At 43.8% G+C, this 144,179-nt stretch overlaps 3 protein-coding genes across 4 annotated transcripts in view; 2 read left to right on the top strand and 1 right to left on the bottom strand.

Annotated features, from left to right (window-relative positions):
- Positions 1-4,962: 4,962 nt before the first annotated feature.
- Positions 4,963-6,063, top strand: LOC308298976 (globoside alpha-1,3-N-acetylgalactosaminyltransferase 1-like; the record flags this gene model as incomplete). The annotated part of the gene is made up of 1 exon (XM_080742694.1): positions 4,963-6,063. One exon carries the CDS (start codon positions 4,963-4,965, stop codon positions 6,061-6,063), a length of 1,101 nt encoding a protein of 366 aa, XP_080598820.1.
- A 62,909-nt stretch (positions 6,064-68,972) lies between these two features.
- Positions 68,973-135,429, top strand: mms22l (MMS22-like, DNA repair protein). Its single transcript, XM_080754161.1, has 27 exons — positions 68,973-69,080; positions 70,609-70,796; positions 71,510-71,635; positions 72,155-72,207; positions 72,355-72,442; positions 72,860-73,037; positions 73,884-73,977; positions 76,463-76,593; positions 77,293-77,406; positions 78,127-78,303; positions 80,914-80,976; positions 81,223-81,342; positions 83,726-83,961; positions 93,663-93,879; positions 95,530-95,630; positions 96,118-96,306; positions 104,503-104,687; positions 106,274-106,424; positions 106,975-107,102; positions 127,230-127,375; positions 130,598-130,754; positions 131,566-131,711; positions 132,425-132,636; positions 133,054-133,220; positions 133,779-133,875; positions 134,790-134,957; positions 135,286-135,429. The coding sequence occupies exons 2-27, from the start codon at positions 70,618-70,620 to the stop codon at positions 135,359-135,361; spliced, it is 3,699 nt and encodes a 1,232-aa protein (XP_080610287.1). The 5' UTR covers positions 68,973-69,080; positions 70,609-70,617; the 3' UTR covers positions 135,362-135,429.
- Positions 135,430-142,721: 7,292 nt separating this feature from the next.
- Positions 142,722-144,179, bottom strand: part of klhl32 (kelch-like family member 32) — a 62,280-nt gene continuing 60,822 nt past the window's right edge. For both annotated transcript variants that reach the window (XM_080754202.1, XM_080754203.1), the window contains 2 exons: positions 143,800-143,894; positions 142,722-142,922 (listed from right to left, as the gene is read on the bottom strand). In XM_080754202.1, coding sequence (XP_080610328.1) covers positions 142,761-142,922; positions 143,800-143,894 — 257 coding nt within the window. In that variant the 3' untranslated portion in view covers positions 142,722-142,760. The remainder of the gene's footprint in view (positions 142,923-143,799; positions 143,895-144,179) is intronic.

The raw sequence follows: 144,179 nt of genomic DNA, 5'->3' as shown, positions 1-144,179 counted from the left end.
TCGGGATATGTTCAATCCAAAACATTTTTTTTTTTATTAATTGACTTACCCTGAGCTGCTTGTAGAGTCGTGGGTGGTCCTGGCTCGTCCTACGCTAGCCAGCTAGCCATTTTACATGGTCCGACGATATATTCCATTAAAAATGGTTTAAAATACATTTTTGAGACCCCCAATGTTCACCGAATGTTCAGCGCCGCTTCCGGAACGTAGTCCAGTGTGCCTATCCCGAACATGTTCGGGATTTTTAATGAAATGAATAAAATGATCCGAGGCCTTCTGAAGCCTGAGCCTAAATTTAAAATCCAGTGGTCCAAATCCTGGGGAAGCCATGCCGGCCGTGAGCCGCGAACGTAGCCGCGAATCGCCGCCGAATCCAATGAAAAACCACATCTTTGGAGGCCCATATCTCTGGATTGTGTTTTTAGGGATGTGGCGCGAGGTTTATTTACGGCGAAATCGCCGAAAAATGATCTTTAAAATGACAAAATGGGAATAGCTATTCTGTTAGCATTATCATCCGGGACCTTTCCATGACGTGCACGAACGTGAGCACGCGCGTCACTGCAACGTGAGTCCCCGGATGCTAATGCGCTCGCCTATGGGAGAAAGCCTGGCATTCTTTGGCGCCATCTAGGGGCTGGCACTGGTAGGGTTAATGAGATATGCCTACGCCACGTCACAGAAATAAAACAGAATGAGCTAATATTTAATGAGTGGCGCCAAAGATTTCTTTTCTACACAGAAAATGGAAGTTCACAGAAATAGCTACAGAGACAGCAGAAAGCTATGAAACCACAATCATATGGGCCAATTGAAACATATCATCGCTCCCTATCACAAGTGACTCATTGATATAATATATATTTATAGAAAAAGTGATTTTGTGTTTCATGACTCTTTAAGTACAATTTTGAGGTATTTGTACTTTACTTGAGTATTTCCAATTTACAATACTTTTACTTCTACTCCACTACATCTTGGATTCCAAATATTGTACTTGTCTTTTACTCCACTACATTTATTTGAAAACTTTAGTTATTAGTCACTTTGCAGGTGTAAATTATAATATTATAGAACACACATTAACCCACTTTAGCCCTATTTTATACCGTGGCTAACATTTAGTACTTTTACTTTTGGTACTTTAAGTACATTTTGATGCCAACACTTCCATACTTTTACTCAAATATATTTTGAATTCTGGACATTTACTTGTAACGGAGTACATCTACAGTGCAGTATTGATATGTTTACTTAAGTACAAAATGTGAGTACTTTTTCCACCTCTGATTTTAACCTTTCCGGTTCCTTAACGGTTTCCTCTTAACGGTCTTATTAATTAACAGTTCCCTTTAACCATCCCTATATATTTTTGTAATCTAAAGTTTGGGCTTCATTAAGATTTTTTATAAACACAGATTCAACCAATTCAATTAAATCCAATGTAATTTTAATAGAGTGTCAAAGGGAGGGGGGGAGGTTTGTGATGTAAATACAGTATGGCATACATATTTTTGTAGTGGTTCTTAAAGTGATGTCCAGGGACCCTCTGGGTTACTTCTGGGGGTTCCAAAAGGACCCTTACAGGCCTGTAACTGTGACTGAGAGTGTACAAATGGAACCAAATAGACCGGCTCTCAGAGTTATGGTCCTTGAAATTAAAACGTTGTGAGAACCACTGGTATTACAAGTGTACTATAGCAGTGTACATACCAGCCTGTCCTGTACGTCCAGAATATGTGTGTAGTGTCCCTCCCGGTCTGATGATTGGATACTTTGAGGATTGGTCAAGCTTCACATGATAATTCGACCCTCCAGATAAAATCATTCATTCATTCAGAATATATAAAGAATGTAGAATTCATAATATATAAAGAATGTATAGATCACAGAGTTCATAACTCTAGAATACATAGAATAAAAGTTCACCGCTTCACTTCGAACCGAGGTTTGATTTTTTTTCTCCAAAAAAGTGTACAGAAAGAGTTAAAATTGGGTTTTTATGTGGCCACACCCACCAGTTAATTAAAGTTATACTATGTAACTTTTTTTATAAAACATATCTTAAAATTGTCCTAACTATTAAATCGCTAAAGTTTTAGAACCCCCACTCCGTTCATTTCAGCCCCAAAAGCCTTTTCTTTATATGTTTTCTACTTAGCCTTGACAGGGGCGGGATTTCCCGGCAAAATGACATCATCTGCATTGGCCAATCACATTGCAGATCATACACACATGATACACTACCGGCCAATCACAGCGCAGATCATACACTGCCGGGCTCTCTGGTGGGTTTAGGAAACACGCCTTCAGGAAGTACACTGCAGTGTTTACACTGGTCTAGTCTAGCATGTAACTGCCCAACCGCTGCTCGTAGACGGACACGGGAGACCTCATTGAAAGCGTCTCGGCGAGGCGAGGCGGACGCGGTGGTCTGACGGCCCGGTCCGCGGCGAAAAACGGCCGAAAAAAGCAGACGCGACCGCGGTTTGCTACAGACCACTAGTTGAGCAACTTAAGGTGCCTCCACACCGAAAATACTACAGGAGACTTGTTCAAACTGTTCACAGACTGCAAAGAACTGCAAAGAACTGCAAAAAACTAAGCACATTGAATTTTCCAGCCGACTGTATGCCGACTGTAATTACTGTACAGTTTTGCGCATGCGCACTGTGTTGCCATATCGGCTCGTTACAAGCGACTTTGATCCTGTTTTCCTATAATGTTGCTAGTTGTGGGTTACTTTTGTTTGGGCATGTTTCTGAATTGTAGTTGCTTATTTGGCCTTGCTTTCAACATTCTTTTAGAAAATAGCTAATGTAATAGAGCTCAATAGGTGAAACTGGATGCTTCTTTAGGCCTTGTTTTCATAGACCTGGTCGCTTGTTTAACTCACAGAATCTGGCAACCGGGGAGCAGAAGCGGAGATGCTTCCTGTCCGGTGTTTACTTCTCCTCACACCAAAACAACACACATCACTATTACTAGCGTTGCCTTGGAGTTGATTAGTATAGGAAATTGAGAGTTGAGATTGTGAATATGCTATTTAGTTAAAATGTGCAACGGGAAAATGGCTCTGGCTTATTTAGGCTTGGTTTTGCTGCAGCAGTAGCAAACTAATGGTCCATTACAACTCGCTACAATTCACCGACATCCAGGGGCGACTCTACAAAACTGAGCAAGTCCAGTCTTCCAGTTTTCCGTCGATACTGGTCGATAGCGTTCCCGACCCGCTGCCGAAAACCTACCGATGAGCTCCCGTTCGGCAACAGACGCTTTCCGCCGCTATCCGCCGCCGATTCGGCCACAAATCTGTTTGGTTAAAAGTGGCCTTTACACAGTATAGCTTTAAGTATGCCTGGTTGCCATGGTGGGTAGTGACCCAGCTTAAGTTAGCCACACCCACATGTGTTGGGTGAATGGTAAAAGGGGAGGGGATGATTATATCCAGATAGAGTGACACTGTCTGTGTTTTTGGATCGGCACTTTTGACCCACAAGGTGGCAGCCTCGAGAAAGAAACACAAAATGCAAAGGGAATACATAATTGCTCATAACAACCACACCAGGGGGTCTAATGAAATACTGACAACCTCCTAGACACATGAAAACTAGAAAAAGTACAAAACTATGGCACCACCTCTTTAAAGGGAGAACCACCCATTTTCAACATTGAACTATGCCATTAAGAACCGAATTGTCCCATATCCCGGACACTTCAAAAAAAGTTAAGCTTCTTCTCATCTATGGTCTATAATAAACGTCATATTGATATCAACACATCATATCAACACTGATTTACACAGGCGCCCTTTCAGGAATTAGTTTGCACTGCTCACTTCGCACAGGCGCAAAATGAACGGTGCTCACTTATGGTATCAAACACAACACACGTGCATATCTCCTTGTATGGGCCGTTCTGTCTGTGACGTCCGCTGTTGTGATGTCAGTCTCTGTGTGCTTTAGTCTTGCGTGATGTTAAGTCTCTGCATACGAGACTGTATACATAGGGACATACACTCAAAGTAAAACATATGAGCTGTTAGCACCGCTCAAAAACAAACCAGGGGCATGATCAATGAAATATTCAAAAATACTATTTTGTTGTTGGTATTCTACTTTGAATAAATCTATTTGAAGAAGAGCCTAGTAGTGGGCTACTGTAGAGCACTGGTCTTGACTACACACATTAATTTCCAGTTAACTTTATTTTAAATTGCTAGATTATTTTCTAGTGTTGTGTGCCACCGAGGATAAAGGTTAAAGCCACAGGTCACAGACAATTACTGCGCAGTGGGTCAGAGGGTAAATCAGCCTGGGAATCAGCCTGGGAATCAGAAGGTTCAGTGATTGCGGCTACTCCATCACAGTGTATTTCAGCAAAACACTGACCACCACCTAACTGCACCCCTGGGCCTGGAGCATGCGCAGTTAAGCATCTGCCCACTGTTCTGGATTCGAGGAGCACTTTTTCTAGTTTCTACCAGAGTCGTATAATCAGAGAGTTCTGCCACTGTGGGGTCAGAAACAGCGCTGGTCACGTGGTTCATGGTCACTTTACCCCTCATAGACTCCAATGCATTCTGTAAACTTCCGGTTCACGGTTTGTCACTATACGCCAATAGATGTGTGAGTGAAAGACCTGGCCCCATGAAGTGAACGGGAGTGACGCCACTCTCTCCATACAACGCCCTGGTTTCTACCTATGCAATAACCCGGGCAACGGCAAGCTTGTTATCATCATGACATCACTGATCAGATCACTATACATGAAGCGGTAGCACGTCAAATAGGCTTTGCTCGATCGTCACCGGGCAACATCAAGGTTTTTGTGACATCACAATTTCACATATAAAAACGTTGATCTAACAAAATTTGTTCCAGACACGATCGATCAGCATACCGGAGAGGAATATTACTTGAGTAAAACAGATCAGACCCGACGACTGGCACAGCCGATAAGATGACCCTGAGGCAGCGCTGTTCCCCATATGGCAGGGCCCAGGGGAAAATCCTCAAGGCCTTATTCTGTTTAATCATAGTGGGGAGTCTGGGGATGATGGCCTACTACCTGTCTTCTACCTGCAAGAACAACGAGTTGAACAAGGACTGCATACGCAACTGTCACTGTCGTTGTCAGGAAGTGCTGTCTCCGATAGCATCTGACAATAGGCCTATGCGTTACCAACAGCCAAGCGCCCTGACTGGCCGTACGGACGTTGTCACCGTGACTCCCTGGCTGGCACCCCTAGTTTGGGACGGTTCGTTTGATTCCTCACTGTTGGACGCGATCTATCAATCCCAAAACATCACCATAGCGACCACAGTTTTTGCAATTGGCGAATATGTTCGTTTCGTCAAAGACTTCTTTGAGACCGCGGAGCGCCACTTCTTTCTGGGATATAGAGTCAATTACTATCTCTATACCGATAGGCCGGACAAGATTCCCCCCATCAAATTGGGCGCAGGCCGAGAAGTGTTCATTAAGCCGGCGCAAAATGCAGCACGCTGGCAGGAAATCGGAGCAGGCAGGTTCAAAGTGATCGCTGATTTGATCAAAACGGAGCTACAGAATACCAACACTGACTACCTGTTCAGTTTCGACTTTGACTCAAAGTTCTACGAACACTGGGGGGCCGAGACTTTAGGGCAGCTGGTTGCCGTGATTCACCCGGGTTTCTACACCAGCAAGCGCAGCGACTTTACCTACGAACGACGGCCCGCGTCGAAAGCGTTCATGTCCGCGGACGAGGGAGATTTTTACTATGCAGCGGGAGCCTTTGGCGGAGAATTGCCGTTCGTCCATCACATGCTGTCGACGTGTGACGACAACTTTAAGCTAGACGCACAGCAGAGCATCGAAGCAGTATTTCAGGAAGAGAGTCACTTTAACCGCTTCTTGTGGGTCAATAAACCAACCAAGGTCCTCTCTCCGGAGTACCAGTGGATAGTAGGATATGACAGAAGGCCCGACCTGAAAATAATCAGATTCAGTAGCGTCGACAAGGACTACACTGAGGTACGGCCAGGATGGCCAGGTAGCGTCGTAGGACGGCCAGGGTGACCCCTCAACCAAGTATCCGTGGCTAATAAAGGTTCCAATGACTTGCAAGCCCATATGGCCACAACAAAACAGAAAGTCTGCTGTGCAAGGGGAGAGCTCGTCTGCAAAACTGACAAGAGTACTGGGAAAGCAGAGGATATGGTGGATGGATTGCACCAAAAGCAAAACATAGGCCATTGTTAGCGCCACACTCTGTTGAAATCCCGCAGGAGGCACTCAAAGACCAAAGATGGGAAAAGCACTCACGTTCTGTACTTAACTCTTTGAGTGCCACCCCTTTCACCACTAGAGGGCGCCCAGTGGCCATAGAAAATCCCATAGAGATATGCTGGTATATGCAGAAGCCCTGCAGCCATGACTTGCCTGAACACTTTCCTTTGTGCATGTACAGGAAGAGGATGAAGTTAGCTTGAAGTTAGCTATTGGCTACCAAGCATTTTAGAAGCCTTATTTTCGTCAACTTAGCCATGATTAAACCTTGCACACCTCATGCATGGGAAAAAAACAGAGAAGAATGAGCTCTAAAAAATCCAATGCAATCCTGGATTGCATTGGAGTGGATTTGTGCAGTTTGTTCACAGCTTTCAAACAAAAAAATCCGATTGGAAATCCGTTCAGGCATTCTTGAGATAATCGCCATTATGTTTTACATGTTATGTAAACAAACATGGCTGCCCTGTATGTTAGATGGGGTTGTATGGGGGTGGAACATGCAAAATCGCGATTGAAATCATGTTCACTAGATTTGATGGGGTCCAAAAAAAAAATTTCAAAAAAAAATTTTTCAAAAAAAAAATTTTTTTTTTTTTTTTTTTTTTTTTATATCCCGAACATGTTCGGGATAGGCACTCTGGTATGCGATAAAATATCCCGAACTAATTCGGGATAGGCACTCAATGAGTTAAGTAAAAGTAAAAGTACTTGTGAAAAAAACGACTTTGGTAAAAGTAAAAGTACTCATTCCAAATAATTACTCAAGTAAAGAGTAAAAAGTACGTGCTTTGAAAAGTACTTTTAAAGTAAAAGTAAAAGTATTTTTACCGTATATTTCTAGAATTTGAAGGATATTAAAATTAAAAGATCCCCACCAAACATACGTCTTAACTCAACTAGTGCCAAAACCGAAAATGTTCGGTTTTTTAAAACGTATTAAGAAATGCCAAAACCGAAAATGTTCGTTTTTTTTTTTTTTTTTGGAAAAATCACATTTTGATCTTTAATCTGACAAAGATCCGTTGTTTTGCGATGTTGTCCATGTGCCTAGGACATCCAGTGAGCAAGTGATCACTTAGAATCCTATATCATTTATCAAGGATAACTGCCCATTTCTCTGCCTTTTATTGTATATTATACAAATGTATGGTTGATTTCTGTGGTGCACGCAGCACAGCACGGCTTTCGGCTCTGACAGCCAGAGGTGTCAATTGGGTATGAGAGGTGTCAATTGGGTATGGCAAGTTATGGCAGCTGCCATCCCTTGGCTACAGGGGAAATAATAAAATGTACTTTTCATTGTGTCTGTTGCTAAGGTATGGCAACATGACTGTTGTCTTGCATGCGCGTGAGGGCACGCGACCGTGCATGCAAGACACCAGTCATGTTGCCATACCTTAGCTTTTGCTGAACTGACGCCACTGCTGGCAGTGGCAGCAGCCCCCACCCCTGGGCACTGCGTGTGAACTCAGATTGCTTGTTGAAGAACCAAGGCGTTGTGGTCGCGTTCGCCGGTCACTGAGGTTAGGGTTGGGCCAACTTGGGGGTTAGGGTTAGGTTTATGTGTCGGAATACCTGCCCGTAGTTGGCTGCGGACCCCCGGAATTTTGCTCGTCTGTGGATTTCACGATCAGCTCGGATATCATCTACGCTACGGCCGTTGAAGCTGGTTCCTCCCGCATGCATATGGATACAGTCAGGTACACTACTAACACAAGTGGGTTTCTAACTGACTGAATGTAGAAGGAGGAGGATGGATCGCACAGTGGCAAGAGTTGATGTTTTCTTTATTCTTGCATTTGCATGGATGAGAAACAAACGTTTCGACTGTAAGCCTTCTTCAGTGTGTGCTTCTTCACTGTGTGCGATCCATTCTCCTCCTACATGTTGATCTAAAGGGAGCGCGGTGGTAACCAAAAAGTTTACTAACTGACTGAATAGCATAATAATCATTGTAGCACAGCACTGCACGCTGTTATCGCTAACGCTATGGACCAGAGCTATTGAGACTATTGATCCTGTTGAATTCAATCGCACGTTTTTTTTATACAAACTTGTATAAAAACCGCATGGTTGACGAGGGTCAAGTATCGCGTCAACCTAGCTATTCTTTTTCTTCTAACTGTATTAGACAATGACTATAGACTATGAAGGTGATGACATTCATTCAAAGACAAAATAGATTGTTTGTCATGAGCCTGAGCAAGGGACTATGTCCTGAGACGTAATATGTTCATCTGACTGCCAGGTGGCAGCATCGTTGTTTTTTTGCTTTTGTTGTTTTTTGTTTGGTTCAGATTTACACTTCTCAAGGCATGAACATGCAGGCTGTATATGCCGATCATTATATATATTTTTTTGAATAGGGGGCAGGTATTTATAAGAATTTATTCTTCTGCTTGCTCCTTTTCGTTCATGTGTGTGTACTGTAAAATATTGAAATTCTGAGTATAAATATAATATAACTGTAATGTACACTACATGTGCGAAACAAAAATAAATGAAATGAAATGAAATGTTCAAACCCCTAGCCTACGTGGTTCACCCGTCCCCTCCCGCCCCTCCCCCCCTGGCTGGCAGGGGGGTTTGATTGATTGATTGATTGAAGACTTTATTAGAAGTTTGCATAGGAAAAGGTACAGTTTCATGACGGTACAGTTCACTGGTGATCCATGAAAAGCCTAAGCTTATTTCCACTGGAAACCATTGAAGTATCTCATATAACATTGAATGACAGACAAATAGAACACAGGGGAACGTGAAATGATCCGTTCACTGAAATGAACGAGATTGCCTATCACTAACACAACGTGAGCTTGTAGATCTGCTATTTTGGCTTTGTCAGAACTAAGTAGCAGGGGCGGCATAGCTCAGGGGTGGAGAAACCGTTATTAGAACACGAAGGGTTCCCGAAGGGTTCCCAGTTCGAATCCGGGTTCCCCCTGAGTTAATGTCGAAGAGTCCTTGGGCAAGACTCTGAACCCCTAGTTGCTCCTGGTTTTGATTGATTGATTGAAGACTTTATTTGAAGTTTGCCTTGAGTAGGTTGGGCCTTCACTGCCTTGCATGGTTTCCTCTGCCACCGGTGTATGAATGTGTGCGTGAATGGGTGAATGTAATGCACAATCTATATAAAAGCGCTTTGGATAAAATCGCTATATAAATGCACCATTTACCAGTTAGTAGCCTCGCGCAACGCGTTGTGAGCTTGTAGAAAATATCATTGATCAATCTTGTAAAATAGCCGATCTACAAGCTCACAACGCGCCGCGACGCGTTGTGAGCTTGTAGACCTGAAAATGGTAAAGGCAGCCCCAGCCTTGAAGCCTCAAAAGTCTAGTATCTCCCCCAGATCACAAAAGATGTCTCTTTGGTCTAGTGGTTAAGTTATTGGACTTTCGCGTGGGAGACCCGGGTACGAAGCCGGGTGGGGAAGTTCAGATCATCTCCGTTACATATATATATATATATATATACAGGGTGCACTTTTCGAACAAATGGTATAATTTTTCTTTTCCTCAAAATGCATTTACACTCAGCAACCACTGTTATTCATACACTGAATTCTCAAAGCCCAGATAGGAAGAGGTGCAGCAGTTTTTACTATTGTGAAATAAATGCAAATGTCTGTTCTGCTCTCTTTGCCATCCAAGCTCACAAGAGCTTGGAACTCAAGAAGGGTTCAGGACTGGCCCAGGCAAGGCCAGTCTAATAAGATAATTTTTTTACCAGACTCGAACTTATGACCTTCGATATGAGAGGCAAGGAATCTATCAACTGAGCTAATGAGTCATAAATATGTGATTCTAACATGTAATAGATATACACAGATCTGCATTATTTGTGTTTTATATATGACGTGAATGACTAAAACTCAAACTAAGTGAGATAAACCATGATGTTGTCTTTCTTGGGTTCACTGATGCTCAGCAATTCCCATTATACAATTGGTATAATTATAGTTTCACCAGACTTGAACCCACAACCTCCCGTATCAGAGGTGAGTGCACTATCGACTGAGCTAGTCTGTCATAAATATGAAACTGTAATATGTAATACATGCACACGAAGATCTGCATCATGTGTGTTCATATATGACATGTCACTTAGACATGTGAATGGTTTCCTGGCTTGTGTGGTTGGTCGTATGTATATCAAACAAGCCCGACAACCATTATTGGGTTCAAATCTCAACAATGAAAATATATCAATATTATATAGTGCTTTTCTGAGAACCCAACATCGCTATACAAATGTTTGTCGTAGCTACATTTTGCAATGTTGGTGCATTCACCAGCAGATAATTTCTCTCTCTCGCATTCTCAGAGTCCAACTTTACTAAGACAATGTCAAGTTCGAGTTCATGTAGCTACATTGGTAGATACATGAACTATAGGTCGCAAGGTTATGAGTTCAAATCTGGTCTGAAAATAACACAGTTCAATATTCTTAGTGCTAAATTAGTGGTAAATTGATGGTTTATTTGAACAGTACAGAGGATAAAATATATGTGTCATGTCAGGGTGAGATGGAGGCCCTACAGGAGATGATAAAAAGCATATTTCTCTCAAGAGTTGAAAGTATATTGTGCGCGTGTGTGTGTGTGTGTGTGTGTGTGTGTGTGTGTGTGTGTGTGTGTGTGTGTGTGTGTGTGTGTGTGTGTGTGTGTGTGTGTGTGGGCGTGTGTATGTGTGTGCTCACCTGAAGTATGTCTGTTTTTGACAGTCAAATATATGTATATGTATGTACATATATATGTGTGTGCGTGTGCGTGTGTGTGTGTGTGTGTGTGCGTGTGTGTGTGTGTGTGCGTGTGTGTGTGTGTGCGTGTGTCTGTCTTATCTATCTTTGTAGAAGGCGTGTGTGTGTGTGTGTGTGTGTGTGTGTGTGTGTGTGTGTGTGTGTGTGTGTGTGTGTGTGTGTGTGTGTCACAGTGAGTGAAGCGTTGATGCCCCCTGCTGAACTGCACACAGTGCAATGATAAAGTTATAGTCAGTCAACACTGACATCTGGTGGAACCCTTTTAGTTGTACAGAGTGTAGCAAAACCTTGTGTCAAAAAGTCCTACCTCTTCGCACTCTTTTGCAGATTACGACAAAAGTATACAATATTACAAACTCCTGTTCGCCAGCGTTAGAGAAAACTTTCTCCACTTTCCAACGGTGTGCTGCATGTTGAAAACGGCTCAGAAATCCCCATGATTTCAGCGTCATAAACTTATTTTTTTTCAAATGGCTGTATCTCCTTTTCTAATTCCCAGGGGACATTTTGGGGCAAAACGCTTTGCGCTCTGCGGCCGATAACTAAAAAAGTATACAATATAAACGATCACTGTCTTTTGCGGCTGAAAGTACAAACCTGAATCTTCAAAAAAAAAAAAAAGTTTGCTCATATATGACTATTTTTGGATTCTCTGTGGCTCTGCAAAGTTGGGCCAAAATGGTAAGAAAATGCCTGGCACTTGCTACCCACCCAATTAGAAAAATGGCTGGCACTAAAAGAGTTAAAACTGGCCCAGAATTGGTTTCCTACTATGATGTGAAATCTAAATGCAGCAGTGTTTTTTTTAGACTGAGTACCAGTTATAGATAATATTTGACTCTCCAAGAACAATCATTATTATTATAAAAAAATATATGTATATCCCACGATTTTGTAACCCATTTTTTAAGTGCCAATTGACCACCAAGTAGGCCTACACCATTATGACTGATGTTAAAATACAGATAAGGTTTCCTAATAAGAATGTCGTTTTCATTGTTCAATTATAATTACTAGTCGGCGTCCTGGCCAACTCGGGAACAATGTAAATAGGGAATGAATGTCCCGCTCTTTAATGCAAATCCCATTATACCTGTTGTCATAGGATCCGTTTTGACCATCTGTTTGCGTGTGTCCATTTATGCCCATATATGGAGATATCTGTCTGTTTATGTCCATGTTATGCCCATATATGGAGATCTCTGTCGGACCCGTTTTGACCATCTGTTTGCCTGTGTCCATTTATGCCCATATATGGAGTTATCTGTCTCTAAGCGTCCATTTTATGCCCATATATGGAGATCTCTGTATCTGTCTGTCTGCATCCATTTTATGCCCATATATGGATATCTCTATATCTGTTTGTCTGTGTCCCTTTATTCCCCATTATGGAGATCTCTGTATCTGTCTGTGCCTCCGACTGTGTTGCAGACACAGTGCCGGTTCCCCCTTTAATGCAAACCCCATTATACCTGTTGTCATAAATGGACACAGGCCATAATGTTTGCCTGTGTCCATTTAAGCCCATATATGAACATCAGAACACGTCTATATGTGTCCATTTTTTGTTGACTCATGTGGCGTACGTGATGTCAGAGCCTTTTATGAAGTGATGTCACAATGAGTCAGAGCTTTCGCCGATTTCCTCCGGAACAGCCTGATGTCAACAATCGACCCCGCATAAGGAGATTCCGAACGTTTCGCGCCGGTTCGGGAAAGCCGCGCGTCGGGTCGGGTCGAGACCCGGCACTGCACTCCGTGCCGCGGCGGGGAACGCGTGTGCCGAATACATCTCACATCCACAGACAGACAGATTTCTGACTGTTATACTTTAAGATGTTTTGCATGTCTGTCAGAGGACCCCAATGTAAACAAGCCATGCAGACTGTATGGATGATAATCATACAGTAGTGCGTTTGCTATGCGAACTGCTAATCAAGTATTCAATCAATCAATACAAACAAACGCATGCATGCACGCGCATGAGGGCACGCACGCGCGCTCTCTCTCACTCACACACACACACACACACACACACACACACACACACACACACACACACACACACACACACACACACACACACACACACACACACACACACACACACACACACACACACACACACACACACACACACACACACACGCTAAAGGCTTTTGCGAGGCAAAGATGACCGAAGCTACAGTTGTGCAGAGTCTGCAGAACGTTTAACTTTTTCCATACATAACTTTATCCATAATCCAGCATGAGATAAAAAGCAATGGCACTGACTCACCTAAGCTTCGGAGGTTAAAAAATAACGCATTTCCAACGCGTGTGCAGCAGCATGGCCAAAGTCTTGTGTTTATAATCCATAGTAGTTATAATCCACGTGAATTCATTGTTGACATGTTTGAAAGCTGTGACGAGATGAATGGTTTACAGCCTGATGGTAGAATTAAACCACCTTCCTTCCTCTTCCTCTGAAAACCGTGGATTTCAAAATAAGAGCATGGGGTATTAGGCTATTATGTAGGATATATGATTAGTTTTATTTGGTAGTCTAGTTACAGGAAGTAAATAGACCGGTGCTTTCCTACTTGACACAGTGACTCTCACTCTGGCCAGCAGCAGAGCGTCACCACCGCAGCCTCTATGAATGATGATCAAGCGCTTTAATCATTTTTGTTTGATCTGCCACGCATCGGCGCAACATTAACATAAAAGTAGCGAGCCTGTTTTGAAAATGTAGCGGAGTAAAAGTACAGATACTTGTGTTAAAATGTAACGGATACAAGTAAAAAGTACCCAGAAAAATAATTACTCAGTAAAGTACAAAGTACTGAAAAATGTACTTCGTTACAGTAACAAAGTATTTGTACTTCGTTACTTCCCATCTCTGCCAGCCTCTGACTATTCCGGAAACGCTTCAAAATGTCATGGAACCGATTCCGGTTTGTCAATGCTGAATACGGTTTCCGGGTCTCAACCCTTAGTTGTGTGGCAAGAATAGCAGATCTACAAGCTAGTCTACAACGCAGACAGTAAACACAAACAAAGTCTGATGATTTTTCTCTACAATGATCTAGAGCTTAATGTTTGCTCTGCCAAACAATAGCAGATCTGAATGGTTATGTTTGGCTAGGTTTGACCACTCTCTAGTCTAGTAGAACAGGTGTCTTCAACCTTGTTCAGGCCAGGAACCCCTTAGTTAAGAGAGAGATTAAGCAGGGACCCCCCCACACAACATTTTGTATACAATTGTGTTGCAGACAACACTTTATATTTATAGTTGGATTCATGCTAATGTGTTCAAATAGTTAACCTTTTAAAACCTCAATATTTAGTCAACTTTACAACTTGTCTGCTTTTTTTCCCTCTACAGCAACTCTCCGAAAATAGCCGATCTACAAGCTCACAACGCCTTGCGCTGCCCTCTACAGCAACTCTCCGAAAATAGCCGATCTACAAGCTCACAACGCCTCGCGCTGCGAGGCGTTGTGAGCTTGTAAATCGGCTATTTTCAGCTTATGTTCCCCATCACACAAAGATTTGGCGGCCCCCTTGTAGTAGCTCGGAGGACCCCCTAGGCGTCCCCTCCGTACTTGGACTGCTTTTTTTGTCTACAACACCAAATCTCTTTGACAAAAATTGTAGATCTTTTGGCTGATGTTCCCCCAGATTATGGATGCTAAGGGTTTAAGTGAGATATCCACAGCTTGTAAAAATGTGTGGTGCAATTTTGTAACGTCCAACTAGCAACAATATGCAATTGTTCATTATCCCACAACATTATTTGTGCAATCCATTAAATTAGGGATTCATTATCAAATATGGTACTTTTTTTTTTTGCACTGCACATTCATTTTCACCTAAAGTTAAGATGGTAGAAAAGTAATTAAAGTTACAGTTTAATGAAAGCATGAACCACACATGGAGTCACTGGGAATTGCGCATAAATTACTTCAATTAATCACACGCACAAACGCGCATACACGCGCGCGCGCGGTGGCTCTGAATCAGAAAGTTTGGAATCTTTTCTATGTACTCGATTCCTCTCTCCCTTGTTCTCTATTGAACGCATGTTGTAAAAAGGCACACATGTAAACACAGCAAATACACTCATCTCTGTGCGTGCAGGTGTGTGTGTGTGCCCATAATAGGGCCGCAACTATAGATTATTTACTTCGCGATTATTCTATTGCTTACCTTTTCGATTAATTGAAAAGAAATTAAACCAGGGGTCTTCAACGGGGGGCCCGGGACCCCGAGGGGGTCCTCAGAGTTACTACAGGGGGTCCTTAAAAACTTTGTTTGATAGAAACCTTTTTTCTCCTTTTTATATTAAACGCTTGAACCCTAACGTTCATATTCTGAGAACTTTAGCCAAAAATAGCAGATCTACAAGCTCACAACGCATCGAGGCGTTGTAACTGTGAGCTCGTAGATCGGCTATTGGCAAAGAGGTTTGGTGTAGAGAGGAAAAAAGAGAACACTAAGTACAGAGTGAAAGGTCAAGTTTATTAAGTATTGACGGTACGAGTGGTTACATATCTGAAAACGCAAATTGACATGAATCCAAAATACACTGATGATTGTGCTGTGAAACGATGAAACTTATGGAATCTGGGGGTCCCTGCTTCATCTCTCTCTCTCTCTCGGCTAAGGGGTCCTCCTTGGCCTGAAAATGTTGAAGACCCCTGGTCTAAACAATATACAGTACTATCTCTCTCCTATATGTCACTTCCCCTCAAGAGGGACTGGAAGAAGCGCTCTAGTCAAGGGACGAGGGACAGAGCCACGATGCGATGCAGCCACGTATCCCCCCCCCACCCCCCACCCACACATACACACACACACTCTTTGCCCTGTGCAGTCATGGGATGTCACCGCGGGTGACAGTTTCCCTGGCAACAGAGCTGGGTGAGGAGGCTGCAGCATGCTCCGAGGGTTATGCAGAACGGTTTTAGAGGAGGAGGAGGCACAAAGGGGTGCCGGGGGGGAACTGGGGTCCACACAAGCAAGGTAAACATCCCCTCTGTTGCACGCACGCACGCACGCACACACGCGCACGCGCACACGCACACGCACACACACACACACACACACACACGCACACACACACACACACACACACACACACACAGCACGTGCACACATAGACATCAAAGGGGGCTTGAGCCCCTGCCCTTTTATCAATCTGTATATATCAATCTGTATATATCAAGACCATGAATGCGTTTATTACTATGGTGAAAGAATTGCCCCTCTTTCCATGCCATACCTGAAGGCAGCGTTCAAGTCAATTGCCTTGTCCTATGATGCTATTGCTATGATGATGCCTGCTGGCGTCGCCGGTTCGGTTCCCGATCCGGACGGCCTTTGCCGCATGTCATTCCCCGTCTCTCTCCCCATTTCCTGTCAGTCTGCTGTCCTATCAAATAAAGGCATAAAAAGCCCAAAAACAAATCTAAAAAAAAAAAAAAAGAAATGTTAGCCCCTGCCTCTCTAACATTCTCTGCACGTCCCTGACACGCACGCACGCACACACACACACACACAGTGTCTCACACCCAAGATAGCCACAAGCTCACAACATGTCGTGCAGACTAGAGAGCTTGTAGATCGTCTATTTTCGATTGAAAACTAGTCTAAAAACGTGCATGACCATAAAACAACCATTTTACTAGTGAGGACCAGCAAAATTCATCTCAATCACAATGTATATTTCTCAAATTCTACAACTTGTGGGGGCACATTTGGCTAGCAATACACGTACACACACACACACACACACACACACACACACACACACACACACACACACACACACACACACACACACACACACACACACACACACACACACACACACACACACACACACACACACACTCTCTCACGCGCAAACAAGCGCAAGCACACACAACTCTCTTATTTCTCCCTAATCAACACTAGACCTGATTAAAATGGCAACGCAAGCCAAATGAACCGTCATTTGCATATACATGCAAGTGTAAAAAAAATAAAAACCCGAGCCACCATGGAGTGTGAATTCACCTCGACGACATGGACCATGTTGAACACATCAAAACAGCCACGTCTAAAACACTCAGCGCTCTTCATTGCTGCACTCTGCAAATCCATTCTCCATAGCATTAAAATGTGTTCACACTGGCGTAATGATGGCAGCCAGCCTCTCCATATGCCCTCTAGAATCTAATCTGGACAGGCAGTTAACACACTGTGATTGTGTCATGGTACAAACTCCACCACGGGTAGAAAGCAACTACATTTACGCAAGTACTGTACTTGAGTATACCATTTTGAAGTACTTAGTTTTCCCATTTTCAATACTATATATACTTCTAAATCCATCCAAATCAGAGGAATTGTACTCCACTACAATTATTCTAAAACTTAAGTTTCAAGTTACTTCATTTTAAGATTATTATTACAAGACATAAATTAAAAAATTAAGCCTTATACTTCAGCTATTCGAGCATAGCCCAGCAAGCACGGTCAGGACCTGGACCAATCAGTGACGTCTTGATTGGGGCCAGATCACAGCCCATATGGGGATGATCTTGACATCATTACCAGGACGTCATATGGACTTTCTTGTTTGACAGGATTATTGTTATTGTTTGTAATGTTGGTTGAAATATGAGCATATAAGGTTATATTCTGGGACATATCTAACTAGTTATTATATTTATCTGGCCTAGAATATTGCCTGATTTCAACCAACATACGTAAATCCTGTCAAACTAAAAAGTCCATGTGACGTCCTGGTAATGACGTCAAGATCATCCCCATATGGGCTGTGATCTGGCCCCAATCAAGACGTCACTGATTGGTCCAGGTCCTGACCGTGCTTGCTGGGAGCCAATCTGCAAGTATATCGTCTCTGTCGTCTGGAAACCTCACACGTTCAAAACTGTTACTTTTCAGGATTAAATATTTAAATTGGAGAAGTAGCAGATCCAAGTGCTTTTGATGCTTTTGTCTGACGCTGTAGTGTGATCAAGTAAGGCGTTAATTAGGGCTATTATTTGACATATATCAAGATTATTTTTCATAATCGGTTCCAAAAAACCTGATCGGACCATCCCTACTAAAAGCCAAACAGAAATGTAATTGTCAACGACAAAAACACAATTAAATCGTTAATCGCAATTCTGAGTAACAAATAATCGGCATATACTGTAAAATGTCATAATCGTGACAGCCCTAGCGTTAATTTACTAAAAACTCAAAAGGTTAGAACATGCAGATAAGAGGTTTTTGCCCGACAGCGCGGACGATATCCTGATGCCAATATTATTTTTCACTCAAGTAAAAGTTTGAGCCCAGGACTTTTCCTTGTAACAGAGCATGTCTACATGGTGGTATTGCTTGTTGTTACTTCACCAGCACTGCTTATTAGAGAAGAGCACTCACTCACCCATGCTGTGGCAGCCAGCCTCTTCTCCAGGGCCGCTCTGTCAGGGCGCCCCCTGGTGTCCCTCAGGGTGAACAGACCTGGCAGGCTGCCAATCTGTTAGAAGCATGGAGAACACGCGCACTGTAGTAGAAATATTTATAGAGTAACAAATGTGTGTATATACTTGTTTTCCTTCCATTCAATCTCATTGAATGAACGGTCAACCAGCCTTCAAAGTGCACATGCTAATTCAACTCAACTGTCAATCTAACAGCTGAGTTCTCTCCCCCATCAATGCTTGCTCTCTCACTCTGTCAGCAAATCTGTGCCGTGTGTAACTATTTGTATGTTGTCTTTATCTTTAGTACAGATCCTTATAAGAACATGTTTAGAATAGCATCTCTGTCAGAATGGACTATAAGAACTGTATGATAATGGAACAGGGAAAGTCTTCTGCCCGACAGGGCAAAGCTCTGGCCAGCAGGCCAGAGCTCTCTGATGCTGTGTATGCTGTTTCTCTGATGCTGAAATCGTCAATAAATGTTTGACTTCACCCTGACTGGATATTAATATTTTTCTATCATAATTGGCGAGCCAGCCAGGAGCAATATTTCATCTTTCACCATAGATGGATACTTGCTCAAAAGAACCGGGGGTGAAGACACTTTTTTGGGAAAGGAGATTTTTGGAAAGCAGACCCAGAGAAAGCCACCACCACCATGAAGGACAAAGAGGAGACAACGACAGAAGCAACTTGCAAGCTATGCAAAATCAACAAGAACTGACTTTCATCAAATCTACAAGAATGGAACCTCGCGGATCGATCTATTCTGTGAAGACAGCTCCAACATCATGGACAGAGGGAAGCTTGCTGTTCACTAACAAGGAAAGCAAGCCTACCACCAAATCACACAGATTGACAGCAGAGGTGACGGAATCGACACCACGTCGAACACCAACAGACTTTTGCCACAGCAGGATACCAAGCCAAGGAGACACACATGCGGTGTGAGAGCCACTGGACGCTGGACCCCACCAGACCAGTGGAGATCGCTGAAGCAAAGACATTAACCGCCACATGCCATAAGCCAAATGAAGATGGGAGGAACGGAGAGACGCCATGAAGACTACAACAACTATATGTTTGATATTAAGCTGAGTAATTTATATAGGAATAACATTTAGGGAAAAAATAGGACCACAATTAAGTTCTCTTTTAGACAAAATTATTAGGCATCTAACAAGTCCTATAGATTTGCCTTCTGACGGAGTTACGCAGCAGATGTAAGACGTCATGGGACTTGTTCCTTTTATCTCTGTCATGAATAAGAGCATAATTGTTGTAAAAGGTTTCACCTGAGAAATTCAGGTTAAACAGAATATTAGCTAAAAGTTGATATCTAAAATATGAGTCAACAAGGCATTTGCCACTAATGTGAGAATATTTGGTTTTACGGTCTAAACTCTGCTATTTCAACATTGAAGAGTTGTCGTGCAGCTCCGGAAACGTGGTGACTGTCAAGGAAAACACTTGAGTCAGACGGGAGTACATGCGGGCTCTTGATTTTGTAAAACAGAGTTTCAAAGTACAAACAAATATAGATTTCACATTTACTAAATTCTAGAAATGTTTCTGTTGAAAACACTTGTACGTGATGACTAAATGCCATGTGGCAAGATTCCATGTAGCGAATTGCACTATTGCAATTCCACGTGATGCTATGTTTAATTCAGACAACCCTTAAGAACGAGAGAAACCTCTCAAACCCAAACAAGCAGATCTACTATTCTGTAAGGTATAGCTCAACATGTAATTGTCTGAAATGTCTATTGATTTGGCACTCTATAAATCTCCTGTCATATGTAAATGAATAGATCATTCATTCACAAAAAAAAAAGTGTGGAATGTAGTAGAAATATTTATAGAGTAACAAATGTGTGTATATACTTGTTTTCCTTCCATTCAATCTCATTGAATGAACGGTCAACCAGCCTTCAAAGTGCACATGCTAATTCAACTCAACTGTCAATCTAACAGCTGAGTTCTCTCCCCCATCAATGCTTGCTCTCTCACTCTGTCAGCAAATCTGTGCCGTGTGTAACTATTTGTATGTTGTCTTTATCTTTAGTACAGATCCTTATAAGAACATGTTTAGAATAGCATCTCTGTCAGAATGGACTATAAGAACTGTATGATAATGGAACAGGGAAAGTCTTCTGCCCGACAGGGCAAAGCTCTGGCCAGCAGGCCAGAGCTCTCTGATGCTGTTTCTCTGATGCTGAAATCGTCAATAAATGTTTGACTTCACCCTGACTGGATATTAATATTTTTCTATCATAGCACACACACACACACACACACACACACACACACACACACACACACACACACACACACACACACACACACACACACACACACACACACACACACACACACACACACACACACACACACACACACACACACACACACACACACACACACACACACACAAACACACTGCAGTCAGCCTGGGATAGATACCATTTTGGGGTTTCTGATCCGGTCGGGGCGTAAATACCGGTAACTTTACGTCGTCAGTCTAAGCTGTCTAAGAAATCTATGAACATTTCTAATCTGCAACAGATTAGAAATGGGGTGGCATAGCTCAGAGGTAGAGAAAGCGTTATTAGAGCACTAAGGGTCCCCGAAGGGTTCCCACAACTTCCCAGTTCGAATCCGGGCTCCCCCTGAGTTAATGTCGAAGAGTACTTGAGCAAGACTCTGAACCCCTAATTGCTCCCGGTGAGTAGGTTGGTGCCTTGCTTGGTTTCCTCCGCCACCGGTGTATGAATGTGTGCGTGAATGGGTGAATGTAATGCAATTTTAAACAATATGTAGTGGGGGTCCCTGCTTCATCTTTCTTTCAGCTAAGGGGTCCTTGACCTGAAAACATTGAAGACCCCTGCTTTATTCTAACTCGTGGCGTTGCTAGCGAGACTAAACTAATCTATTCGCATTATGTGGGGAACTAAACAATGCAACGTCAACCGGAACACTATCTATCGCTTTTATTTTATTTTTGATTGGTGCATAGCACTCCTACGTCTGGGTTTGCGAGTAGGTCCCCATGTCCGTATGAGCACGGAGCAACATGTATGGAGATAACTAACGCCACGGACAGAACGGCCCATACAAGGAGATATGGACGGCACTGGTGGGATTTCTTTCTAAACTGGATCACACTGCATAGTTTGGAATGAATACCAGGTTTTCCTCTGTGGAATGGTGGAAATAAGTCTAGTGACAAGAGGTTAAACTGCAGGCAGGCAGTCAGTCAGTCAGTCAGTCAGTCAGTCAGTCAGTACAGGAACTAAATAGCAGGGTTTAGGAGGACAGAGACACATCTTTGATTATCATCGTTCTCGGGTGAAAACCTTGTATGTCCAAAACCATTCGTTTTGCATTTATCATTTTAAAAATGATTTAAACTAGTGAAAACAGCCGATCTACAAGCACACAACGCCTCGCACCGCGAGGCGTTGTGTGCTTGTAAATCTGCTGTTTTCACTACTTTTGTGCGACAGCCTTGTATGATGAAGCAGGGCTTTACTTTGCAAAAGAACGTACAAATTTGAAACTTGGAGACACTGACAACGTCCCCTGCTCCTCAGCACTGACAGCAGGAAGCCAACTCGCTGCTGTCAGGTGGAAACCTTGTATGTCCAAAACCGTTCCTTTTTTATTATTTAAAATAAATAAAGTGAAAATAGTTGTGAGCTTGAAGGTCTGCTACTTTCACTAAATTGTGCGCGACACTCACTGTGTGATAAAGTAGGGCATTCATTTAACAAAAACAAAAGTAGAAAAAATGGACAGATGGTTTCTGTCCGACAGACAGCATCTGAATCATGGTCACTGTGTCCTGGCTCATTATGACTGCTACGCCAGCCTCTGACAAACATCAAAGGGGGCTGTAGACCAGGGGTCTTCAACTTTTCAGGCCAAGGACCCCTTAGTTGAGAGAGAGATGAAGCAGTGACCCCCACAACCTGTTCATAGATTCCATATAGTTTCATTGTTTGACAGCACAATCAGTGTATTTTGGATTCATGTCAATTTGGGTTTTCATATATTTAACCATTAAACCACTTAATAAACTTGACCTTTCACTCTGTAATTAGTCGTCTCTTTTCCCCTTCTACACCAAAGCTCTTAGCCGGAAATAGACGATCTACAAGCTCACAGCGCCTCGCGCTAGATCTGCTATTTTTGTCTAAAGTTCTCAGAATAAAGACACTAGGGTCCAAGTCACAAGTGGTTAATATAAAAAAAGAACAAAAAAAGTTTCTATCACACAAATATTTGGAGGACCCCCTATAGTAACTCTGAGGACCCCCTAGGGGTCCCAGATCCCCTGTTGAAGACCCTTGCTGTAGACTGTAGTGCTGTACACTTTGCTCAGTCATTTTGCCCAGCGTGCAGCTTTCTTTTCACCTTGAATGGGAGGTGGTCACAAAGGATTGTCTATCATTCTCTCTCAAAACTATAAAGAAATAACTAAGATGTTTGGTTGGGCTCCCCTGTGGAGAATATAAGGACGGTTGAAGAAGTTAAAGAGAGAGGATAGTGCCGGGCACAGTTTGAGAAAAGGGCAGAGATGTACTGCACACTGCAATAACGCCTGGAGCATCAGGTCAACTCTGAGAGGAGAACAATGGGTCCCGTAAAGACTAAATGTTTTACCCTCTCAACAAACATGGTTTATGCCAGTGGTTATCAAAGTGGGGTCCTTGAAGGGGTTCCAGGGGTGTGACCCAAGCCAAATTACTTAACATAACACCAAAGTTAGTTTTGTACTCATGGTTATTGAATTGCATTGTGAGCTTGCAGATCTGCTATTTTTGAAACATTTTGGAAAATGTGTAATTATTTTTTTTATAGATTTATTTTTTTCATGCTATCTTATCACAAAATCCCTGTCACAAAATATAAGACAAAGCATTGCGCTGCGACACGTTGTGAGCTTGTAGATCTATTTTCGGAGCGCAACACCCGAGCACAACCAGAAATAAAATGACTTATGACGTCATCGTTTTGGTCGAAATCAACACTGGTCCTTGGGATGAAAATGTTTGAGAACCACTGCCGTTGAGGACAAAACAATATATGATTAACAATCACGTTTTATGCAATGAATGTATGCATGTTCTATCACCCACATGACCCCCCTTCCCTTTTCTGCACAACATGATTTGAGCGTTTCCCCCCAGGCCATATCTGTCCAGGCTGTGCTCAGAGAGGTGGGCCCAAATCAAATAGCACACAGCAGGGACGTGCAGGGAATGTTAGAGAGGCAGGGGCTGGAATTTCCAAAAGGGCCTTTTGGTGGAAGCACCGAAAATAGCCGACCTCCAAGCTCACAACGCGTCGCAGTGCGACGCGTTGTGAGCTTGGAGGTCTGCTATTTGTGAAACCGCACTGAACTAAGCATAACCAAGTCAATACTGGAGATGTGGCGTAACGGCAGGGATGTCTACACAGAGAGGGCAATTCTTTCAACACGAGACGCTGCATTCAAGTTCAGGAGAGTTTGGACAAGAAGGCAATTCTCTTGAACGCTGCCTTCAGGTATGGCATGGAAAGAGGGGCATTTGCGTTTCTTTCACCATAGTAAAAACTGCATTCATGGTCTGGAAAGGGCAGTGTTTACAGACAGATAAAAGGGCAGGGGCTCAAGCCCCCTTTGCTGTCTATGTGTGCACCTGCCTGGCACACAGTTTATCTAACCTTATCCAGGGCTTTTCATTTCCAAGCCTTTATAAACTCAATCGTATTGACCGCCTGGGAGAGTTAGAACTAACTAAGTGAAATTTACTCTGTGGCAATTGTGTGCAGGGGTACGTTCTGTGTGTGTGTGTGTGTGTGTGTGTGTGTGTGTGTGTGTGTGTGTGTGTGTGTGTGTGTGTGTGTGTGTGTGTGTGTGTGTGTGCACGCGTGCGTGCGTGCGTGTGCGTATGTTTGTGTGTGTGCGTGCCTAGCTGATTCTATCTTCCTTCACTTTCATTCTCTCTATTCTCTGTCCCCGAGGTGCATCAGGGCTGAGACTGCAGAGTAAATTGTCCCAAATTGAGTTCCTTCTTGCCGGCAGATACAGACCACATCCCGACCGTTTAGAGCGACACAGACACACACAGAGGGGGAGAGAGAGAGAGAGAGAGACAGACAGACAGACAGACAGACAGAGAGAGGCTCAGAGAGAGAGAGAGAGAGAGAGAGAGAGAGAGAGAGAGAGAGAGAGAGAGAGAGAATGAGAGAGAGAGAGAGAGAGAGAGAGAGAGAGAGAGAGAGAGAGAGAGAGAGAAACAATCAAGGCACGCACGGCGCTCGCTTGAACGTTTTTTCTCTAATTTCTCTCCATTCCCTTTCTGTTGCCACAGCACCGCCGTCCGTCACTGATTTCCCTACTGCCTCTCTCTTTCTCTCTCTCTCTCTCTCTCTCTCTCTCTCTCTCTTTCTTTCTTCTCCACACACATTATTCTCCCACTCCTCTCTTTTATATCACTCTCCCTGTCTGTCTGTCGGTCGTTCTCCCCTTTTTCTTTGTCTGCCACGAAAGGTGCCCGAGCCCCCCATTCCTCACACTTGTTCCCCTTCCGCCATCTTTCCCTCCCTCCCTCCACCTCCCACACCTCCCTCCCCCATTACATATTTCTCTTCTCCCTCCTTTCTTTTCCTCCCCACTGCTTTCCCTTCCCTACAGTGATGTAAAGTAACTAAGTATGTTTACTCGAGTACGGTACAATTTTGTGGTCCTTTTACTTTCATTGACTCTGTTATTTTTTTGCTACATCCCAGAGGCCAATATTGTACTTTTAATGGCACTATGGTTAGTTGACAGCTTAGGCTATTACAAAACATACATTATATTTACTTTGGTAAATATGTTAAGTATATTTTAGCGACCAGTAGTCCGAATCGCCAGTAAAGCTATAACCTGCCGTCGCAGGTGAACGCTAACCTGCCGACGGCAGCCAGTAGTCCAAATCGTGGGTGAATGCTAACCTGCTGTTGCAGAATGCTAACCTACCAACACTGGTGAACACTAACCTGCCGACGCTGGTGAATGCTAACTTGGTGAATAAGTCTAAACTTTAACCTTAACCCTAGACCTAACCCATACCCTAACCAGAGTACTGGGGATTTGAAACAGGGGGACATCGAAATATCGAGATTTTGCTCTTTTACTCAAGTAAAATGTGTAACAGCACTTGTAACAGAGCCTTATTTAAATATAGGGTTAAATCTGTCTTTTATCATACCCCTTTATACCTGCTTTAGTCCATTTTTTTCATAGCTGCCCCTGTTGCTAGATTTCGGCTGCCCCTGTTGCTAGATTTTGCGGGCCCTCTCATAACTAACAGAGTAGATAGACTTTATACTAGTGCGGTTATTTCTTCAGCTTCAAAGTTAGTATTTTTTTATTGGATTGTGTTTACACAACGTCCTGAGACCAACCAAACCGCGGTTTTGACCTCACAGGCACCCTTACTTGTCAAACGGCTTCTGCTCTGCACCAGAGCAGGGAGAGGAGAGGCTAGAAAGGGAGGGGAGGGAGGGGTCGGTTTGACAAGTAAGGGTGCCTGTGAGGTCAAAACAGAGGTTTGGTTGGTCTCAGGACGTTGTGTAAACACAATCCAATAAAAAAATACTAACTTTGAAGCTGAAGAAATAACCACACTAGTATAAAGTCTATCTACTCTGTTAGTTATGAGAGGGCCTGCGAAATCTAGCAACAGGGGCAGCTATGAAAAAAATGGAATAAAGCAGGTATAAAGGGGTATGATAAAAGACAGATTTAACCCTATATGTGTTTTGGTCTGGATGACTCCTTTAAAGGCGTAGTTCACCTGGAATATTACTTTTTCCCCCTTATTTATTATTATTCAGCCCATGTTTTTGTCACATTCCTAATCCAATATTACAAAATGTGATTAATTGAAGTAAATAGGAGGTCAAGGCAAAACTATATAAACACATAGCAGGGAGCATCTAGACAGCGTGCGGACCTTCTCTTCTTTTCTTTTAAAACTACATAAACAACATAAAGTATAAACTCCAAAAACAACTCACACAGATTATTCCAAGCCACGTGACTCATTGTGCTTATAGATCGTCTATTTTTGGCAAAGGGATTTGGTGTAGACAAAAAGTACAGTTTCAAGTCCAGTCCTCTAAGAGGCAGGGGTTTAGGTGCTTTTAAGTGAAAGAAATCAGAGTACTTCTTCCAACACTGTTCTTCCCTCCATTATGCCTCTCTCTCTTCTTTTCCTCCTCACTGCTTTTCCCCTCCCTATATGTGTTCCTCCTCTCCTCTCCCCTCCCCTCCCCTCCCCTCCCCTCCCCTCCCCTCTGCTCCTCTCCTCTCCTCTCCTCCCTGCACTCCATCCATGGCTGCCTGGCTGCTGTACCTCGGGTTGACACACTCTACCCATCAGCCTGGACCCCCCGGGCAGAGGAGTCTCGCTCTGACAATAATCACACAGTAAGTTTATAACGCTGGCAGCCTCCCTGAGCCCAGCTGAGCTGAACTGAACGTGCAGCACCTCCCCTGACGCCTGCACACTCCATTACACTCAGCAGGGGGGCTGGGGGGGAAAGGGATGAAGTATGGGAGAGAAGGGGATGGGGATACAATGAGGTATGTATTGGGATGGGGTGTAGGGAGGGGTGGGGTGGGGATACGATGAAGTGTGTATTAGGATGGGCTGTGTAGGGAGGGGATTGGGGGCTGGAGGAGGATGATGTACACTGAAGAATTAAACCTGAAACGGATGCCACGGTTGAATCAAATCAAAAGCAAGTGCGTGACAGAGCAAACTTTGCTTTATAGTCGTGTAATATTTGACCTATACTTTGACTCAAGTACTGGGGTTGAGTACTTTTTCCACCACTGTTCATTGTATCATTGCCGTCGGGCAGAAACCTCTTAAAGTATCTCCATTATAACTGTATGTGTTTTTTCACCTTTTCCCTAGTAGATCATACTACAGCGTCACACAAAAACATCAAGAGCAGTAGATCTGCAAGCTCGCTTTTTTTCTGCTACTTTTTTTATTTGAATCCTGAAAAAAGTTATGTAGATATAAGGTTTCCAACCGACAGAGACGATAATTCTACAGTTGATAATTCAACATAGTTGATAACACAACATAGTTGATAATTCAACATAGTTGATAATTAGGGATGGGTATCGTTCACATTTTAATCGATACGATACCTTTTTCGATACCTGGGAATCGATACGATACCTTTTTCGATACCATTTTCGATACTTTTTATTTATTATTATTAACGTAATTATTATTTGCCTTTTTCTATGGGCTATTTTATAGACGTTGGATCATTATCATAATAATAAACATTATAGGCTATTCTCGGCTATTTTCACAGTAACGAGTGTAGCCTACTAAAGCAGTCATTAAACTCTCAGTAGCCCAACTGTTACAGATGCGACCGGCAAGGGGTGCATTCAAAAGTATCGAAACAAGGTATCGTTCGTTTTTACGTGAACCGATACTCGATAGTATCGAGTCAGCGAATCGATACCATTAAAAGTATCGTCGACGATACCCAACCCTATTGATAATACAACATAGTTGATAATTCAACAAAGTTGATAATTCAACAAAGTTGATAATTCAACAAAGTTGATATTACAACATAGTTGATAATAAAACATAGTTGATAATAAAACATAGTTGATAATAAAACATAGTTCAGATAAATCCTGGCGATTATGTCCCTTCCTAATGAGGACTGAAAGGAAGCCAGTGGGAGCAGAGGGGACTAGAGGCATGTCTTTAATGCTGGAGCTTACAGTATAATGACACTGCATTGACACAGTCGGTGAGGGCAACAAGCTCAAATCAAACCACAAGGTTAGGCCTAGTTTTACTGAGGTTACGTTTAGGAATAAGGCTAGGTTTAGGCATAGTTTTACTGAGGTTACGTTTAGGAATAAGGTTAGGGTTAGGCATAGTTTTACTGAGGTTACGTTTAGGAATACCTGGTGGCGACCGTTCCGAGGTCATTGTGAGAAAAACTGTTTTAAATAAATCAGGCCTATAACGTAAACCCCAGTCCCTAAACAAAACCTGATACTTAATCCTAGTCCAACCATTTCTCTTGTGATGACCATAGGAAAATTGTCCTCACAATGCACATTTTGCAAATTGCTACTTTTGAGTCACGCTGTGGTATGATCAGATGGGGCATTAATGTAAGGAGAAAAAAGAAATCATACCTAGTGTGAAGTGAGCGGTGCTATTTATGAGTTCATTTCATTAAGCGGCCTGCAAAGCTTGGCCAATGTGACCCTGGGTGTACAACAAACTTTGGGCGCTTTGTGCAAAGATGTAGGCCAGATGTAGGCCAGATGTAGGCCAGATGTAGGCCAGATGTAGGCCAGATGTAGGCCAAGCTTCGCATTGAATGAAGCTTGGCCAATGGGACCCTGGGCGTACAACAAACTTTGAGCGCTTTGTGCCAATATGTAGGCCAGATATAGGTGTCCCACGGAGCTTGGCGTACAACAAACAAACAGACAAAGCCAGATGTTGGAGCTGAGCTCCTCCCAGGAGCACCGCTCAAAAATACAATAAATTAGAATATGGCGGGCAGAATATAAGAGGTTTCTGCCCGACAACAATGATATATAAGTACACGTACACACACGTACACACGTACACACACACACACACACACACACACACACACACACACACACGCACACACACACACACACACACACACACACACACACACACACACACACACACACACACACACACACACACACACACACACACACACACACACACACACACACACACACACACACACACACACACACACGTATCGCTGAGTGTGTTCTAGCGGAGCCAGGTTCACAGCGGAACAATATGAGGCCAATCAGGGGGACTGTTGGTATGGATCTCCCTGTGCTAATGAAGGCACTTTGAAAAGGTAATCTAATTCACCAGCAGCAATTAAGGCTGGGAGAGCCTTGTCACTATGAATTATCCCTTCCTTCACTCAGGACTGTAGCGGCACGGACCCACGCACCGCCTGTCTGACACCCAACCACTGTCCCACACATCAGCTCCATCACACAGTCACTCACTCACTGAGAGCTACGGCACTAATCATCCTGGTGTTCTCTCTCTCTGTCTCTCACTGGGTCTCTGTCTCTGTCTGTCTCTGTCTGTCTGTCTGTCTGTCTGTCTGTCTGTCTGTCTGTCTGTCTGTCTGTCTGTCTGTCTGTCTGTCTGTCTGTCTGTCTGTCTGTCTGTCTGTCTGTCTGTCTGTCTGTCTGTCTGTCTGTCTCTCTCTCTCTCTCTCTAGTGGTGGAGGAAGTAATCTGATTTCTTAAAAAAAAGAAAAAGAAACACACACACACACACACACACACGCATATATAAATATATAGCTTATATATAGGTTAAGTATATAGGTTAAGGTTAGGATAAGGGTTAGAGTTGGGTGTCGAAAAGATGACCTAGAAACAGCGAAAATGACATTACTTGATAAATCTTGCTATAACTCAAGACAATTGCAATGTGCATTATTTTATGGCTTGGAATTTCATTTATATTCTGTCAATGACAACGTTTGTAATCAAAGTAATTTGCTACATTTTCTCTCTTTTTAATAATTCTGTGAAATTAGCATATTCCACAAAAACACCAAAACAAACTAACGTTTGTTTGCTATTTGTTTGGGTTGATATCTGTCTGCCTGCTATCGAGTTGGATAACATTAAAGATAGCTGAGCACAACTCTCTTTCAATTGCTTCACAATGCTATTTATGACGTTGCCACGTTCAACACAAATGGCTTTTTACAGAAAATAAACTTGTGAAAATTGATAGGAAAGGAAAATAAAATAAAATCAAACAATCTACTTAAAATAGATTACTCAGACTGTTTAGCTACCAAATGGCTAATGATGCAGTTGTTAATTAGAGCTACAGTACGTCTCTTCATTTGCATTAGGCCTACAATAACATTTTCGGTATGCTAATAAGTTGGGCAGAGGCAGAGCCACTGGTAAAAAAAAAGAGAAAAAAAAAAACGGCGAAACGCCGTTTTCAAGATGTTTTGGCCATTCTCTCTGGAACGCAAGGTCCAATCTGCTCGGTTTAAAGCTTGTTGGATGCGCAACTTTGAGGACATTGAGCCGGTGGGCCAGTCAAAATTGTGCCGCGGGCCGGAAGTGGCCCGCGGGCCGGAGTTTGAGTATCACTGCTCTAGTGTCTCTAGTGGCAGAACTACTTTACCACTGACCAGAGTGTTAAACTGTACTTCTGTCCATGATATCATGTTACATAAACTTGACCACCACCACCACCACCACCTAATACATTGTCTTGTCTCCTCATTTTTTTCATTGATTATTGATTGATCTGAATTCCTCCACACTGTACATACTACAGCGTCACACAATAGTACCTAAAGAAGTAGATCTACAAGCTCGAAACGCGTTTGAGCTTGTAGATCTGCTAAGTAACAGTTTTGGACACACAAGGTTTCCATCCGACAGAGACGATACGTGGAATCGGCCTCAGGTCTAAATGGGTTACTATGGGCCTCATGGCTCGGCAAGGCTTACTTACTTACAGTATCTATCAATACTGATTATTCAGAATGTCCTTCACAAGTTCTTTTACAGACTTCCGCACTCTCTGCCACCCTTAGTTCCTCCGGGCAAGCTGTTGGGCCAAAGGGACGCTGGTAACAACATGGAGACAACTACCAAAGGACCTGGGGGGTCTTGAGTACATCATCTTGGGTTAATAACATGTCAGACATGTAGTGGGAAGCGGGACCAAAAAATCATTTGTAAACCAATTGAATAACCTTTAAGAAAATCTATTGTAAAGCCAGTTGTAATGTGTGCCGCCCTTATGGTATGATGTGTGCTCTCCTTCAACCACTATGAAAGGTTGATTTATACTTCACTGTGTGCCGGTGTCGCACACCAAAAAATAAGCAATCTACAAGATCATAACACGCAGCACCGCGCTGTGTCATGAGCTTGTAGGTTGGTGGGCGGCAGTGGGCGGCATGGCGCACAACCAAGTATAAAGCAGGCATGAACCTGTCTGCCAATTCCCCTGGGTGTGTTCAAATAACTCTGGAAAGTTATGAGCGGTTATATTATGAACATAGCCAATCAGTCAGAGGGAGAACGTACCATACATGTACAAACTTATTCCATCAGTTACAGCTGAGGTTCAAGTAACTATCAGCAGCTTTTCTCACAGGATGTAATGAATGTTGTGTTCTTGTCATTGGTAGATACTATTTTGCCAAGAAGGTTCATGAAATGACTTCACAACTCAGTAATCTGGTCATGTATTTTTAATGTCAAGGTCGATCTGCGTCCTGTGTTATTTACAGCACTGGATATCGTTGCTGTGGGGCAGAAACCTCTCATCTCCATATTCTAACTAAATTAATGCCCTACCTGATCACACTATAGTGTCACAGAAAAGCATCTAAAATAGCAGATCTGCAAGCTGGAAGTGCAACTCGAAACGCAGCTCGAAATTCATCTATGGTCGATCAGGACAACACACGTCCATGGGATGGTCATTAGGGGGCAGAAGGGTGTGTCACTGTGGGGCTTGGCCCCGGACCCTTCAGTCCGACCCAAAGTCGACGTCCCAGGAAGACACAAAGGGTTAGTTGTTCTTCTTGGTTAAGGGGAGCCTTGCCGTAAGTCTTCCCCCATTATGCCTGATTGCCCCCACGCTCACGAGAGTGCAGACACAGGGCCTGAAATCAAGCAGATCTGCAAGCTCGAAACGCAACTCGAAACGCAGCGCAAAGCAAGCCTGAAGAGCTCTGCTACGTTTGCTATTTTTGAAATTGGATCCTGAAAAGTCACAGTTTTCTGACATATGAGGTTTCCACCCAACAGAGACGGTATACAGCAGACAGATGGGTGTATTCTCAGAGGCATCGCAGCTATGTTGTACACTGTGCAATTTGGGCAAAGAGTCACTGACGCAATGGCCTGCTTAACAACTGTGATTATGGGGCTACTGGTCCAGGCGCAAACCACATAGGATCGGTGTAGCCTGTCAGCGTGTCGCTGGTTCGATTCCCGATCCCAACCAACCTTGCTGACTGTCACTCCCCATCTCTCTCCCCATTTCCTGTCAGTCTACTGTCCTATCAATAAAGGCATAAAAGCCCAAAAACTTATCTTAAAAAATGTAATAAAAATGTGATTATCATCACTGACAATAATGATATATTTGTAAGATAGTGGCATTTACTGTCATAATTGGACATAACGATGAGTTGACAAAGAAATGGAATCAATAACAAGCATTTAAACTCTGTCTCACGGAAGAAAACACAGGGATAGGAGGGCGTCTTTTTGGCAGAATCCAAATATGGTGCTCTTTGGTATAAGGTGAAAAAAAAAGTGAGTGACCAAAGCACTCTTTTTTTTTAAAACACATTTATTATTATAGCTAATGGATGTCAAAAAAAGAAAGAAAGAGAGTATGCACAAATTGCACCTAAGCGTTGCGGCACACAGCTTTCTAAAGAGCCACCTCTAGCCCTAGCTGGGTTTGTTACTAAACTAAAAAGACATGAGGGATACAGAGAAGTAGACTGAGTGATTCAAAGCCATTCTTTGGGATTTCCCTAAAGCAGGCGTTCCCAAAGCTTTCAGCTCAAGACCCAGAAGATAAATCTTGATGCTTAGGACTAGGAATCCACCAAATTACTTTGTACTGTAGTATCTGGGAAATAAGAAGCCGATAACAGTGCATCAGCTGAAACAGGTTATTGCTGAAAAGCCCCCTGAAGGTAATACATGAACATGACTATTCTAATAAATTATACACACTGTCGCTGCAGTCGAGCAAAAGCACACATTATGCAGCTGCGAATAAGACTAACTTGTCATTTATCAAAGGTTTGTGTGCTGAAGACAATCTGACAATCCTGTCTAACTACCCTGGCAGGGATTTTGTACTTCACAATCTGTATTTAGGGCCACGTTTACATGGCAACGATCAGAATAGATCACGACAAAGTGCTGTTATGTTCCCACTTTGTATTATGGGTTCACACGGAGATGCAACAGTGATTGAAAACGCTGTAATGTGCATGCCAGGTGGCTAGGTGGCGGTTAGCTCTGGTCCATAGCGTCTCCTTAACGCTGTTACTTTCGAGCCATTGCCCGCATACCGGCGGTAGAGCTGCTTCTTGCAGCTTCTCTTCTTTCGCTACTCACCAAAAAAAGGCGGTTTAGAGTCTACTTTCCCTAGTGGCAAAACTTGGAAAATCGCGAGAGACGTTGTTGTCTAAACAAGGCCTTATACTCAAACATACTGTAACGGGGCCTTATACACAAACATATTGTACAGGCTGGGGCTGGGCAATTAACCCAAGATATATTGAAACCGACATTTAGAACCAATAACCAATCTAATCTTCTTCATGTAGGTTAAAGTATGTCGTTAGAGTGTGTTAATACAATATATTTCAGATAGGGGTCAGCGGCCAGATACATACTGTAGGCCAGTGTAGGGCTGTCACGATATGACATTTTACATGACGATTAATTGTCACTCAAATAATTGGCGATTAACGATTTAATTGTGTATTTGTCGTTGATAATTACATTTCTGTTTGGCTTTTAGGCTTTGAAGTTGCATATGGTAGATATGACACATAACATAACCCAAATATACAAATACATTACTGACATATTTGACAATTTACTACTTAAAAAATAACATTGGTAGTGGAAATAGCAGATCTACAAGCTCACAACGCGTCGCACCCCGACGTGTTGTGAGCTTGTAGATCTGCTATTTCCACTATTTCTGACATTTTTCAACATTCACGATTATGACGATTATGACAAAATAATTGCGATAATGTCAAATAATCACGATTAGACGATTATGTAATAATTGTGACAGCCCTAGGCCAGTGTTTCCCAAACTTTTCAGCCTGTGAAAGAGAAATTAGATATTTGCCCAGGACCCAATCTAGTGAACACAGCAGATCTACAAGCAGCTACTTTCACTACTTCTTAAACATTTGTTTTCTAATTCATGGAATTTCTTAGATTTCTTTTATTTTTGAATGAAATTATGTTGAAACATCATGGAAATCTTAGCTTTTTGGGGAATGTTTTTTGAAAATGTTTTGAAATAATAATTAAAAACGAAATAAAGGAAACAAAAAAATGAAGGGACCCGCAAAAATGTGTCGGCGAACCACAAATGGGTCCCTACCCAGTGTTTAGGAACCAGTGGGTTCCTGAGGGTCCTTGACAACAGTTTGAGAAACACAGATTCAGAGTGTCAAGGAAGAGTTACAGTGTACTGATGTTTCCCCTAAACTTTTCAAATACCAACAGTAAAAAAATTACTGCCTTTTGATCAGTGCAGGGGTTTGAACGCCTGTCATTTCTGACACGTCAATCAAAGTGAGCTCAGTTGGTCTACACTTTTCTGACAACATCTGTCAGACAGACGGAGAGAGAGAGAGAGAGAGAGAGAGGAGGGAGGGGGCACACCGTGGAGGATAAACAAAAACAAACAAAGACATCAAGAGTCATCCACGCAGTGTGTGAGAGCGGCGTGCGGCAGCCCACCCTATAGAGCACAGCAGCTGGTACGTACGTGTGTGTGTGTGTGTGTGTGTGTGTGTGTGTGTGTGTGTGTGTGTGTGTGTGTGTGTGTGTGTGTGTGTGTGTGTGTGTGTGCGCGCGCGCATCCGCGCTAACAGCCCAACAGGCGCTCAGGACGCCACACCGCTGTGGGAAACCAGCGGTGGAATAACTCTGATTTAAAAAGTACCAGTTCACCCATTTTAAACCTTTAAATCTTCATATCTCCATTCTAACTTTTTGTATTTTTTTTGGTACATGAATGCCATACTTGATCACACTACAGCCGGTACAGCGTCACACAAAAGCATCAAAACTAGTAGATCCACAAGCTCGAAACGCGGCACGTTTTGAACTTGAACGAGATCTGGTACTTTTGAATCAGGTTTCACAATATAATTGGCCTTTGCTCATGCTCATTTTAGTATGTTACCATTTTGTTCTGTGTTATTGACAAAATGAGGAGTAAAAACTACATAGTAGCCTATTTGCCTCTGAGATGTAATGGAGTGGAGGTATTAAGAACCAAGAAATAGAAACACTCAAGTAATGTTAAATGTACCTCAAAATTGTGCGCAAGTAGTTTAATTAGAAATACATTGGATGCCATTATTTTGGTAATTATTTGGTTATGGAGTGCCACCATTGACTTCCTATTTATTTTGAAGAGCCCAGGAAGCCACGATCGTGTCCATGTTGTGGAAATTCACGGTTTAAAATGGCTAACCGCGGCCGACCGTCGCGGCCCAGTGTTGCGGTGAAAAAGAGCGGTTCTCTGCGTTCAAAGCGTTTGTATAAGTAGATTCCGAGATTCACAGCAGCAATGAATAGGAGCCTATGGAGATTCATATGCTTCCTGATGGTCGCAGCCAAGTTGCATCATGGGATATGTAGTGTTTTCGCTCACCAGCGGCTACCGCAGATTCTGTTTACCTGGTAACCATGGTAACCAGGTAAGACGTCTCCGAACGCCTTAATAATAATAATAATAATAAAACTTTATTTGTATAGCACCTTTCATGACATGAAATGCAGCTCAAAGTGCTTTACAGAGCATAAAATGAAGCACACGTGCTTAACAGAGAAAAAGTAAAATAGAAATAAAAAATACATAAAAAAGAGATAAGTAAAATGATTACAATAAAGCAAGAAAAAATAAAAGCATAGAACATTGAAGAACAATTTCAGAGCCGTGCGGACGTCAATAGCAGCATAGGGATTAAAAAATTTAGCTAAAAGCAAGAGTAAAGAAATAGGTCTTGAGCTGTGCTTTAAAGCTATCCACCGAGGCTGCCTGTCTTAGGTGTAGTGGTAGTTTATTCCAAGCTGTCGGTCCATAGAAGCAGAAAGCTGCTTCACCATATTTTTTATATGTCATTGTTGGCACCTCAAGTAGGTCTGCACTAGAGGACCTGAGTGGGCGGGTTGGAACATATCTATGCAGGCAGTTATAGAGGTACGAAGGTGCCAGACCATTTAGAGCTTTATAAACAAGTAAAAGAATTTTAAAATCAATCCTAAAAACAACCGGGAGCCAGTGTAGCGACGCTAAAACTGGAGTAATATGTTCTCTTATCTTAGTTTTTGTTAAAACTCTGGCTGCTGCATTTTGAACAAGTTGTAATCTGTCAGTTGTTTTCTTTGGCAGACCAGAGAGAAGTGCGTTGCAGTAATCAAGCCGAGAGAAAACAAAAGCGTGGATCAGCGTTTTTGCATCGTTCAGCGACAGATAGGCTCTAATTCGCGCAATATTTCTAAGGTGAAAGAAGGCAATCTTCGTGACATGATTAATGTGTGTATTAAAATTTAATTCAGCATCAATGATCACCCCCAGGTTCTTAACAGAGGTGTTATTTTCTTTAGCCAGGTTACCAAGTCTATTTATTATTGATTCTCTCTGGGCAGTAGAACCTATTATGAGAACTTCTGTCTTGTCCTCATTTAGCTTGAGAAAGTTCTCACTCATCCAGCATTTTATGCTGGACACGCACGTCAGCAATGGGTCTAGAGCACAGGGGTCGTCCGTAGCCACCGAAAGGTACAACTGGGTGTCATCAGCATAGAAATGGAAATTCACACCGTGAGCGGAAATAAGTTCTCCCAGCGGCAGTATATAGAGGGAGAATAATAAAGGACCAAGAATCGAGCCCTGTGGAATACCAGAGCAGATGTTGTGTTTGTTTGACTCGAAGTCAGCTAGATTAACAGAGTAGCTTCTGCCTGTCAGATAAGAGCAAAACCAGGACAGAGCTGTACCTGACAGTCCTACCCAGTGTTCGAGACGTTGTATTAGAATTGTATGGTCAATTGTGTCAAAAGCCGCCGATTGGTCCAGCAGTAGGAGAACGGACACATCTTTGTTATCAGCAGCCACCCTAAGATCATTAATAACTTTTAAAAGTGCAGTTTTTGTGCTGTGTCCTTTCCTGAAGCCGGATTGGAATTTGTTGTGCACCTTATTGTTCTGCAGAAACACATCCAATTGATGAAAGATAATTTTTTCTAGGACCTTGCCCAGAAAAGGCAAATTAGAGATGGGTCGATAATTATCCAGCACGGACGGGTCAAGGTTGGGTTTTTTGAGTAAGGGTTTAACTACAGCCGTTTTCAGTGAGTCTGGAAAGACACCTGATTGTATAGAGCTGTTTACTATTTTTAGGATATCTTCAATAACACAGTCTACAACCTCTTTAAGAAACGGCGTGGGTATTGCATCCAGCGAGCAAGAAGACGATGTCATTTGCGATATGGTTTTACGAAGTTCCTCTTCATCAATTGCACAAAATGATACTAGGCTCCCCCTAGATTTATCGATGCTTTTACACATGGCACCATTAACCGCATTTGCATTTGTGACAGTATTATTCGTAATACCAGCTCGAATGTTAACAATTTTGTTGTCAAAGAAGGATGCAAACTCATTACACTTTGCTTTAGAGGCAGGGAGTGACTGCTTGTAGGACTGGGGGGGGTTTAAAAGGCGTTCAATGGTAGAGAATAAGACCCTAGCATTGTTCTTATTCTCATTAATAATTCCGGAAAAATAGGCCTGCCTAGCCAGATGCATGGTTTTATTATAGGTGGCTGTTGACGCCTTAAATATCTGTAGGTGGATAGTTAATTTATTTTTTCTCCAAGCTCGCTCTGCTCTGCGGCATTGTTTTTTGAGTGAACGTATATGATCGTTTATCCAGGGTGTTACTTTGGAATTATATTTCTTTTTAGTTTTCATAGGAGCCACTATATCCAGAGCTGACTCCAATTTAAGATTAAAACGTTGAACCATATCATTTACTGAGGGAATATCAGGAAGGCGGGGTGCACACGCAAGAAGGCTGGCAAACTCTTCTGCTGCCGAGGAACCGAAAAATCTCTTTTTTATAGTATATTCTCTATTGTTTTTTTCTAGATCAGAGACAGTCATATTAAAACACAGTAAATAGTGGTCTGATAAATCAGGCTTAGCGATAATCCTGTCCATAGAAATATTTAGCCCTTTAGAGATCACAAGATCAAGGGTGTGGCCTTGATTGTGGGTTGGCCCGGTAACATGCTGATCAAAATCAAGGGAATGCAGTAACTGTAAGAAACTCATAGCTGTAAGATCAGTAACAGTGTCCACATGCAAGTTAGTATCACCAGCAATAAGGGTTCTCTCATAGTCCGTGGAACAGATAGATAGAAGTTCAGATATTTCTGTAAGAAATAAGGCTTTGCTACATTTTGGTGGGCGATATATCGTAATCATTAGAACAGAGGATTGACTCTCAAATAAGTTAGCTTGATATTCAAAGGATGAAAAACTTCCAAAGGACAGGCACTTGAATTTAAAAATGTCAGAGAAAATGTATGCCAAGCCTCCGCCTCTTTTTCCTTCGCGCACTGATTGAATAAAGTGATAGTTTGGTGGGCAGGCGACGCCAAGTGCAAAAGCTCCATCGTTGCCCAGCCATGTCTCTGTTAAAAAGATTATATCTAATTTCTCTTCACAGATTATATCATTTACAGAGGAGGATTTGTTTAAAAGTGACCTGATGTTAAAAAGTGCCAGGTTTATTTTATGACATTTTACTGTACTATAGCCCCTACAGGGAATGTAAGTTAAGTTAGCTAAATTAGCAGAGCCACTGCTTATCCTGGACTCTCTATTTGAAATTACAGTAGAAATGTTGTGAGCCTGCTTAATAAAAGCGCTTGAAGGAGCATCGGGTCCAGATACGTTAGTTGCTGGGTATAATGGACCCAGCTGACATCAACGGCTAAACGTATTGTCCAGCTGGGAGGCCTGGGTCTTCTGTCGTTGTGGTCGTGGAGGGATGGGTGGGGGCGAAAACACCCAGGCCACAGATTTCTGGGGCACGGCCGGGGCAATTTCAGGCGTTTTCAGGGATGGTGGTTGTGGTGCCGGGCGTTTGTCTTGTGGTGGTTGTGCCGCCGGGCCATTGACCGTGTGTCTGGCCGGGGTCATTTTTAACGCAGTGTTAATGAGTTCATTCATTCCATTCGTGAATTCTAGAAGAGGCATTGGAGATAGGGAGAAAGAGGAGGATTGGGGTGATGGGGCGGTTGTACCCGCCCCCTCCTCTTCCTCTGTCAACTCTCCGTTGTCAGTTGCCAGTTCACTTTGCTCACTGTTCGGGCCAGCCACGGCTGAAGCAGGGAATCCACAAAACTCTTCTTCATTACTGTCCTCTTCGAACATTTCCCTGAGTGACTCCAACTCTGCATTCATTCGTCTACTCCACTCTTCAGCGGAGATGTTGTCCATATTCAGTTCCTCGTCAGGGAGGGCAGGGACAACGGTAGCTCCTCCGTTCACCATAATCAGTTCCTTGTCAGGGAGGGCAGGGACAACGGTAGCTCCTCCGTTCACCAAGGCCGTTCCCCCCTCGGCCGATGGGGGCAGTTCAGTAACCATACTGTCATGCTCGTCAGGGAGGGCAGGGACAACGGAAGCTCCTCCGTTCACCAAGGCCGTTCCCCCCTCGGCCGAGGGGGGCAGTTCAGTAACCATAACACTATCTCTTGTTATGGATTCTTCGTGGGTTGCAGATAAGAGTTGTTCATCACAATCTGTTGTTTTGGATTGCTGTGTTCTGGCCAAGGCCAGAGCATGGAGAACATTCTGCAAAAATATCTTTGCTCCTAGCTTATTTAGTTGCCGTTCATCAGCAAATAGGTGTCTTCTGTCGAAGAAAAAACTGAAGTTGTCAATAAAATGCACATTTTTGTCGGTGCATGCAGCTAAAAGCCATTTGCTCAGAGAGAACAGTCTGCTGAAATTCTCGTCTGTGCCTCTCATAGGCGGTAGGGGACCGCTGATCCAAAGCTCTATGTCACTGTTCAGGAAGCTCAATGTGTTGAATAGAGCCCTGAAATTCTCCTTTAAGATTTCTGACTGTTTTTCTTCTGTGTCATATGTGCCAGTATGTAGAATCAGGGTTTTCACCGTTTGGTGTTTGTTGACAAGATCCAGAATTCTGTCTTTCATGTCAGAGACTGTGTCTTTGGGAAAACACATAACTTTTGCCTTCTTCTTTCTTATGCTTTTGACACCTTTTAAAGCAGCATCGCCCACAATCAAAATGTCAGGATCAATCACTGAGGTGGTTCTTACCCTGCTGGGTGGGACGTTCTCTCTGTCAACAGGGGGACTTCGGGGGGCTTCTAGTAGCTGTTCTGTTAGCCAGCTTGGGGAGATGCTACCCCTGTCATCCTCGGCCAGTGGCGTGAATCTGTTTGCCAGCTGCACACTCGGTGTGTGTGGAGATTGGACTGCGTTTGACTTTTTAGCAGTGTTTTTCCCCTTGGCAGTTGCCCATTTATGAAGGGGGGTCGAAGCAGCGCTGTGCCGGGGTAATTCCGGCCATTCGTCGGTGATAAGAGGGCTTTGGGAGGGTGTCCTGCCCGTCGTCCGTTCTTTCATCTTTGGCTTTGCACCAAGGGAATTCCAGGCGAGTGGTTTATCCAGTCTTTGGGTTTGTTTTAATTGGAATAATTCCGTTTCCAGTACTGCAATCCTCTGAAGCAGTTTCTGATAAACCCTTGTAGAAATGGTTGGTCCGGCCATCTTGCTAGTTAGCTAGATGCTACGTATCCAGTCACCAAGTGGCAAAAAATAGTATATTGCAGTACAGCAAAACAATCCCGGAGTTTTATAAGTATCCAAGATCCATTTGTAGTTTCTCAGAGAAAAAATAAAACATCAGTATCAGCAGAAGAATGTAAGCACAAGCGAGCCTAAGCGGGAGCAAGCAGCGATACGTCCGCACTGTAGGAGAGCAAGCAGCAAAGCCCCTTAATGGGGAAGTGGCGTCCATTAACCTTTGACCTTCACCCAGGCATCCAATGTGTTCATTTAGTTTTAGTCTTAGTAACTTTTCCAACGAATGTCTTGATTTATAGAAACTTAGAAAGAAATGTAGGAAAATAGAATGCATACAGTAGGCTATCATACCTGTGATGGTGAAGAAAGAATTAGGCTGATGAGATTATATTATCCTAACTATGGCTTGTGAAACGTGTCTGATCTTTCCCTCCATTGCCCTGGCTAGACCAACGCATTCATCCAGAGACGCGTTGGTTTGTGCTTCTGATTGGGGGTGAAGTGCCTTTAACAACTAATCTGCACGCTACGCTACTATTACAGCTGTATATTAGGCTATTAGCCTACGTGTAGCAGTGTGAGTGCAGTCTCGCGGGCATGCACGTGCACGCCGGTGCATGCGTGCATACTGTACTGATCAAATATTAGGATTTTGTCTGTAATTTGTATCTATAGAGAGTTAACCTCCCAGCCATCAAGCTTGATTTTTAAATGTATATTACATGCACAGGCATTTATGTGGTTTTTAATTAAGGTGCCAACGGTCATGAAACTTACTCATCCCCATCGATGAGCCAGTGGGACTTCAATTGAGGTCAGGTGGGTCTACATCATAATGACCAAAACTGTCTCTATGACGGGTTGCAGTACTCAACAGCAAAAAATAAAAGAAACTGACATTATGCAAAATATCCTGCAGTTAGAAGGTAACAAATAACAAAAAACGAGTTTATTTTCATTTATATATCCTTACCCTCTTTGTAAAATCTCTTTCCAAATAAAAGAGAACATATTATATGTAGTTGGGGCACTAACGCTACATTGTTCAGAATGCAATTTCGCTATCTCCTCCAAGCTTTATATGTAGCTCATAAGAGCATTGTGTATGGACATGTTTGGGTGTTGCCGTTTGCCTCTCTACTGCTCTCTCCACCCGGCCATCTTTACGCCTACCCCCCCCCCCCCCCTTCTCTTTCTCCCCCCCTCTCTCTCTCTCTCTCTCTCCCTACCCGCTTCTCTCCATTTCAATATTGAAGAGAGTTTTATTAAGGGCTGGACTCGGGGGTGCCGAGGCGCTCTCAGTAATTTTCCTACAAAGTGCTTTAATCCATCACACGGCCAACATGTGGCCTTTGCAGCCATACATCATCTCAGCCAAGGAGTGAGACACGGGAGAGAGAGAGAGAGAGAGAGAGAGAGAGAGAGAGAGAGAGAGTGAGAGCAGGCACATGCACACATAGACATCGAAGGGGGATTGAGCCCCTGCCCTTTTATCTGTCTGTAAAAAAGTGCCCTCTCTCCAGACCATGAATGCAGTTTTTACTATGGTGAAAGAAACGCAAATGCCCCCCTTTCCATGCCATACCTGAAGGCAGCATTCAAGAGAATTGCCTTGTCCAAACTCTCCTGAACTTGAATGCAGCATCTTATGTTGAAATAATAGCCCTCTCTGTGTAGAAATCACACACCGAAAATAGCCTTGCCCTTTTAGAAATTTCAGACCCTGCCTCTCTAACATTCTCTGCACGTCCCTGCGAGAGAGAGCGAGGCATCGTTCCTGCTTTCCTTCATCGTCTCCCTCCTCTTCCTCCTCCCCTCCCCTCCCTCCCCTCCCTCCCCTCCCCAACCCCACCCTCCATCTTCTTCTCCACCATGCACCGTCTCTGTGCCCCTGCCTGATTCCACCGTTCCTCCATTTACAAATGAGAGTTTAGGTATAGATGGAAGGGGTGGGCGGGGCGAGCGTGGGGTGAGTGAGCAGTGTGTGTGTGTGGGTGTGTGCGTGCAGGGGCGTCACAAGGGGGGGAAAAGTGGGACTGAGTTACTAGGGCCCAAGGTGGAGGGGCCTGGAATTATTTTATACTTTAGCTATTGAGAAATAGCAGATCTACAAGCTCACAGCGTGCGCTGCGAGCTTGTAGATCTGCTATTTTTGAAAAGTCGTGAAAATGTGTGCAAATCTTTGAATATATGTATTTTTTAAGCGAACATTTGTAACTCAAATTTAGCTTCTGGGGGGTACCCGGAAGTACATGTGAGGGGGTAGAAGTAGCGTTTTTTCCTTTTTTTTTGCATTGCTTTGGTAATTGTTTGTATTCCATTATTTCTTTTATCCAGAGCATGTTCTGTATGTTTTGTAGTAATGCTGTTTCTCCCTAAAACCCCTCCTCTAACTATGTGTGATCATGAGTGCGAACTGATAGGATAACTAGCGGCCGCTGCTCGGCCAATGTGAAGAGACTGATGTCATTTCTAACCAATGAGAGACTGCTGGAAGGAAGGGGCGGCCTTTATGAAGAGGGACTCAGTCACTCTGTCTTCGAACGGCAGACGAGACGGACGTGTGGGTGTGCGTGTGCGAGCAGGCAGAGGGAGGTGAACAGCAGAGGTAGCCGGCGGAGAGGGACTGATAGCCGGCTATCGAGTGAGGGTGCTATCTGCTATGACTGACTAAGAAATGTTGATGTTGAAGACGAGTGAGCTCTATGGTGCGACGCAGTGATCCAGACAACACGGTGGTGCCCAGCAGAACCAGGAGTGTTCCAGTCATCCACCTATCCTGATCCAGACGAGCCGAGACGAGCCGCTCTATCCGAGCTGACTAGAGGGGTCGCAGTGGTGACAGTGGTGTCGTGCGCAATACCCGCACAGGCAGCCATTGGCTGCCTCCGTGTGAGTAGAGAATCTGTGCACCATTTGTCTCTTCAAGCCACTGACCTGAGTTATGCCAATAAGTTAAAGTATACAAGGATACTGGCCTATTTTCCTTGTTCGCAGATACGAAGGCCTGAGACGTAGATGTTACTGAAGAGTTGCTGTGTCCCTCTACACGTCTTCTACTCACCCTGCTTATTATCATAATTATTATTATTATTATACCTGCCTGCGCCTATTAGTATTATATATATAACACACGTCCTATTTGAGCTAATGATTTGCAATATTCATATTAATATATATACGCCTTAAATTGCTAAGTGGCGAATATTGCACCCGCACTTTAATTGTGCGGTGGGAATTGATAAAGGGAGGAAATTACCCGGGTTGTGATCTTATTGTTGGTTGTTTTTAGGTTTTTTAGTTAGAAGCGCTATTTAGGAGTGTTAGGGTTTTATTTGTGTTTTGAATGGTTTTATGGCGTATAGAAGCCCCTGTATTTTAGATAATAAAGAACTTGTTATACCTTTGGAAATACTGTGTCCGGCTCCTTCTCTCCTGGGTTTATATTGCTCTGAACACCTGAAAAACGTACCTGTGTGTCTTAAAAGGGTTATTATTATATATCTCCTTTTCCTCTTTTATAGAGGTGGCGTTGTCGGAAATCTTATAATTATATATGGAAATGCTAATGATAATACTGAAATAATACACTTGAATCAAAAGGTGTGTACTATAATTATTTATTTGCAAATCCAAGAAAGTAAGGTGTTGACAAAGAGTACCAGTTTATTCTGGCTGTTAATGTGAGTCTGGCCACTCTTACATATTGGCGTTGCCGGCAGGATCGGGTACAGAGCAATATAAAGGAGAGATTGAACAATCGTGTGTGATCTGAACTTGTGATTTATGATGATGATGATGCCGGTATATCCAGGTGCCCCATGGCTGCCTACGTTCAGAGGTACAGAAGGCGAAACTAAATACAGAGAGTGGAAAGAACAGATTAAGGGGCTATTGAGCACACAAAATGTTAACGAGGCTAAGAAGGTTGCTATTCTGCGACAAACTTTAACAGACAAGGCTAGGCGGCAGGTCAATGTGTTGGATGACGGAGATCGAGACACTGTAGAAAAACTCTTTACATATCTAGACGGCGTGTATAAAGAAACAATTCCTGTCTCAAAGGTACGCTCACAGTTTTATAGTTGTACACAGCGCCCGGGGGAAAGTGTTAATGCCTTTATTTTAAGGCTTAGAGAACTGTTTTGTGGGTTACGACGATACGATGCCACTACAGCCCCCACCGAGGCCATGTTACGAGACCAGTTTCTTATAGGGTTAGCTGAGGGCCCACTTGGCCAGGCCCTGCGAATATATGCTCGACGCCATCCAGACGAAGATTTCGCTGCACTACGAGAAGAGGCTTTGCTTTTGGACATGGAACATGGAGGTAGACCAGCCGCTGAAATTGCCTGTCATACTGTTAACCCTGTAACTGTCCCTGTGCCATCACAGACCTCTGCTTGGAGAGACGAACTGAAGCGAGAAATAATGGAGGCTCTTAAGATGCAGATGCACCAGTTCACGAAGGAGTTCATGAATGAGATCCGACCACTCCTCCAACCCGCCACTCCTGCTGTGCGCCCTCAACCGCCGCCTAGACGCCGGTATGAGCCGTCCCAGAGAAATGAGTGGGATGAGGGAGGTAGGCCTATATGTCGACAATGTAAGCAGCCAGGCCATATAGCGAGGTTATGTAGGAACAACCAGCAGTTCCTCCAGATGGTGACGGAGCAGAGCACGGAGATGGAGGAGCTACGTGGCCAGCTCAGGCAGGCCAAGACGGAGCTGAGGACCGCCACAGCTAAAGTGGAGGAGATGACCGAGCGGCTACAGACCGTACAGGACCAGATGCAGGGATGGGAGGAAGACGCAGCGGAGGCTCAGGATCTGAAGGAGGCCTCGGACTGGAGACTACAACAGCTTCAGTCAGCCTTGAGTCAGTTGGAAGCCAGGTTAGTGGCAGCGTCTCAGGAGACAGAGGCAGTGCACAGAGAGCAGGCAGTGTGGGTGGGAAAGGTGTGTGAGCTCCAGGGGAGGTGCGCCGCCCTTGAGGAGGAGCGCTATGAGGCCCTGGCTAAAGTCCACGACAGCGCTCAGCTCACCGAAGAGGCTACGTTACAGAAGGAGCAGGCCCTTCTGAGGGAGAAGCAAAGGTGTGATGAGTTGGAGAAGGCCAAGGAGACCATTAAGCAGCTGATCCAGGATGCTGCTGTCCACACCAGGAAAGAGGTGGAGAGTGTGCGTGAGCGGTGTAATGTCCAAATCCGCCACATGGCTGAGGAGCTGTCTGCCCTGCAGCGGGAGGGTGCAGGCAAGGAGTCTCAGATTGAGAGGTCTCGGCGAGAGAGGAGAGCCCAAGTGGAGGAGCCCCAGCAGGCTCTGCAGGAGCCAGGCCGCCAGACGGAGGATTCCTCCCTATTGAAGAGAAGGCCAGAGGAGGGTTCGGAGAAGCTCCAGGAGGCCCACTTCGACATGCAGAAGAAGAGGGAGGTTATTGACGACCTGGAACCCCAAGTGGACGGCGATATGGCAAAGAAGATTGACGAGCTCCAGGAGGTATTGAGGAAGGAAGATGAGGACATGAAGGACATGGTGGAGTGTTGCATGCGCTACATGGAGAAGGCCAGGGTGATCAAGACTTTAGACCCCAGACAGCGCAAGCGTATGTACGAGCGGAGAGCAGGTAGGAAGTTGACTTCTTGGCGGGATAGAATAGTGCACAGTAATGTTTAAAGGTATGTGTATCTCCCAGCGACCAGCAGTGCGCACTGAGTTGATGCAGGAGCCGTGTTGGGGGTTTTCTCTTTTAGGTTGAGTTAGTCGCAGGGACTGCTAATGATCAAGTAGGGGGGAGTGTGAGGGGGTAGAAGTAGCGTTTTTTCCTTTTTTTTTGCATTGCTTTGGTAATTGTTTGTATTCCATTATTTCTTTTATCCAGAGCATGTTCTGTATGTTTTGTAGTAATGCTGTTTCTCCCTAAAACCCCTCCTCTAACTATGTGTGATCATGAGTGCGAACTGATAGGATAACTAGCGGCCGCTGCTCGGCCAATGTGAAGAGACTGATGTCATTTCTAACCAATGAGAGACTGCTGGAAGGAAGGGGCGGCCTTTATGAAGAGGGACTCAGTCACTCTGTCTTCGAACGGCAGACGAGACGGACGTGTGGGTGTGCGTGTGCGAGCAGGCAGAGGGAGGTGAACAGCAGAGGTAGCCGGCGGAGAGGGACTGATAGCCGGCTATCGAGTGAGGGTGCTATCTGCTATGACTGACTAAGAAATGTTGATGTTGAAGACGAGTGAGCTCTATGGTGCGACGCAGTGATCCAGACAACACGGTGGTGCCCAGCAGAACCAGGAGTGTTCCAGTCATCCACCTATCCTGATCCAGACGAGCCGAGACGAGCCGCTCTATCCGAGCTGACTAGAGGGGTCGCAGTGGTGACAGTGGTGTCGTGCGCAATACCCGCACAGGCAGCCATTGGCTGCCTCCGTGTGAGTAGAGAATCTGTGCACCATTTGTCTCTTCAAGCCACTGACCTGAGTTATGCCAATAAGTTAAAGTATACAAGGATACTGGCCTATTTTCCTTGTTCGCAGATACGAAGGCCTGAGACGTAGATGTTACTGAAGAGTTGCTGTGTCCCTCTACACGTCTTCTACTCACCCTGCTTATTATCATAATTATTATTATTATTATACCTGCCTGCGCCTATTAGTATTATATATATAACACACGTCCTATTTGAGCTAATGATTTGCAATATTCATATTAATATATATACGCCTTAAATTGCTAAGTGGCGAATATTGCACCCGCACTTTAATTGTGCGGTGGGAATTGATAAAGGGAGGAAATTACCCGGGTTGTGATCTTATTGTTGGTTGTTTTTAGGTTTTTTAGTTAGAAGCGCTATTTAGGAGTGTTAGGGTTTTATTTGTGTTTTGAATGGTTTTATGGCGTATAGAAGCCCCTGTATTTTAGATAATAAAGAACTTGTTATACCTTTGGAAATACTGTGTCCGGCTCCTTCTCTCCTGGGTTTATATTGCTCTGAACACCTGAAAAACGTACCTGTGTGTCTTAAAAGGGTTATTATTATATATCTCCTTTTCCTCTTTTATAGAGGTGGCGTTGTCGGAAATCTTATAATTATATATGGAAATGCTAATGATAATACTGAAATAATACACTTGAATCAAAAGGTGTGTACTATAATTATTTATTTGCAAATCCAAGAAAGTAAGGTGTTGACAAAGAGTACCAGTTTATTCTGGCTGTTAATGTGAGTCTGGCCACTCTTACATACACACATATACGTGTGTACTCCATATTATTATTTTTTTTGTAAATTAACACCATACTTGATTATACTACAGCACCACACAAAAGCATCGCAACACGCTTCGAGCTTGTAGATCTGCTACTTTTGCAATTTTTGAATTTGAATCCTGAAATATCTAACCGCTCTGGACAACGGCTCTGCAATTTCCCGTTTTGTGTGTGTGTGTGTGTGTGTGTGTGTGTGTGTGTGTGTGTGTGTGTGTGTGTGTGTGTGTGTGTGTGTGTGTGTGTGTGTGTGTGTAGGGGAGGGGGGGTAAAATTGAAAGAGATGGAGATAGGTATGAGTGAATGAATGAGTGACTGTGTGTGTGAGGCAGAGAGAGAGAAAGGGAGAGATAAGGAAAATGGGGAACAGCTCGCCGGAATGAATGAAATTGAAAAAAAAAAAGACTAAGGGAAGAAGGGTGATAGAACGAACACTGTATGTACTGTGCATGTGACGCGTGTGCGCGCGCGTGTGTGTGTGTGTTTGTGTTTAGATTGAGGGCCAAATGTCCCCACAAGTATAGTAGAATTTGAGAAGTCAACATTGTGAGGACAATTGTCCTGGGCTGGTCCTCACAAGAGAAAGTGTTGTCTTATGGTTAAAAACTACTCTCAGTTCAGGCTGAGTTTAGGATTGGACATCTAGAGGGTTAGGGTTAGAGTTATGCCTGATTTAAAATGTGTAGTTCGTAAATGAGGTACACCAGAAAATTTGAAATAGCAGATCTACAAGCTCACAACGTATGACGCAGCACAGCATTGTTGTCGATCTGCTAGATTTAGAGAGGGTTAAAAATGGCCAAATAAAATGGTGGAAATGGCATTCACAAAATCACTGTGCTGGAACGTGTATGTCCTCAAAAGTTTAGTAACGCGCGCGCGTGCGTGCGTGCGTGTGTGTTTGCATGAGGCTTGGGCATTTTTTTCTTTAGCACGATGAAAGGGAAGCTGAGCTCTGGAAATAATATTACCATCATCATTATCATTAGGATGAAAGGCGGTGGGTAGTTAGGTAGGTAGGTACGGTAGGTAGCTAGCTAGGTAGGTAGGTAGGTAGGTAGGTAGGTTAGGACAGGACAGGACAGTGGTTCTCAACCTTTTCAGTCTGTGACCCCCAGAATAATCATATTTGAACTGGGAACCCCCCTCCACCCTGACAAGCACTAAGAGTTGGGGAATTACATTTTGTATAACATGGTTCTATTGTGAAAATAGCCGATCTACATGCTCACAACACCTCGAGGCGTTGTGAGCATGTAGATCGGCTATTTTTCTGCCTCTAATATTTGACAATTTGACCAATGTTTAATTTGTCATTTTAGAGGTATTAAAAAGTCCTCAAAGTGTCACTTTAGAAATGTGCAGATACCCTCTGTACACTTAAACTTTATGTTGGTTTGATTACTGTTGAGAAAGAAAACAATGTTGCACATTAAGTTAATAATCTGGGGACCCGCCAAAATAATTTGAGGACCCCCCATGGGGGTCCCGACCCACAGGTTGAGAACCACCGGGCTAGGAGACAGGGAGGAGGTGAGCCTGGCGCCACGGTGCGTGGGGGGAGAACTCTGGCGTGGCGACGGCGTAGCGTTGCCATTGGCTCTTGGCCTGGGCAAGCAGCACCTGCCTCCATGCTTCCCTCCTCTGCCCTCCAACGCGCCACGCAGCGGCGCTGAACCCTTGGCCCCCTGACTAATGGAATGGGCCGTGACTGGCTGCCAACGGTCATGTGCAACCGCAAGGATACTTGGGAGAATGTGTTGAGCTCTGCCGAAATACAGCACACGAAGAAGAACACAGCCGGTTGGTATCACTTTTGTTGGCCACGCCCCCCGCAACTTTATCATGAATTTTAACATAAATGGGATCGTATTTGCACAAAACGCATATCATCGTAATTGAAAGGCAATTTTTAACTAGCGATAGGAACCATAAAGTATTTATGAAAATGTTAATTAAGGTAAGAAAACGAAAGGGGAAAATGAATGGGGTCCAATGGAGAACAATTCTTTTTGCGATCGGCCGGGGGGGAAAACAGCGCAACTAGCGGCCAATCATAGGAAGTTTTAGTTCCGTATTGGAGTCATTTTAAATCGGCGGAACTATGCCCCTGGTGGAGGGATAGAGAGGGAAATGACACAGAGAGAGAGAGCAAGTAAAAGTAGCAATATCATAATTAAAAAAGTACTGTTCTAAGTAAAACTCCTGGATTCAAAATGTTACTCGAGTTGGCATCAAAACGTGCTTATGGTACCAAAGTAAAAGTACTAATAAACTTTTTCAAAAAATATCTTGAAAAGCCCAGGTATAATATAGGGCTTTATTGGTATATATTATGTTCTAATAAATCAAATGAACGTTGTAGATTCAACTAATGCTGTCAAATAATTGTACAATGTTTCCCACTGTGGAGTAGAAGTATAACGTATATATATGGAAATACTGAATATTTACTTAAAGGGTGAAACCACCCATTTTCAATATTGAAGTATGTCATTAATATACCTTAGAGGAGTTATGTGGAAATAAATAAATACAAGTTTTGACCCTTCTGTGTTGCCCAGAACTGGAGGATTGTTTTATTTCCACATAACTCCTCTAAGGTATATTAATGACAAAGTTCAATAATGAAAATGGGCGGCTTTCCCCTTTAAGTATACAGTACTGCAGTAAATGTACTTATGTTACTTTCCAGTAAGTAGTGTAAGTACATTTATCAAGTTCAATACTTAAGTACAATTTTTTGTTATTTTGACTTTACTTGAATATTTCCAATTTTTAATATGCCTACTTTCTACTCCACTCAGACCTGTAGGAGCCACACGATGGCGCCAGAGCCAGCAGTAAGATTTGTTCCATAGGCCTCTGCTTTTATTTTGAAGGGCCAGAATCAAAGTGTGCGTGTTTTGTGTCACGTCACACGTTTCAAAGAGAACCCGGATGTTGTTATCTAACACACAGCAGAAGCCATTGCCAGCAGTAATCTATCATTGTCGTGCTATTTTGGCCATGAAGAAATGCGGTTAAGGGTGATCAGAACGTTAGTTGGAGATTAAGGGACTTTTTTGGAGCACAATGAATGAGACCCTAAGGAGGATTTTTGCTGTGCATGCACGTCAACGCCCAATGGAAAGTGATGCGCGAGCCGGGCGTCACCTACGGACTCCGCCGACCGCACAGTAAGGATTAATAATACCAGTAAGACTCCCTAATCGGGAGATAAGCGACCGTCAGGTCGCAGCGTGATTTTAGGGCAAAATGTGTAGGAGCAGTGTCCAAAAATGTGGTTCAAAAAATCGGCCTGATGGTGGCGCTATATGGGACATCCATATTGATGAGATGAGTGTAGACATACTGTGTACCGATTTGCGTGATTTTAGGGCAAAATCTGTAGGAGCAGTGTCCAAAAATGTGTTTGAAAAAATTGGCCTGATGGTGGCGCTATATGGGACAGATCCATGTTGAAGACATGAGTGTAGACATAGTGTGTACCGATTTGTGTGATTTTAGGGCAAAATCTGTAGGAGCAGTGTCCAAAAATGTGTTTTGCAAGAATCGGTCTCATGGTGGCGCTAGAAGAGGGCCATGTGAGAAATGAGGGGTGGGGTCTCCGCGTTGCCTTGGCGTACGAATAGGTACGGCTCCGGCTCTCCCGGACGCTCCTAGCCCGAGTTACGGCATTTTATCTGAGCTGCAGTGGAGGGGGTCCTCCACTGGGGGCGCCACCACTTTGGCATCCGTTCTGGAGCACCAGGAGTCGGTGGTCCCCGGGAATTCCCCGTGAGCAGCCCCGTTGGGGTGGTCATTTGGTCATTTTTGCACAATTGGTCATTTTTTACATCTGGGGGTCCCCCAGGGACCTGGGGGTCCCTGGAGCTCCGGGGGTCCTTCGAGGTTGTAGTTTGGCAGGCAAGGAGTGTGTGTGCAAAATTTGGCATGGATCGGGGCAACGGTTGCGGAGATATGAGCAGGGCAATAGTGTGACGTGTGAGGTGTGACAGACAGACTGACGGACGGACGGACGGACGGACGGACGGACGGACGGACTGACTGACTGACTGACTCACAGTTTGTGGAGGTTTTGATAGTAAGTGCGACCTGACGGTCGCAATAACACTGTATTCCGAACTACTTCGGGATTGGAACACCACCGCCTGGTTTTGAAATCCCGAATTAGTTCGGGATTGGCATAAAAAGTACTGCTTTAGTTACTTGTTACTTTAGTTACTTTGTAGAGTTAGATTATTATGCATGCATTGACCACTTGAGTCCTATTTTATACTTTGGCCAATCTACTGTACAAGTTCTCGCAAATGCAACGTGTTGTGAGCTTGTATATCTGCTATTTTCAAAAGATTTTTATACATTGTTAAAACTTGAAACGGGACGTTCTCCGTAAGGAGTACTTTTTCTTTTGGTGCTTTGCGTATACTATAGATGCCAATCCTTTCGTATCTTTATACAAGTTATTATTTTATATCAGACTTTTACTTGTAACAGAGTATTCTGACATTGTGGTATTGATACTTTTAGTAACACATTTCAGTACTTTTCTTTTTACACCAATGCACACATGGTCATTATATCATCTCTGTCAGGTAGAAACCTCATATGACCAAAACTGTTTCAGGATTGAAATTCCAGAACAGCAAAGGTAGCAGATCTACAAGCTCAAAACGTGTCGCTTCGCGCCACGCTTCGAGCTTGGAGATCTGCTACGTTTGACGCTTTCGTGTGATGCTGTAGCATGTAGCATGATCAAGTATAGGCCTTAAATTTACGAGAAGCAAAAACACGAAAAGATAGAATATGGAGATAAGAGGTTTCTGCCCTATACAGCAGCGATATATAGCAGTCAGCAGAGTGATCCAGCCAGAGAAAGGCTTGACATATAGCTTAGCATCTTGACTGAGGCAATTTCTAAAAGGATATTAGAATTTGTGACTGGGGCCAAAGGCCCGGGTTGCAGAGAGGACCTCTGAGAATGTGAGGCACAACCCATGGCAGAGCCAGGGGTGTCGCACCAAATTCTGGGCCCTGGGTACAAGGATTCACTCACATTCTGTGCTTTAACTATTGAAAAATAGCAGATATACAAGCTCACAGCGCGGCACCGAGTGCCGTACTACGACCTTGTAAATCTATTTTTGAAAAAATTAATCATGAAAACTTGTGCAAGTCTTTGGATATTTCAAATCCTTCTATGTTTTTTTGAAAAAACCTGTGTTTCTATGGCATTAGTGGTGCTCAAACCTTTTCATGTGAAGGACCCCCAAAATGATATGTATTTGGTCACAGACCCCCCCCCCCCCCCCATCTCAAAATATTTAGTTCCAGGGACCCCCCCAGAAGCAAAATGAGTTACAAATGTTCGCTTAAAAAATTAGATACATTCAAAGATTTGCACACATTTTCACGACTTTTTAAAAATAGCAGATCTACAAGCTCGCAGCGCGGCTGTGAGCTTGTATATCTGCTATTTTTCAATAGCTAAAGTATAAAATAATTCCAGGCCCCTCCACCTTGGGCCCTGGTAACTCAGTCCCACTCCCCCCCCCCCCCCTGTGACGCCCATGGGCAGAGCCACCGTTCATCATCAAACCATTTGTGATCTCATTTCAGCACTAAACCCTCCTCCTCTACATCAGTGCTTCTCCAACCTTCTCCAGGATCATCAGGGATCACTTGAAAAGCTTTGAAAATGCATAATGATGAGGCTGCATTTTTCAGAGCGCGTTTATTTTAATAATCAATCAATCAATCAATCAATGAATCAATCGACTGTTGCTCTGGCTTGCATCAATAGGAACAACATACTTTAAGTTGTCGCTATCACTAAGAAACTATTTTTTTCAAGCTTTTAAATAAAAGAATGTATGTAACATTTTTGTACATATATATTTATTATATTCATTATCATTAAAATATCAAGTGTTTTGCCTACTATTTGGGGGCCCACTTGCAATATCCTCACGGCCCACCAGTGGGCCCTTGGCCCACACTGGTCGCCGCTCGACATCAATTACACCTGCTTTACTCCCATGAAAACAAGTGTGTGGAGAAGGGCGGGGTGGGGTGGGATGGGGTGGGGGGTGGATGGAGGTTAGGTGTGGATCGGATTGGGGATAGAATCTCTTGATGAGCCGATAGCACAGTCCACACAGACAGCACGCCAAGCTGTGCTCCGGTAAAGTTATGCTAATGATATGGTAATAATATGGTAATCTGCCGGCACTATTCCACATCTCTAGAGAGAGAGAGAGAGAGAGAGAGAGAGAGAGAGAGAGAGAGAGAGAGAGAGAGAGAGAGAGAGAGAGAGAGAGAAAGAGAGATAGAGAGAGAGGGGGATTGTGGGAGGCCTTTCGCCATTGGTTGTTGGAGACCAGGGACTTCCTGGTAATGCTAGAGTTCCCAAAAAAACAACACAAAATGTACAAACTAAATGCGGACGCACACACTATGCATGAGCAAACGAGCGTGTGCGCATGATCATGTACCGCGCACACACACACACACACACACACACACACACACACACACACACACACACACACACACACACACACACACACACACACACACACACACACACACACACACACACAAACACAAACACAAACACAAACTCACACACACACACACACACACACACACACACACACACACACACACACACAAAAATTAAATGCATAAACCTACTTTGACTATAATCAGATTTGCAAACCCTATAGTGTAGGCAAGAAATACTAGCTGTAAACATGAACAGGTCAGCTACACTCTACCTGAGACAGGCCGTTAAAACATTGATCACCTCACAGCCATGATTAGAACCCCGCCCATATAGTATATCGTCGCTGTCGGGCGCAAACCTCTCATCTCCAGGACTCAAATTATGGTTGAAATCAAACCAACTGTGCTCACATGTATAGTCTGGTTATTTGTATGATTATTTTGTCTACTTTTCACAAGTTAATGTATTGGGTTTGATTTTGATTATATTGTGTTGATTATTACTAGTACAGCATATATATACTTTTTTGTACTTGATTGGGTTTTAGACCAGTGTCATTCTATTTTAGAAAAGCCTGTGGACAACTGCTGAAAACTTAGCACTTGTGCTATATGCATGCATCGGGTTCATCCAATGTGATTGTGATGTCCATGTCAATTAATTAAACATAACATCACACAATATAAAAGTAACAGTTTTGGGCATATGAGGTTTACACCCAACAGAGACGATATATCAGCCATTATTTGACTTTTTTTAATGACATCGGCAATTAGGCAGCCAATGTGTCCAATTTTATAACCACTTTACACATACATTTTGGCCATCATGTTCAAAAATAGCAGATCTCACAATGCTCACTTGCGACACATTGTAAGCTTGTAGATGGGCTATTTTTGGTACTTTTTTTATGGGGTGTATAAAATAAACTTCTAGTTAAACGTTCTAAAACAGAAACCTATCTATTTGTGTGAAATTGATTAGACAACTGTTGCACTTTTTGACAAAATAAAATATCAGTGGCATAGGACTCTCCGAAGAGCGGGATCGGAATCCTGGCATCGGCGGGGCTCCAGCCATCTGCTATAACACAAAGTCGAGCTGTTAAAATGAATATAAACATCTGATCTAGAGATAATGCTCAGACATGGAGATGGGGATTATTATCCCAGAATGAGTGCACCGTAACACGAGCTAAAGCTGCACTTATAAATCTAGGCAAATATACTCTGTAGTAACCCTCAGAAACAAACAAGTCGTAAACATGTAGTGTAAAATGCTTCATTATACTCCCTGGCAAAGACACCATGCACTCTCAACAAAGCCAACAACACCATGCATCCTTGTAAATCTGTCTCCATAACCTCACATCATCATCATCCTGGAGATAGTTTTTTCTTTTTTTTCCCCGTTTTGTTTTTCTTAGTATTTTACAGCTGGAAATGAATATGTCAAGCCTGCACAATGGTGAGCCGCGATGACATTTTCCTGGATGCTGTGTGTATTAAATCAAAGCGACCGCTAATATGTTGAGCGTAAGCGCGGGGACATTCGATTCCCCCCGCTCCTACTCATACGATATCACCGCTGGAATGCCAGCGCGCGTCACAACGCCTCTTCCAAACTGGCCCCGGGCTTGTCACACTTCTTATTTCATTTCAGAGTTTCAGAAAAAAAAGAAGAAGAAAAAAGAAAAGAAAAATCACTGAAAATTGTGAAGAGTGCAGCTCTCTTGATATACAATATTTTTTTCTGCACGCATGGCGCAAATCACGGGGTTGACACAATCAAATTAAAATGGCTTTGTCTTAACAAAGGCCATTTTAATGTCAGTGACATTTAGCGTCCGCCCCTGGCGACAGACAAACACACAGAGAGACAGACAGGTAAAAAAGAGGACAGTCAGCACATTGGGTCTTGGGGGGGGGGGGGGGGGGGGGGACACCATGATTGAGGAGTGTTGCCAGAGCCTCTTCGTGGTTATTGTAGCTGCTTTGTCTTTTTTCGTAATTTAACACCCCAATTGTTCATACTAGAGCTTCACACAAAGGCATCAAAAGTAGTAGATCCACACAAGCTTGTTGATCTGCTACTTTTGACATTTTTGAATTTGAATCCTGAAAAGCAGTTTTGGACATATGAGGTTTTCCATCCAACAGAGACCGCTGGACGATGATGTTAAAGGAGCTATAGTCAACTTTTTCTTGAAAAACGGATGCTAAAATAAAAATAATGTTTCGAAAGTATTTTATAAAAAAATAAGCTTCATATATGTGTTTCAATTAAAAAATGACCACAAAAAGCGTAAAATAATGATAAAATAATCATTTTGGCCCTTTGTTTACATTTACAGGGCCCGTACTTTGTTTACATCCTAGTCTGTAGACTAGGATGTACACCTACAATGAAAAAGTTGACTATAGCTCCTTTAAGTAACTAAGTACATGATGTACTCAAGTTCTCATGATGTACTCAAGATTTCAGGTCACTTTCACTTTACTTGAGTCATTTACAATTCCTGATTCTTTCTACTTCAACTCCACTCCACCTCAGAATCAAACATACTTTTTACTCCACAAGTGTGTACTTGTGTTGCTATACTTGTGACATAAGTTGTGAGGGCCAAATGTCACCACAAGCATACAAGTAGGATTTGAGAAATCAGTGTACTCACGAGTGAGATGGATGTTTTATGGCTAAATGGGATTTATGGATTTGGGGCCTTAATTACTTACGGTACTTACAAAGTTCAAAGACAAAGTTCAGGTCGGGGTCAGGGTTATGGGCTTAGTCATTTAGAAGTCAGATTTAGGGGTTACATTCATAAAATATAAAATTGCCATCCTAAGATGTTGATGTCCTTACAAGTATGGTAATACAAACATACTGTATCTGTGTGCTGAGAGAGAGAGAGAGAGAGAGAGAGAGAGAGAGAGAGAGAGAGAGAGAGAGAGAGAGAGAAGGGTGAACTGTCCAATAAACTGGTGATAAAGGTCAAAGAGATGTTTTATTCATGAGCCAGGCAGCAGCAGCAGCAGCAGCAGGTCCAAGGTTGAGCCGAGCGTCCGTTCCCATCCTCCAGGGCCAGCGTTAACACCCTGCCTCACACCAGGTCAATGGACACTTCCCCCCCGACGCTCATCAATAGCATCTCCTTCAGTGTCACTTATAGCAATAACCTCAGCTTCACAGCCCTGGCTAAAGGCACTTAAGTGTAGGTGTTCTTTACGTGTCATCTGCTGCCACACATATAATACAAGACTGGTACACTCTAGTTGTCACCTAGAACCTTCGCATTCCTCAGTATCTATATCCATGAGTTGAATACCTAGGACTTCCGACGTAAAAAGAACAGTAAAAAAATACTTATTTGGGATGTTTCCTTTAGGCAGGGTGTTTAACTGTACTGTACTACATTCTTTTTTAATGTATTGACTATACTTGTTATGTTCTCCACTTTTGTCTAATAAAATACTCAAGCAATCAATCAAAACACATTGAAATCCTTATCTATTTGTAGCTTTGAGTGTGTACAGACCAAATGGAAAATTCACAGGCCTGGCTAAACGGCCTTTAGGTGTAGGTGTATTGCATGTAATTTTCTGCCAAATAAATGATAAAAGACTACACACTCTAAATTAAAAAAGAAAGGCGTAGCCTAGAACTTCGTGTTCCTCAGTACAATGTGAAATCCTTATCCACTTGTAACTTCTGGAGTGTAGAGATGTAACCAAATGGACCAATAATAATAACAGCCCTGGCTAAAGGACTTGGTAGTGTGGGTGTAGTAATTTACATGTCATCTGCCACATAAATAATTAAAGTCTAGTACACTCTGAATTAAAAAGGTGTAGCCTAGCCCTGAGTGTTCCTCAGTACACATTATGAAGTCCATATCCATTTGTAACTTTGAGAGTGTAAGGATTGTTACTGCAGGGGTTCATTGGGTTACATTTGTACACTAGCAGAGTTAAGTTAAGCCCTTTTACTGTGTACAACATTACACTGTAGGTGTCATATGGAAGCCTCTGGTTAAAAGCCCTCTCGTGTGTGCTTCTCTACCTACACAACCACTTAAGCACAAGACAATAAAAAGAAAAATCCCCTAACTTCCTAAATACAATTTAGAGTTTAGGCATTTAGCAGACGCTCTTATCCAGAGCGACTTACAGGTGCAAGATCCGAGTAAGCATGAACCCTTGTCAATAAACAAGTTGACAATAAATAGTCACACAAAAAGAGAACAATGTGGTGCCTCACAGAACTTGCCAGCAGTGTATGTGAATGCAGTGTTGCCATGTCTGCTTATTATGAGCGACTTTGGGCTTGTTTTTCTGTAAAGTCGCTTGTAAATGTTGCCAGTTGAAAGATGTATTTTTTGGTCTCTTTTCTAAAGTCGTTGCTTATTTGGGCTTGTTTCCTAATGTTGTTTGAACCAGTGGTATGTTGAAAATGAGGGCTCCGCCCTCAATGTATTTCTGAGAAAATAAATAAAGGTTGAATGAATGAAATGTATGTATTTGTATGATTTTCTTTTGAAAATAGCAGATCTACAAGCTCACAATGTGTCGTGACACGAAACAGTGTGAGCTTGTAGATTGACTATTTTCAAATAGTCACTGTGCTTAAAGTACTCATGTGGCCTAGTCCTTCTTTTGGGCTTGTTTGTCATAGACCTTGATTGATTGATTGATTGATTGAATAATGTATTAGGAGTTTGCAATAGGAAAAAGTACAGTTTCATTACAGCACAAAATCACTGCTGCAAGGTCAAAAAAGGAGATCCTAGTAAGCTTTACGGCTTATTTATACACAGGAACCACTTTATGTTTTCTCTGGATTGATTATGAGTGAACCAAATGAGCGTTAAATCATAAGTTAGGTGTGTATTAAAATCCATTTTTCTGACAATTCTCTCTAGAAAGAAAAATATAATCAGAATTGCTTTTTTTAGGGCCTATATGACCAAATAACATCCTAAAGTTCTCTTTAAAACCAAAAAGAAAAGAAAGAAATTTGAATTTCAATAAGGCAGATTAAAACAAGAAGCAAACAGGCAAACGCCCAATCATCACCTAAAGACATTCAGCTGTGGCCAAGTCATCTTATAGGGATCTCAGAGGGATAGGTTTGATGGGCAAAGGCATCGGTGTGTGTGTGTGTGTGTGTGTGTGTGTGTGTGTGTGTGTGTGTGCATTTTGCACCTGTGTGGGTGTGCGTTTGTGTACTACACTGTACAGCATACTGTATGTGTGTGCATGTTTGTGAGCACTGTGTGTGCATGCATGCGTGTGCGTGCGTGTGCATGTGTGTGTGTATGTGAGAGAGAGAAAATGAGTGTGTGTTGGTGCCCCACTGTAACGTGCACAGGTCTTTGATCAGATATGAAATATTCAGAAACGCTGCTGTAATTTGATGAAAGTCAGATATCCCTAGAAAAAGGGAGATAGAAGTCAGCACTTTCGCAGCTCTCGACAAAAAGCCCCCCTCAGTAAACGGATTTAAAGAATGTAAATTGCCGGCCCGTAGGTGCAGGTAATAACGTCTGTTTTTTAAATATGCACTGACCTGTGATATGAACTCTAGTCCATGCTGTTGGGCCAGGGCTCTGGCTGCTGGAACACCTCTGTCCATTTCCACAGCGTAGAACACATAGCGGTTGGTCCCGCGCTGCCCCTCTGTGGTCAACAGCACCCACTGCAGCATGCAGCTCAACACCAGGGCAATGGCATTGAACATGAGAGAGTGGGACTATATTCTGAAGGGGGAAAAAAAAAACAATAATAAACTTGAAATCAGAAATCAACTTTATAGTCACATCACTGGTTTACAGGTTTTTTGTGCATGTGTGCGTGTGTGTGCGTGTGTGTGTGCGCGCGCGTGCGTGCGTAAGCTCCATCATTTTGTTGTTTTCCAGAAAGGGAGAAGATGGAAAAGGAGAGGGACAGCAGCGAGGGTGAGAGCAGGATGACAAATTCACACATTAAATGAGCATGTCAAAGAGAATATGATCAAATAATATGGATATTATCTACATACATCACATAGCATTAGACCAGCATATCGTTGTCGGGTGGAAACCTTCAGTTTTTTTTGAATAATTTTAAAAACAATTTAAAATAGTGAAAACAGCCGATCTACAAGCACACAACACCTTGCATCGTGAGGCATTGTGTGCTTGTAGATCTGCTATTTTCACTACTTTTGTGCGACGCCTTTGTATTATGAAGTAGCCTAGTTTACAAAAATAAAACATACAAATTTGAAACTGGGAGATACGTGGTTTCTGCCTGACAGTGACGATATAAAACATGTACATGAGGTTAAGCATTAGATACTCTACATATGTACACATAGAATAATACCGGCATACTGTATACATGAAGCTAAACATTAGATATCTACATATGTACACATACAGTAGCATAAGACCTGCAGGTAGAGCATGTACATGAGTTTATATGCATATGAGGTGTGAAAGTGGTAACACATTGGTAGGTCCACAGAGCAGCACAGTATGTGAATGAATGAAACACACACACACGCACACGCACACACACACACACACACACACACACACACACACACACACACACACACACAGGGCAGAAACTTCACTAAAACTAAACTAAACTAAAAACAATGGACATATGGTCCAAGAACAAGTCAGCACAGAGGAACATGTCATTGCTGTCGGGCGGGCATAAACCTCTATTTTAGGCAAAGTAATACATAAATTAACATACCATACTTGAACATATTAGACAATTAGAGTGTCACACAAAAACAGAATAGATTTGAAAACTTGCTGCACTGCGTAAAGCAACGCGTTTCAAGCTTGCAGTTTCAATCTGCTACTTTTGAATTTGAAACCTGAAAAGTAACAGTTTTGGACATAATGAGGTTTTCACCCGACAGAGACGATATCCACATTGAAGAAGAGGAAAAACAGTCTGATTCAAGAAAAGTGTCTTAACTGTCTTTAGAAAACCACAAAGGTTCTGTCAGCTCCATTTGTGTTGATGATTATAGTACAGAGACTAAGGCTTAAGTTGTTTAGGAACAATATTGTTTAGCACAAGTTTGTAATCGACAGCAGGCTCTATTGCATTATGTTGTGTCCCATTGCAACAATAATTCAATGCTAAACGAGTAATTACATTCACAAACAGGACTCGCACTGCAGTACGTACAGTATTAATGTACAGTATAACAACAAAATGCAAGACTTGTCAATTTGTGAAATATGAACGTTACATTTCAAAATGCCATTTCAGAAAGCTTAGTGGAGAGAGTGATTCATTATCTAAAGCTTTTAAACTTTGTCAATTATTTCAAACTGTTTGCCCACAGCCACTATACTTGATGCATCAAATCCGCAGCGGATGCCACCCACAGCACGAGAACCACCCACCTGCAAGCCGGAGAAAAGTGAAGCGTCCAAGAGAGATCTTTCGCCCTGTTGCAAGGAGAATTACAACTCTGGCTTCAGGGGCCCCAAGCAAGACAACAAGACTCTCTCCACTCCTAACCCACACATTTAATCGCTCGGCCTTGATGCATATGCTTTGAGTGAACGTAGAGATGCTGCAGAGGTACTTTTTACTCTATAAGAACTATCTTATATCTGTATGCAAAACCAGGCCTTTTGCATAAAGATTATTACTAGAATATGGCTTTCGGTTCACCTGCCTTTTGTGAGCTGTTCGTGTTAGAAAGCAGGGCTTCCCTCCTTGCGCATTTTGCACATCAACTGAGAAATTAAAAAAGACGATGTATTTGGAAATACAATCATGTTAAACAGTTTAAGGTCTTTGCCTACATGTTCTCCCTGGCTAGCGACTCCCAACCTGTGGGCTTGATAATCAATTCTTATGATAATTTAATTTTAATATAAAAAACATATAAAATATAAAATGAAACCTTGCACAATTGATTGACAGATCATTAAAATAAACATGCTCTGAAAATACATGTGGTCGCCCCCTTTGAGCACTTAGAGGACCATTTCACCTCTGGGTCAACCAGATCTTATTGCGACCGTCAGGTCGCACTTACTATCAAAACCTCCACAAAGTGTAAGTCCGTCAGTCCGTCAGTCTGTCTGTCACACCTCACACGTCACACTATTGCCCTGCTCATATCTCCACAACCGTTGCCCCGATCCATGCAAAATTTTGCACACACGCTCCTTGCCTGCCAAACTACAACCTCCAAGGACCCCCGGAGCTCCAGGGACCCCCAGGTCCCTGGGGGACCCCCAGATGTAAAACATGACCAAATGTGCAAAAATGACCAAATGACCACCCCAACGGGGCTGCTCACGGGGAATTCCCGGGGACCACCGACTCCTGGTGCTCCAGAACGGATGCAAAAGTGGTGGTGCCCCCAGTGGAGGACCCCCTCCACTGCAGCTCACATAAAATGCAGTAACTCGGGCTAGGAGCGTCCGCGAGAGCCGGGGCCGGTACCTATTCGTCCGCCAAGGCAACGCGGAGACCCCAATGCCACTTACAGCCCTCTTTGTGTATACATGTGACCTGACGGTCGCTTATCTCCCGATTAGGGAGTCTTACTGGTTTTATTGTTGTTTGGGACACGATCAAATTATTTTTTGTTGATCGTGTCCCAAACAACAATAAAATAAGATCTGGTTGTCCCAGAGGTGAAATGGTCCTTTAACACAGCAGGCTCTCGCAGGCTGCTGTGTTAAGTGGTCAGATGGGTGGGCCGCTTACGCTTTCCAGACTTTCAAATGGAACCTGATCCAGAAAAGGGCGGGAACTACCGTCTTATGCTACACTGTACAACCAATATTCAGCATAATGTTTGTATCTTTCAGCCATTGACGTATTAATTACTCATTAACCTGTTAAAACCGGGAATGCATCTATGTCACTTGGTGCCACGCTACAAGCTTGTACATCTGCTATTTTTGAACATTTTTGAAAAATCTAGAAAGCGTGAGAACTACTGGTTTAGAAAGCATTTGTAGAATCTGTTGGTATAAAATTACATTTTAATATCAATTATATTTTAAACACCAACTTTAGTGTTACAGTGTCACGGTTATTCTGTTTTGGAACAATATGATTTATACATTTGCCTAGATGTGCTCCACTACATGGACAGAGGTGATGACCAAAGATATGTCATAATTAGCCAAAACATTATTCATCCTTGGCTACTGCTCAGTCACGCGCCCATCTGATGACTGATTGTTATGTTTTAACTGTCCAATCAGGATGTGACTAATGTATAAGCTCGTTCTGTTACACTGTTCCTCATACTATATTTGTGAAATGAATATACATTGTATTCAGGGGAAGAGAAAATGAGAAACATGATTATTCTAACACTGGATATCATTATTACTTTGTATGCTGATTGATTTAATACAACTAAGAGAAAACAGACATTACACCGGTGTGGACTCCTTTCTTGTGCACTGACTGATTTTTAATCTTTTGGGGAAACTGTATTTGTTCTTGTCTTAATTACATGGGAAAAATACCCTGATCTCGCTCTTACTGCAGAATCGGTTAATGGGTACAAGCAGAATCGGTTTAAGGAGTACAAGCTGCAACAAACGGCAGGATTCTACCGTCTCCCTTGGTTCAGTTGAGTTGTGTACCATGAAGTGCCTCCCCCTGCTCCTACAACCCATTCTCTCCCAAACAACAACAGCCAGTGCTGTGTGACCGCTGTTTAAAGTCTACAGTACGGCATCATTCAGCTCCAATCTCACAAGCCACTGAAATGAAATCGATAAGCTCCACTTGGGGACCGACCCCCAGTCCCAGTGAGGGGCATGGAGGAGCACACTGTGCCCTCTCAGAGAGTGAGCAGGCCCCGGGCACATACCGTACAGGGCAGAGAGAGAGGCAAGAGAGAGAGTGTGTGGGTGTGTGTGTGTGTGTGTGTGTGTGTGTGTGTGTGTGTGTGTGTGTGTGTGTGTGTGTGTGTGTGTGTGTGTGTGTGTGTGTGTGTGTGTGCGTGCACGCGCGTGTGTGAGAGAGAGAGAGACAGCAGATGAGGCATGGAGGGGTAGAGTGCAGGAGCAGCACATTGAACGGTGTCACGGCCCGGGGGCCAACTGGGACACTGATAAAGTACCTGGACATTTTTATAGACAAACTACTTATTTCCGTCCTCATATCGCTCGGGAAGACTGATAACTTTATATTCCTCACAGGCAGAGGGATGAAAAGGACCATGGGGAGGGAGAGAGAGGGAGGGGGAGCCTTTCAGGAGTTTAATTGATCAAGCTGAAGCCACAACGTTTTTCTTTTCTTTTTTCTTTCTTTCTCCCGAAGATAAAACTGACTAGCACTGTCCTCTGCACAATACTGAGATCTTTTAGAGACCGGAACCAAAGAAGAAGAAGAAAAAAGAGAGAGAATGTAACTCATTATGCAAAGTCATTACGGGGGGTTCCAGGCTATATACTCTACAAAGGAGAGTTAATGCTGGAATGTAGCTTACATGATTTTACAGTCAGAGGTCACAGTATAGGTCATCAGCCCAAGTGCCTACTTCACTGCATCGCTTTGAAGTCACACTTCAATAGTATTATTATTTTGTTGTTAGACAGGTAATGCGTCTAAGAGATGCTAATAGAGTTTGGGGGTCATATTATTTGATTTATTTTTTGTTAATCAAATCACTGGTGAAGAACGGCAGACTCGCTCCCTAGCTTCCGCCGTGGTCTGAAGACTCACCTCTTCAGACTACACCTGGCTTAGCCCATAGCACTTACCGTAGCACTTGCCTACCCTCAGTGATCATACACGTAATTTAGATTGTGCTGTTTTTACTGTATTGATGTTGATGTATTGATGTATTATCTTGCAAGTCTTGTAAATCGCTCTGGATTAAAAGCGTCTGTTAAATGCCTAAACAGGGTTAGGGTTAACTGTAACTGTAAGCATAGTTTTACTGAGGTTAAGTTTAGGAATAAGGTTAGGCATTGTTTCACTGAGGTGACCTGACCATTCCGAGGTCGCCGGATTTGACCCGGCGACCATATTTTGGGGCGAGTGATTGTGCCATTTTCTAGTTCTGCTGCAATAATCAAGAAACAGTATAGGCCTACAGTATTTGTCACACCAGAACTCAAATCTGCACATCTACTTTGTCTAGACTCTAGAGAATGCAATTCCCATTCCCACACAGGCACACACAGCATGGTGTGCTGCTGGTGGTGGTTTAGGGATACTGCAGTTCACTGTATAATTTGATGACCAGAAGTGGTTCCCTATGGATACACACATTTAAAGAGCCTATATGGAGACACAAAGAGTCTCCTCAAATGATTGGCTTAAGAATGCCACAAAAACTAACAAATATTCAAGAATGAATTCAAGTCTCTGGGGTGAGTAATCTATAGAAAGAAAATCACTCTTGGGATTTGTTTATGCTAAATGTAGGGGGTCCTTGTGGGGGTTCCAGGAGGTCCCCAGAAAATAAATAAATAATAATAATAGTAATACAACATCATAACCACTTTAACCTGACTTAATGCTTTTGGGTGGTCTATTCAAAAATAGCAGATATACAGCTTGCAACACATAATTGTGAGCTTGAAGATCTACTTTCTAAACATTTTGAAATGACATCTTGAAAAACTGAAAACTTAACTTAAACAAAACTTCTCTTAATATGGGGGTCCCTCCCTGGCACAACATATTTTCAGATGGGGGGTCCATGGCCAAAAACATCAATTTGGGGGTCCTTGACATACAAATGTTTGAGAACACTGGTACAAAATGCTAAATGGACTGCATTTATATAACTTTTCTCCAAAGCTGGTACAGTATGACAGCTGACATACAGCAAAGTCCCAGGTAATGCTCTGGCCAGTAAAAAAGGAACACATGAATGAACACATGAATCTTGCAAACGAGCGCGGTGGGAGGGGGCGAAGAAACAGGTTGAAATCACACTCCCTTCAGTTCAATGTACAGTCAGTGTCTACAAAGGAATGAATAGTGTAGCAAAGCAAAAGAACTCACAACTCCATTACCTTTTCACATGCTGACGAAGGAAGGAAGCTTTCTCGCAGACACGTAGCAAGCAGCTAGTATTCCTGTTGGCTGTTGCATTTGCATTCTGTCAGATGTTTTGTTCTGAGAACATTATGCCATTATCGCCAAAAAGAAGTATCCCGTTGCTCTCTCTTTTCCCCCCCGAAAGGTTCACTTATGATCTGTCTGTCTAGGCAAACAAAACGCTCCTATCTAGACGACAAAAAACACGCCGTTTACCGTGTGGCATCGCCTGCCCCTGCATGTAAACCTTTACGTGTAAAAATAACAAGCTATATTCCTATGAGCAACGGTGGAACATCCTTGTGTCGGGGAAAGGATTTTGAAAAGATGTGAGAATGCATTAGAATGCAAGAAACGGTGTGTGATGATGGCGAGAGGGACTGTTGGCAGAGACAGATCTGCATATGGAAATTAGGGTTAGCCAGGATACCTTTTTTTTTTACTTAACCGATGCACTGGTGTTTTTAATTAGATGAGATGTCGGTGAGAGAGTAGCTCCACTCTTGACTGACACTGGAATAAGTAAAGTGACTTTGGGCGCACGCACGCGCACAGACAGACAGTGCACATAATAGTGGCTCCTAATCACGGATCCATCTGAACTTTTTCAGCTCATCATCATCATTATGAAAAACCCTAAAAATTGAATTAACTGACTCAAACATCTAATATTATTAGACTAATAACAATGCCAGCGAGTGTTTCTTTGTGGGGGAATTAAAACATAAATACTGCGGTATCCTGAAACCATATCTCACATATTTTGTACTCACTGTACGGATCAAACTGCTGTTGTTTGCATTGGGGTACTTAACCAAGTCTGTCTGCCTGCCTGTCTGCCTCAGCTATTCAGGTGTCAGGGGGTTGCCATCATTTACATTCCCTTTGTTAATCTAAGGAGCTGGGGGCCAGTGGCCCACTGAGGTGTTGATAAACCTGTTGTTTAGGCAACCATTTGGTTATGCTAAATCTAGTCTCAAGTCAGTGTATTGACCAGATGCTAATCTTCTCAGCTCGTCTGGACATGTTGGTCCGCCTCTGAGTTGGCTTTAAAAAGACCATAATATTGTAGGTATGGTGTGCATTTCCTGGGAGGCCGGCAGGCTGACCGGTTGGTCTGTGGGCTTAGGCCTGTGGGCTTCATACTATGCAATAAACCTGGAAACTCTGATCACCTCAACATCTTTGCCTGTCTGTGTTCCTGATCGCCGGCTACTCTGTTTCTTAACATCTCCTCTCCAAGCAACAAAGTTGAGTAAATAGTTGAACTCATATAGACTCTAAGATACGTCAATACCACCCCTAACCCAGTGGTGTGAAAAAGTATCAAATTGTTTACTTTAAGTAAAAGTAGCCTATATCAATACTGTCTCTAACAATTAAGTTAATATTCAAAATATACTTGAGTTGAGTAAAAGTAGGCCTACCTCAAAACTGTAGACTATAATACAGTAAATGTAGGCTACTAGTTACTTTACAGTACACTAGGAAAACCCAGACATTTTAATTCACTCAAACATCTAATCTCAACAAGTGTTTCATTGTGGAGAATAACATAAATAATCCCTAATCTTGAAGAGGTACATGTATGTAAAATCTCTTCTTTTGGGGATTTTCTGCATATGAAAGCTTCCATTTTATGCACTTGTCTGTCTCTGGTAAAGCTGTGATCCACTGCGCATCAAAAATCAAAGATCACAACGGCACGCGTAGCCGACGCTTTGTGAGCTTGTTGATCTGCGATTTTCGGTGCGTTGTTGTGGAACAACCGCGTGACAGCAGCACGCACGCACGTCAGCCACGCCTACCGCACAACTTCCGACCAATCGTCGAGCACGTCGGTCGTGCGTCTGAGCTGCGCTTGCGTCACGGAAGCGCGCGGGAGAGGCTGAAAAGCCCAAACAACAGCATAAATTGCATTTAATAACAACATTACTGGACATATCACCATATCTCTACCATACTGCTGGATACATCACACGCACACACGAAGAAGCACACAGGTTAGGCAGCTGATCTTTGCTACTATTTGATACCGTTTGTGTTTCTCACTGGAACTGTGGCTAGCTCCTTCCACTGCAACGAGATGAGTAGTGGAGTGAAAGGTTCCGAAAGGAGCTACACTGTGGCACTGTGCTGCTGCTGCTGCTGCTGTAGCCTTTTGTTGTTGCTAAAAGTAAAAGTAGCAATACGACAATATAAAACAAGTGAAAGGCATGTATTCAGGGTAATTACTTGAGTATAGCCTGGGTCTGGGATCAAGACTATCATAGCTCTGCGTTTTATCGAGTCTGACTTTTTCTTTCGTATCACCATCTAGATATGCAAATGTCAAAATCGATAAAATACATAAATGTAAACAGTAAAGTAGCCTACAACGTTTGCGTCTGACAGGTAGAGGTAGAGGAGTAGACGTTTCAAGTATTGAAAAAAGAAAATGACATACTCTTACTGTAAGTACAGTATTACTTACTAGTAGCCTACTATCCACCACTGCTCATGTCTTGTGGGTCAAATCTGCTTGTCATCATTGCTGTCATTCAGTGGATATTGTTGACTATGTACGAACCAGAGTCAAATTAATTACATGTGGAAAAAGTATGTTTGTAAATAATAAATAATATTCAAACACGTCCCACACACACAAGCAACCTGACATGTTAAGATTGCACAAACATAGGCAAATTACATAGTACATACACATTTATATACCAAAATGAATGTTTAATATATACCACACAAACACATTTATATGCATAGAAAATTTGATAGTAGGACCCATCCCCATAGCCCCCCATCCAGACTTGTACCGGTGAACTGTACTGTCATGAAACTACCTTTTCCTATGCAAACCTCTAATAAAGTCTTCAATCAATCAATCAACCCCTAAGCACCTCAAACTATGTTATATGACAATTAGAATATATTTTACCTGATGGGAATTAGCCAAAATAAGAAGACGGTTTCTTAAATAGCCTATTTGGTTATGTTTGTTATTGCTGCAACAATGTTGAATCTGAGTATCTCATTGATATTTTATTTATGTTGTCTGAGCTCCATACAATCAGAGTTGCACTATTTAAAATGTCATTGGCACACGTGCGTGCGTGCGTGCGCGTGTGTGTGTGTGTGTGTGTGTGTGTGTGTGTGTAACTACAGACTCACTCCCTAGCTTCCGCCATGGACTGAAGACTTGCCTCTCTTCAGACTCCACCTAAAGCACTACTGTAACACTCCCCTTCCCTCAATGACCATACATGTAGCATTTTTAGGTTTTAGAAACGTTTATTTTACTGATTAGGTGTGTGGTCTACCTATGTTATTGTTGTTCTAGATTGATATTCCTATGCATTGTTATATTGTTGTTGATGTACTGACACATATTATCTTGCTTATTATATTGATGTATTACCTGCTTATTGTACTGTAAGTCGCTTTTGATTAAAAGTGTCTGCTAAATGCCTAAATTGTAAATTGTGCATGCGTTTGTGTGCTAACTAGTTGGGATTCTCTGCTTTTTGTTCCACACAGAGAAGCGGCATGTCGGATGACTTCAGCCAGTCTCTGACCCCGCCGGTGTCTCCCTTCTCGGAGGATCACGTGTGTGGGTTGAGCCCGTCACAACCACCCTGCTTCTGCTGCTCCCATGAAGCCCAGGGAGAGGAGGCTGCCTGCGCCCTCCCCTCTGAGGGATACGCAGGGAGAGGCTCCCTAAAACGGTTAAGTTCCTGTCTCCGTCAGCCGTGAGGGTTGGACTGACACGCAAAGTGTTGTTTATCCATCGGTTTTACAGTGTCACATAATGAATCAATCAATCAATCAATCAGTTGGGGAGAGATACAAACAGGTTGTCATATTCTATTAGGTCCTCTTCACCAGGGCTGGCCAATTAACTGAAAATAATATAAAAAAACTACATTTAGAAACAATAACAGACAGTGTTTCAATAACAGTTGAAACAGTGCCCAAATTTGGAGATGACTGACATCTCAGATATTACTTCTGAGACTCCTACATTCAATCCCTCATATACTGTGCACACCCCATAACTGCACATAATTCGGAGAACATTATCTTCAAACGGGCAAGGGCTTGTATTTATGTTTTAAATTTCGTATTCATCAACAAATCAACACTAAAAAGCTCTAATAATCATTTTATAAGTGACTAAATTGATTAGTCTGAATGACAACAGTATATAGCCTGCAGACCGGTCTGGCCCCAAGCTCTGAGTGAGCGTTTAGCAGAAACCAAAACGTGGAAGAGCCAATCAAGTCTGCGCTCAGGGCCCTGTGATTGACAGACGCTGATTGGCTTCGCATCATGACGTGTTGTGGAGGTCTTTAAATAATCATTAATTAATGTAGACAAACGTTTGAAACAATCGTGATTTTAATTTGAAGTTTGTTACTCCCAATCCTACTGTTTGTAGGCTGCTGCTGCGTCTGGACCCGGCCCCTGCGGACTGTGACACAGACACGGTGGAGATGTTTGGCTTCCCCTGGGTAACGGAGACAGCCCTGGTGGAATCCACCAAGCTGCTCTTTGGCCTGTTCAGGTGAGTCTGTAATGCTGTGTACAGTGAGTGTAATAATGATGATGACTCTGGGTTCAATACCATTTGAACTCAATCAGCTCAGGAGGATCAAAATCCAATTGAAAGTTATACTGTGTAACATTCATTTTAGAAGTGTTTTTTTTGGTGACACCTTTGGTGCCATTGATATAACACGTCAGATGTCAAGTATAATGCATAAATAAAAACAATTCTGGTGCATACGTTATTTTGCCACAAGAGTCGGGAGCAGATACTCGCAAAATAATGTTAACCCCATTTTATGTGGAATGGTTATTGTGAAAAATATACTGGTAAAATATTATTTACAGTTTAGTATAATTGAAAAAGCTACACAGTATGACAGTATGATTGTAGCACAATACAACCTGACCATTTAGGCTTGGAATAGAAGATTCCTAGAAAACATATTTTTCAATTTAGATCTAACTTCTGCACATATGAATAGTCAAGACCAACCTCAGTGATCTCTTTCAACACTTGCTCTCTGATACTTTTCAGACAAAAACTTTTCAAGCTTGAGACCCTGGTTCAGTCCAGTTCCCATGACTATGGTAAGCATTTGGAGATAAATTATGTTAAACATGAAGCTTGTTTCCTTGTATTGACCCAAGATGGCGATCACGCCAGCCTTGTAAAATCACAGTGTTACGGTATTTATTGATATCTTTATTTTTGAATGGACATTTTCCCCATTTCAGGTCAAGCAGGCAGCCTTCATTATGAGGCAGAGGATCTCAGACAACAGTGTGTGTTCTTCCTCCAGTACGTCAAAGTCTTCCTGTACAGGTGAGTTATGAGAAACGTCACATTCACTCCTCTTGGCTTTGTGCTACACTTGCACCAGCATTGGGATTGTCCACATTTAGTAATGAAGTAGATTATTCTACAAACACTATGTGTTGTAGTTGTGTGTAATGGAGAATGCACTAGGAGCAAGTCTGTTATGTGAAAATAACCACGACAGGGCACTGTTATGTGGCACATTGCTACGTGTTGTGAGCTTGTCTTTGTATTATAAATGTAATGAAAAATATTAACAAGAGCTTGTGACTAAATAATTACTACATTGGATCCATTCGAACGCATGTTTTTCTTCTTCTGTTTACTGTAACAGTTTTGGACATAACTCGTGAGGTTTCCACGTGACAGCAGTGATATATAATATATATTTTGTGTGTTCTTTTTGTCCTACCTTATCTCTAGGTACGTGGAACCATGTGACAGCCTGGCAGGTCCCTCCCACCCCTATGAGGAACTGGAGGCCCAGTTCCCCTCGGCCCTGCTAGAGGAGCTGTTCGGGGTCACTCTCCTCATAGGACGACTCAGAGACCAACCAGCCCACGTACAGAGTGCCTTCACCATCCAGAACCACCAGGGAAAGGTGCCGCTCAACAACATTAGCACATTTAGCATGCAATATTTACACTCTATATGAAGAATTGTTGATGTAGTGGGTCTAAAGCCCTGTGGCTGTAGCCTCAGGCACCATTTTGAGACGGTGTAGATGGGTAATATTGCTTAAAACAGGGTAAAGGTTTGGTAACTGCTGGACAATCACAAAGATGAACCTGCGAGGCTTAATTAGGGGACAAATAGTCTCCCGTAGCCAGACAACTATTCCACAATCTTGGAATGTTATATCCACCTCTTTCCGCGGGAATTTACTGGAGAATGTTTTGCACCACACTGTACCACACTTCCGGTTCACAGCAGACATACAAGCTCATGTCGCGTTGCAGATGCAGCCGTTGTGAGCTTGTAGATCACACTCGGCTGCGGCGCCGGAAGCTCCGTCCAATTTCTGCGCAATGCACGATGGGATGTTGGAAACTTGTGGATAGAGTCTGGAACTACAGCTCCCAAACGGCGAGCAGCTGACATTTCCGTTCACAAAACTATATTTTAAAATATCATTTCTGATAAGCAGCAAGCTATGTATGCTTAGATAATTTTTATTTATATTAGGATAAATGTGCGCTTTTTAGCTTCTCATGCCGGATACTCATCATAAGACTTCCCTTGCCCCAGACTGTATGACGGGAGCATTTGCAAATCGCAGGAGTCAACAGTCTGGCCACACAAGACTAGGGGACAAAGGTTGAATCCGAAAACACTTGAAGATGGACCATCCATACAAAATAATGATCATTTATCATTATTACTTTTTCCTCACATGATTGTCGTCATTAAACATCTATAACTCACATTCCTCGATGTGTTTCCTTAGATATTCCCTCCCTCCTGGCATTTATTGCACCTGCACCTGGACATCCACTGGTCCGTGTTGGAAATCCTCCACCTGCTTGGACAGAAGATGCATGGTAATGCATTTACCGTTTTAAACACCACCATCTACAGTACTCACACACTCCACCCGGCTGTACACCTGGCTGTAAGCCATGCATTTAGCTCATTGTCTCTGTCGGCTGGAAACCTCATGAATCCAAAACTGTTACTTTTCAGGATTCAAGTTCAAAATTTGTAAAGGTAGCAGATCTACAAGCTAAAAATTGAGCTTGTGGATCTGCTACTCTTGATGATGTTGTGTGACGCTGTAGAATAATCAAGTAGGGCAAGGGTCTTCAACAGGGGGTCCGGGACCCATAGGGGCTGCCAAATCTTTGTGTGATAGGATCATGTTTTTTACATTAACCACTTGAACCCTAACATCCCTATTCTGAGTGGCACGAGGCGTTGTAAGCTTGTAGATCGGCTATATAAGAGGTTTGTTGAGGGAAAAGAAAATGCCCATTACTATGATGACAGTGCTGTCAAACACGTCTAAGCTGTCTATGAAATCTATGAACATTTTTAATCTGCAACACAATCATCTCTCTCTCAGCCAAGGGGTCCCTGGCCTGAAAACGTTGAAGACCCCTGAAGTAGGGCATTTAAAAAACACACAAAAAATAATATGGAGGTTTCTGCCCGACAGAGATCTCATGCTCTTTTCCAAAAATCTGTTAAAGTGGTTGAACAAGAGGTAAAGTTCCTGGCCCACCACCTCAGTGACTAGGGATTTATAATTCCTCCACGGTCCATTAGACTTGGCAGGGCACGAGCAGCACGGCCAATTGTGCTGCTCGTGCGAGGCGTTGTGTGCTTGTAGATCGGCTGTTTTCACTACTTTTGTGCAACAGCCTTGTATGATGAAGCAGGGCTTTGCTTTGCGAAAAAATTTATAAATTTGAAACTTGGAGATACGAGGTTTCTGCCCGACAGTGACGATTTACTTTGTTGGCCGCACAGCCCCCAAAATGGAACGAAGGCCGACATTTATTTTTAATTTTTTTCCTAATGGCCGGCCTGGACCGGCCGGGAATGAACCGGCCGTTCGGGAGTTGTCCCGATTTTCCCAATGGCCAGCACGTCCCTGCCAGGCAGGGAGGGTGATCTCTGTCACTGTTCTCTCGACTTCAATGTGGGGACTCCTCATTGTCGGGGGGAAAACTGAAAAGAAGTGGCCTTGAGGTCGCGTGCATATTCTGTACTCTCCCTAGTGGGACCACCTGTAGTATAGGGCTGTCACGATATGACATTTTACATGACGATTAATTGTCACTCAAATAATTGGCGATTAATGATTTAATTGTGTTTTTGTCGTTGATAATTACATTTCTGTTTGGCTTTTAGGCTTTGAAGTTGTACATGGTAAATATGACACATAACCTAAATATACAAAGAAATTACAGACATATTTGACAACTTACTACTTAAAAAATACTTTGATAGTGGAAATAGTCGAGCTTGTAGATCGGCTATTTCCACTATTTCGGACATTTTTCAACATTCACGATTATGGCGATTATGACAAAATAATTGCGATAATGTCAAATAATCACGATTAGACGATTATGTAATAATTGTGACAGCCCTACTGTAGGAGACAAGGGACTAGATTACACAGAGAAACAAACCTGTATTTCTTTCATTAGAGGAATAAATAAATATAAATGTAAGCCACCCTGAAGATGATGTCTAAAGATGTTAGATCTAGGACAGTCTTCAACGTTTTCAGGCCGAGGACCCCTTAGTTGAGAGAGAAATGAAGCAGGGACCCCCACAACCTGTTCATAGATTCCATATAGTTTCATTGTTTGAAAGCACAATCATCAGTGTATTTTTGATTCATGTCAATTTGTGTTTTCAGATATTTAACCACTTGAACCTTCAATACTTAATAAACTTGACCTTTCACTCTGTACTTAGTCTGCTCTTTTACACCAAAGCTCTTTGCCAAAAAGTAGCCGATCTACTAAAGTTCTCAGAATATGGACGTTAGGGTTCAAGTGGTTAATATAAAAAAGGAGAAAAAAAGTTTCTATCACTCAAAGATTTGGAGGACCCCCTTTAGTAACTCTGGGGACCCCCAGGGGTCCCGGATCCCCTGTTGAAGACTCCTGCATTAGAGGAATAAATACATATAAATGTAAGCCACCAAAAAGATGACGTCTAAAGATCTTGACTTGGATCTAGGACAAATACAGTAGCACTAGAACTATGATGATAACTATAAAGATATCGTTTTAAAAATCCTTCTGACTCAAGAGGAAGGCAGAGTCCACACCGCAGCTATAACAAAGACAATGGTTAACAACGCGCGTAGTTATATCGTCAACAGTTAGGGTGCTCGAGGGAAGAGCCCTTTATTCTAGCGGTATAGCGAGGATCACATCTGTCTGTTATTGCAACAGGAATCTCTTTTTATTTTCTCCCTCCCATTGCTTTTCCACCCTGACCTAATCTGCATCTGTGAAATTGGCCTTGTTTCATTGCTGAGTGTGCCGGTGTGCGTCCGTCCTGCAGGCCAGGTGGTGTACGCCCACCAGTTCGTCAACCTGACGGGAGAGAACCTGACGGATAGCAGTCTGTTTGAGGAGCACCTGTGCAGTGTGCTCTGCGACCTCGCTGGCCTGGCCATAGGCAAATACAGCAAGGTGGGCGGCTGGCCTCCTCCACTCTCTCTCTCTCTGCCTTCTCTCTCCATCTGTGTGCTGTGTGTTTTGTAACAACGGCAACCGGTGCCATTCTATTGTTTTCTTTCTGTTTGCGATGTTCGCTCATTTATTCTCCTGTGAAGAGTGCTGTTTAAAATGTAACTTTAGACATTTGAAGTCCTGTTTTTTATTCTTTGTCGTACAATGTTGTCACACAGAAATAGCCAGTCTACTAATCGTCTCTTTTAGTTTTTCTTATTTTTAATTATTGTTATATTCTTTTTTAGTTTTGAAAATGTTTGCTTGTAACAACATGGCTAAAATATGGCTGCCAGGTTCAAAGTCCCTGTAAATAGGAAGTACCCTAACCCAGTATGAATAGTCCTATAAGCATTATTTTGTGTTCAATTCTTGACAGACCACAGAATAAATTATGTTATAAACCACCCAGCCGAAACAGGACATTTCCTGTTTACGGGCCCTTTAAATGCAGAGAGTGTTACATGCAGTCAGTGAACGGTACATATGCACAGTGTTCCATCTGCTTCAGGTGGTTTCATTTTAACCCATTTAGGCCTAGAATTATTGACTGCTTTAACTATTGAAAAATAGCAGATATACAAGCTCACAGCGCGGCACCGAGTGCCGCGCTGGGGTCTGCGGCCAAATAAATTTAATTTTGGTCCCCTTGTTCAACAGGTGAGGCCCACGGAGGCTCTGAGCAGCCATCATTACCTGTGCACCTGCACCAAGGAGCTGTGGATCCTGCTCATGCACCTGCTGGAGCACAGGAGTAAAACCCTGCACACACCGGTGAATGAATGCACATAAGCATACACTACTAGGGCATTCACCAAATATTCAAATATCAAAGTCACTATTCGACGTTGTTCACAGAAGACGAATATTTGCTTATTTTTTTATTTTCATTTTTTTCTATCTTTTATTTAAAATAAAATAAAAATATATATATATTTCTTCATGGTTTATACAGCTCGGCTAGATATGAAGTCATAAGAATGAGTTGTCAATGAATTGGTAATGCTCTATACTGAGGTCATGCGTCACGTTTCGTCTCCCGGAAAAACAGGCCAGCCGGCAAACTCGATGTCATGGAGGAAGAGCCAGCTAATGCAACTGTCACTACTAGACCGAGAATTGCCTGTTTTTATTGGATGAAAAAAAAAAAAAAAATCCTGTCGAATATTCAACTATTCTAATACTTTGAGGTAGAATAATTTGAATACTAAAAATCACTATTCGTGAATGCCCTAGCATACACACACACTCAAACCAGCATATTTAAGCAATATTACACAAGGGGGTGTGTCTTATCGTGAATATCGGCATGCCTGTGTTGCTGCAGTAACGAGCCGAAGGCGAGTTCCGTAGGCAGCGCAGAAGTACCCCAGCAAAATTTGTGGCATAATGCATGTTGATGCAATAGCGTCAACATTTTTACCAATTTTACAAGGTGTCCACGTCTACCTGACGTCAGCGATAACGATAATGTTTGTGTTTCCCCGCCTCCAGTCTTTCTGGAGCTACATGAACGCCCTGCTGCGGCCCCTGGTGGCGGGGAAGCCCCCGGCGGAGCAGTACAGCGGGCTGCCCAGCCACTGTAAAGACCCCCTGGGCTTCACCTGGTGGCTGCTCACCCACCTCACACAGCTGGGACAGTACAACCGCAACGGAAGCCTTCACAACGAGGTGGGCTGTGCAACTATCCTGTCTGTCAGTCAGGCTTTCTTTCCGTCCATCCATTAACCACTTAAGCGTTAATTTATAGTTCGTCGCAAAATGGTGTCATGCAGATGTGAGGTTGTTTTTTCACTTTTCTTTTTAATGTATTCATCTACAGTATAATGACATTCCCAAAGTGGGGATAGTTTATTAATACATTTTCAACTGTTGCACCCCTTAGATGTGAAAACATGAAAAATGTATACATTTCAATAACAAATGTGTAAATATGACCAGGATAGAGTATCTTTTTTTTAAAGAAGTGGTGTGCATAAAACTACAAATGAGCTGTGATCATCTTTTTTCACACATTTGTTGTTAGTCTATTTGAATAATGCATGCCTAAAATAGTGCATGTCATAATTGCAAAAAAACTACTTCTTGTAGCTGGGTACCTAATCCCCATCTGCTCCAGTGAGCTGCTTAAAAATCAGAGGTGGATACTAAGCAATCGTACATGTACTTGAGTTTGACTACTATACATAAGTACACTCTTTGAATATTTGTACTTGAGTGTTTGTATTTTTGAAGCGGTGAAATCCGCTTTGTCTGTCCCGTACATGTTTTTTTTTGAGGATTCCCATAGATTCCCAAGGAGTGGCTTTGACTGTCCCGTACATGTCCCGTGCATGCAGAATTGAGGATTTGTCAAGCTTCACATGACAATTTGGCCCTCCAGACAAAATCATTCAGAATTCAGAATTCATAAAAATATAGAACTAAAGCACATAGAAGTAGTATAGATCTAGAACACAGAATGTATAGATCTAGAACACAGATTTTATAGCTCTAATTATTGCGACCGAAGGTCGCATATACTCTGAAGAACCGTGTCGCTTGAGTGTCCTTCCGTACCCCTGTGATGTCAGTGTGATGTCAGCGAGTTGTGACATCACTTCCTGTACGGGGCGGCTACACGAAATGTGGATAACACTATATATGGAGATAGTCCAGTCCATCATGTCATATGGGACTACCGTCATAGACAGTAGCCAAAAGAGAAGGATACACAAGACTAAGAAAGACAAAAAAAGGAGGAGGAGGATAAAGATACCAAAAGGAGAGAGAAGAAAGGATGGATGAGGTACAATGTGTCTCAGAAAAGAAAAGGAGGTGGCAACGGGGGCGGCTAGATAAAGTTATTAGGCCTGGATCCAACTTTAAGTCGACGCACAGGATTCCAGAAGTGTAGCGCTTATTCGCTCTTGTATCAAACTGGTACTCGAAACGTTCTTAGAATTTAATATATATTTTCTAAAGTAAATATGGGGGCGGCTGTGAAAAAAAGAGAAGAATAAAAAAGAAAAAAAGGAGGAGGAGGATAAAGATACCAAAAGGAGAGAGAAGAAATGGTGGATGAGGTACAATGTGCGGTATCCTCCTTGTCAAGCTCGACGTTGGTCATTTGGACCTATACATGGAGAAATGGAGCGAACCTGTTTGGCCTAAACATGGAGATGTGGTACAGAATGACTCATATATGGGCATAAAAAGTATGTCATGTGACATCACTTCCTGTACAGACAGTCAGACAGACAGCCATTGACTCCGGCCTAACAATGGCTACTGTCTATGACGGTAGTCCCATATGACATGATGGACTGGACTATCTCCATATATAGTGTTCTCCACATCTCCATGTTTAGGCCCTATCGCTCACACCCTAGGTGGGGTTGGCGTTGGCGATAGGGCCTTTCTGTGTGGAGTTTGCATGTTCTCCCCGTGTCTCCTAGGGTTGATACCCTCACAAAAACATGAACAAACTCCCCCCAGAATGATAACAACTAGAGAAATTGCAATTTGGGAAATTGCGAGTGTGGTTGCCTAAAAAGTTACCTTACTCTTACATCACTAAAAGTTACTCACTATATATGGTGTTTCCCATTCAAAGTCAATGGGAAAGGTCAGATACCTAAAAGTTACCTTACTATATATGGTGTTTCCCATTCAAAGACAATGGGAAAGGTCAGATACCTAAAAGTTACTCACTATATATGGAGTTTCCCATTCAAGTCAATGAGACTAAGAATTGTAAAAACTGCAAAATTCCCCAGAGTAATAATGTGGTTGCCCTGGCAACCACACTAACTAGAATCGTCAGAGAAACGCTGTGGTTGGCCAGATAGTCAAGAATTGGCGCGACGTCACCCTGAGGTCACATTCCACCCTCAGGTGTCTTACTAGTTACTGATACCGAATAGTTCAATTGACTGTTACACCCTTATTATCAAGCATGATATTGCTGATAAATGGAATGTAATTCTACACAAAATAATAAATCGTTGCTCTTATCTCCATATATATTTTCTAAACTTTTCTTTCGTAAATTAACTCCCTGCGTGATCACACTACAGCATCACACAAAAGCATCAAAAGTAGCAGATCCACATGCTCGAAACGCAGCGAAAAGCAACGCATTTTAAGCTTGTTTTTTTTTTTTTGCTGTTTTTGAATTTTAATCCTGAAAAGTTTAATATGAGGTTTCCACCCAACAGAGACAAGAGATAACAACCAGCAGACAAAAACTTTTATTTATTTTGTACTTTTTTTTTTCTAATACTTTGTATATTCTCACAGAAACAGCTGGATGATAACTGGAGCTTTGTGGAAGAGTTGCTTAAGTTAACTTGCAACCCTAAGGTAATTATCCCTTCGGGGGACAATAAACAATACACATTTTAAACATACAAGTAATACTATATAATCCTGTTAGATCTCTCTGCAGTTGTCTTCATCTGTGTGTGTGTGTGTGTGTGTGTGTGTGTGTGTGTGTGTGTGTGTGTGTGTGTGTGTGTGTGTGTGTGTGTGTGTGTGTGTGTGTGTGTGTGTGTGTGTGTGTGTGTGTGTGTGTGTGTGTGTGTGTGTGTGTGTGTGTTGCATGAACAGGCAGGCCTACAGGAGGAGCAGGTCAGAATGCACCTGCACTGCTGTCTCAGTGTGTGTCTGCTTTGGGAACCCAACACCAGTGCTGTGTCCACACTGTGGGACTACTACAGTAAGAACCTGGTGAGTACTGTGTGTCCACACTGTGGGACTACTACAGTAAGAACCTGGTGAGTACTGTGTGTCCACACTGTGGGACTACTACAGTAAGAACCTGGTGAGTACTGTGAGTCCACTGTGGGACTACTACAGTAAGAACCTGGTGAGTACTGTGTCCACACTGTGGGACTACTACAGTAAGAACCTGGTGAGTACTGTGTCCACACTGTGGGACTACTACAGTAAGAACCTGGTGAGTACTGTGTCCACTGTGGGACTACTACAGTAAGAACCTGGTGAGTACTGTGTCCACTGTGGGACTACTACAGTAAGAACCTGGTGAGTACTGTGTCCACTGTGGGACTACTACAGTAAGAACCTGGTGAGTACTGTGTCCACTGTGGGACTACTACAGTAAGAACCTGGTGAGTACTGTGTCCACTGTGGGACTACTACAGTAAGAACCTGGTGAGTACTGTGTCCACTGTGGGACTACTACAGTAAGAACCTGGTGAGTACTGTGTCCACTGTGGGACTACTACAGTAAGAACCTGGTGAGTACTGTGTCCACACTGTGGGACTACTACAGTAAGAACCTGGTGAGTACTGTGTCCACTGTGGGACTACTACAGTAAGAACCTGGTGAGTACTGTGTCCACTGTGGGACTATTACAGTAAGAACCTGGTGAGTACTGTGTCCACACTGTGGGACTACTACAGTAAGAACCTGGTGAGTACTGTGTCCACACTGTGGGACTACTACAGTAAGAACCTGGTGAGTACTGTGTCCACACTGTGGGACTATTACAGTAAGAACCTGGTGAGTACTGTGTCCACTGTGGGACTATTACAGTAAGAACCTGGTGAGTACTGTGTCCACTGTGGGACTATTACAGTAAGAACCTGGTGAGTACTGTGTCCACACTGTGGGACTATTACAGTAAGAACCTGGTGAGTACTGTGTCCACTGTGGGACTATTACAGTAAGAACCTGGTGAGTACTGTGTCCACACTGTGGGACTATTACAGTAAGAACCTGGTGAGTACTGTGTCCACACTGTGGGACTACTACAGTACTAAGAACCTGGTGAGTACTGTGAGTCCACTGTGGGACTACTACAGTAAGAACCTGGTGAGTACTGTGAGTCCACTGTGGGACTACTACAGTAAGAACCTGGTGAGTACTGTGTCCACTGTGGGACTACTACAGTAAGAACCTGGTGAGTACTGTGTCCACACTGTGGGACTATTACAGTAAGAACCTGGTGAGTACTGTGTCCACTGTGGGACTACTACAGTAAGAACCTGGTGAGTACTGTGTCCACTGTGGGACTACTACAGTAAGAACCTGGTGAGTACTGTGTCCACTGTGGGACTACTACAGTAAGAACCTGGTGAGTACTGTGTCCACACTGTGGGACTACTACAGTAAGAACCTGGTGAGTACTGTGTCCACTGTGGGACTACTACAGTAAGAACCTGGTGAGTACTGTGTCCACTGTGGGACTACTACAGTAAGAACCTGGTGAGTACTGTGTCCACTGTGGGACTACTACAGTAAGAACCTGGTGAGTACTGTGTCCACACTGTGGGACTACTACAGTAAGAACCTGGTGAGTACTGTGAGTCCACTGTAAGACTACTACAGTAAGAACCTGGTGAGTATTGTGTGTCCACTGTGGGACTACTACAGTAAGAACCTGGTGAGTACTGTGAGTCCACTGTGGGACTACTACAGTAAGAACCTGGTGAGGAGGACACACTGCTATAAACCACTGGTAAAAAACCTTTTCATGTTAAGGACCCCAAAATGAATATGTATTTCGGGCCGAGGACCCCAATACAAGATTTGTTCTACCAATAATTTAGACAATATTCCAAATGTCTTTAAAAAAGGTTAAAAGTGTTCACAACTCGTCACATTGTGAGCATTGTGAGCTTGTAGATTGCCTATTTTCAAATATTCTTTAGCATAAGACGGCAGTGCTGCAGCAATATAGTCACTTTTCTATGGCTTATAGTGGTTCTCGAACTTTTTCATGTCACCCCATGATGACCCTCATCTCTTTCTTTTGCCACCAAGGAGACATCCAGAAGCAAAAAGTTCGGTTAAAATGTTAAAATACATATATTCAAAGATTTGCACAAATCGTCACGATTTATAAAAATCTACAAGCTCATAGCGCTCCCTTGTAGATCTGGGCTTGTATATCTGCTATTTTCTTTAATAGCCAAAGTATAAAATATGGGTAAAGTGGGTTATTAGAATGATTCTCTATATAACCACATATTTTGTTACCGCCCTCCTGGACCCCACTTTCAGAACCAGTGGCGTATAATATAATATTAACATTTCATTCAATCTTAAATGGTGTGTTTTGGTTGTGTTTCTTGTCTCCTGCTGCAGAGCGGCTCCTTCACGGTGCCCTGGCTGGGGCTGTCGGGCCTGGGCAGTGTGTGTAAGACCCCCCTGGCTCTGCTGGAGCAGGCTAAGGGCTGCTGCTCCCCCGCCCCCCTGCGCTCCCAGGGCCACGCCCAGCTCTACCGCACGCACAACTCCTTCCACATGTTCCTCCGAGTGCTGGCCCTCTGCCTGGGCCAGGGCCAAGCAGGTGGAGCCCCCCAGAGGCAGATCAAAGGAAGGTACGGTCAAATACATATATTAAGCATATATACTTTTTAATGCTTTAACCATTAAAAAATAGCAGATATAGATCTGCTATTTTTGAAAAATCGTGAAAGTCTTTGAATATTTTGACCCGATTCCATAAATGTCTCCTAAATTAGTGGTTCTCAAACTTTCATGTCAAGGACCCCCAAAATTACATGTTTTCCCCCATCTCAAAATATGTTGTTCCCTACTTGTGGCTTCATCCGTGCGCACAACATTGCTAGCCAAGCCATTAGCAAACAAACATCGTGTGTGTGTGTCTATGCGAGCGTGCACGCGTGCGGCCGCACGCGAGTGATCGCGATGCATGTGTGTGGCCGTGCGCAATCATCGCGAGGCGTGTGTGTGTGTGCGAGTGACTGCTTCCACACAGAACTGCGACCAGAAACATGTAATCAACATTAACCGGTTGGTGAAATCAGCGGGCGTGTGTGTGTGTGTCAGTGTGTGTGTGTCAGTGTGTGTGTGTGTGTGTGTGTGTGTGTGTGTGTGTGTGTGTGCCTGCCTGGAGTGTGAACTTCCTAAAATGTAATCGTTTCAACTGCTGCGCGAATTGGATATTCGTTAGACCCACCCCCACCCCCACCCCCTGGGCTCATTGGAGGAGCGGCCATTTCGGACGGATAAACTGCAGATTCAGATTACAACTCCAGACCAGAGAAACAGGGCGGGTCTAAGGGCTGGAGCCAGGCAAAGAAATGGAATGCAGACGAAGACCAAGCGCTCTGCGAAGATTAATTGGCTGATTTTGTACTCGCGTCGTGAGCCAAACATAGCCGATTTACAAGCTCACAACTTGTAATATCGTGATGCAATGTGAGCTTGTAGATCCGGCTATTTGCAGCATACAACACCAATCGCACAACATTATAAGTGTTGAGGAGGTTGGGTTCTGGGGGGCTGATGTTGTTTTGTTGTTTTGCCTTTGAAATTGAATCGTATGCTGAGTGCACTTGTGGTGGTGAGTGCCTTAATTGTGTTTGTGGTTGTGTGTGTGTATCTGAGCAGGCGTGCAAAGGATGTTTGCACACTTTCATGCATGCGTGTGTGTGTGTGCGCGCGCGAGAGAGAGAGCGTGTGTGTGCACAGATCAGTGGTGGAAAACTTACTCATATTGTATACTTGAGTAAAAGTATCAATACTGCAATGTAGAAATACTCCGTTGCAAGTAAAAATCCGGAATTCAAAATGTACTTGAGTAAAGGTATGAAAGTGTTGGCATCAAAATGTACTTAAAGTACCAAAATTGAAAGTACAAAATGTTTGAAAATATCCACGGTATAAAATAGGGCTAAAATGGTTAATGTATGTTTTATAACATTATAATTCATATCTGCAAAGTAACTAGTAAAATAAAGTTTTCAAATAAACGTAGTGGAGTAAAATTACAATATTTGTATCCGAGATGTATTGGAGTAGTGATCGGAAATACTCAATAAAGTACAAATACCTCAAACTTGTACGTAAGTGCAGTACTTAAGTACATCTACTTAGTTACTTTACACCACTGGCACAGATCATGTGTTTGAATGTTGTGTGTGTGCATGCCAGGTGTGACACGCACACTCTCTCACACACACACTCTCTCACCAGGGGCGTCACAAGGGGTAGGAAAGTGGGACTGAGTTACTAGGGCCCAAGGTGGAGGGGCTCAATTGAAAAATAGCATATATACAAGCTCACAGCGCGGCTGCGAGCTTGTAGATCTGCTATTTTTGAAAAGTTGTCAAAATGTGTGAAAGTCTTATATGTATTTTTTAAGCGAACATTTGTAACTCAAATTTTGCTTCTGGGGGGGGTCCCTGGAACGAAATATTTTGAGATCGGGGTCCGTGGCCAAATACATATCATCTTGGAGGTCCTTGACGTAGGTTTCTTGCACACATTTTCACGATTTAAAAAAAAATAGCAGATCTACAAGCTCACAGTGCGGCACTCGGTGCCGCGCTGTGAGCTTGTATATCTGCTATTTTTCAATAGTTAACATTTATGGGGGGCCCGCAGTGAATCCTTGTACCCAGGGCCCCGAATTTGGTGTGACGCCCCTGTCTCTCTCACACACACACACACACACACACACACACACACACACACACACACACACACACACACACACACACTCTTTGATATTTGCTGAGCCCCCTGGTGCAGCAGGTGTCTCAGGAGTCAACCAGCTGCTCTCCAGCTCCCAACGCAGCCAAGGAGCCTCCCGTTGGGACCCCCCCCCCCCCACCACCACCACCCCGGGACCACCACCACCACCACCCCAAGACCCCCCCACCACCCCGAGACCACCTGCTCCTCCTCACACCAGGGACTGCATGGTGGAGAGTAACCGAAGTGCATGGGGGTCCGCTGGCCCAAATACATGTCATTTTGGGGGTCCTTGACGTGAACAAGTTTGAGAACCACTGATTTAGAAGAAGGATTTAGAAGACATTTATAGAATCGTGTCAAAAATATTCAAAGACTTAAAATAAAATAAAAAATCTTTTTTTTTTCTCAAAAATAGCAGATCTACATTCTACAAGCTTGCAGCGCAGCACTCTGTGCCGCGCTGTGAGCTTGTATATCTGCTATTTCTCAATAGCTAAAGCATTAAATAATGGTTATTTATGCGTAATAATGCGTTCCAGGTCTAAATGGGTTAACTCATTCAATCCAGGAAAGCATCCGTGTCGTTTTAGATTTTAGTTAAACAACTAAAACTGTTAGGATTTAGAAGGCATCATAGAATGGACCTCAGGTCTAAATGGGTTGAATAAAAGCCGCAACATCACGGGGCGCCTGCTGGCCTAGCGGTCCATGGCCGGCACATACCACACATAGGTTCTAAGCAGTGTTGATTTCGTCGACTAAAACTATGACGAAAAATTTTTGTCGACTGCGTTTTTTTCACTGACGAAAACTAAATAAAAACCAAGCTGTGATGACTAAAACTAAGACAAAATATATTGACAATTTCGTCAACAAAATAAAAACTAGACTAAACGTTAGGGAGGGACTAGTTGAGAAAGTAATTTTATGTCTGGTTGCTATCAGGTGTTGCGTGCTGAAAATAGCCGATCTACAAGCTTACAACTTTGTGATCTTGTAGATCGGCTATTTTCAGCATGCAACCAAGTGTAAAATCTGTCATTACGATGTCATCACGCCTGCCAAAATGCATTTTAGTTGACTAAATCAACTGTATATTTAGTCGACTAAAATTAGACTTTCAGATGACTAAATTATAACAAAAACTAAATTATATTTTATTCAAAAGACTATGACTAAAACTAAATCAAAATTTGTTGTCAAAAACAACACTGGTTCTAAGCCCTGTTCCCAATGACCTTTGCTGCGTGTCTCTCTCCCTCTTTCCTGTCAGTCTTCACTTGGTCAATAAAGGCAGAAAAGCCAAAAATAAATAACACAATGTAGCCTATTAGAAATAACCTTAATCAAAAGTATACTCAAATACTCAAAAGTCTTGATCTAATTGATCTATTCAAGTACAGTACTAGTAAATGTACTTAAGTAGAACCGAGAGACCACCTGCTCTCCCTCACACCAATGACATGGCTTTAGCCTTGTGTGTGTGTGTGTGTGTGTGTGTGTGTGTGTGTGTGTGTGTGTGTGTGTGTGTGTGTGTGTGTGTGTGTGTGTGTGTGTGTGTGTGTGTGTGTGTGTGTGTGTGTGTGTGTGACTGCGTGTGTGTGGTTGGGTGACCAGGGAGGGACACCGAGAAACAATGCATAACGGGGGAAACAAAGAGAAAGCGTGAGACCAAACATCACTAAGCTGATGTGCACACATCATCAGAGCCCAGCCTCAGCCTGGGACCGACCCGGACCGTCCCACCCCGTGTCCGGCATGCAGGGCCGGCCCCCGCTAAGGCGCCAGGGGGAGCGGCGGAGCCGCGGTTTAAATCCGCCTTAATGACTTCCCTCTGTCTGGAACGTGCTCAGCAGCACTGCAGACACGAAAGGCTAATTAGCTAACGAGCGTGGCGGTTAATTCGCCTTAACGAAGCCGCATCGGTTTCCAGCACGGATAGAGAGGGAGAGAGAGAGACTGCAGGGAGGGAAGGAGGGATGGAGGGAGAGAAAGAGAGAGTCTTCAGGGAGGGAGAGATGGATAGAGAGAGAGAAAGAGAGAGGTGTGGGTGGTGGATGATACCGGCATCGACCGGACTGGGACTAGGGATGGAGCGATGAGCGATATTATCGTTTATCTTGATAGAAAATACTCACAATAATCGTATCATGGAGATTTAATTTATCGTGATATCGTCCTCCGTCATGCACTGGGATCAATTCACCTTTTATTTGCCGAGCTGCTTATCCGTAAACTCTCCATAATTGGTAAAAGCTACTTAGGTATAATATACTTTACGTACTTGATAGTCTTTTTTTTTTTTTACTCTATCAAATATCTTTGCCAAAAAATAGCCGATTTACAAGCTCACAACGTGTCGCGTTGCTGCGCGTTGTGAGCTTGTGGATCTGCTATTTTTTTGGGCAAATGTTCCGCCCCAGGATAATGGATTTTGATTATCGTGATAACATTGTAAATCGCGATTTCTTTTTTTGACAATAATGGTGATATGAAATTGTCATATCGTCCCATCCCTAACTGGGACCCGTCCAGAACCCCCTCCCGCTCCCTCTCTGTCTCTGGGGAGGAGCGGGGCGTGCCGACTGTGCGGCGGCGGCGGCGTTTTGGGCAGCGTTCCCGCTCCTGGCCGGGCCTCTGTGGGAGGCCCGTGGCGACCGCATTAATGGGATTGACTGGGAACATGTTGATCGCCAAACGCTGGGGGAGTTGGGAGCATCTGCTCGCCTCCGGAAAGAAAGCTGTCCGGGATAAACAAACACAAACACACGCACGCGTGGTCGCGCGCGCACACACACACACACACACACACACACACACACACACACACACACACACACACACACACACACACACACAGGTTTGGGCACAAATATACTAATAATCCTGCCTTGGCTCTCCCAGTGTGTTGCCTGTACTACTATCCCCATCATTTAGCTCTATTATTATATCACCCATTCAATTAGACCTGAGAAATGATATATTGTGCTATGAGGCTAGATGTCAACCTGGAATTGTAATTTTGTGATGTATACAATTATACTTATAAGAAATAAAATAAAACGTTCTCGATTAGTCCATTAATCCAGTGGTTCTCAACCTGTGGGTCAGGACCCCCGGGGAGGTCCCCACATGATTTTAGGGGGGTCCCCAGATGACAGTGAAGTTAGAATTCATCTCTTCGATGCACTACAAAGCATCCCACTGGAATAGTGATAGCGGTCAGTGATGTACAAACCACCCGAGTTGGCAGTGTGGATTTTTGATTCATTCGGACGGATCCTGGATGATTCACAACCATTGAAGCGCATGCACCTTTCGAGGCCGAGTCAACATGCTGTTTTCCCTTTTTTCTGTCTCTTATCCTTTTCCCTTTTTTGTCTTTATTTCCATTTAATTCTCCCCTTTCTCCTTTTTTAGTTTTTTCAACTCTGTGTTTGTTTATATTATTTGTATGGGTGGGTAGATAGGTGGGAAGGTGGAGGTAATTGAGAGCTGGGGGAAAACTGAAGACTGACATGAAATTACTGGTAACCTGGTCAATGTACGTATGTGATGTATATATCTTTATATATTTGTGTGATGTATCTGCGAAATTCTATTTAAAAAAAATAAAAAAGTTTTTATACCTGATAGAAAAAAGACCATTACTCCATCAAAAGTAATCAACAAACATTGGCCAAATTGTCAAATAATATAAGAAAGAGGCAAACATTTGGAAATAAATATCGTTGCTACAAGCTCACAACGCCTCACAACACCCCTGAGAACCACTGCTTTAAATAACTGAAATATGTTGTCTTTATTTGCCCATGAGCCGCTTCTATCGACTGTTCAGCACCTCTGTGTCTGCTAGGATGTGCACATGGAAATTGAACTGTTCTTATCTTTTAACCCGGTCTCTGTCTCTTTCTTCTCCCGTATCCCCCGTGTTCCTTTCTGTGGCCGCTGTGTGTGTTCTGGTGAAGGTGTGTGTGGGAGTGTGTGTGTGTGTGTGTACTGTAGTGTACGCTGCTTGTGTTTTGACCCAAACAGTAGCACCTCCTCAACTGTGTGGGCTGTGGGCTGCATCTCTGTTTGTAAGCTCTCTGAGTGTCCTGCTGGGGGGCAAACAGCCGGGAGGCATGTTTCTGTGCGTGTGTGGTGTGTGTGTGCGTGCGCGTGTGTGGTGTGTGTGCGTGCACACGCTCATTATATCGCTGCTGGTGGGCAGAAAGCTCTTATCTCCACATTTCTAATAGGGATGGGACAATATAAAAATGTCATCATGATTATTGTGACAAAAGAAATCGCGATTTACGATATTATCGCGATAATCAAAATCCATTATCCTGCGGGCGGAACATTTGCCAAAAAAATAGCCGATCTACAAGCTCACAACGTGTCGCCTAAAGACATTCGATAGAGACTGAAAAAAAGACTGTATCAAGTACGTATATTATAAGTACCTTCTACCAATTCTAAAGGGTTTAAGTGGTACCGGATATGCAGCTCGGCAAATAAAAGGTGAATCCCAGTGCATGACGGAGGACGATATCACGATAAATTAAATCTCCACGATACGATTATCGTGTTTTTTCTATCATGATAAAAGATCATATCGCTTATCGTCACATCCCTAGTGGGCAGAAACCTCTTATCTCCACATTTCTGTTTGTGTTTTTTCATAGATTAACGTCCTACTTGATCACACTGCCGCATCACTCAAAAGCAGCAGATCCACAAGCTCGAAACGGGGTACGAAGCAACGCGCTTTGAGCTTGTAGATCTGCTACTTTTGCTATTTTTGGACAATGGAAAAAGTGTGTGTGTGCTTTGTATTACTACACTTGTGAGGGCCACATGTCGCCCGCAAGTAGGCTATAGTACTGTAGAAATGTGAGAAACCATCAAATATGTCAGGGGTTCCCAAACTTTTTTTGTCTCAGGGCACCCCATGAATATTTTTTTAATCCGAGCCACGCCTACATTATAATTTTCACTCCCTGCCCAAACAGTTGTTTTGCGGTTCAAATTAATTCGGGGAGTTAGGCTTATAATTAGGTAAAAATTCAGCTTGGAGTTCGAGTTTTGTCTGATTTTATAATGTTGCAACCAGGGGTTATGCACCCAAAACAACTGATCTACGCAGCACAGGGTGACATGTTGTTGTGTAAGGTTGAATGATTACCGGTAGATACAGATTTCTTTTTAATTTAGCAAATTGTCCTAAAATGTTGATGTCCTTGCAAGTATAGGTGTGTGTGTGTGTGTGTGTGTGTGTGTGTGTGTGTGTGTGTGTGTGTGTGTGTGTGTGTGTGTGTGTGTGTGTGTGTGTGTGTGTGTGTGTGTGTGTGTGTGTGTGACTGTGTGTGACTGTGTGTGACTGTGTGTATTGATCTCTCCCCGGTGTTGCAGTAAATTGGCTTGGCTGCAGAAAGAGCGACCGTGCCTCCACCGCTGTGTGTCTGAGTGTCTCTGACATTTAACATGATCTTTAAAGGCATTTCTCCACAGTGTGCCCGCAGGACCTAACAGCGTGCTGGGTGGGTTTATCCTCTCTCTCTCTGTGTCTGTCTATGTCTCTCTCTCTCTCTCTCTATGTCTCTGTGTACGCCAGGCCTCTCGTAGCAGCCAGGGTGAAGCAGACAGGTGGTGCTGTGTGGAGGTGGAGGAGGAGGCACTGTGTCTCCTCGCTGTCGGACAGAAAACCTCCCATCTCCTTATTCTGACTTTTTGTGTTTTTTTCTTGTAAAAATTAGGCCATTAAGAACGCAAATCACTTTTTGATTTGAACCACTTTAACCATTATTTTATGCTTTAACTATTGTGCTGCAGAGCTTGTAGATCTGCTGTTTTAGAGAAATCAATTGACAATTCTTTGAATATTTTGACCCGATTCTATAAATGTCTTCTAAATCCTTCTTCTAAATCAGTGGTTCTCAAACCTTTTCATGTCAAGGACCCCCAAAATGTCATGAATTTGGCACATCTCAAAATATGTTGTTCCAGGGACCCCCCCAGAAGCAAATATTTGAGTTCCAACCGTTCGTTTGTAAAGAGATATATTCAAAGATTATTACCAAAAAGAAAAAGCTTGTGAGCTTGTATATCTGCTATTTTTCAACAGCTGCTAAAGCATAAAATAATTCTTATTGGGTCTTAATGGGTCAACACCTACATGATCACGCTACAGCGTCACACAAAAGCATCAAAAGTTGCAGATCCGCAAACTCGAAACACGTCTCCAAAACATGTGCCGAATCTGCACTTTTTGAGCTTATCGATCTACCTTTGCTAAATTGCTACTGTTGTCGATTTTGAATCGTGAAAAGTAACGGTTTTGGACATATGAGGTTTCCAGCTGTGTGTGTGTGTGTGTGTGTGTGTGTGTGTGTGTGTGTGTGTGTGTGTGTGTGTGTGTGTGTGTGTGTGTGTGTGTGTGTGTGTGTGTGTGTGTGTGTGTGTGTGTGTGTGTGTGTGTGTGTGTGTGTGTGTGTGTGTGTGTGTGTACCTGTACTGTATGTGAGGAGGAGAGTTCAGTTAGTCAGCGTTATGAGTCACTGTTGTTCAGAGGGAACAAATGTGCTCAGGGGAGCAGCGGAGTTGGTCTGAGGATAAATGGGAATGGAAGAGAGAGAGAGAAGGGCATGAAATGTTCAACACTATACCGCTTACCTCGCATTGACACCAAGCTACCTCACTCACTCTTTGAACTGAGCTCATCCAGGGAAATCTCTCTCTTTCTTTCTCTCTCTCTCTCTCTCTCGTTTCTCTGGCCCTTCCCTCCTTAATTCTTTCATCTTCTTACCTTAAAGAGCCCGTAAACAGTAAGTCCTCTAACCCATCACTGAGGTGTTTTTAGCCCCACCCAGAAAAACTGCTTTCTTGGAGGAAACAGGGTTTTTCCTGTTTGGTCAAACATGGAACAGCAGTTAAACTCTTCTACGTGTGCATATGCTAATGCTACTGCGTACCATAGTGTGCCTGCTCGGTTCCGCGAAATGGCAAAAAATTGGCCTAAAAAATTAGGATAATTCTACTTCTGGCAGTCTTCTGGGTGCTTCAAACGCCACTGAGCAACTTTTATTTAAATGAATAGCTGGGGGTGGGGCCGTCCATCCTCTATTTATATTAACCTCGCCTACCAGTCTTTCTGGGGAGAAAGCCTGGTGTTCGTTCACAACAGACCGTTTGGTTTCCGCCTAAAGCGCGGAAACCACTGGAAGAATCGGCGTTGCTTTGATTTAGTTCCCCTCGTTTGTTTCCCCAATCACTATTAAAATGCTCGAGAAGCCTAGTGTAGTCTTGCCAGTCGCTACGAGTTGGACTAAAAGATGCACATACCAAACGTATTTTTCGAAAGCAAAACTACGCCGCATCAAGGTGTTTATTAGGTAGTCCCTAAAACTATGTCCTTGGGTGCAGGGGAATATTTTGGGTTAAAACTGAATCCGGTTCATAGTTCCGGCCAAAGTGTAGTCCGTCTAGGACTACAACATGACGTGAAGTGGTTTCCACTCCCGATCGGATCAAACCCCGTAAAGTGAACTGATCCCAGACTAATTTATATATAACTCTATGTTCCCTCCCCAAGGATCTACTCCAAGTTCTCCCAGAAGAAGATGGTGGAGCTGTCGGAGGCGGGCCTGATGAACTTCCTGCTGCTGTTCGTGGTGGTGGCCAGGCAGGTGGAGCTGGAGGACGTGGCCGGCAGGGCCTGTGAGCTGCTGGGGCTGCTGCCCCCTAGCTGTCCCCCCGGGCACCGCACCCTGGTCTGGAGGGGACAGCTGGCCCTGCTGCTGCTGTTCCAGGTAGGGATGATGGGACCATATGAACATGTCATGTCATGATTATTGTGAAGAAAGAATTAAAAATAAAAAAGTGTGATTTACGATATTATTGCAGAAATCAAAATATCCCCAACATCCATTATCCTGGGGCGGAACATTTGCCAAATAGCAGATCTACAAGCTACAAGAGATTTGGTGGAGAGTGTGAAAAAAATACTGTATCAATTATGTTCTTTACAGGTCAGTTTTACAATTATAGAGGCCATCCTGAGAGAGGTTTTAAAACAAACAAGCAAACACAAACTAAGAAATTCCATAAATAAAATATAATAATAATTTAAGAAGCTCTCTGAGAGCTTGTAGATCTGCTATTTTCACTAGTTTGGGTCCTGGGTGAATGTCTAATTTCTCTTTTGGGTCACAGGCTAAAACGTTTGGGAACCTCTGTGCTACTATATGCCATTATATCAAACCATTAAATCATTCCGTCCAGCTCAGTTGGTCCCTAAGAGGGGTTCCCAATGTGTCCCCAGCTAAATTAGGAACAGTTTAATTTCAATATTATTTTGCCAGCTACTAGCTAGAAGCCCATTGAGATGTATAAGAACGGCTATTCAGTTCATAGGCTACACGCTGTCCACTGTTATCTCCCACCTAAAGTATAGAGTTTATGTACTGTAGGTTGCAGACGGTTGTATAATTCTGTACTTAAATCTAATCTAACAACTTGATTTGAAAATGTTTGAGAACCATTGGACTAGTTACTACTTGTTGCACAAATACAGCCAATACCAGCATTCTGACAACACAAATGTAGTCCTGCAACAATCATACATTTTTTCGTAGGTCACATGTTTACTATGAAAACCGGCACATCTTGTCCACGTTTCTCTGTACGTCACGCCTGACACTGTTGTTCTATGGGTTTGTCACTCTGACATCATGCTCTGGCTTGATGTCACTTTTATGCCCATATATGGAGATCACTGATGTCAACACGAATCACACTTGCAAATTAATTATGTCCTTGTCCATCTTATGCCCATATTTGAAGATCCCTGTCCCGATGTCATCAATATTAAGGGCATATCTGGGAATGCCCTAACCTGACTTTCGCCAGATGGTGGCAGCAGTGCTTATGCCTGCACAACGCTCTGCTTTTACCATCTGGGCTCACTCCGGCAGACTCGATGTAAGGGGCGGGCCATTTTTTTAATTTATTTAGCAGGTGATTGGATGGGGCCGTCTGTCTATCACAGTCTGGGAGTGCCAACTCCAACCACTCATATTGGCTTGTCTGCATGACGTTACACCCAGAATCCGCCTCCTGTGTTTCCACGTGGTCTGCAATCAGACTCTATTGGCTCAGAGCCGCTCAGAGCCCGCCCGTAGCTGCCGCTGATTGGTCCGGCCCGGGGCTTTACGAGCGTTATCAACTCCCCCCGAGAGAACTCAGATGGTAAAGTAGTAGCCTACGCACTACTGCCACCATCTGACGAAAGTCAGGTTAGGAATGCCCATAGTTGGTAATATTGGCATATAATATGGGCATGTTCTGACATCACATTGTTGACTATCATGCAGGGGTCTCCATACATGGATAATTGGTCCCTTACTAGTTTTTATAATGGATTTAAGTGTATTGGTTTGATTGTGTGTTTGTCCCTACAGGAGCGTGGTCTGGATGTTGGTGCTCAGGCTAACTGGCTGGCCTCCTCCTTCAACAACACCGCCAAGGAGTTCTACAACAAGGACACAGAGACCGCTCGCAGGTACAGTAGGCCTGTGGCACAACACGTTGCAATGCTGGAAGGTTTTCTACAATTATTAAGGATATGGCCTGTTTGGGTCATACTGTAGTTATATTTATTTTGATTATTGGTACCAGTACATTATCAGTTATTTCTTAGTACTGTATATCGTTGCAGTCGGGCAGAAACCTTGACTTTATGTGTTTTTCTGTAAATTAATGACCTAATTGATCATACTATCTACAGCGTCAGTCAAAAGCATCAAAAGTAAACACACACACACACACACACACACACACACACACACACACACACACACACACACACACACACAAACGTACAAACGTTAGACGATATTAAAATTTGGTGTCATATCTGCAAGTTTTTGTTTTGAAAGCCTAAAAAGGCAAATGTCAAATATGAGCCAATGTTCGATGCTAAAAAAAGTTAAACAGTTCACAATTATTTGTACAAAGATTAGTCCTAAACTAAAAAGTCCTCCTGGCAGGCTGGCCCTCTGGGGACCCTTGGGCTGCTACCTGGAGGGCGTGGCCGAGGTGTTCGAGACCAGCCCCTCTCTCAGCCTATCGGAGGACAGGCTTCTCAACGAGGGCTTCGATTGGCTGCTGCCGGCGTGCCGCCAATCGGAGCTGAGCTCCGCCCTGGGCTTCCTGCAGATCGTCTTGGCTCAGCTCAGGTGAGGACAGCCGTTGTTTTCTTTAGGCGCTGTTCACACCACGCTGAGTCAAATTCCAAGGTCTCCCCTTAACTCTGACAGTGTACAAATGGAACCAAATGAGCCCGGTAGGGTTCATTTGGTTCCATTTGTACACTGTCAGAGTTGGCTCACAACGCCTCGTGCTGCGAGGGGTTTAGTGTAGATGGGGAAAAAGAGCAGACTAAGTACAGAGTGAAACTACAGTCAAGTTTATTAAGTATTGACAGTTCAAGTGGTTAAATATCTGAAAACACAAATTGACACGAATCCAAAATACACTGATGATTAAACGGTGAAACTATATAGAATCTATGAAAAGGTTGTGGGGGTCTCTCAACTAAGGGGTCCTTGGCCTGAACACATTGAAGACCCCTGGTTTAAATGATTTTAAGCCTAGAATCAAGCCGTCCAGGATCCTGGTGAATCATGAGCATAACACCTTTGATTTTGTGAGAAAAAAATTATAAGAAAAATAATTATATGCTTTACTACATTTAATAATTATATGCTTTACTACATTTAATAAATATCCTTAGTTTTGCGGTTTAATTTTCCTTTTATTTGATTTTTTTCTTCACAAAATATTGTTATGGTCCTGACCCGACAGAGACAGGATACATACAACTAACAACTAATTTATTATCACACACAAACTCCAAACACTCCTCCTCCTCCTCTACTTTCCTCCAAATCCTTCTTCTCCCTCTCCATCTCTCCTCTTCCTATCCTTGTATTTTCTCCCTCTCCTCTTCTCTCCTGGGGGATTAAAGCGGGGTGCGATGGTGCGCTGCGTTGGGGGGGGGGTCTGGAGGAGAGAGAGAGAGAGCTACCGCTGATCCCCTGTAGTGCTGGAAAGTAACAGTTTACTTGAGTACTTGTACTTAAGTACAATTGTGAGGTACTTTTACGTGACTTGAGCATTTCCCATGCCCCACTACATCTCAGAGGCGGTTATTTGAAAATGTTAGTTAACTTAGTTTTACTTTTGTAGGTTTAGAGATTGTTATTGCAAAACATACATGAACCACTTAAAGCCCTATTTTATGCTTTGGAATGTTCGAAAATAGCCGCTCTACGACTGAGCCCACGGTGCGTTGTTTGCATTGCGATGCATTGTGAGCTTGTAGATCAGCTATTTTCACAATGTAAAATAATAGGGGTGTTAACACTAGAGTGAACTGAATCGAAAAATCGTTTTTAATTTGCAATGATCTGCTCTATCGATATGCAAAAGCAAATATCGTACCGTTTGGCTCTGTATATCGTATCGTTTTACAATGCAAATAATCTGTTTTGAATCTTTTTTCAATGCAAATAATCGATTGTATGGAAACTAAGTATTTGTGCATTGTATTTAGCAATTTAAGAGGAAAAATGAAAAAGAGGGGTCTATTATGTTTCCATTCCATATAGATACTCTTGGTCTATCGGTAAATGTGTGTAATATCTGTGTTCACGTCAAGGTGTGGGTTTGTCCATGTGTTGTAATATAATGTCCATGTATTTGCTAAAGGATCACAGTGTTTACTTAATTATATCCATAATAATAGATTTTACCCGTAAAAAACTCTCTCTATTGATACCTTTCACACAGATTTAATGTCTTTGCTAAATAATTACTATATCGATTTTAAATCATTGAATCGAATCATATCGTATCACCATGAATTAACCAATATGTATCGTATCGTCAACCATGTATCGTGATGCGTATCGAATCGTTGTTCAAATGTATGGTTACACCCCTATAAAATACCCTTTCTTTTTTAAAGAATCATTTAGAAAGGTCTGAGCACTTTTTACTTTGGTACTGCAAGTATATTTTGAGGCCGATACTTTTACACTTAACTGTACAGTATATTGTCTGTCTATATTGTGGATGGGACGATAAGCAATATTATCGTTTATCGTGATAAAAAAAAACACTCATGATATCGCAGAGATTTAATTTATTGTGATATCGTCCTCAGTCATGCTCTGGGATCAATTCACCTTTTATTTGCCAAGCTGCATGTCTGGTACCACTTAAACCCTCTATAATTGGTAAAAGGTACTTATAATATATGTACTTGATAGTCTCTTTTTCCCCCAGTCTCTATCAAATGTCTTTGCCAAAAAATAACCGATCTGCAAGCTCACAAGCTTGTAGATCTGCTATTTTTTGGCAAATGTTCTTCCGCCGCAGGATAATGGATTTTGATTATCGCGATAATATCGTAAATCGCGATTTCTTTTGTCACAATAATCGTGATATGAAAATGTTCACATCGTCCCATCCCTAGTGGTTACTGCTACTTTTACTCAAGTAAATGAAAAAGAACCAGTAGGGAGTAGGACTGATCCCCAGTACACAGAAGCCTGTACTTAGGGGGAGCTCCTCCCAGCGCGGGGCTGCTTGATCCCAGGGCCCAGAGCCTCCGCAGCGCCTCCGCAGCGCCCCGCTAGGCCCACAGCGCCTGGCATTAGCCCAGATAAGCAGCTGAAGGAGCTGTAATCTCATTTAGACTGGAGATGATCCTCCTGTCGCCCAGATGAGAGAGAGAGAGAGAGGGGGGAGTATAGAGGGGAGAGGGGTAGGCGTGAGCAGTTGTACCCCCTACCCCTCCTCTCCCTCCCTCCCCCCCAGTAGCAGCACCCCACTCCACTTGTCTCAGTTGCTGAAAAACGTGTGTGCGCAGTGCGCACGCACACACACACACACACACACACACACACACACACACACACACACACACACACACACGTGTATCGCTATACTTGTGAGAACTTCTATGTTGTAGGTTTGTTGTGATTTTTTTTTTTGGGAGGGGGGGGGGGGGGGGGGGGGGGCGCGTTATCCCACAGCCGAAAATAGCAGATCTACAATCTCGCGACACGTTGTGCCTCGTATATCTGCTCATTTCGGTGTTTGTGACACCCCGGCACGCAACCAAGTATACATCACAGATAACTCCAACCCCCTCCAAACCCCTACACCTAACCTCAAAATGTTGAATTCTAACGCTAACCCCTGCATAAAGCTTTTCATAATTGTAAGTCAAAGCCCCAAAATCTGTTTTTTTTCTCTCTCTCTCTCTCTTTATCATAAAACTACAATTTCTCTTGTGAGGACCAGGAAAAAATTGTCCTCACGTCGTCTTATTTTCTCAAATTCTTCTATACTCGAGCAGACATGTGGCACTCACAAGTATAGTGATACAAGTGTGCGCACGCACGCACGCACGCACACACACACTCACTCACACACACACACACAACACACACACACACACACCTCAGCAGCCTCCTTCCCCTTCCAGCAAGGTTGCATCTAATCCAGAGAGAGCTGAAGACAATCGATTAGAGTCTGAATTCATTAGCCTGGTTACTATGGGCGGAATGGAGCCTTTCACACCCATCAAGACTCATTGTACAGCACGTCGTCAGAGACCCCTCTTAATCCTCCTCACTGTGGCTTCTTACAACGTCTATACACATACACACACACATTCACAATGTCTACAAACGTGCGCACACACACACACACACACACACACACACACACACATTTACAACATCTACAAACACACGCACACACACTTTTCTTACGTCTACACACACACACACACACACACACACACACACACACACACACTTCTTACAACACATGCATGCACGGCACACACACACACATTTTAGAAGAAAGGAAACAGCAACAACCTGGCATCTGAGCTTAACCACATAAACCCTCTAGACTTGGTGTACTGGACCGGATTTGGTTAGATTTTTGGACCACTTTTTCCCATCTACTCTACAGACCAACAGTTGTTGCCAAAAGCTAACTTTGACGCATCGCTGTGACTAGATCTGTTATTTTCACAACATTTTAAATGGAGCTTAATTTGTTAAATTCATAATGTACATTTCCCCCCTTCCTAGAAATGTAGTGGAGTCAAAAGTATCAGTAAGACGCCTAATGGCGACAAGCGACCTCACCCTAAAGGGCGAGGTCACGCCATGTCTTGGCCATCTGGCCAGTAATGTATATCGGACCAGTTACCCATATATGGAGACCCCTGGTACCCATATATGGAGATCCATGTACTGTAAATGGAGATACTGTAGGCTGTGAGACCCCAAACATGCTTACTCAGTTGTGAAAGACGTCTATGAGACTTGACATCATACATACAATCCCTTTTATGCCCATATATGGAGTAACCCTGTCTGTAGAATCAGCCACACAGATATGGGCTGTCTTCCTCCATATATGGGCATTCCCATATGAAGTCCTGTTAGATCTGGGCTTAATATTGATGACATCAGGGATCACCATATATGGGCATAAAAAGGATTATGTTAGATTGGTTCCCATGGCATTGCAACAATATTTGTCTTGAGAGTGAAAGTCATTAAAGCTGTACTACAGTATGTAACTTTCCTCTTTCATCCCGGATGTAAACTCAGTTTCCTGCCAAGTGCTGAATAGTTACCATTGAGCTAATAGAGCCGGCCTGCTTGCTCAGGGGATACATTGAATCTTGACCATCAGGTCAAAATTCGGGTCAGATCCTTTGTTCTAGGTGAGACTTGACCTTTGACACTATCTAAATGTCTCAATAGAAGAGCAAGGAGGCAAAATACAACCACCCCAGTTGTATAGGTTATATTGTATCATACTCTATACAGAAGATTGGACAAAATGAAAATGTATTCATTAAAAAAAAAAGTATCCAATAGATACAAATAGTAAAGTACAGATGCTCAAACAAATGTACTTGGGAGGGGTGAGTGTGCGCTGGATGGTGCACACGCCCTGCTGGATATGCTCACTAGTACAGACTACAGAGACAATTAATCCATATCTCCTTGGCTTGATAAAGTGTAGCAGAGGCCTTGTGATGGCCAAGGCCTCTCGCCGCGGGGCTGGCGGCCCTTTCTTCTCAGGGCCATTAGGGGGAAATTAATTCAGATTGCATTTAGATTAAAGAGGTAGGAAAGACAACACAAGGAGGCCGGCTGAATATTTCGCATTTTCGTGTCGCTTATTCACGTTTCGTCGCTAATTCGCCAGTGTGTAATGACCGTAATTGTAATCTAATACTTTTGACTCAAGTACTGAAGTTGAGTACTTTTGCGCACCGCTGGCGGAGACTAGGTTTGGAACATTCTGCCGTCTGAATGGAGGTCATGTAGTTTGGATTCATTTGAATAAAAGCCTGCGTTTGTAAAAGCTAGGCAGCTATTAGTGTCCTCACCACCATTCATGTACTGTAGGTGTATTACTGTTATTCTCTTGCGGACGTGCTCAACCGTCTCTGCCACGTGGGTGCGCGCACACACACACACACACACACACACACACACACACACACACACACACTTAAACACACACCTCAAAGGTGAACCACTAACTTAAGCGCACTCCTCTTATTTCAGGGCCCTGGCTCCCGTAACACAGTATCTCGTTAGAGTGGCTAATTCCCCAAACTTCCCCATCTCAGATCTCGGGGTTGCAGGGCCACTACATTTGCACATTAATGGCAAAGAGAGAGAGAGAGTGGAAGAGTTAGAAGTCCCCGAAGGCCCTCTGTGTTATGGGCCTGGACCATGCTGACCCAGTTAACCAAATAAAAAGAGAGACTATGCTCACTCTCTCTCTCTCTCTCTCTCTCTCTCTCCCTCCTCTCTCGCTTTCCAATTCGTCCCGCCAAATTATACATAATTCCTCTTCCTGGCAATACCTCGGTATCTCTTCGTGATTAATGCGTTTTCTTCTGATACAATTAACGGGTAATTATGTAGCCTGGCAAATTTAGCCTGGGCATCATTACGTCTATTAAGTCCTGCGTGGAATCCGCACACATTAAGAGAATCACTCCGCCCGTCAGGCAGGGCGGGAGGAGGACTCGCTTCCTTGATGGCCATCGCCATGGCGCCGAGGCGAGCGGCCAATCAGAGGCCTAATTCCCCACATCTATTCCTTCCCATGATCCTCTCTTGTGGGCAGCGGTGGTGCATGGGCACCACCGTACAGTCCTCAAACCCCCAGTACTCCAGTCAAAGTATTATATTGTTGATGTCGGGCAGAAACCTTATCTCCATATAAGGATGGGACGATAAGCGATGTTATCGTTTATTGTGATAAAAAAACACTTGCGATAATCGTATCGTGGAGAGTTAATTCATTGTGGTTTCATCCTCCGTCATGCACTGGGATCAAGTCACCTTTTATTTGCCGAGCTTCATATCCGATACCACTTAAACCATCTATAACTGCTAAAAGGTACATATGATATGACACTTACTTGATACAGTCTTTTTTTCACTCTATCGCAACGCATTGTGAGCTTGTAGATCTGCTATTTTTTGGCAAATGTTCCGCCCCAGGATAATGGATTTTGATTAGCACGATAATATCGTATTTTTTATTTGGAGGAAATCAATCCTCCAGTTCTAGGCAACACAGAAGGGGGGAACCTCCTCTAAGTCTAAGGTATATTAATGACATAGTTCAATATTGAAAATGGGTGGTCTTCCCCTTTAAGTACAGTACTCATGGTAACTTGGTTATTGTCTACCACTGGTGTATTGTCTCCTCTTCCTCCCTCCAATGAACAGCCCACCTGTTTTCACCTGTAGCTCTGCGACCTTCACCCGGAGGTCGTTGGTGTAACACCACACCCCTGTCCCGCCGCTGAACCCGGCCCCGAGTGCAAACACACACTGCACTTCACTATCACACACACCCACCCACGCCCCTGCCAGTGTACCCATGGTGACAAGAGGGGTCCCCGAGGGTCCCCAGGGGCCGTAACTCTACTCAGGACTCTGCCAGCACCTGGCGAGGGTGACCCGGGGGCCACGAGGACCCCTGAGACAGACAGGGGGGCCTCAGCACTGTACTGGAGGGAGGGGGGCTTCGCTTCACGGACACACATTGATGTTAACTGAAGAGAGCAACACAATCCATGTCTTTGTCAGTGTCAGCACTGACTGACTGGACTCTTAGTCCCTGCACTGGGATGTAGAAGAGAGTGGGGTTCGACGGTTCCATCAAACTCCCAACCCCAAATAGCAGATCTACAAGCAGTGTTAATCTTTTTCAGGAAATTTTGATTTAGTCTTAGTCTTTGTCTTTTGAATAACACACCATTTAGTCTCAGTCCTGTCTTAGTCTTCTGAAATTGTTTCATCCACGGCACCCCTGAATTATACTGTTCATTTTTAGAATCTTACATCCTATTGGAGAAATATCCGTTTCCATCAGAACTGACTGAAAATAACGTTATACTTGAACCCCAGCATGGCTATTCTGGGGGGAAGGTTCACCAAAAATGGCTGATCTACAAGCTCACAAGCTTGTGAGCTTGTAGATCGGCTATTTTTGGTGAAGAGTTGTCGTAGATGGAAAAAGAACTCATCAAGTACAGTGCAAATCAGGTCTGTTTTACTAAGCATAGTGAAGTGATATTGATGTAGTGATATTGATGAATTCCAAATATTATCAAATTATCTCGCGGCACCCCTGGACTGGCATCACGGCACCCCAGGGTGCCCCGCCACCCATTTTGAAAACCCCTGGTCTAGTCTAGTCTTAGTCAACTAAATATCAAAATATTTTAGTCTTAGTCTTTTGGGATTAGTCCTCGACTTTTAGTCTTTGTCTTTTACAATAAGTCTTTTGGGCTAAATATAACCACATAACTCTGAACAAGTCATTGTCTTCTACTGCCTGTTACTTGGTCAAAATAAACCACACATAAAAGATGTATTTGGCTTTAATTTCATTGCAGTTACATACCAGTGTTAATTTTTACTGCCATTAGTCTTAGACTTAGATTTAGTCCTTTGAATAACACAAATAATAGTCTTCTGAAATTGTTTTAGTCTAGTCTAATCTTCTAGTCTTTTAGTCTTAGTCTTAGTCGACAAAATCAAGGTCATTTTCGGTGCATAACACCATGTAGTCTGGCTATCTATTAAAATGATAATTGTTGAGTGAAACGAAATGTAAATTCAGGTGGAGTGTCAAGGCTATGTAGGACACCTTAGGGTTAGGGTTCGAAATGGTACAAATTATATTTATAAAATGGTTGACTTAAAATGTTGATGTGTGTGCGTGTGTTTTGTGTGTGTGTGTGTGTGTGTCTGTGTGTGTGTGTGTGTGCGTGTGCGTCTGCGCCTTTCTTCCAGGAGGGTCCATCAGCGCAGTGTGCAGTCGGCCCCTCCATCAGCCTGGGGTCCTGCTACCGGTGGTGGTGTAGGCAAACAGCGCCACCTGGCGGTGGCTGCTGCCCTGTGGTCTCACTTCTTCCCCTACCTGCGCAGCCTACGCCTCTCCCAGACCCCGCCCACACAGCTGGCCGACGCCGCCGCAGGTCAGTGAGTGACAGCATAGGGGTGTTGCACCAAATCCTGGGCCCTGCGTACAAGGATTCACTGTGGATCCCACCATGGATGTTCTTCATAGGGAGAGGAGCGGGTTTAACCCATTTAGACTGTGGAAACGCATTATTACGCGTTGTTTTGTGCTTTAACTATTGCAAAATAGCAGATATACAAGCTCACAGTGCTTGAAAAATCGTTAACATTATGTAGAAGTCTTTGAATATTTCAAATCCTTCTGAGGTTTTTTTGGAAAAACCTATGTTTCTGTGTCAGTGGTGCTCACAATTTTTCATGTGAAGGACCCCAAAATGATATGTATTTGACCCCATCTCAAAATATTTGGTTCCAGGGACGCCCCAGAAGCAAAATTTGAGTTACAAATGTTCGCTTAAAAAATACATATTATTCAAAGATTTGCTCACATTTTCATGACTTTAACAAAAATAGCAGATCTACAAGCTCGCAGCGCGGCACTCGCTGTGACCTTGTATATCTGCTATTTTTCAATAGCTAAAGTATTAAATAATGAAGGCCCCTCCACCTTGGACCCCGGTAACTCAGTCCCACTTTTCCCCCTTGTGACGCCCCAGTGGTGACAGCTCCGCCAGAATGGTGGAAAGTAGTACCTGAGGCCCATTCTACAAATGCCTTCTAAATCCATAAATACCAGTTTTATCAGTGGTGCTCAAACCTTTTCATGTCAAGGACCCCCAAAATTATATGGACCCCCATCTCAAAATATTGTATCCCACGGACCTCCAGAAGCAAAGATTTGGGTTAAAAATAGCAGATCTACTCAACTTGTATATTTGCTATTTTTGATTAGCCAAAGTATCAAATAATGGTTAAAGTGGTTCAAATCTAAAATGACACACACGGATGCTTTCCCAGTTTTAATGGTTTATTAGACCCTGTTGAAGATCCCAAGTGTGGAAACACGTCGGTCATCCTCCAATTTGCAATTTAGGCATTTAGCAGGCTCTCTTGCTCCAGAGCGATATACAGTAAGCAAGGTAAACACCAGGTAAACCAATACCCAACAGTATAAAAACTGTTGCCTTGCTCAACAACAATAAATGTAATATTTTTCTCGAAGACGGAATGCCTCAGTACTGTTCTCCCTCACCACAAGCAGAACTTCGTTTTTTTCTTCCTCCTTCTCTTTTAAACTGTCCATTCTTTTCTTAGAGATTATTCTTTTGATTAATCGAATAACCGATTCAAATAAAATATAATTTCTCGTATTGATTTATATATCAACGAATGAACCAAATCGATTAGTATCATTTTCCACTTAAAGGGATATTCCACTTTCAAAAAAACTTTTGTTCATTTTTATCGTCTAATCAGGCTTTTATGAACACCCTGAACAGTTTTTAATTTGCTTGATTCAATATTTAGATATTCCATACACACCCATTGTAACTTCAAACTCAATTTTAACCATGATAGATTCATTAAAAACACCCATTATCTTTTTTCTGGTGAATCATACTACCTTTAGTGTAATATCTATCTCCCAATTGTTGATGTTAAATGTTAATTAATGTTAATCAATTGTTGGTGTTAAATGCAGGCTTCACTCTGCTGGCCTTGGACCTGCCTGCCAGTGCTCCTCAGGACCTGCAGCCCAGCCCGGTGCAGGCCATCATGCAGTGCTTTGGCTGGGATGACATGCTCCACCCGCTGCTGGTCACCCGCTACCTGCCCCACCTGCTGCAGAACAGGTACAACAGTGGTTCTCAACCTGTGGGCCGGGACCCCCCAAATTATTGTGGGGGGTCCCCAGATGATTAACCTAATGTGCAACATTGTTTTCTCACTCAACAGTGAACAAACCAACCTAAAGTTTGAGTGTATAGAGAGTATCTGCACATTTAAGTAACAATTTAAGGACCTTTTAGTACCTCTAAAATGACAAATTAAACATTGGACAAATTGTCAAATATTAGAGGCAGAAATTGTGAAAATAGCCCATCTACAAACAAACGTTAAAAAATACATAACAAATAAATGAAAAAAAGTAATGGAAAAATCACGGCCTCCTCACGGATTATAAGGACATTCTAATGTGCAATGCCCATTAGATTAGGAGTAAGCGACTCGTTATTGTGCTGAATTATTGTTATATAGTCCTGGAAATGTGGTTAAATATTCTGGAAATGTTTTGGAAATTCATTGGTAAAAGTTTGTGGGAACCCTGCATTAACCGACTTAGCCTAAACCTGCAGAAACCCTGTTTTGAGCTCCATTCAGTAACACAGCTCTCCTCCCCAGTGACCTGGTGTCATCAGTGAGCAGTGGTTCTGCTGGCTCGGCCCATTCTCCCTCAGTCAGGGCCTGGTTCCGCTGTGTGCTGCAGCAACACCTGCACAAGAACTCTGATGGATCAGACAGCAGAGCGGGTAAGATATACAGCAGTGGTTCACAAACTAGTTTAGCCCAAGATCCGAAAGAGACATTTCTCTAGGACCCAAACTGTTTTCACTACTTCTTAAAAAAACTAAGTATTGGTTGAAAAGTGGTGAAGTCGTCCTTTAAACTTTTGAATTATTAATTAAAAATCACACCCAATGTGAAGTGAGCGGTGGTCGTGCTTGCATAACATCTTCAGACTAGGATTTAAGTCTAGGATGTACAGGCTATGCTACACACACACACACACACACATTTTGCTATGGCAAAACGCTGAGGAAAAAGGCTACAGACATGATACGACATATGACATCACTAGACAAACATGATGCTACGCACACACATTTTACTATGGCAAAACGCTGAGGAAAAAGGCTACGGACACACGCACAGCCACGGACACACACACATTTTGCTATGGCAAAACGCTGAGGAAAAAGGCTACAGATATACGACATATGACATCAATAGACAAACATGATGCTACGCACACACATTTTACTATGGCAAAACGCTGAGGAAAAAGGCTACGGACACACACACAGCTACGGACACACACACATTTTGCTATGGCAAAACGCTGAGGAAAAAGGCTACAGACATACGACATATGACATCACTAGACAAACATGATGCTACGCGCCACACATTTTACTATGGCAAAACGCTGAGGAAAAAGGCTACAGACACACGCAGAGCCACTTATAGGAGCGGTTTGCACCGCTCAAAAAAATTATAAGACATTTGTGACATGTGTGATCCGGGCAGCTTGCCCCAGGAAATGTGCTAAGCTCAATAGGGAACAATGGTACTTACTTACGCCTTACTCCCCTACTGGGCTCTAGGCCATCGACAAGGGACCTGCAGAGTTCACCCTACTGGGCTCTAGGCCATCGACAAGGGACCTGCAGAGTTCACCCTACTGGGCTATAGGCCATCGACAAGGGACCTGCAGAGTTCACCCTACTGGGCTCTAGGCCATCGACAAGGGACCTGCAGAGTTCACCCTACTGGGCTATTAGGCCATCGACAAGGGACCTGCAGAGTTCACTCCTACTGGGCTATAGGCCATCGACAAGGGACCTGCAGAGTTCACCCTGTGGGCTATAGGCCATCGACAAGGGACCTGCAGAGTTCACCCTACTGGGCTATTAGGCCATCGACAAGGGACCTGCAGAGTTCACTCCTACTGGGCTATAGGCCATCGACAAGGGACCTGCAGAGTTCACCCTGTGGGCTATAGGCCATCGACAAGGGACCTGCAGAGTTCACTCCTACTGGGCTATAGGCCATCGACAAGGGACCTGCAGAGTTCACCCTACTGGGCTCTAGGCCATCGACAAGGGACCTGCAGAGTTCACTCCTACTGGGCTATTAGGCCATCGACAAGGGACCTGCAGAGTTCACTCCTACTGGGCTATTAGGCCATCGACAAGGGACCTGCAGAGTTCACTCCTACTGGGCTATTAGGCCATCGACAAGGGACCTGCAGAGTTCACTCCTACTGGGCTCTAGGCCATCGACAAGGGACCTGCAGAGTTCACTCCTACTGGGCTATTAGGCCATCGACAAGGGACCTGCAGAGTTCACTCCTACTGGGCTATTAGGCCATCGACAAGGGACCTGCAGAGTTCACCCTACTGGGCTATTAGGCCATCGACAAGGGACCTGCAGAGTTCACGGTCACTGCTGTTCTTTTCTATCTGCGACCAGGTGTGTCCCAGTCTCTTAGTGTCTGCCTGGAGTTTCTTTTGGCTGGTCTCTCATAAAGACTCTAGGCCTATATAAATGCACCGTTTACCAGATGACAAACACGGCGCACGCACGCACGCACGCACGCACGCACGCACGCACACACACACACACACACACACACACACACAGACACACACTATATATGTACATCACTTGTAAGGACATTACATAGACTTCCATTAATTTTTATGCAAGTCCTGTGGCCTTACCCTAACCTATATCCCTAAACCTAACCCCTAAAACCCTAACCCTAAACCTAACCCTAACCTTGTGGGGACCTACTATTTTGTCCCCACACTGTCAGAGGTCCCCTGCAGGTGACTGTGTCAGAGCCTAGCTCTGTGATGGTTCGTGACTTATGGGGACTAACACCTGTGTTAGTCCCCATAAGTAGCTAGACAAACTCTCACACACACACATAATGTTCGACCTTCAGGTAGCCTACAGTATGTACTGTACTATGTGGTGGTTTCTGATTGGAGGCACAGGTCAGCAGGGCCCTTAAGAATCAATTAAAGGGCGTTGTGTTGTGTTGTGTCAGACTGTATTCATGTGGAATATAACGCCATGATAGGCTGATGTATGATGGTACTTTAAACAACTATAAAACCTTCTCTCCCCCTTTATTACTAGTAAATAACAGTCAAACACACACACACACACACACACACACACACACACACACACACACACACACACACACACACACACACACACACACACACACACACACAGAGCCCTGTGTGTGTGGGTGAGTGTGTGAGTGTCTGCCTACCAACAACAGAATGGACATGCAAGTCTACTTGGATGTTGAGTCAGTGTTTTAATGGACTCCACAGCCCAGTGGGAGTGTGTCCATCAGGGGTGTCACAAGGGGGGGGAAAGTGGGACTGAGTAACCAGGGCCCAAGGTGGAGGGGCCTCAATTATTTTATACTTTAGCTATTGAAAAATAGCAGATCTACAAGCTCGTGCCGCGCTGCGAGCTTGTAGATCTGCTATTTTTGAAAAGTTGTGAAAATGTGTGCAAATCTTATATTTATATAATATATATGCATTTTTATTTATTTTTTGCTTCTGGGGGGTCCCTGGAACTAAATATTTTGAGATGGGAAACAAGATTTTTCAAAAATAGCAGATCTACAAGCTCACAGCTGCGAGCTTGTAGATCTGCTATTTTTCATTGGTTTAAAGCACAAAATAACGCGTAATAATGCGTTCCCAGTCTAAATGGGTTAAACCCCCTCCCCCTATGAAGAACATTCATGGGGGGGCCCGCAGTGAATCCTTGTACACAGGGCCCAGAAATTGTTGTGACACCCCTGATGTCCATCTCACCGTGTCCACGTGCACTCCTGTCAACATGTGCACATGCGGGTGACTAAGGAGGTGCACGCGTGCGTGCGTCCGCGCACGTGTGTGTGCAGTGGTGTATAAAACTAAGTACAGTAGGCCTACTAAGTACTGTACTTGAGTTTGAGGAGTTATTGCCAGACCCATGAAATGGGTAGGCCTACATAAGCAAATGTCTGTCGGTCCGGGTTTTCTATATAAAGGGTATATATGATGATGACATGATGATGACATGCCTACAAAAGGCATGATGTCATAAATGATGATGACAGACAGGGGGTCTGGCACAACCAGGTTGACCTGGTCTAGTTTTTAATGTACTGGAGTATTTATAATTTTCAATACTTTTACTTCTACTCCACTACATCTCAAAGGCAAATATTGTACCTTTTACTCAACTGCAATTATTTGAAATCTTTAGTGTGTGTGCCTGCCATGCAATGGCAAAACACTTATTGTATTCCGCAATAGTTACATAATTAAATAGATAATAATCACCATCACTTCAAAACATTTCGGCACGTTGTAATGATTTACACCAGCCCCACGATATACGTATACATCAAAATGTGCGGCTCGGACGGGAATGGTGTGATTTTACTTTTCTTGCCGATTTACGCGTTACCATGCATATTTGGGAAGCTGTCGTCATTACTTTGATGACGTATTCTGACGATACAGGTGAGCTATGTTTAAATTCCTACTCGAGAGTCATCAGTAGACCCGTGTTCGGCTGACACATTGAAATGAAGAATAACTTAAAGAACAGGTTTGGTCTCCGTACAATAGATCGCTATGGGGAGACCACCTACAAGAAGGCGGCCTCGTCCACCCTGAAAAGTGCCTTACAGCTTGGCATAACCCACGCGCTGCGGAAACTGAGCCAGGACCCCGAAAGAGACATGCTGGTCTCTGACTTTGAAGTGTCAGAGACAGTAGTATTCCCCGGTAAAGGCAGCTCCCTGACACCAGCGCACCTCCTCGCTGACTTCAGGTTCACGACTTACGCTCCGAAGGCCTTTCGCCACCTCAGGGACACATTTGGCATTGGGACTAATGCCTACCTGCAGTCCCTGTTCAACCAGTCCCTAGTAGAGCTGTCCAACCCAGGGACGAACGGCTCCGTGTTCTACGTTTCCAGCGATGACAAGTTCATCATTAAGACGGTGGAGCACAAGGAGGCAGAGTTTTTGCAGAGGCTGCTTCCTGGTTACTACATGAATCTGAGTCAGAACAAACAGACCTTGTTGCCAAAGGTCTACGGCCTCTACTGCGTGCAGATGGGGTTAAGGAAGATTCGATTCGTAGTGATGAACAATCTGGTCCCCTGCGGCGCACAGCTGCACCGCAAATATGACCTGAAGGGCTCCAAATATAACCGAACAGCTTCGCCCAAGGAGAGAACCAAGGCGATCCCCACCTACAAGGACCTGGACTTCCTCACGGACATGCCCGATGGCCTGCTGCTGGCCGCCGACAAGTACAGCGACCTCCGCGAGACCATCAAGAGAGACTGTATGGTGCTGCAGAGCTTTGAGATAATGAACTACAGCCTGCTCGTAGGTGTCCACAATTTGGAGCAGGCCAAAAAGGAGACTAAGGATGAAATGGGAGGAATAGAAGCAAGTGACGCCAAGGGTGAGAGACTGCAGGTGTACGTTGGCATCATTGACATCTTGCAGTCCTATACGATGGCAAAGAAGCTTGAACGTTACTATAAAGCTGCCATCTATGATGGGAATACTGTGTCGGTGAGCAAGCCAAGCTTCTATTCAGACCGCTTTCAGAAGTTCATGTGCAATGACGTCTTCAAATCAATCCCATCTAAGGGCCCCTCGTCTGAGAAGGGACATGTCGGGCTCTTTGGGGGTCTGACCAGCACAGTGAACACGCCGATACCCACATATGAGGTCAAAGACTATTATATCCCCACTCCTGTACCAGAGCTGAAAGAGCATTATATCCCCACTCCTGTACCAGAGCTGAAAGAGCATTATATCCCCACTCCTGTCCATGTGCTCAAAGAGCATTATATCCCCACTCCTGTCCATGTGCTCAAAGAGGATTATACCCCCACTCCGGTCGCCGTGACCACAGTTGCTGTTTCCAAACAAGGTGTGAGCCAGATGGAGGACAAGCCTATGGCAGATGCCAGCCCCGAACGCTGGGTGGAGGCTGAGCCTGTGGCGGTGGGTGCCATTCCTGAATGCTGGGCGGAGGCCAAGGAAGGGACTGTGCCTGCTGTCGTGGAAGTGAAACGCTCCAAGGAAGGGCTGGTGCCTCATGTTGTGGAAGTGGAACTCTCCAAGGAAGAGCTGGTGCCTCATGTTGTGGAGGTGGAACTCTCCAAGGAAGAGCTGGTGCCTCATGTTGTGGAGGTGGAACTCTCCAAGGAAGAGCTGGTCCCTCATGTTGTGGAGGTGGAACTCTCCAAGGAAGAGCTGGTGCCTCATGTTGTGGAGGTGGAACTCTCCAAGGAAGAGGTGGTGCCTCATGTTGTGGAGGTGGAACTCTCCAAGGAAGAGCTGGTGCCTCATGTTGTGGAGGTGGAACTCTCTAAGGAAGAGCTGGTGCCTCATGTTGTGGAGGTGGAACTCTCCAAGGAAGAGCTGGTGCCTCATGTTGTGGAGGTGGAACTCTCCAAGGAAGGGCTGGTGCCTCATGTTGTGGAAGGGAAACACTCCAAGGAAGGGCTGGTGCCTCATGTTGTGGAGGTGGAACTCTCCAGCCCTGTGCCTGCCCCTACCGCTGCTGGCTCAGGACAGGGTGTGGTCCAGGAGGAGGAACACGTGCCTGTGGCGCCCAGCAGCCCTGAACGCTGGGTGGAGGACGTGGAAGAGGAGAATGAAGTAAGCAAAAGGCACCAGCCTTCGGTCAAAGTCAAGGCAATGGCAAGTATTGTGCCTTCAGACAAAGTCAAGGAGATGGCAAGTATTGCTGCTCTCCTCGTGGAAATGAAACACCCCACCATCCCCGTCCGAGAAGTCCCCATTGCTCCTGGCTCTGGACATTGTGTGCGCCAGGTAGACAAGAGAGTGGCAGCTGCCATCCCTGAATGCTCGGTGGAGGCTGTGGAAAAGGTGAAGCCCTCTGACATGGAAATGAAATGGCCTGAGACGCCTACCAGCCCTGAACGCTGGTGGGAAGACGTGGAGGAAAACCTGAAGCCTTCTGATGTGGAACTGAAACGGTCGACATTGGCTGCCAGCCCTAAACGCTGGTGTCCTGATGAACCTCCAGTGTTTAACCATGACAAACCACGAACCGGGCCTTCTGACATGGAACTGAAGTGGCCGTCGGTCATGAAGATGAAGAAGTTCTTTGAACAGAATGACCAGGCGGGGCCTAGAGAGAGAGTAATGCGAGTTCCACAGAGCCCACCAACCCATCCAAAGATACCTGGCTCTTACAGATCAGGTGTGGACGAGGAGGAGGAGGCGGTGGACCAACAGACACAAAGCCAGAGATCTATCTGTAAGTTGGCTACACAGGATCAAATGGGAGGAGTCTTGCATCTTGTTGACATCCTGCAGTCCTATACGATGACAAAGAAGCTTGAACATCACTATAAAGCTGTCATATATGTGAGCAAGCCAACCTTCAAGTGCAATGATGTCTTCAAATTCTTAGATGAGGGCTCTTCATCTAAAAAGGGACGTGTAGGCCTCTTTGCAGGTCTCACCAGCACAGTGAACACGCTGATACCCACATATGAGGCCCTCAAAGACTATTTTATCTCCACTCCTGTACCTGAGCTGAAAGGGCATTATATGCCCATTTCTGTCCCTGCACTCAAAGAGTATTATACCCCCACCCCGGTCGCTGCGACCACAGTTGCTGTTTACAGACAGGGTGTGAGCCAGATGGAGGACAAGCACATGGCAGATGCCAGCCCCGAACGCTGGGTGGAGGCCAAGGAAGGGTTTGTGCCTGCTGTCGTAGAAGTGAAAAACTCCAAGGATGGGGTGGTGCCTCACGTCGTGGAAGTGAAACGCTCCAGCCCTGTGCCTGCCTCTACCGCTGCTGGCTCAGGACGGTGCGTGATCCTGGAGGAGGAACACGTGCCTGTAGAGGACCTGAAAGAGGAGAAAGACGACAAACCACAAACAGGGCCTTCTGACATGGAACTGAAGTGGCCGTCAGTTATGAAGATCAAGAAGTTCTTTGAACAGATTGACCAGGTGGGGCCTAAAGAGAGAGTAATGCGAGTTCCACAGAGCCCACCAACCCATCCAAAGATACCTAGCTCTTACGGAACAGGTGTGGATGACGAGGAGGAGCAGGAGAAGGAGGCGGTTGACCAACGGATACCAAGCCAGAGATCTATCTGTAAGTTGGCTAAGGCTACACAGGATCAAATGGGAGGCATCATTGACATCTTGCAGTCCTATACGACGGCAAAGAACCTTGAACATCACTATAAAGCTGACATCTATGTGAGCAAGCCAATCTTCTTCAGGTGCAATGACCTCTTCAAATTCTTGACCATGCCGATACCCACATATGAGGCCCTCTATTATATCTCCACTCCTGTACCTGAGCTAAATGAGCATTATGCTGGCCCACACCTTGCTGTTTCCAGACAAGGTGTGGGTCAGATGGACGACAAGCCCATGGCATATGCCAGCCCCGAACGCTGGGTGGAGGCCAAGGAAGGGGTTGTGCCTGTTGAGGAGGAGAAAGACGATGAATCACGAATGGGGCCTTCTGACATGGAACTGACATGGCCGTCGGTCATGATCGAGAAGTTATTTGAACAGATTGACCAGGCGGGACCTGGAGAGAGAGTAATGCGAGTTCCACAGAGCCCACCAACCCATCCAAAGTTACCTAGCTGTGACAGACCAGGTGTGGACATGGAGGAGGCAGAAGAGGAAGAGGAGGAAGAGGAGGATTATCCAGTGACGGACAGCCCTGAACCCTCACTGGAGGCAGAGCCGACAGAGAAGCCTGTAGCTGTGGGGATGAAAGCAGACACCCTTCTGGAACTAGACAAGGACACGGATAAGGCCTTTCAGACAGTCCTAAAGGTTGGAGACATGAAAGACAGACCATCCAGAAGCACCACCTTCTCAAAAACTCAGCTGCCAATATGTCCCAATCATGCTCCACCCCCACCTCCACCTCTTCCTCCTTCTTCCATCATCCAGATGCAGTCTCTGGAATGCCCAGCAGCGGCAGGGCGATGCCCGACCCTGACAATGAAGAAGCTGAATTGGCAACATCTTCATGCTGTTACTGACAAAGATTCCATGTGGTTGTTGTCCGAGAAAGACCCTCCCTGCATGGAGCTCGACTACAACAGCATTGAGCAGCTGTTCTGTTTTCCGGCGACACTACCAGAGACTGAATACAAAGCCGAATGGCCAACTGCTCCTGCTCCTATCAAGGAGATTAAGTTTGTTGAGCTGAAGAAAAACTTTAATCTGAGCATATTCCTGAAGCATTTCAAATGCTCGACAGATGACTTTGTAGCTATGATCCAGAATGGAGATCGGAGCATGTTTGACGTGGAGTTGCTTAAACAACTCTTGAAACATCTTCCGGAAAAACAAAAGATTGAAAATCTGAAGTCATTCCAAGGAAATAAAGACAAGTTGGCTTATGTAGACCGCTTCTACTACTCGCTACTCAAGATCCCATGTTATCAGTTGAGGGTTGAGTGTATGCTTCTGTGTGAAGAAACAAGTCAAGTGTTGAAAATGATCATACCCCAACCCAAACTGGTGAGTCGAGCAGAGGTTGTCGCTTTACTAAAACGACTGCAAGACACTGCCAAGGAGGTTGCCAGCTCTGTGGAAGATGTTGTGGAGCAATATGCAACGGTCATTGAGGAAAGCGTCCAGGCATGCAGAGGCTTGGAGGAGAGGTTCTCTGAGATTGACAGAAAGAGAGGAGAGCTGTACCTATGTGAAGATGCTCAGCAGCTCTCCCTTGAGCAGCAGTTCTGTATACCGGCGACACTGCCAGTGACTGGGTACAAAGCCAACGGGCCAACTTCTCCTGCTCCTATCAAGGAGATTACGTTTGAGCTGAAGAAAAACCTTCATCTGAGCATATTCCTGAAGCATTTCAAATGCTCGACAGATGACTTTGTAGCTATGATCCAGAATGGAGATCGGAGCATGTTTGACGTGGATGTGCTTAAACAACTCTTGAAACATCTTCCGGAAAAACACAAGATTGAAAATCTGAAGTTATTCCAAGGAAATAAAGACAAGTTGGCTTATGTAGACCACTTCTACTACTCACTACTCAAGATCCCCTGTTATCAGTTGAGGATTGACTGTATGCTTCTGTGTGAAGAAACAAGTCAAGTGCTGAACATGATCATACCCCAAGCCAAACTGGTGGAGGACGCCTGCCTGTCCCTCAGGGAGAGCCTCCTCTTGCCCAGGTTCTGCAGACTTATCTTGGATGTGGGAAACTTCCTTAACTATAGAAGCCACATGGGGAATGCAGTTGGATTTAAAATTAGCTCTCTGCCCAAGCTTGCTGACACCAAAGCCAACACGAGCCAGATTGCTGACACCAAAGCCAACGAGAGCCAGATCACACTGCTTCATCACATCCTGGAGGAAGCAGAGTTGAACCACCCCGAACTGTTGGCACTAAAAGATGATATGGCGATCTGTGATGAGGCAGCAGGAATTAACCTGAAGCATAGTCAAGCAGAGGTTGGCGCTTTACTGAAACGACTGCAGAACACTGCGAAGGAGGTCGCCGACTCTGTGGAAGATGTTGTGGAGCAATATACAACGGTCATTGAGGAAAGCCTCCAGGCATGCAGAGGTTTGGAAGAGAGGTTCTCTGAGATTGACAGAAAGAGAGAAGAGCTGGCCGTGTACCTATGTGAAGATGCTCAACAGCTCTCCCTACTGGAGCTCTTTGGAACAATCAAGACATTCCGAAAGCTCTTCATCAGGGCCTTGAGGGAAAACCTATCTAGAACATCAGTTTGCAGCAAGGTATCGTCTCCAAACTTGGTCAGCCAATGGGGACGAGCTGTTAATGCTGTAGCCCCGCCCCCTGTGTTTTCCTATTGGCCAGGCTTTAAACAGCCAAACCTCCAGTTTGCAGCATAGTACCGTCTCGAAACTTGGTGTCTGCACTTAGATGACCAATAGGGACGAGCTCTAATTGCTGAAGCCCCGCCCCCTCTGTCTTCCTATTGGCTGGCCTTTAAACACAAGTGTTTCAAACGAAACACCTTCCTATGGGGGAATCGTCAGATTGCACCAAAATATAGAAAAAAATCTCAGAAGATTAGGGACCCCCCCAGTAAGAGCAAGACCTTACTGAAGGACTGCCACGAAGGGAACTACAAGGGAACCCAACCTAAAGCAAATAAAGAAGGTACAGCAGCAACCAGAGGGTACCACAGCAGCGGGCACCGCAGGCTGATCCACCACTGAAAGCTGCAAGGGATACGGACACAACAAGTGTCCTACCCGACACCAGAGGTCCCAAGAGGGAAGCAGGTCTCTTCAAATGAAAGGAGGAGCCGAAGGACTGACAGGTCCCGGCACCAATCCTCTCAACAAGAACAACCATACCGTTCCCCTACAAACACTCTTGAACGAGCCGTTCTGACGACTCATGTCCAGGTGTGGAACCAAACACCGGAACAACCATTCAGCGTGTCCCTATCCTCCGTCCCTCAACAAGGAGGTCAGCCCGTCCTACAGGACCAAGACCCAAACCAAGCCTTCCCTCCAAGCAAGGAGGAAAGAAAAGATCAGGACGCCAAGATCGGACTCTCTCCACCACAGCCCTGGAGACCAGGCAAAGGTGCCCACCACTCTCCGGACAGACAGAGAAAGTCCCAAGCAATCCCAAAAAGATAGAAGGACCAGAGGACCAAGATCTCCTTTCGACCACCATCGAGCCTCCCAGGGGAACCACCGTGTCCAAGAAGTGGTAAACCAAGCTTCCCCACAAAACCACCGGAACTCATCCCGAGTTCCGTCAGTTTCCAAGTGAAGACCAAGTAAGACGAAGGTCAGCCCCACAGGCCACACTCTCCAGTCCCCAGCCCCTCCAAACAAGCATCTCAGGCTTTTAGACAGGGCCTCAACGAGCCGCACCAGAGGTAGGGCCCCCAGAGCCGGAGGGGAACTTCTAGAAACAGAAGATACATCCATCCTCCCCGCCCTGCCCTGGAGGAAACCAGAGCCTAGACAAGGGAGAAAACCAGAAGTGGGACTGGTGGAACAAAGACTCTCCTTCAAAACAAGCTTGCAACCAAACCCACAGAGTCCAACATGCAGAAGAAGCTTCTGCCGTCCGAGTGGCAGGAAAACCACAAAAGACAGCTGAAGATACGGTCGGTGACCGTCAACCCATCTTTTCCCTGAGCTAGACCTATCGGTCCAACGCCCAGGGCCGGAGACAAAAGGTCTCCTGACCCCTGCACCTCCGCGGACCACACCAACGGGGCAACCGTCAACAGTCCACTGTGCAGCAGTAGGACCATCTAGAAAGCCCTGGCTTCCGGTGCCAGAACCTCCCAGACAGTCCTGAAGACACCCACCAACCCTCAATCAGCGAGGAGGAAAGGGTCCGACGATTGTTCTCTACTCGAGAGCACCCAGAACGACCGTGCACAAGCACAGCCTCGTCAGGGGCACAAACCCCACTCAGCCCCACTGTAGACAAGACAAGGGTACCAGTGAAGACCAGATCAAGCCCTGCCCCCCCATCCTAGAACCTCAACAAGCAGGTTAGGGAAATACACGAAAGAAGAAGAAGAAGATGATACACGAAAGAAGAAAGGAAATTCTCAGACGATGAGGGACCCCCAGTAAGAGCAAGGCCTTACTGAAGGACTCCCAAGAAGGGAAATACAAGGGAACCCAACCTAAATCAAATAAAGAAGGGGCAGCAGCAAACCAGAGGGTACCACAGCAGCGGGCACCGCAGGCTGATCCACCACTCAAAGCTGCAAGGGATACGGACACAAGTGTCCTACCCGACCCCCATCAACAAGAAGACCCCTACCAGAGGTCCCAAAAGGGAAGCAGGTCTCTTCACATGAAAGGAGGAGCCGAAGGACCGACAGGTCCCGGCACCAATCCTCTCAACAAGAACAACCACACCGTTCCCCTACAAACACTCTTGAACGAGCCTTTCTGATGACTCATGTCCAGGTGTCCGTTCAGCGTGTCCCTATCCTCCTAAGTCCCTCAACAAGAAGTTTGCCCGTCCTACAGGACCAAGACCCAAACCAAGCCTTCCCTCCAAGCAAGGAGGAAAGAAAAGATCAGGACGCCAAGATCGGACTCTCTCCACCACAGCCCTGGAGACCAGGCAAAGGTGCCCACCACTCTCCGGACAGACAGAGAAAGTCCCAAGCAATCCCAAAAAGATAGAAGGACCAGAGGACCAAGATCTCCTTTCGACCACCATCGAGCCTCCCAGGGGAACAAAGACCCTCCTCCAAAACAAGCCCCGCAACCAAACCCACGGAGCCCAACATGCAGAAGAAGATTCTGCCGTCCGAGGCAGAAGAAGATACGGTCGGTGACCGGTCGCTGACCGCCAACCGGTCTTTTCCCTGAGCTAGACCTGCCGGTTCAACGCCCAGGGCCGGAGACTAAAGGTCTCCTGACCCCCGCACTTCCGCGGACCACACCAACGGGGCAACCGTCAACGGTCCACTGTGCAGCAGTAGGACCATCTAGAAATCCCCGGCTTCCGGTGCCAGAACCTCCCAGACAGTCCTGAAGACACCCGCCAACCCTCAATCAGCGAGGAGGAAAGGGTCTGACGGTTGTTCTCTACTCGAGGGCACCCAGAACAACCCGTGCACAAGCAAAGCCTCGTCAGGGGCACAAACCCCACTTAGCCCTGAAGAAACGAAGATAACTTTGTTTCGCTGTAGATAAGACGCTTCTGAGCCTAGCAGGGAAACGTTGCAAGATGGCGTCCATGGTTCGACTCCAGCCCGTTCCGCCTCGATCTTGGCCGTATCGTGTGCCAGGATTAGCTGAAGCGCTCCGGCCATAATTTCCGTCCCCACATGGGGCAAAATGAAGACAAATCTCCTGTCCGGTCCATCCTTTCCCCAGTCAATGAGGTCCAGCCAGTGGCAGACCTCCAGTGTCATGATGTGGTCCATGGCCCTGCCAGCCCAATCAGGAGATCCATGGCTGCTCTGAGCTCGGCCTGGATGTCAAGGTTAGGCGGTGGGTTAGGAGGACCCTGCAGGACCTTGGATCCATAGGGTCCCTGCAGGACCCTATGGACGTTGGAGCTCAACCAGCGAGAGCCATATGACTCTGCCTTATAACTCCAAGGAGATACGTAACGTCCGAATATAAGCGACATCTCCTGGTAGTTATAATTTATGGCTAGATTGGACTGAGCTCCCACCCATTGCAGAGAGTTGCCAGCAGCTGACTAAGTGTGGATGCAAGTTGGAATGCTGCAGTCGATGCAAATGCTACCGCTTTGGTCTGACCTGCACGGCACTGTGCAGCTGCAGGTGCGAGGTTTAGAAGCGGTGTAGTCTAGGCCTACTATACTATTGTACTATACTGCCTAGGCCCTAGTTAGAAAAAACTAAAAAAAAAAATCAAACCTCGGTTCGAAGTGAAGCGGTGAACTTTTATTCTATGTGTTCTAGAGCTATGAACTCTGTATATACATTCGGTTCGAAGTGAAGCGGTATGTGTTCTAGAGCTTCAGAATTCTGAATTCTGAATGAATGATTTTATCTGGAGGGCCGAATTGTCATGTGAAGCTTGACCAATCCTCAAAGTATTGGACATTTTTAATCATCCAATCATCAGACCCGGACGGACACTACACACATATTCTGAACGTACGGGACAGATAAAACCTGTTCATTCTGGACTGATATGACCATTATATGGACGTGGGGGACACACATGGGACACACATTTACGGACAGATAAAACCTGTTCATTCTGGACTGAAATTACCATAGATGGACATGGGACACACATTTACGGACAGATAAAACCTGTTCATTCTGGACTGAAATGACCTATGTGGACGTGGGGGACACACATGGGACACACAAAGCCACTCCTTGGAAGCTGCTTTCACCGCTTCAAAAATGAAAAAGGACTTCTTACTGTCTGTGTGTCTCTGTTTACGTCATCCAGTGGGAAAACCCTTGAAAAACACAGGGTGACATCACGGCCACAAGAGGGGCCGTCTATGCCCATAGCATAGCATAACCAGTAAGACTCCCTAATCGGGAGATAAGCGACCGTTGGTCGCTTATCTCCACAAATAGGCCAAAAGTTTGTTTTACCAATTATCAAGACATACGGGCAGTTGACAGTTTGCCATGGTTACTCATTGAAGTTGAATCTCCATATATGGAGATAACCTACGCATCATACTAAGTCTGACCTCACCAGCCCATATTTGGGCATGAGCAACTTATGTCTCCATATATGGAGATATGATGACATCACACAGTCCTCAGCCGATGATGTGGTGTGATGTCATACAATGAATGCCCCGCCCTTTAATGCAAACCCCATTATACCTGTTGTCATAGGACCCGTTTTGACCATCTGTTTGCCTGTGTCCATTTATGCCCATATATGGAGATATCTGTATCTGTCTGTCTGTCGGCGTCCATTTTATGTCCATATATGGAGATCACTGCAGATATAGTTCTGGGTCCATTTTATGCCCATATATGGAGATATCTCTCTATTTGCGTCCATTTTATGCCCATATATGGAGATCTCTGTATCTGTCTGTCTGTGTCCCTTTATGCCCGTATATGGAGATATCTGTTTATCTGCGTCCATTTTATGCCCATATATGAGATCTCTGTCGCATTTTGTTTGTTTCTTCTTTAAGCAGAATACACAGCCTGCTTAAATCTGCATCATTCAAGTCATCCTCCCAGTCCCACGCTTTGTTGCTTGTCTTATGTTTGTCTTTGTATCTTTTATTTTATTTTTTGGAGCGGACCCCATGAATGCCCCACCCTTTAATGCAAACCCCAATATACCTGTTGTCATAGGACACGTTTTGACCATCTGTTTGCCTTTGTCCCCACGCTTTAATGCAAACCCCAATATACCTGTTGTCATAGGACCCGTTTTGACTATCTGTTTGCCTTTGTCCCCTTATGCCCATATATGGAGATCTCTGCACACACAGTACCGGTTTGCGGAAAACTCTGATGTCAGACATCAGCTCCGCATTCGGGCATTCATTTTATGCCCATATCTGGAGAACGCGCGTGCCGGTGGGAAGAGCGGTTCTCGAGATACGCGGATTACATACATACACATTCACAGAGATTTTTTGTTGACTCATGTGGCGTACGTGATGTCAGAGCCTTTTATGAAGTGATGTCACAATGAGTCAGCGCTTGCGCAGATTTCCTCCGGAACAGCCTGATGTCAACAATCAGCTCCGCATAAGGAGACTCCGAACGTTTTGCACCGGTTAAAAAAAAAACGGGTCGGGTCGAGGCCCGGCACTGCATTCCGCGCCGCGGCGGGGAACGTGCGTGCCGAATCTGAAGCCGGTGGGACGAACGGTTCTCGAGATACGCGGATTACATACACACAGACAGACAGACAGAGATTTGTCGCATTTATAGATAGATGATGTCAATGGTTTGTGTTGTGTGACGTCAGACTAGAGCTCTGGTCGACCTGAATAAAGATGTGACACAGTTTCTGAATCTCACATTTAGTCAGTACCGTGAGAAAGCCTGTAATTACAGAGTGTGCTGTGAGATTCAGAGAGTCTGGGAATATAGAGACATAGACAAAGAGATTGACATAGACAAAGAGATTGACAGAGAATTTCCAACCCGCAAGAGACAGAAGTGGTGTCCATGAACCAAGACAAAGGTGTACTGTTCTGAGTTTTCATATGCCTTCATATCTCGGGTCCTCCTCCATGAAGAGGAGCCACAACAACCTCTACCATCAATTGATGAGCAATGGACAGCTGCCCTCATCTTCCTGTCCGACGATCACCAGCTGTGTAACCGGCCAGCAACAAGGAGACACAGACAAACCCAGATCTTGCGAGGACTTCAACGCAGCCTGGAGAAGTAAAGAAACATTTGATGACTTACAAAGGAAAGAAAACCTCTTATGTGATAAGAGCTTCATTGAGGTATCGACACAGCATGTCCAGCATATCCACACCAAAGAAAAACCTTTCCAGTGTAAACACTGTGACAAGGGTTTCAGTCAGTTAGGTCACCTGAAGACACATCAGCATGTCCACAGTGGAGAAAAACCCTTTGTGTGTAACCAGTGTGACAAGAGTTTCAGTCAGTTGGGTGATCTGAAGAGGCACGAGTGTATCCACACTGGAGAAAAACCCTTTGTGTGTAAACAGTGTGACAAGAGTTTTAGTCGGTTCGGTCAGCTGAAGACACACCAGCGTATACACAGTGGGGAAAAAACATTTGTGTGTAAACAGTGTGACAACAGTTTCGCTCAGTTAGGGACTCTGAATACACACCAGCGTACCCACACTGGAGAAAAACCTTTCATCTGTAGACAGTGTGACAAGAGTTTCAGTACCTCATCTTACCTGAAGATACACCAGCGTGTCCACACTGGAGAAAACCCCTTCATGTGTAAACAGTGTGACAAGGGTTTCAGCCAGCTAGGTCACCTGAAGACACACCAGCATGTCCACAGTGGAGAAAAACCCTTTGTGTGTAAACAGTGTGACAAGAGTTTCAGTGAGTTATGTCACCTGAAGAGTCACCAGCGTATCCACACTGGAGAAAAACCCTTTGTGTGTAAACAGTGTGACAAGAGTTTCAGGGAGTTAGGGACTCTGAAGAGTCACCAGCGTATCCACACTGGAGAAAAACCCTTTGTGTGTAAACAGTGTGACAAGAGTTTCAGGGAGTTAGGGACTCTGAAGAGTCACCAGCGTATCCACACTGGAGAAAAACCCTTTGTGTGTAAACAGTGTGACAAGAGTTTCAGGGAGTTAGGGACTCTGAAGAGGCACCAGCGTGTCCACTCCACATGAGAGATGTCATTTTAACTAGAGATACTGTTCCTACGAAACAGTGTGGGCTCGCTTGTAATTTCTTTTTTTAAGAAATAAAATAAAAATAGAAATGTGTGATTAAATAAATTGTTGTTATTCTTTTTATGTAAAAAAAAAAGTGAAATGAATAAAAATATGTGTATATAAGTGAGTGGTTGTTGTTGCTTTGTTGAATATAGAAAATAACATTGTTTAAAAAAGAAGGTCATTTTATAATTAATGAGATACTGTAATGTAGGCCTGTCCTCTAAAAATCGACGAATCGACGCGTCGTTTTAAGCCCCCGGAATCGACGCCAATTGTTTGAGCCGTCAAAAAAAAATATTTTTTTTTATCACACCAGTATACTGTGGTGCGGTATGAGAGCGCTGGACTGTGACTGTCATGTAATTCTTATTGAGTCCATACTTCCTACTACTAGACTTAAAAATAAAATCAGTTCACGTGACTTGAAAGTTGCCTTGATCATATAACAGGGAGCTCTTATTTTGAAGTTAACCGCTTGGAAAGGAAATGCGTCGACGAGTTGTTATTCTACTTGAGAGCTGGCCAAAGAAGCAGCAGAGCCAGCGCGATGCGCTTTCACTTTCACTGCCGTGGGTGTGTGGTGGTTGGACTCAGGCTGAGGAATAGCGACGGGCGAACTGTTTTCTTTTTATTATCTCGCACCAGATCGGCAACATAGCTCTTTTGATACAGCAGCGGTGCTCTGAGAAAATACAACTTGTGGAAATAATACACGACATGCTGTCAAAGAGATGCATTATTCTCTCCTCCGTTGTTCTACTCTGCTCCACAATTCACAATTACGCACGGCAAATTACGCACGGCTGGACGCAATCTTATCGTCATTAATGTCCAGTGTCCACCGCTATCATGTCTCAATATGCACGGTAGTTCATGGATCTAATTCACTTTAAAGGCTTAAAACATATTGCTGTTTTATTGTATTACGTTGACGTGGTTTAAAAGCTTAAAGCACCACTTTTTTTCTTCTTTTTTTTACATAAACGATTCGTCGACGCGTCGGATTAACCCCCGCGACTCGAATCGACTTGATAAATCCTGCGTCGAGGACAACCCTACTGTAATGGTAATGTATGTTGCTGGTTGTGCTAGTTTCCTTGTCATGTTTGTCTGGGAGGGACAATTGTTCACAATTCAAGTTTCTATTGATTCTGGGAGTTTCAGAGTCCTTTCTCTATCTTCATGGTAAATGGTTGTTCTTTGGATGGATTGAGAACTTTGTTGTCATTGTCTCGGGAGATAATCTCTGGTACTTTCAATAGACACATTAGAAGTTAATGATACAGTATACTGGATTGTGGTAACTATAGTATGTTTCTAGTATTCCTGACTGGATACAATGTTGTGGTTGAGAGTTGAAAATGTAGTCCAATAATGTGTTCTTTTCAGTGGTTGCATCTGTTATTACTTGAAGATATCCTTTTGATTCAAAAACATTAAATACTGGATGCAGTGTGGTTGATAAAGGCTTCTCATTAAAGTCTCCACAAATAATGATTGGTTGATGATTCATCATGTCTAAATATTCCAAAATGCATTTCAAATTTGAAATGAATAAGTCAACATTGTAGGTTGGAGGCAGTGTTGTTTTTGTTGACGATAACGAAAATGATTTCGTTGACGCCCCTTTTTTTCATGACTAAGACGTGACGATGACGAGCTAAAATTAGCATTGTCGTGACTAAAATATGACGAGACGTAATGTCTGTTTTCGTTGACGTGACGAGACGAGACGAAAATCTGGTCTATCCGACGTTTAAAATGAATGAAAAGCTGCAAAATATTGTAGGAGGGTCAGACCAGAGCTCGTGGTCAGATATATAAGGTGTGAAGATGTATATTTTGTCACTTACAAGACAGGGACATACTATAGAGGGAGTGCAACTCAAGAGAATAGATTTTGCCCTCTGATTTTGGCCTGTATTTTGGGCTAGTATTGGCTAGGTGTAGCCTGAGATCTGAAACAGCAACCATAACCTGCAAGTGTAATGTAGTGTGGTCGCTGTCTTGGATCCCATGATACACCCAGCCAACACCAGCTTGAAGTTCGGTTTGAAGTTCAGGATATGGGATTGGTCAGACTTTGCCCTCTGACTTTGACTGACGGCCAACGTCAAGAAATGCCGGGTTGCTCCCTCTACATGGACATACTGTAGAGGGACAGCAACTGAAGAGAATAGATTTTGCCCTCTGACTGCCTGGATTTTGGGCTGATGTTGGCTAGGTGTAGCCTGGGATCTGAAACAGCGACCATAACCTGCAAGTGTAATGTAGTGTGGTCGCTGTCTCGGATCCCAGCACCCAGCCAACACCAGCTTGAAGTTCGGTTTGAAGTTCAGGGTTATAAAGCAAGAGGGAGGTCAGACAAGGAGGTCAGACAAACAACCTGGCCATTACGCACAACACATCATGGACACAGTGGGATTTTGATTGGCTAAGACAGATCTAAATTGGCATGAACAACACAGCGTTTGATTGGTCTGTTCTGTTTGGCTAACACATGTTGTCATGGGTAGAACGGTTTCTGATTGGTCAATTCTAATTTTTAGTTAATCAACTAGCCAATCGATGAAGAATGAAAGAATCGTCCCGTGCTAATATGTTTTAACTAAATACGCTAAAAGTGAAATATAGGAGCGGTTTGCACCGCTCAAAAACATTACAGATTCTAGGAAAAAAAATGTATGTATTGATATTGTCACAATAGATGGTATGCACGTGACATCATCATCATACCCGGAAATTATGGGTAACGAGTGGCAAAAAAATAACTTTCTGGCCTTGACAGCCCATACATCCAAACAGAAAAGTCCTATCTGATTGCATTAAACAACATTAAAGTCAGAGTCAAGGGGAGATCTTGAAATGTGAAAGTTTGAGAACCACTGCTCTATAGGATATTATTGCCACCATATGGATAGCACTGAGGTACAGTATGTGTGGTTGTTGTTCCAGGCAGGGCCATGGAGGAGCAGCTGTGTGAGCTGACCAGGCTGGTGTTCAGGCTTCCTGAGGTGGACAGTCTGCTGCAGAGAGCTGGGCTCCTCCAGCCTGCCTCCACCAGGCTGGAGCCCTGCCCTGCCCTGGGACTCTTTGTCAAGGTACGGATGATCTGCACGCACCAGAACTGTTAAAACCAGGGGTCTTCAACGTTTTCAGGCCAAGGTAGGACCGCTTAGTTGAAAGAGACATGAAGCAGGGACCCCCTCTACATATTGTATAAATGTGTGATACAGATTTTCATTGTTTTCATAGATAGATTCATAAACTTGTTTGACAGCACTGTCATCAGTGGGTTAGATTCGTGTTAATTCGTTGTTTTTTTCAGATTTTTAAATCATCGTTACTTACTAAACTTGACCTTTCACTTTGTACTTTTTTACTTCTAAACCGAACCTATTTGCCGAAAATTGCCGATCTACCAGCTCTCGCGAGGCGTTGAGAGCTTGTAGATCTGTTATTTTTGGCTAAATTTCTCAGCAGAATTGGGATGCGAGGATTCAAGTTGTTACTTTTAAAAGAATTATCCTATCACACAAAGATTTGGGGGCCCCCCTGTAGTAACTCTGATGATCCCCTAGGGGTCCCGGACCCCCTGTTGAAGACCTCTGGTTAAAACTCATTTTAGGCCTAAAAATGTCTTCTGAATCCTAACGGTTTTCTGAAAAACGTATGTTTCTATGATCAGTGGTGCTTAAACTTTTTAATGTCAAGAACCCCTAGAAATATTTTAATTTGACCTCTGACCTCCATCTCAAAATATTTTGTTCTAGGGACATTTTCAAGGTTTTTCAAAAATAGCAGATCTAAGAGTTCCACGCTGCAAGCTTGTATACACTATCTGCTATTTTTTTTATAGTTAAAGTGGTGAAAATCTAACGTAACTAAGATGCGGCACTGTACAGTATGACGAAGTTATGCTACAGTTTTACGGAGAAAAGGAGAAAAAAGAAAAGTTGAAATACGGAGATATGAGGTTTCTGCCCGACAGATTATGTCCAGAACGGTTACTTTTCAGGATTCAAATAAAAAAATGGCAAAAGTAGTAGATCTAATGCGTGAATCTGCTACTTTTGAAGCTGTCGTGTGATCAAGTAGGGCTTTAATTTATTAAAAAACACAAAAAGTTAGAATATGGAGATGAGAGGTTTCTGACCGACAACAATGATGTGTAATAGGGCTGCTGGGCGATCTGACTTCAAATCAATATCACCATTATTTATAACTTTTGCCTCGTTTATGTTTAATGAACAATTATTTTATAGCCTGTTTTTACTCTGACCTCATAGTTATCTAACAAGATCTGTACTGTAAATGTACAGGGTCGAGTCAATTTGTAGATATATAATGGAAGAAATACGAAGATTCTCGACCTACGCGAGCAAGATTAAGTCGGTTATTGGGTCTAAATATTGATTTTGATACATTTCCGGTTAATTGCCCTGCCCTACGTACTAGCAATGTCTGCTGTCGAATGCAGTGAGAACATTGGAAGATGTGGAGATGATCATTATTTTAATTATTTTCCAGGACATGATATCCGGCCCTACAGTACTTTTCATGATGTTCCATTTCCCAAAGTCTATGCATGTCAAATGTGCACAGCGTATCTAAGTCAAATTCATCCTCTGACAAGCGTGCACTATGTACAGTATGTGTGATGTGTTCCGCTCTCGGTGTATCAGTGGCAGTGTCATATCTAGTTCCTGGGAAGTCCCATTTACAATGCTCTGGTATCTACTTCAAATACAGGAATTCCGGCTCGCATTTACATGCAAATTCTTTGTCAAATACATTTCATTCCTTATCTGTGTCCATCTCTCTCTCTCTCTAACATTCTCTCCCTCTCCATCATCCTCTCTCTCTCTCTCTCTCTCTTTCTCTCTCTCTCTCTCTCTCTCTCTCTCTCTCCCTCTCCTTTACTTACGTTTACTCTTCTTTCCGTCTTTCCCAAGGGTCTTCATCGGGGGGTCCGGGACCCCTAGGGTGTCCTCAGGGTTACTACAGGGGGTCATCCAAATCGTTGTGTGATAGAAACCTTTTTATATTAATTTAACCACCCTAGTGTCCATATTCTGAGAACTTTTGCCAAAAATTGCGGATCTACAAGCTCACAACGCAAGAGGTTTGGTGTAGAGGGGAAAAAGAGCAGACTAAGTACAGAGTGAAAGGTCAAGTTTATTACGTATTGACGGTTCAAGTGGTTAAATATCTGAAAACACAAATTGACATGAATCCAAAATACACTGATGATGCTGTCTAACGATATGGAAAACTATGAAAAGGGGGTCCCTGCTTAATCTCTCTCTCAACTAAGGGGTCCTTGGCCTGAAAACGTTGAAGACCCCTGGTCTTACCATTCCGTCACATCATCAACTGTTCACAACCTGTGGGCCTGGGCCCACTATCACAAAGATGTTATTGATAATATAACATTAATATAATTTTTTTTATGTGGAAAACATTTCAAAGTATACTACTGTAACTGTACATTAATTACTTTGATCCAAGTTCACAACGCATCTGAGACGCATTGTGAGCTGTAGTTTGACTATATTCAGCGCCTGACAACGTGGTACAACAAAGGATATACTGTCAGGCAGAAACCTCTTATTCTAACGTTTTTGTTTTTTGTTTTGTCTTTTGTTTTACATAAATTAACACTCTACTTGATCATTCTACAGCAAGGGTATTCAACAGGGGTTCCTTAGAGTTACTACAGGGGGTCCTACAAATCTTTGTGTGATAGAATCCCATAGTGTCCATATTCTGAGAACTAGCCAAAAATAGCTGATCTACAAGCGAGTTTTGGTCTAGACAGGGGTCTTCAACGTTTTCAGGCCGGGGACCCCCAAACTGATGGGGAGATGGAGCAGGGACCCCCTACCACCTCGTAGGGTGGGGGGGGTCGGGGCTACGACATATTTTTTATTTTAAACATGTACAAGTTACAGCGAGCAGGGTGGGCCGTACCACTACCATTTCTAAACATAGGCCTACTACTTATTAACTAAGAACCAATGTCAATAATATCAACAATCTGTCAATTGCATAGTAATCATGTATTCAAGCTATTCAAAATGGATAGAATCACGATTTATTTTTTAACATAAATGTGAAAAAGCATCAAGTTCTACAGCATCAAAAGTAGCAGATCCACACGCTGGAGACAACGAAGCGACGCGTTTCGAGCTTGTAGATCTGCTACTTTTGATGCTTTTGAATTTGAACCCCGGGTTTTGGACAAACTGTATGAGGTGTCCGCCCGAACAGAGAGGATAAACAAGGCCTCTCCCTCCCTCCCTCCCTCCCTCCCTCCCCAGGCTGTGGGCTGTGTGTACAGTGGACTGCAGGTGCTGTCGGAGCGCTCAGCCATGGTGACCAGGGCTCTGGACTACATAGGAGACGTACTGAAGCACATCAAACCATACCTGGTCAACAAGAACCAGGAGGGCATACAGCTGGCCCACTGGGCCGTGGGTAGGTACTGGACCTGTCCACTGGGCTGTGGGTAGGTACTGGACAGGGGACTGGGCCGTGGGTAGGTACTGGACAGGAAACAGCCTGTCCACTGGGCTGTGGGTAGGTACTGGACAGGAGACAGCCTGTCCACTGGGCTGTGGGTAGGTACTGGACAGGAGACAGCCTGTCCACTGGGCTGAGGGTAGGTACTGGACAGGGGACAGCCTGTCCACTGGGCTGAGGGTAGGTACTGGACAGGGGACAGCCTGTCCACTGGGCTGTGGGTAGGTACAGGAATGGAATCTGTTGGAGACGGGGTTGAATAAATTAGAAGGCGCGGCTTGTGATTGGCTGGAGCGGAGGTCGGGAGCGCTCGGCTGTGTTCACTTGGACCGCACGGGTGAGTAGCTAACCTGCCGACGCTGGTGACCCGAAAAGAAGCGCTCCTTCCCCCACCGTCTCCTACGGATTCCATTATAGCCTACAGGGGGCAGCTTTAGCTGTGGGTAGGTACAGGGGGACAGTTTCTCCACTGGGCTGTAGGTAGGTACCGGAAGACCCCCGAAAGCCTATGAAAAATAGCAGGTCTGACCTAAAACTCAAGCAATGATCCTGTTTGAAATGGTACGATGATGACTATCCATTACTGTGAAACCTTTAGAGTGGTGGAACATGGACTGAAGTGTGTGTGTGTGCGTGTGTGTGTGTGTGTGTGTGTGCGTGTGCGTGTGCGTGTGTGTGTGTGTGTGTGTGTGTGTGTGTGTGTGTGTGTGTGTGTGTGTGTGTGTGTGTGCGCGTGTGTGTGTGTGTGCCTTCATGTGTCATCCAGGGAGCATTGTGAAGTACTGGAGCCCCCTGCTGGCCACCTCTAAAGCTCAGCAGCTGCTGTTTCGCATCATAGACGGGATGCTGCTCCCCCATAACCTCACCCAGCAGGACAGAGCACTGAAGGACAGCCTGCCCCTCTACCTGCAGGTTAGCTTTAATGTACAGGTTACACCAGGGGTCTTCAATGTCTTCAGGCCAAGGACCCCTTAGCTGAGAGAGAGAGATGAAGCAGGGACCCCCCCACTACATATTGTATGAAATTGTGTTGCAGATTAAAATTCTCCAGAGATTTCTTAGACAGCTTAGACTTGTTTGACAGCACTGTCATCATGTTGGAGTGATGTGTATTTTCAGACTTTAACCGTCAAATACTTAAAGGGAAACACACACCGGACACAAAACATACAGCCCCGTTATTTTCAATGAACTAAACCACACCGGCGGTGCCAGACGCACGCAGGCGCGGGTCTGGCGCCTCGCCTGTCGCACCGACCGGCAGCGTGCCGCATCCAGTTGGTGTTACAGCGCAGCACTTCACTCACCTCAATACCACCTCAACACAACGCATCCGTTGTGTGTTCCCCCATCTGCTCTTCTTTTCCCTCTACAAACCTCTTTGCCAAAAATAGCCGATCTACAAGCTTACAACGCCTCTTCGACCCCCTGTTGAAGACCCCTGGGTTACACCACTCTATCTGCAGTTTAGCTTCAGGAAGTTGTAGTAGTATAGTTTCATTTTGATATCAGTGAAAACAATCTACTATTTTTCGGCTTTAGGCTTGCGGTTAAACAGTGTGTGTGTGTGTGTGTGTGTGTGTGTGTGTGTGTGTGTGTGTGTGTGTGTGTGTGTGTGGGGTCAGGGTGTGTCGGTAGCCTCCAGTGTGTCTCAGAACCAGGGTGTGTACCTGAGGAAGCAGCTGGGCTGTGTGGTCAGCCGCTACCTGGACCACTTCCTGCCCGCCACGCCCTCCACCGCCGCCATAGCCAATCACCCGGTGCTGCTGGCTGCCTGCGAGGCCACGCCCAGCCCCCAGGGGGCGGCGCTGAGGAAGACCATCCTGCATGTGCTCTGGTTGGTTTTCATAACTGCAGAACCTTTCATTCTTTCAACATTGTGCAAGAATTATTATAATGTCCTTCATTCATGAAGCACAAGAACATGTACGATTGTTTTACTACTACAGTGATTCAAACAAAAAGATCCGCTTGGAAATCCGTTCAAGCATTCAAAAGATAGAGGCTATAGTGTTTTCTTCAAATGTAAACAAACATGGCTGCCATTTTTGAAAGATAGAGCTGTTCTGGTAGTCAAACATGCATTTCGCGATCGCGATCATGCTGAAACCGGAAATTGGGAGTGTGTTAAAATGAGATATCAAATATTATAAAACTAACAACAGAATCACTTCAGATCAGCCTGACTTTAAATGGTTTGAATCATGTGAATAGGAGTTCTAAGATGTCTTGGATGTTTTTTTTTTTTTTACAGTGACAGCTTCCTGCAGTTCAAAGGTCACGCCCCTCCGCCACGCCTAGCGTCCGTCCTGGCCTTCCTATTGGAGCTGCTCAGACGGAACAGGGACTCTGACCCCGCCCTCCTCGCCCTGCCCCTCCCCTCTCTGCTACGCTGTCTGATGCTGGTCAACGAGCCACACGGTGAGTCAAGCTGACACACCTACAGTACTTACATTTTCCCTTTTTTGGAAATGGAGACAACAGCAGATCTTACAACGCCTCGCAATACCACGTGTTTTGAGCCTGTAGATTGGTTACTTTAGTTACTTTTGCATTATAATCTTGTACGATGAGCAGAGTAGAGCACGAATAAAAATAAATAAATAGTAAAAAAGTAAAAAAAATATGGAGATGCAAGGTTTCTGCCTGGCAAGGATCTCTGTCGGGTGGAAATCCCATATGTCCAAAACTTTTGAGGACTTAAAATCAAAAATAGCGAAAGTAGCAGATCTACAAGCTCAAAAGCTTGTGGATCTGCTACTTTTGATGCGTGTGTGTGATGCTGTAGTGTAATCAAATAGGGCCTTAATTAAAAAACGTAAAATATGTAGATAAGATTATAGCAACGCTGTGTTAAGCCACATTCTTTCACCGCGTCAATTCTGCTATAAGTCTGTCTCCCTGCATGTATTGAAGTAGTATTTCCCCAGTCATGTGAAGACTCAGTAAATGTTATCAAATGACTGTTTGTTTCCACAGTGAGAAAGAGCAGCACAGACGCCTTACAGCTGGTGGTGGAGAGATGTGCTGCTGTGTGTACAGACGCACCGTGTGAGCAGCTCGTCACTGTACTACGGTAATTAACAACAATGACACAGTCTCTCATGGTGACCTTCAATAACATGTTTATTACAGGTCGTAGGGTAATGACAACACTGACACTGTCTCTCATAATGTCAATGACATGTTAGTCACTCAGCATGATGCTGCTAATTCTAGTTTGTCTCAATTCATGTAATCTTTTGAACAAAACTGTACCAAAAAAAGAACCTTGTGCATTATTTTTTCCTGCTTAATATTGAACCAGTTCAGAGTGTTTTCACTGAAAATGAACTCGTTCAGAACCTTAAAAGTTGGTTCGGAACTGGAACCAAAAAATGGACGCCAGTTCCTCCGTCAAAGCACCACGGTTCCAAGAATGGAACCAAAGTTCTAGGGTTCTAGAACCAAATATATGGCCTATATGAGTGTTTGTCCTGCTCTGTTCTATTAGTTTCGCGTGGCCAGACTGTTGCCTAACGCGATTTGCAAATGCTCCCGGCACAGTCTGGGGCACGTAAATAGAAACGATGAGTGCGAGATAGAGCGGATGTGACGCAACCGCTCCCTTGGTGCAGTAGCAATAACAAGTCCTACTGGAAGCGTACATGTCTCCTTTCAATATTTTTTGGGGCATTATTTCGTCTTTATCGGGTGTTGTTGGTGTTACTTCCATGATGTTTTCAAATATTGTCTTAAAGTATACACCCATAACAAGAATATGCCGCCCGAATGACTCTGTCTGTGCGAGGGTGCTTCTGTTATGTTTCCAGTGGGACTACAGTTCCGCCAACTTCCGTGCAGCAGTGGCTACTTCCGATACTCGCCGTTCAGGAGCTGCCGTTCCAGACTATATAGCATTCGGAGATTGTGGAATAGTTGTCTGGCTACGCGAGACTACTGTTCTATAGACCTACCTATATGATTGTTTGTCCTGCTCTGCTCCTGCAGGTGCTTTGCAGAGGAGAATGAAGGCATGTATGACAGACAGGTGTACAGTGTGCTGGAGACGGTGGCTGTCCTGGAGCCTTCTGTGGTGCTGGCTCTGGTCCCCCACCTGTCTGTCTGCCTGAGGAACACGGAGCACAAGAGAGGACTGGGCAGGAACACTGCACTGAGGTGTGGAACACCACTGCTTACTGTAGAAATGCATACAAGTAAACGCCTTGCGTAAAAAAAAAAGATCTTACGTAACGTTGCTGTCGGGCAGAAACCCCCTAGCTCAGGGGTCTTCAACGTTTTCAGGCCAAGGACCCCTTAGTTGAGAGAGAGCATACTTTTGATGCTTTTGAATCAAAAGCGAATCATTGTTTTCTTAAAAAAAAATGAAATTGTCCGTTTTTTTTCATGCGAAAAAAACGTGTCTGTGTGCAAAGCCCTTTATTCATGAATCTGAATAAAATCCTCTGTATGGAAGTACTCATGGCTACTCTTACATTGTTAACAGGAGTGCGTACAAGAAGCTGCTGAGTGTTCTTGGGGACAGCGGCCAGGCAGAGATCATCAGTTTGGAACAGGAGTAAGATGTGAAGTCAAGTCACCTGACCAGAACTCTGTGACACAAGGACAAGCACAGAGCACTGAATCCACAGCCAGCATGTTCACCTCCGTTTCAGTGCAAAAGGACCAACCCTCAAGCAAGGATAACATTATGAGTTCATTGTTAACTATTCTGATGCTAATTTAATGGAATGTTTTTGCTAAAGTACGTAAGTGAGTGTGCTGACAGCTTAGAACAGTGCTTCTCAAATGCTTTCATTTCAAGGACATCATTTAACTCAGAGTGTGTACAGTACAAATGGAACCAAATGGATCCGTAAAGGGCTGATCAAAGTATCAAACCAAGCACTAGCACTACATTGTCCACCATTGTCTTTGTTATAGTTGTGGTGTGGACATTAAAAACTATCTTAAGTCGTCAACCAGTGTCAAGAGAAACACCTTCTGAGCCGAGGGGCACTGTGTGGATATCAGGTCCTTCACGCTCGACCAAACGTCAGTTTGGTCCAGAGAGTCCCTGGAATCCACTTTGAGAAACACTGCCATAGAACATGGATTTAGCCGTTTATAACCACAATCCCCCCCCCCCCCCCCCCTCTGGGGGGGGGGGGGGGGGGGAGCTAATACAGTTCAAGGTATGTCTCTATTGTATTCTGTACATAAATAAATAAAATAAAGTGTTTAAAAAAAGGGGAAATGGATTTTGCATGGGACGCCGCCGTAGTTCTAGTGCAGGGGTCTTCAACAGGGGACCCCCATCTGAAAAAGGTTTTGTGCCAGGGACCCCCAGAAGAGAAAAAAGAAAATCTGTTCTATTCAACCTTTTTCCAACACTTTTTTAATAGCCAATGTATAAATGGATAAAGTGGTAAAAATGATTGTGACGCTACATTGAGTACTTTTTCTGGGGACCCCCCTGGAACTTTAAGAACCACTGGCCTAGACCATAAATACATGCACCTTTCTGGTGATAGGTTCACAGGTGGCTTTTGTATTTTGCTGACTTCCAAATGGATTTTTTTCAAAAAGGCACATTCATCGCAATATTTATTGTACATGATGTAGCAGGGAAAACGTGTGATATTTGTACAGATGCACTGAGATCATTGTGTTGAGAAAACATATTTTATTTCACACTACTCACAGGCTTTTTCTTTTGTCAGTTTCATAGAAATACATTTGATACGAATACGGTTTCTTAAAACATACAGTAATGAGATGCTGTGGTGTTCGGTCTGTCTACTTGTCATTCTGAGTTTTAGATGTGACTGTCACAGACGAGCTCAGAGTTTAATCAACCAAAAGAAAATTAAGGATCGCTGCTACAAACTGTTGGTTCATTTTGTTTCTGACCAGGAGATACCTTGTACGTAATACTATGTCCATATTTCAACTCATTCTTTTTTTTCGTAAATGAATCCTTCATTGTAAAAGAGTGTCACTTGAGAGTAGCAAAAAATAGCCGGTCTACAAGCTCTTTCAAAAACGAAAGTAAGTAAAAAAAAAAATAGCCAATCGACAAGTGAAACTAAAAGTTGTTCATAAGTGCTTGTGACCAAATAACTGGATTCGTTAGAACACAGATTTGTCTTCTTTTTCTCTGTAGTAACAGTTTTGGACATACAAGGTTTTCCACCCGACGGCGACGATTTCTGTCTGTGGCTTCGTAAGTCATGGCAATCTCCTGCAACCCAGCTCTCTCCAGTTCACAGCCAATCACAGCATGTCTCACAGTCCTGTCTCCCACAATCACCAGCACCCATTTTGTGTCATTGATAGTCATCTTCTGGCTCTCATCCCACTCCACGGAGCTGTCTGCTTGTATTACACTGCTTTTCAACAGCGCTGGGTGTGCTTTGAAAACTCTGCCTCAGAACTAGGGATGGGACGATATGAACATTACATATCACGATTATTGTGACCCAAAAAAATCACGATTTACGATATCGCGATAATCAAAATGCATTATCCTGGGGCGGAACATTTGCCAAAAAATATCAGATCTACAAGCTCGCAACGCGACGCGCTGTGAGCTTGTAGATCGGCTATTTTTGGCAAAGAGATTTGATAGAGTGAAAAAAATTCACTGTATCAAGTATGAATATTATAAGTACCTTTTACCAATTATAGAGGGTTTAAGTGGTACCGGATATGCAGCTCGGCAAATCAAAGGTGAATTGATCACAGTGCATGTCGGAGGACGATATCACGAAAAGTGTTATCTCCACGATACTGTTATCGTGAGTGTTTTTTATCACGATAAACGATAATAGTTTACTATATATACTATCGTCCCATCCCTACTCAGAACACAGGCTGTGGACGTGATGCTTTCACGTTTGTATTCAACCATCTATTACTAATAATTAGTAATAGATTGATGGTTAAATAAGGAAGCCAGTTCATTACTATCATCAATTATTGATGATAGTATTGACCTGGCTTCCTTCAGCCTACCGTCGTGACTAGTAGACTACTAAAACCACAAGGAAATGTAATCCAGTCTGTAGCCATTTGTTTGTATATATACACATTTATTCTGCAAAGATGAGGTGTGCACACTTTTCTTCCATTCACTTTATGCTTTTGGGGGAATTAGGAAAGTGCCATATTCCCCCAAAATAGCAGATGTTCAAGCTCGCAGTGGCGGCACAAAGTGACACGCTGTGTAGTGTGTAATGGATAAAGTGGTTGAAACGATCGTGATGCTGTATTAACAAATGTATCTGGGGATTAGGGATGGGATGATATGAACATTTCATATCACGATTATTGTTACCAAAGAAATTGTGATTTACGATATTATTGCGATAATCAAAATATCCCCACATCCATTATCCTGGGGTGGAACATTTGCCAAAAAATTGCTTGTAGATTGTAGATTTTTTGGCAAAGAGATTTGGTAGAAGTGAAAAAAAGATGTATCAAGTACGTTATTTCCAGGTCCGTTTTACCAATTGTAGAGGGTTTAAGTGGTACCAGATAGGCAGCTATGCAAATAAAAGGTGAATTGATCCCAGTGCATGACGGAGGATAATTTCACAGTAAATTTAAATCTCCGCGATTCGATTATTGTGAGTGTTTTTTATCACGATAAACAATATTAACGCCCCATCCCTACTGGGGATCCTCTGGGGTGGGGGGTGGACAGACAATCAGCATGTTGTAGTGGTTTATATAGCTTAGACCAGGGGTCTTCAACGTTTTCAGGCCGAGGACCCCTTAGTTGAGAGAGAGATGAAGCAGGGACCCCCACAACCATTTGATAGATTCCATATAGTTTCATTGTTTGACAGCAACGATCATCAGTGTGTTTTGGGTTCATGTCAATTTGTGTTTCCAGATATTTAACCACTTGAACCACCTTGTCCTTTCACTCTGTACTTGGTCTGCCCTTTTATCCCTCTACAAAACCTCTTTGCAAAAAATAGCTGATCTGCTTGTAGATCTGCTATTTTTTGGCTAAAGTTCTCAGAATATGGACTCCAGGGTTCAAGTGGTTGATATAAAAAAGGAGAAAAAAAGGTTTCTATCACACAAAGATTTGGTGGCCCCCCTGTAGTAACTCTGAGGACCCCCTAGGGGTCCCGGACCCCCTGTTGAAGATCCCTGGTCTGGAGGGTTCAGTGGATATGTTCTGAATGATAACCGACCAGACAATAGTTTTAACAGTCTTAGGTCCTGAGCTTGATAGAAAACAAAACAAATACAAACTATCCATCGTCATTGCTACTTATTCTTTGTTAATTGATTCAGTTGAACTTACTAACTACAAAGAAACAATAAGAAACCCTTTTTTTTTTTTTTTTGCAATATCAGATTTTCATCCAACAGCAGCGATATGTACAGGTTTGAAGTAGAAGATGTGGTCCGTTGACATGAGGCATCACAAAGTAACTGACTGCTTACGTACCTTACAGTACCGATACAGTGTAGAAGGGTACCTGTAGTATAAAATATAAAACATGGGAGCTATTCCACTCCTGTATGTATAGTTGAGCACCATTCGCAGCAAGCACAATATAACAATAATAATATAACAACTTTGTCATTTTAAAAATCATTCTAACTGAAGTGTATCGCCACTCCACAACTCTAACGACTGTGGGTAGTCGTACACAATATAGTTTGGATCACTTTCAGAGCGATTTTTATGAACGACAGAAACATCGACAGCCATCCGAATTACATTGTGGGATGCAATCAGTCTCATGAGTCGCCCCCCCCAGAAAGTTGTTATTATTGGAGACCTCAAGGTATAACTTTCTCACCTCCTTATAATCAAGAGTCGGACTATCTATAATGTCAGCTCTGTTGGGTGGAAACCTCATACTGTATGTCCAAAACTGTTACTTATCAGGATTCAAATGGAAAAGTAGCAGATCTACAAGCTTCAAAATGCATCGCTTTTGATGCTTTTTGTGTGAGGCTTGTATCAAGTAGGGTGTTAATTTACAGGGGGAAAAAAACACAAAAAGTTATGGAGATACGAGGTTTCTGTACGACTGCAACGATATGGGGAACATACTGTAGAAGGGATGGGGATGATACAGCTGGACTGGTGTCATTGTTTACAGAAATGTATTCTTTCAGGGCTGTCTCACCAAATCCTGGGTATAAGGATTCACTGCGCGGCACCCAGTGCCGTGCTGCGAGCTATTTTTGAAATTTTGAAAATTAGTCTTTGAATAATTTCAAATCCTTCTGAGGTTTTTTGAAAAAACTGTTTTAAGAAGCCTGTTTTAAGAAGCAACATTTGAGTTACAAAATGTTTGCTTAAAAATACAGATTTGCATTTTCACAACTTTTCAAAAATAGCAGATCTACAAGCTCGCAGCGCCGCACTCGGTGCCACGATGTGAGCTTGTATATATCTGCTATTTTTCAATAGCTAAAGTATAAAATAATGAAGGCCCCTCCACCTTGGGCCCTAGTAACTCAGTCCCACTTTTCCCCCCCTTGTGACGTCCCTGTCCTTCAGTGTCAGTGTTTAAGGACACTGAATTATCCTTATAGTCATAGTTATGGTGCTTGGTGCGAACGGCCCTTCAGTCGAGCAGTCTGGCTTCTGTCGAGTATGATTTCTGTTAGGCAGAAACATTTATCTATTTATTCCAACTTTTAGTGTAGTAGTAGCCGATCCGCAAGCTCGAAATGTTACTTATGCCGTTTTTTTTTTATTTGAATCCTCGAAAGTAACACTTTTTGAACTTATGAGGTTTCCACCCGTCAGAGACGGTATGGTGTGATATTTCTCTGCTTGTCTCCAATAGATCAGGACAACCTCTCTTCAATCATTAACACTGGGCCTTTAGTGTCTTTACACTTCCAGCAGGTTTTTAATGATCTCCCTTCAGGCTTTTATCTTCATTTAGAGGGTCTTCATTAGACATCAGATAGTTGCTCAGTTCCTTGGGGGTGAGGCAGGTATGGCTTGGTTGCTGGGTTTCTTGTAGAAACATGTAGACTAGTAAAACATGGCTGTTCTTGTACACAAGTAAGATCAGGAAAATTAAGACACTGTTATTGGATTGGACTGCAATGAAACTGTCCCCCCCCCAGTCCTCTAGAGTCTGGCAGAGCTATTTACAATGTTAGGCATTTAGCAGACGCTCTTATCTTAGAGAGCAACTTACAAAGTGCAAGGCCTGGAGTAAGTGCTATGAACCTTTGTCAGTCACCAACGGGTTGAAGTGGTCAATGCAGTTGAAAGCTCAAATTCCAAAACATTTCCAAACCGTTCCAAAGCATTTTCTGAAAATGGTGTTAAGTGGTCAGATGGGTGGGCCGTGTGTATGCTCAGAGCATGTGTATTGTAATGATCAGGGTCGTGCAGAGAATGTTAGAGAGGCAGGCGCTGAAATTTCTAAAAGGGACTTTTGGTGAAAATATTGAAAATAGCAGACCTCCAAGCTCACAAGCGCAACGCATTGTGAGCTACTGGAGACTGGATTTCTACACAGAGAGGGCAATTCTTTCAACATAAGATGCTGCATTCAAGTTCAGGAGAGTTTGGACAAGGCAATTCTCTTGAACGCTGCCTTCATGACATGGAAAGAGGGCATTTCTGTCACCATAGTAAAAACTGAATTCATGGTCTGGAGACCTCTGGAGCACTTTTTACAGACAGGTAAAAGGGTAGGGGCTCAAGCCTCCTTTGATGTCTATGTGTGCACGTGCCTGGTAATGATCAATCAGTCGATTGTGTTCCATCTTGGATCAGTGGCACTGACACAGAATAGTCTTCTTTAATTCCTATTCATCAGTAACCTGACTGCGCCAGATAATGGCAGCAGTGCGTATGCCTGGCTGCATACCGCTCTGATTTACCATGATCTGGGACCTCTCGGGCAGACTCGATGTAAGGGGCGGGCCATTTTTTCAAATTTTTTAGCAGGTGATTGGATGTGGCCGTCTCTCTATCACAGTCTGGGAGTGCCAACTCCAACCACTCATATTGGCCTGTCTGCATCCACGTGGTCTGCAATCAGACTCTATTGGCTCAGAGCCGCTCAGAGCCCGCCCGTAGCTGCCGCTGATTGGTCCGGCCCGGGGCTTTACGAGCGTTATCAACTCCCCCCCGAGAGATCTCAGATGGTAAAGTAGGGCGGTAGCCTACGCACTACTGCCACCATCTGACGCAAGTCAGGTTAATTCATCAGTATCACAATATAAAAATGTCAAGATGTTAAAGAAAACGATAATTGTTTAATTGTAATTGTTTTTAAATATGAATGTTATATTATCAATAAAATCATAGCGTTTTCCTAATTATTTGGAGATACACTTGCAATATACTGATGGCCCACATGTTGGGAATCACAGTAATTATAGTGATTTGGTACATAATATTTTCCATTTTGAGCTTAAAATAATGACTATGAAAACAGGGTCATAGTTGAACAAAAAGGGTGAGGCTCAAAAAGGGAAAGGGCTGGTTCCAGACAGTGAACCATTCTCTGCTTTTCTATTCATGTTTTAGGAGCCATTTAAAATATAGGAACTTCAGAGAACAATTCCATAAAACCTTTTTGAGATATTGCGACGCTTTGTGACCTTGTAGATCAGCTATTTTCACTATAGGACTTGAGTTAATTCATAATGTATTTTTTTTTTGGTGACTTTAGATCCTGGGTTTCAAGGATTTTGCGCTGAAAAGGTTTTGCGGGACGCCCTTTCATTTTAAACAGCTCCTATCCTGTGGTGGGAACTTGTAGTTCTGCAGGTCGGGTACAGGTGATTTAAACAGCTCCTATCCTGTGGTGGGAACTTGTAGTTCTGCAGGTCGGGTACAGGTGATTTAAACAGCTTCTTTCCTGTGGTGGGGTACTTGTAGGCTCTGCAGGTCGGGTACAGGTGATTTAAACAGCTCCTATCCGGTGGTGGGGTACTTGTAGGCTCTGCAGGTCGGGTACAGGTGATTTAAACAGCTCCTATCCTGTGGTGGGGTACTTGTAGGCTCTGCAGGTTGGGACAGGTGAAGTAGGGCGCGGGGAGGAAACACGTGGCTATCCCGTTGGAGGCGAACGGCAGCGTGGGTCCATAGAACACCTCCTCCTGCCCCTCTTTACTCACATCCAGCACCTACACACATGCACACACACACACACACACACACACACACAACAAAACATCAGCCATTTTCTTCATCCTACCACCAACTCAATCTGTTTGTTGCTGGCAGCTTTTTATACTCAGCTAAGGCAATTGGTTTGGATTCCACCATGTCAAGGGGTAGATTAACAATTAATACAAATACATAAATATATATGTAACGGAGGTGATCCGAACCTCCCCACCCAGCTTCAAACCCAGGTCTCCCGCGTGAAAGTCCAATATCTTAACCATCACTCCAAAGGGATATCCCTATGGAATGAGAGCAGATACTAGACTTTTGAGGCTTCAGGCTGGGGCTGCGACTCTCTCCGCCACATATATATATATAACAATAACATTAACCCTCACATTATACAAATATGTTAAAACTCCCTGAAATACACCACCGTTGATTATACTACAACAATTTGTACAATATCCTTAGCAACTCTAAACACACCGAAAATTTAGATTGTAGATCAGCTATCTTTGCAAGTTTCTGCAAAAAATAAGCTCTGTTCTCCATAAAAATTCGAAAAGCAAAACAGGGAAATAAACCGGGGTAGAAAAATGCATTTGCAGGACATTTGCAGGAAAATAGCGGTAATAAACAGCACATCTGCAAAGTGCCATTGTGCCGTTTATAATGTGCAAAAATTGGTAACTGAGGACCTCTCTCTGTTACAGGGAGTCCGCAGCCAAATACAGGATCAATTTAGCGGGTCCTAAGCACAAACATGTTTGAGAAGCACTGCTTTATGTATCACAGCCCTCCCTCCATCATCAATAAAACAAGTACAGCAGTCAAGCTGTCAAGGCCCTTATAAAGAACCAACCGTTAAAGCCACACATCCATCCCTCTCACCTGCATACATGCCAGAGGCTCGTTGGTCCAAATGGAGTATCCACCCACCACATAGATCCTGTCATCATGCACCGCCACTCCAGACTCATTCTGACCTGGGGAGCACAGAATGACAGCCATGATTCACTGTGTGCCATGCGGGGGGGAATCTCTGAACGTATGGCTCCATGTGTCCCCTGGGAGAGCCACAGATAAATGGAGGTAAACAGTGTTTGGAGAAGCACGGTCTCTCTCCTTTTGTTTCCCAGTGGTGGAAGAAGTTCAATTTCTTTTCAACACAACAACACTAGGTAGCAAGTCGTCGCTGTCAGGCAGAAACCTTATTTTTTTGTATTTTTGAAAATTAACGCCCTACTTGACCATACTGCAGCGTTACACAA

Source organism: Nannobrachium achirus, assembly GCF_963921795.1.
Source record: "Nannobrachium achirus genome assembly, chromosome: 2".
Lineage (NCBI taxonomy): Eukaryota > Metazoa > Chordata > Actinopteri > Myctophiformes > Myctophidae > Nannobrachium > Nannobrachium achirus.
This window is presented reverse-complemented; position numbering and strand designations above follow the sequence as displayed.

Excerpts from the sequence above, each read along its gene's own strand:
- mms22l (XM_080754161.1), top strand. The coding sequence starts at position 70,618 with ATGTCGGATGACTTCAGCCAGTCTCTGACCCCGCCGGTGTCTCCCTTC. Across the intron at positions 107,103-127,229 it reads TGGATCAGACAGCAGAGCGG|GCAGGGCCATGGAGGAGCAG; the intron begins GTAAGATATACA and ends TTGTTGTTCCAG. Across the intron at positions 131,712-132,424 it reads GCCTGCCCCTCTACCTGCAG|GGTGTGTCGGTAGCCTCCAG; the intron begins GTTAGCTTTAAT and ends GTGTGGGGTCAG.